At 46.2% G+C, this 129462-nt stretch overlaps 4 protein-coding genes across 6 annotated transcripts; 2 read left to right on the forward strand and 2 right to left on the reverse strand.

The window, feature by feature from the left end:
- Positions 1-33941: 33941 nt before the first annotated feature.
- Positions 33942-44231, forward strand: TSEN2 (tRNA splicing endonuclease subunit 2). Its single transcript, XM_058031908.1, has 12 exons — positions 33942-34007; positions 34861-35050; positions 36209-36290; positions 37231-37267; positions 39144-39627; positions 39724-39801; positions 40223-40273; positions 41067-41205; positions 42184-42220; positions 42988-43099; positions 43458-43547; positions 43945-44231. Exons 2-12 carry the CDS (start codon positions 34877-34879, stop codon positions 44002-44004), a joined length of 1344 nt encoding a protein of 447 aa, XP_057887891.1. The 5' UTR covers positions 33942-34007; positions 34861-34876; the 3' UTR covers positions 44005-44231.
- Positions 44232-44982: 751 nt separating this feature from the next.
- Positions 44983-49363, reverse strand: MKRN2OS (MKRN2 opposite strand). Its single transcript, XM_058032052.1, has 4 exons — positions 49167-49363; positions 48225-48274; positions 47499-47661; positions 44983-45487 (listed from the first exon to the last, which is right to left on the reverse strand). Exons 1-4 carry the CDS (start codon positions 49361-49363, stop codon positions 45238-45240), a joined length of 660 nt encoding a protein of 219 aa, XP_057888035.1. The 3' UTR covers positions 44983-45237.
- An 84-nt stretch (positions 49364-49447) lies between these two features.
- Positions 49448-66882, forward strand: MKRN2 (makorin ring finger protein 2). The gene is made up of 9 exons (XM_058031677.1): positions 49448-49531; positions 50244-50372; positions 51312-51457; positions 55088-55401; positions 58133-58347; positions 61334-61444; positions 61902-62046; positions 63102-63304; positions 66803-66882. Exons 1-8 carry the CDS (start codon positions 49506-49508, stop codon positions 63252-63254), a joined length of 1239 nt encoding a protein of 412 aa, XP_057887660.1. The 5' UTR covers positions 49448-49505; the 3' UTR covers positions 63255-63304; positions 66803-66882.
- RAF1 (Raf-1 proto-oncogene, serine/threonine kinase) lies at positions 65449-111393 on the reverse strand. Of its 3 annotated transcripts, none has more exons than XM_058031675.1 (18): positions 111373-111393; positions 98943-98998; positions 89198-89413; positions 88429-88541; positions 87347-87449; positions 85587-85744; positions 84598-84696; positions 83016-83169; positions 79949-79976; positions 79730-79857; positions 78393-78510; positions 75720-75804; positions 74464-74640; positions 71969-72015; positions 70269-70387; positions 68970-69101; positions 68318-68452; positions 65449-67403 (listed from the first exon to the last, which is right to left on the reverse strand). In XM_058031675.1, exons 3-18 carry the CDS (start codon positions 89402-89404, stop codon positions 67263-67265), a joined length of 1944 nt encoding a protein of 647 aa, XP_057887658.1. In that variant the 5' UTR covers positions 89405-89413; positions 98943-98998; positions 111373-111393; the 3' UTR covers positions 65449-67262. The 3 variants fall into 3 exon arrangements, with proteins under 3 accessions (XP_057887658.1, XP_057887657.1, XP_057887659.1); XM_058031674.1 differs by lacking the exon at positions 111373-111393 and adding an exon at positions 110737-110837; XM_058031676.1 differs by lacking the exons at positions 84598-84696; positions 111373-111393 and adding an exon at positions 110737-110837.
- Between the last annotated feature and the right edge of the window lie 18069 nt (positions 111394-129462).

Raw genomic sequence — 129462 nt, forward strand, 5'->3', positions numbered from 1 at the left:
TAAGGTCATCCAAAGATTCCAAACTAAACCCCATCCTCAGTTCCCTTCTTATGGGATCTTCTCCAGGACACCAGAAAACACCCATTTTTCCAAGGAAAAATCCATTAGAAAGCACCACCAGAAATAATTTTATTTACAAACAAGAAAGCTAAATTGGAATTTTTCCTTTAAAATTCTATTTCCCCAGCTGTGTGTTCACTTGGAGGTGAGCAACTCTTTGGTGTTCAAGGGTTTTTTTGATTTGGTTTTTTGGGTTTGGTTTATTTTGTTTGGTTTTTTTTGGTTTGGTTTTTGGGGGTTTTTTGGTCGTTGTTTTGGTTTGGTTTGGTTTTGGTTTTTTCGGGTTTTTTGGTTTTTTGGTTTTGTTTTGGGGTTTTTTAATTGTTTTTTTGGGGGGTTGGGTTTTGTTGTTGTTGTTGTTGTTGTTGTTGGTTGGTTGGTTGGTTTTTGGGGGTTTTTTTGTGGTTTTTTTGGTTTGGTTTGGTTTGGGGTTTTTTTTGTTTTTTTCTCTATTTTTTTTCCCTCCTGCTGGTTTTTAGTGTCACATTCTCATGTCCTGAGTGTTATCCAGGGTGCCTAAATGCAGGTACCCTAAATCACCTCAGATCCCTGCAGCTGTTAATAATTAAAATTAACCTCTCTGTAAATTAAATTTAAGTAAATTTAAATTAATCCCTCTGGTGATATGTCCTGTAAGCATTGTCATGCCCCTGTTTCTGGGCTGGGCAGCATCACTGCAGCTTTGTGGGGCAGCTTTTCCCACCCTGGCTCTCAAATCCGACATTTCCCTCCTGTCTGTGCAAGCCCAGGGTGGGAAATGTCCAGTGGTGCTCCAATATTAAAGCAGAAAATGACAGCTTGAAGGAGGTCTTGAAGGAGAGGAGAAAAATTCTGCGCTTTAAAACAAAGAAAAAGAGAAAAATCCCAGCAGTGCCAAGGGAAGACGGGGAAACAACAGAAGAATAAAGATGAATTGTTCAATAGTTTCTTTGCTTGAGCCTCCACAGCAAGAGGTTAACTCCCACCAGAATAATTCAAATGACAATGAGTGCGGAGAGAGGAAGTGAAGAGGTTAAAATGGAGAGGTTTAATTTTAATGTGTTCAGCTGGGGTGGATTCACTCAAGTGAGGGAGCTGCAGGGAAATTCACCCTGGAATCTTTGAGGAAATGCTGAAACATCTGAGCATTCCATGATTATCTCCAAGAGCTCAGGATCATGGAGAAGGGAGGCCTCGGAGGACTCAGGAAGGAAAATCTCTTCCATTTTTTTCAATTACAGGTTATTCCAGCCTCAAATAGCTGATTAATCACTGATTTATTTAACTGCCCATCTCAGCTATACAGCCAATAGCAACAGAACAAGTATTTCTTGTCAGGACTGAAACTGTGCCATGTTAATTTAATTTAATTTCCTTTTTTGACAGAATAATTGACCTTGTGAGTGTAGGGGAAGCTGTGCAATGCAACATTCCTATGAACAAGCTGGGAAAGCACTGAAAGCTGAAACTGTTGCAGGTGTGAAAATGGATTTTAAATTATTTTGGAATAGATTTTTGGAATAGTTTGCTGCCAAACTGGGAGATCAATCCCAGCTGGGGTGCACGAGGGGTTTCCTGGGTGCCACTTGATAACAAAATACATGATAACAAAATACAGAGTGCAGCTGGAAATTCCAAATCCCATCAGAGACCTGAGCATTCTGGTTTTTAATCCAGGCTGAGCCTGAGCTGCTGGGATCAATGAATGCCTGGGACCCACCTGCAAGGCCCAGCAGGCAGAATGTGAATGTGAAAACGTGAATTTCAATGTGAAAACATGAATTTGAATGTGGAAATGTGAATTTGAATGTGGAAATGTCAATTGTTACCTGTGCAAGGCAGCCCTGCCCCAGGCAGCCCAGCCATGGATTAAGGACAGAGACAGGAGGGGTGCAGGGAGCACATCCAGGGCTGCTGGGGCTAAAGGGGGGTAGCTTGGTGGCCAAAACATTGGCTTGGTGGCCAAAATATCTGATTGGTGGCCAAAGTATCATCTTGGTGGCCAAAAGCTCTGCTGGGTGGCCAAAACATCTTCTAGGTGGCCAAGATATTGGCTTGGTGGTCATAAAATCTGCTTGGTGGCCAAAGCCTCTGCTTGGTGGCCAAAACATCTGATTTGTGGCCAAAACATTGGCTTGGTGGCCAAAAGCCTCTGCTTGGTGGCCAAAATATTGTCTTGGTGACCATAAAATCTGCTTGGTGGCCAAAATCTCTGCTTGATGGCCAAAACATCTGATTGGCGGCCAAAAGCTCTGCTTGGTGGCCAAAAGCTTTGATTGGTGGCCACAACATCTTCTTGGTGGCCAAAACATTGGCCTCGTGACCAAAACATTGGCCTGGTGGCCAAAACATCTTCTTGGTGGCCATAGTATCTGCTTGGTGGCCAAAACCTGTGCTTGGTGGCCAAAAGCTCTGCTTCATGGCCAAAAGCTCTGCTGGGTGACCAAAAGCTCTGCTTGGTGGCCACAACATCTTCTTGGTGGCTTTAATAACTGCTTCATGGCTAAAGCCTCTGCTTTGTAGCCAAAGCATGGTCTTGGTGGCCAAAGCCTCGGCTAGGTGGCAAAAACCTGTTCTTGGTGGCCAAAACATCTGATTCGTGCCCAGAACAACTGCTGGGTGGCCAAAGCCTGTGCTTGGTGGCCAAAAGCTTTGATTGGTGGCCAAAACATCTTCTTGTTGGCCAAAATATCTGCTTGGTGGCCAAAATATCTTCTTTGTGGCCAAAAGTTCTGTTTGGTGGCCAAATGCTCTGCTTGGTGGCCAAAACATTGGCTTGGTGGCCAAAACATCTGATTGGTGGCAAAAACATTGGCTTGGTGGCCAAAAGCTTTGATTGGTGGCCACAATATCTTCTTGATGGCCAAAGCCCCAACTTGGTGACCAAAACCTGTGCTTGCCAAAGGCTCTGCTGAGTGGCAAAATGCTCTGCTTGGTGGCCAAAACATTGGCTTGGTGGCCACAACCTCTGCTTGGTGGCCAAAAGCTTTGATTGGTGGCCACAACATCTGCTTGGGTGGCCAAAAGCTCTGCTTGGTGGCCAAAATATCTGATTGGTGGCCAAAACATCTTCATGGCGGCCAAAATATCTGAGTGGTTGCCAAAACATCTTCTGGGTGGCCAAGTCTCTGCTGGGTGGTCAAAAGCTCTGCTTGGTGGCCAAAACATCTCCTGGGCGGCCAAAACCTGTGCTTGGTGGCCAAAACATTGGCTTGGTGGCCAAAGCCCTCCTTGGCTGGCACCCATCCCTGCCCATGGCTTCTTTGTGCTGGGTTCCAGGGCACTGCCAGCCCCAGTGCTGGAAGGAGAATTGGGAATTCCCAAATCCCAGCCCTGGTGCCTCCCCCAGGATGGGAATTCCTGAGGGAAGCCTCCCACCCTGCCAACCCTGCAAGGAACCAGCCCCTGCCCCATCCAGCCTGGCTTTTCCTGCTGCCATTTCCAACCCCTGGCTGCCAGGGCTGCCCCAGATCCAGGCTGTTCCTCTTGGAGCTCTTTTGGAGCCCAGGGCTGCCCCAAATCCAGGCTGTTCCTCTTGGAGCCCCTTTGGAGCCCAGGGATGGCCCAAATCCAGGCTGTTCCTCTTGGAGCCCCTTTGGAGCCCAGGGCTGCCCCAGATCCAGGCTGTTCCTCTTGGAGCCCTTTTGGAGCCCAGGGATGGCCCAAATCCAGGCTGTTCCTCTTGGAGCCCCTTTGGAGCCCAGGGCTGCCCCAAATCCAGGCTGTTCCTCTTGGAGCCCTTTTGGAGCCCAGGGCAGCCCCAAATCCAGGCTGTTCCTCTTGGAGCCCCTTTGGAGCCCAGGGATAGCCCAGATCCAGGCTGTTCCTCTTGGAGCCCCTTTGGAGCCCAGGGCTGCCCCAAATCCAGGCTGTTCCTCTTGGAGCCCCTTTGGAGCCCAGGGCTGCCCCAAATCCAGGCTGTTCCTCTTGGAGCTCTTTTGGAGCCCAGGGCTGCCCCAAATCCAGGCTGTTCCTCTTGGAGCCCCTCTGGAGCCCAGGGTTGCCCCAAATCCAGGCTGTTCCTCTTGGAGCCCCTTTGGAGCCCAGGGATGGCCCAAATGTGGCTGAGCCTCCCTGGGCTGAGCCACTGTTCCCACGAATTGCTGCACAAGGGAGGACTTGATGTTCCCCAGCTCAAGAAAAAGCCTCAGGAAATTGCAAAAAGTCCTAAAAAGCCACAGTTTGTTTTCATAACATTCTTTTCCTTTTAGAGAAGTCTTTCTTTTTTCTTTTTTTTTTTTTTTCTCCTTAATATTGTCTCCGATATTCCAGGAGTTAATGGACATCAGTGATTTAATCACAGCAGAAGAAAGGATGGCACAAGTCACTGAAAGGTGTCCTGGCTAATTAGCAAGGCTTCATTTATGTAGGAAAAAAGATGTTTAAGTTGCACCAAAAAGACTCAGATTATTTTTTTTCTGCCATCATCTGGTTCTGCATGAATTTCTAGGCTCCCTCCAGATCCTCTCCTCTAACTCTTTGACTATTTACAAAGCAAAAATGTGCATTTGTGCCATGCCTTGAGTTCCTAACCCTTGATTTACGTCTGTCCAAAAGCCAAGGACCCAATGAGACTCATTCTGGGATGGGGAGCTCAGCCTGGCATTGATCTCCTGCAGGGATTGATGGCTCAGGCTGGGGTTTGCCTCATTCTCTGGAGGTGCTGCTCCTTCTGCGGGCTCTGGGTGGAAATTTTAGATGGCTGAATAAAAATGAGACAAATCCCAGCCCCCACAGCCTTGTGCCACCCCAAATCTGCTTTCCAGTCATGTGCAGAAGCTTCTTTCTCTCATTTAATGGATGAGATTTTAAAGAAATCTGCTACTCTAACTACAAAATATCATTTATGGATGGAACCTAGCAAAGCTCATGTCATTATTTCATTCTTCTTTCTTTTCCTTCTCACCTTTTGTAAAATAACCTTGTGGTCGGCAAGGAAAACCCAAACCTGAGGCGTGAGAAATTTTGGGCCTGGCTGAACAAAAATCTCAAATTTCACTCTAATTTCCAAAACCTCCACTTGATGTGGCTGAATTTGCTTCTCCCCTGCTGGAGAAGCCGGCTTTTCCTGTGAGCTGGACCAAGCCTTGCTGGAAAAGCTGGGATTTGCTCAGTCCCAGCCAGCAGGAGATCCCTGGGGGGGATCTTTGCCATCCCTGGCTCTTTATTCACAGGGGAATGGCAAAAGAGCTTCCAGAATTTTCAGAAAACAAAATAAATCCTAAGATCAGGATTCAGAGGTGTCGGTGTGGATCCCTCCCATCACAGAGGATCGCGGTGAGTTTGTGGCACAGTTTGTGGGATCTGATGGCAATATTTATCGTAATAATCAATAAAAACTGTTCAAATCTGCCCTCTCAAAAGCCTGGCCCAGCCTTCCCTGGCTGCCCTGAGCACGTTCCTGGCCCTGTCCCAAAGCCCTGGGTGCTGGAACTGCCTGTTCCAGGTGACAGTTCCCCTCTTGTCCCAGCTCTTGCATTTGTTATCAGAGCACAAGCAACAATACATTAAATTCTTTCTTAATGTTTGTTTCTCTTAGGCAATGGCAGCTGCCATGGGGATACCACGCAATCAGGGCTGGAAGGAACAGCAGAGTTTGCAAATCAGGGGGGGCTGAGCTGGAAATCCTCTCTGGGGGCAGCCAGGAGCAGAAGGGGAAGGGTCTGAAAGGCAGAATTTGCACCCAAGTGTGGGGAAAATTCAAATGTGGGAATTGCTCCTTAGCAGGGAATACAGAAAACCATTCACAGGTGGAAATGGGCAGCAGATGTCACACCCTCAGCTGCTGCTGGTTCCTGGAATGAGCTGGATTTTTATTGCTCTCAAAGAGAGAAATGTTTGTTTATATATGTTTATATGTATTATATTATATATTTCTTTATAATAGACTTATTATAGATTTATATCTATTTATATATTATATTTCTATGTGTGTAATATAATTATTTAAAATTTCTATTTATATATTTAAATATTTCTATTTTTCTGTTTATATATTTAAATATATATTTTCTATTTATATATTTATAGCTTATATTCACATTTATGTAATATATATATTTATTTATAATATATATTTTGTGTATGTATATGTATTTTATATAATATATATGTCTATAATTATTTATGTTATCATTATATAATAACACAATAATTATAATATTAATATAATATTATATAATATTATATTATATTATATTATATTATATTATATTATATTATATTATATTATATTATATTATATTATATTATATTATATTATATTATATATATGAATAATTCTGTAATAATTATTATATAATTATTATAATGGTTATATTTAATAATAATTGAATTAAATATTCAATTACATTAAACGGTATTTAATCATTAACAAATAATTGCATTTAATCATTATTATTATACTTAAAATGCATTATAATATTTCTATTATTATATTTCTGTAATTATTTCTATTATTTATTTAATATATATTTCTAGATTTTATTTAATAGAATGTTTATACATTTAAATGTGTTTATATATGTATTTATGTCCATACTGGCCTCACTAGCAAAGGTCCAAGCACTGAAACAAGCAGTTCCTGCATAAATGCCCTCCCTTGGTAGCAGGAGCTGCAAGCCAAGGGGGTTTAATCCAGACGTGCCCTTAATTTACCTTCAATGTCTTGGCTTCTTCCACCTCCCTGGTACCCACATTCTCATTCCCAGAGCTGCAGAGAAATCCCCACGTGTGAGGGAGCAAACAGGCGAATTTCTGTGGGGCTGTGTGGGCAGGGGCAGCTCCCAGAGCTGCTCGTGGAGGGCAGGAGAAGGTGCAGCCAGGGTGGCACCCCCAGCTTTGAGCCTCTGCCCCCCGGAACCCACAGGGAGGGAGGGAAGGGCACAGGGTGCTCTTCTCCTTCAGATTCTCCACCCCAGCTCCTGCTTGTCCCTCTCAGCCCACCGGGAACAGCTCTCAGCTCCTCGGACAGGAGAATGGATCAGATCTCTGATCCCTTTCTAACACTTTTCCCCTCATGCTCTGCTCTAAATGTGATATTGATGTCCTTCACCACCCTGCTTTTCTCAAATCCATCCCTGACACCCCGAGTGCTCTCTGACACTGCTGTGAGCTCCTGTCCCTCAGAGTGAGAACATCTGGATTCTCCATTTGACCTGCAGTAACAGTGGGCACCTTGTTACACTCAGCCTTGCTTCAAATCCTGGATTTCACCGAGTTTTCCACATCATTTCTGTCTTCAAGTAACAGAAAATAAAAACCCACACAGGACTGGGTCAGCAGAGGCTGAGGGTTGCAGCCTAATAATCACCACAGATTTCCTTTGATTTAGTGATTGATTTCAACACAAAGAAAATAGAAGCATAAGAAAGAGATCATTCTCCTGACTCAGGGCTCCTGGAAATCTGTTCCTGAAGTGAACCAAGGAAATCAGTGTTTATCTCTTTTTTCAGCACAGCTCTTTTCCCTGGAATCAGCAGCCTGAAAAATGTGTGCAATAACCTACAGCTGAAGGGAGCCTCCCAGAAAATAAAATGTCATCTCATTATTGCTCCCACACTGCCTGGGCTCTGTTCTGGAATGCCCTGAGCCTAACACACCACTGGCCACACTGTAATAGAGGCAAGCAGGTGGAAAAATAAAATATGATTTTAGTTTCCCACCATCCACTAGCCTCTTACTACACCCAAAGCAGCAGAGAGGGATTATAAATAAGATTTCTCCTTTTGTTTGTCACTTGATTGATGAGGTGTTTAAGTAATCCTCAGTGAATGTATTTAAAGCATATTTCTCCCTGCCATGGCATGCTCCGGGGCTTCTTCTCTGGGAGATTTTGTTTACAGAGCTCTGCAAAGCCTCAAGAGCTGGAGCTGAGTGAGCAGAATCCCTTGGCTGGATGGTGCAGGACAGGGCACGGAGACAAAATAGTGGAGAGACAATCTGGGAGAGACGATATCTGTGAGCCACACTGATAGCAGCTCTCCCTGCCAGCTGGTAAGGAGAGCAGAGCTCTCAGCCTGGGGATTTTGTGCCCTGCAGGCTCTGCTGGCCCTGCTGTGCCTGGGGAGCCCAGGGTGGGCAATGCGTGACCAGAGCAGAACAAAGCCCAGCCCAGAGGGGGAGACTCATTAACTGGTGTAAGAGCTGAAATGAGGGATGTGGGACTCAGGGGCTCTCCAGAATGCAGTTTATTGTATCCAAAATGCAGTTTATTGTACCCAAAATGCAGTTCATTATATCCAAAATGCACTTTATTCCATCCAAAATGCAATTCATTGTACCCAAAATGCAGTTTATTCCATCCAAAATGCAGTTTATTGTATCCAAAATGCAGTTTATTGTGTCCAAAATGCAGTTTATTCCATCCAAGAGGTTACAGTAGTCCAGGGTTGTGGGTGACAGAGCTGTGCCCACAGCTGTCAGCTCCAGCTGCAGCCAGGCCTGGAGACCCTTTGGTTTTGGTTACAATGCATTTCACACTTTTCTTTGCTGAGCATCTTCATACAGCAGAACCAATCTATACCTTAACTTTTATCTCTAGCCTAACATAACTACTATAATTACCATATTCATGCTACTGTTCTCCAATCACTAAAAGTCAGTACATTACAGTTTAAGCTAGAAGTTGTTTTTCACTTTTCTTGCTGTAGAAAATTCTGAGACCTTTTTTCTGCTTGCCATATTTGCTGCCTTGTTTGCCTGTGCTGTCCTTCTGCTTGGTAAAAACATCTTCTTGTCTGAGGTGGGTTTCAGCCATAAAAACCCCCTTTTAACCAACACACCCTTTGCCTCCTTGGTTATCCAGTAAGACTGGCTCAGCAATTCTTTTCTTCTACATCAAAACTTGCTTCCATCTCTATTCCTCCATCAGACTCTACATTCAAAATCTTTCTGCCAAGCACACATATCTGTGAGACTTTCTTGTCAAAGTTTCATCCTTCCCAACATGCTGGGGAGCAGAAGCTCTGCTGGAGCAGGGTGAGAGGCACAAGCTCCTCTTTCCTCCTTGTTCTGTTTGGCACCAGGGTCTCTGTCCCATATGCACAGAAAATCCAAATTCCTTTTTCACTCTGCTCAGAACTGCAAGGTGCAGGCAGCTTCTCACAGGCAGGACATTCCCTCTTCCCAGGCTGAGAAAAAACATACATTGTGTTGCTTCACTAAGCCAAAAACCCACGAGGGAGAATTGCTCTGAGGGTCAGAAAAAATGGAGTGAAACAGAAGCACTTTTAATAAAAATAAATGCTGTTTTGATTCCCCGGCTAGAAAATTTCCCTCTCCTTGAAGGACAGAGTATTCTGTGACAAATGTTCTCATTCCTCTTTTATTTTTAATCCAAATTCCCAGCTGTGATTGGCCTGGGGTCACATGCCATTTGTTCTGCATGAACATCCTCAGATGGTGGCAGGAGTGCTGTGAGTCATGTTCTGGAGAGGCTGTGCCCAAAGCAGGGCAGAACCCAGGGAGCCCCTGAGTGTGCACAGAGGGGATTTGGGCACATCGTGTCCCCCAGAGAGCAGCCAGGGCAGGGGGATGGAGCCCTGGCCCTGCCTTGCCACAGACATATTTTATGGAAAATCCTTTCCTTAGGATTTTTCCTCCTGAGAAGCTGGGAGGCCTCAGGAACAAAATGTAAACATTGATTATCTGCTGCTGTGGAATGCAACAGGTGCATCTGGGATTGGTCTCGTGTGGTTGTTTCTAATTAATGGCCAGTCACAGTCAGCTGGCTCAGACAGAGAGCTGAGCCACAAACCTTTGTTATCATTCTTTCTTTTTCTATTCTTAGCCAGCCTTCTGATGAAATCCTTTCTTCTATTCTTTTAGTGTAGTTTTAATGTAATGATTGAATTACATATTTAATGATATTTAGTGATATTAAATTGTATTTAATAATTAATAAATCATTATATTTAATAGTTCTTATTATATGCATAATGTATTATAATTATTATACTTCTATAATTATTTCTATTATTAATAAATCATTATATTTAATAGCTCTTATTATATGTATAATGTATTATAATTATTATACTTCTATAATTATTTCTATTATTTATTTAATATGTATTTCCATATTTTATTTAATATAATGTTTATATATTTATATGTATTTATATATGTATTTATATGTATTTATATGTATTTATATATGTATACTTTATACATATATATATAATATATATAATATATATATTATATATGTATATATATATTATATATATATTATATATATATATATTTATATGTATTTATATATGTATTTATGTCCATAATGGTCCCACATGTATTATATCTATTATTATTTATTATATTATTTCTTTATTATATCATTTATTATATTATTATATTATTTATTATATTATTATATATTAAAGCTATTATTTATTATATTGTTATTATATTATTTATTATATTATTATACATTAAAACGAAATTCTTTTATTTATTATCATAAAATAATAAATCAAGCCTTCTGAAACATAAAGTGAGATCCTCATCTCTTCCCTCAGCCAAAAACCCCTGTGAACACTGTGACACTGCCTGGCTGCTCGCAGGGCAGGAAAGCCATCCTGGCACACAGGGGACAGCAGAGGGGACAGCAGAGGGGACGTGCCAGCTGGCAGGGACCCCTCCTGCCAAGGTGCTGCTCTGTAAACACAGAGTCACTCCGGGATGAATTACTGCCATCCTCTGAAAGCTCAGCAGGATGGGGACACAAACAGCTGGGGAAATGCTGAGCAGAGAGGAGCTGGGACTCATGCTTGGAGCATTTCTCCTGCTGCTCCTCTCCTGCCTCCTGACTGTGCATTTCCAGCAGCTGCTGACATCTAAACATCCTCAGGGGGCTAAGCTGCTCTGATCCCTGCATTTCTCCTCTGCTTCCTCAGCCTGTGAATTTTTGGGGGCTGATCACTCAGTGTCACTTTGTTTTATGGGCAGGAAAAGCCTCTGCAGATGCTGAGCAGCACTGAATTTATGGCTGGATGCCACTGCTCTGCTCCTGAACATTTACTCCATGAAATATTTGCTATTTTTTCCTAATTCAACAAAAGAACAACTCACTTTAAACTTCTGGTGCCATCCCCATGGCCTCTGAGGCATTTTCTGCTCTGATGCAGCAGAGCACAGGGTGCCTCACAATAAAGGATTTATTGGGACCATGGGGTGACCAAAGGAACCCAGGAGTTATGGGGAATCTTTTCAGCCTGGTCCTGGATGTGGTTCCACATGGGCCACCCCAGCAGGACACAGAGCTCTCCTGGGGGGGTTTGGGACATCTTTGACAGGGCCATTCTAGATAACAAATCCTCCAGATTTAATAGCCTGGATCTACCTCACAACCACCCAGGAGCTGGGAGATTTGACAGGAAGAATTTTTATTGTATTTTCCCAAGGAGCAGCTCTAAAAAATGCACTCAGTGGGGTCAGCAGATTATTTTTCAGCTGCTTCTGCCACATTCCTCCAAGGATTTGAGGAGAATGGCTGAGGAGTTTTGAGGAGATTCCATAAACCCTACTCAGGTTATGGCTAACCCATTTGTTTCCTCCTCTTTTTATACAGGTGAGATGGATCAAATCCCTGGGGAATGAAGCCAGCACAACAGTGGGATCCAGCAGCAAGGCTGGCTGAGAAGTCCCTCTCTGCAGAAACCACCCTGGAAAAATCACTTTTAGGGCCCAGGTTAATCCAGAATTTGTAACCATTCCCTCCTGGTCCTGCTGAGCCTACTGACAGCAGTGCTCACCAAATTTCTGGTCCTTTGCTGTAAGGACAGGGCTACAACCAGGTTGTTTTCTGTAAATTTGGCTGTGCCCATATTTCATCCTCTGGGCAATAATCAATAGTTTTGCTGCTGTGGAAGATCTCTTGCTTCATGTCCAATACATGGGAGATTTTTTTCAAGGAACATTTGTATGGATTTTTAATGCAATTTTTCCTTTTTAATTTTTTTTTTGTAGCATTTTTATGAAGCAGAAATAAGCAAGGCCAGCATCAGCCTATTTTCCAGGTTCTGGAATCGTTGTAGTTTAACTCAGTGCAATTTCTGGAATCCTTTTGCAATGAGCACAGCCCCTGCTGCATTTCCCAGCTCAGAATCCTGTGGCAGCCACAGACACCTGCACTGAACTGGGACCCTGCAGTTTTGTGCACCAGAAGCTGCAGATAACAGCAGAGCTGAGCTGCTGCTGATTAGAGATAATTATAGATTGGCCTGCTGATTCCAGAGCCATTTTAAAGCTGTCACAGAAGAAGGAATGGAATAATTGGAATATTTTTTTTTTGTCTGATCAAATGGCAGCTGTTTCTATGCAATGGTGTTAAGGAGAGCTTTGCACCCAAACTGGTGACTGGAACAGAGCCAGGACTCAGAGGCAATCAGTGGGGATGGCAGGATGCTGGCTGAGGGGAAAAGTGACAAATTTCTCCTCTTCCCATTTCACCCAGCAGATTAAATAGAGAGAATTTCAGTTGCCTTGCTCTTCCAAAGCCCAGAAATTGCTGTGCCCTGACTCAGCAGAGGAGGGAAATTGCCTTTTGCAACTGCCCCACGTCAAGCACTGAGCCTGGAGAGCAAAATTAATCTTTTACAGGCACTTCTGGAAGTGAAACCTGTTGACCAAGAGGGTTCAGGGCCTTGTCACCACAGGGGTGACTCAGCAGGGGACAGGGTGGCAGAAAGGAAGTGATGGAGCAGCAGGGACAGCACTGTCAGGTGACACTTGTGCTGGTCACACGACACTGATGGCACAAGGGGCTCCTGGGGTGGTGATTTGAGTGGCCTGGTTTATTCTGGAATTGGATACAGAGCCCTTGTTAATGAAGAATCATCATGGGAGAAGCTGAAGGGTTCACGCAGAAAAATGTTAAATTATGCAATATTGCTTTAAAATTTGTTTAAGTTCTAGAAGAGGCCGTGCATGAAATAACAACCTGGTTATACTTTATCTGCTTGTGCCAAAGTGGAAAAAAAGTTGTGGCAGGATGGTTCATGCCTTGCTCTTGGTGCTTCTTTGGGACAAGGGGCCAAATGGGGAGGAGCAGAGGTGAGCAGGGCATCACCACTGTCAGACCTGAGAGCCTTAGTGTAGCTGAGATGTGAGGGTGTTCACAGGGGTCCCAGGGTGAGGGAAGAGATGAGGATCTGGCTCCATGTTTCAGAAGGCTTGAGTTATTATTTTATGATATATATTATATTAAAACTACACTAAAAGAATAGAAGAAAGGATTTCATCAGAAGGCTGGCTAAGAATAGAATAGGAAAGAATGATAACAAAGGTTTGTGGCTTGGACAGAGAGTCCGAGCCAGCTGACTGTGATTGGCCATTAATTAGAAACAACCACACGAGACCAATCCCAGATGCACCTGTTGCATTCCACAGCAGCAGATAATCAATGTTTACATTTTGTTCCTGAGGCCTCCCAGCTTCTCAGGAGGAAAAATCCTAAGGAAAGGATTTTTCATAAAACATGTCTGTGACACTGAGACTTCTGCTTCAGCCTTGAATTGAAATTCTTGGTGAATATCCTGAACACCATAGCCAAAAAAACCCCTCTGGGGACACTCTTGGAATAATCCTGGTGCTGCAGAAAACCAAAGGATAATTCTTGGCAGGCCTGTATTTAATGAGAGCCCTTCCAATCCCGCTGCTTTATTAAACAGAGAATTCTGGATTCTCCTTCCTCCAAATCCCAGCCCTGTCCATGTCCATGGAGCAGCTCCTTCCTTCCCCCAGCACCCAGGCTGCCCCATAAATCACACTTGTACAGCAAATAGGATTAATTACAGAGCCAGAAATATTCCTGCCCACATTCCCACCCCTGCACAGCCCACAAAGCCCTGTGGCAATTCAAATATGTGGATTATGGGTTGCTTCCCCAGGGTCACTGGCAAGCTAAGGACAGATGCTTGGAGTCCTCTGGCTGTCAGGAATGCTGCTGCTCTTTTAGACATTAGTCCCAAATAAATAAATAATCTAAAGCCAAGTTGGTTTTTACTCTATTTTGAAACCTCACATTGATGCAACAGGGCCTTGCAATAGGGCTGCTTGAAACAGGCAGTGAAAGTTTCACCTCAGGAGCAGACAAAATCTCATTGCTTCTGTCAGCAGCAGGGCTTTGGTGCAAATCCAAGCTGGGAGGACCTGCTGGTGGTACACCACCCTTGGTGGCCTTCCCAGGTCTGCAGAGTGATGGGAATCACAGAATTCCCACAGGTTTGGGTTGAAAGGGACCTTAAAGCCCATCCCATCCCACCCCTGCCATGGCAGGGACACCTCCCACTGTCCCAGGTGCTCCCAGCCCCAGTGTCCTGCCTGGCCTTGGGCACTGCCAGGGGTGCAGGGGCAGCCAAGGACTTTAAATGGGTTTTAAGTAGGTTTTGAAAACAGTTATCAGGGTTTTTGTAAGGAGCAGGGGAAAAAAATAAATAATAACAACAAAAACAGTTAAACAACAGGCTGAATATTTGACAGAAAGCAAAAGGACTGGGATTTGATGCTGTTCTGTGGAGAAGAACTCATTGATATCCACTGAACTAAACAAGAACTTCCTGCTGCATTGCTTACACTATGGTCACCGTGGTTTAAAGGCCAGAAATTAGAATGGATTTTATTTCTGTCTCTGTTTATGTCCTGTGGTCCCAATGACTCTTTTTCCTTGCTTGCTTTGGTTTTGGTTGCTTTACATCGTTGTTGTAGCTTTGTTTCTCCTTCCTCAGGAGGAAGGCCTGAGAGCAGGCCCTCTCCATGGCCTCACAGGAGGGTGGAGAGGAGCAGACCCTCCATGCCATCACAGGAGGGTGGTGGGGTGGAGATCTTCTCCCTGGCATCACAGGAGGTTGGAGTGGAGCGTCGAGTTGACCAGATCATCTCCATGGCCTCACAGGAGGGTAGAGAGGAGGAGCAGGCCCGCTTCATGTCCCCACAGGAGGGTGGTGAGCAGCAGATGTCCTCCATGGCACCACAGGAGGCTGGAGAGGACCAGACCATCTCCATGGCCTCACAGGAGGGTGGTGAGGAGGAGCAGACCCGCTCCTTGGGCTCACAGGAGGGTGATGGGCAGGAGATCTCTTCCATGGCATCACAGGAGGACGGAGCGGAGACGGCCTCACAGGAGGGTGGAGCGAACCAGACCACCTCCAAGCCCTCACAGGAGGGTGGTAAGGAGCAGTCCTTCGCTCGGTCCTCACAGGAGGGTGGTGCCTTCTTCTCCACCACCTCACAAGGTGGGCAGGTCTCGCAGGGGGGTGGAGAGGAGGAGCAGGCCCTCTCAATGGCATCACAGGAGGGTGGTGAGAAGGTAGGAGGGGAGCTGCCCTTCTCCGTGGTCTCACAGGAGGGTGGAGAGGAGGAGCAGGTGTTCTCCATGGCCTCACAGGAGGGTGGTGAGAAGGGTGGAGAGTAGCAATCCGCCATGGCCTCACAGGGCGGTGGAGAGGAGGAGCAGGCGTTCTCCATGGCCTCACAGGACGGTGGTGAGCAGGCCTTCTCCATGGCAGCAACGGAGGGTGGTGAGAAGGGTGGAGAGGGGTAGACCCTCTCTATGGCATCACAGGAGGGTGGAGAGGAGGAGCAGGCCCTCTCCATGGCAGCGCTGGAGGGTGGAGAGGAGCTGTCCTTCTCCATGGCCTCACAGGACGGTGGAAAGGAGGAGCAGGCCCTCTCCATGGCCTCACAGGAGGGTGGAGAGGAGCTGTCCTTCTCCATGGCCTCACAGGAGGGTGGAGAGGAGCAGGCCTTCTCCATGGCCTCACAGGAGGGTGGAGAGGAGGAGCAGGCCTTCTCCATGGCCTCACAGGAGGGTGGAGAGGAGCAGGCCCTCTCCATGGCCTCACAGGAGGGTGGTGAGGAGCAGGCCCTCTCCATGGCCTCACAGGAGGGTGGAGAGGAGGAGCAGTCCTTCTCCATGGCCTCACACGAGGGTGGAGAGGAGCAGTCCTTCTCCATGGCAGCACAGGAGGGTGGAGAGGAGCAGTCCTTCTCCATGGCAGCACAGGAGGGTGGAGAGGAGGAGCAGGCCCTCTCCATGGCCTCACAGGAGGGTGGAGAGGAGGAGCTGTCCTTCTCCATGGCCTCACAGGAGGGTGGAGAGGAGCTGTCCTTCTCCATGGCCTCACAGGAAGGTGGAGAGGAGCAGGCCCTCTCCATGGCCTCACAGGAGGGTGGAGAGGAGCAGGCCCTCTCCATGGCCTCACAGGAGGGTGGAGAGGAGGAGCTGTCCTTCTCCATGGCCTCACAGGAGGGTGGAGAGGAGGAGCTGTCCTTCTCCATGGCCTCACAGGAGGGTGGAGAGGAGGAGCAGGCCCTCTCCATGGCCTCACAGGAGGGTGGAGAGGAGGAGCAGGCCCTCTCCATGGCCTCACAGGACAGTTGGCCGTGCCAGAGGTTTCCAGAGAGCACCCAGTGCCACCCTGAGAGAGCAGGGGCACTGCAGGAGGCCACACAGGGAAGCTGCTCTGGCAATTCCAGCCCAGCCAGGAATTCCCAATTATCTCCCATCCAGCCCTGCCCTCTGGCAGTGGGAGCCATTCCCTGTGTCCTGTTCCTCCATCCCTTGTCCCCAGTCCCTTTCTGTCACAGACATCTTTTATGAATAATCCTTCCCTTAGGATTTTTCCTCCTGAGAAGCTGGGAGGCCTCAGGAACAAAATGTAAACATTGATTATCTGCTGCTGTGGAATGCAACAGGTGCATCTGGGATTGGTCTCATGTGGTTGTTTCTAATTAATGGCCAATCACAGTCAGCTGGCTCGGACAGAGAGCCGAGCCACAAACCTTTGTTATCATTCTTTCCTATTCTATTCTTAGCCAGCCTTCTGATGAAATCCTTTCTTCTGTTCTTTTAGTATAGTTTTAATGTAATATATACCATAAAATAATAAATCAGCCTTCTGAAACACGGAGTCAGATCCTCGTCTCTTCCTTCATCCAAGAACCCCTGTGAACACCATCACACCTCTCCAGCTCTCCTGGAGCCCCTTTGGGCTCTGAGCTCTCCCTGGAGCTTCTCCTCTCCAGGTGAGCCCCCCCAGCTCTGCCAGGCTGTGGATGAAGCTCAGTGACCAAATGTTCCCTTCTGAGAGCTCAGGGGACATTCCCATGGGGAAGGACACGAGGGGCTGGGTTTGCAAACACAACTGGAAATAATGGAACACAGCGAAGACAAAAAAACTTGGGTCAAATCATCAGGGAATGCTGCAAGACCATAAATCAGAGGATTTTTTTTTCCATGAAGTTCTGTTTCTTGGGATCTTAAAAGCAAATGTCCACTGGTTTTTAGGGTAAACATTGAAGTCACCTAATCTTCCTGAGGTGCCCCTTTCTTACACAGGAGTTCCTCATAACTGGAGAAGGCCCTAAAGAGGAGTCAGGGGTTTTGTCCATTGCATGGAATTCCTGACATTTCTCTCCCTCTTTTCTCTCCAGTCACTTCACTTCCCTCAGATTATTCCCTCCTTCCTGGCAGCCATGTGAGGAGCAAATCAATGTTTCAGAGCCAGGAAGGGTAAAGGGCCCAAGGGTGGGATTGTGCTGGCACTGCCTGTGTCACATTGCTCAAACTCTAGGAAGCTTCAGAAACACTGAAGTTTTCTTGATGGCAAGGAGCTCTTCTAGGATTTATCATTCTATTTATGTTCAGGTCAAAGAAATACACAGAGGCAGATTTTGGAGCCTTGAAAGAAGCTTTAAAAAGCTTCATAAAGGCAGAGCAGGAGATGATCCAGATCAGGTTTGCTTTCAAAATCCTCCATGATTTTCCCAATTTTAGCAGAAAGGAGGAATTCACTTCAGCACCATCAGAAAATTTAGTTTGAGGACATATTGATATTAATGATCAGTACAGACCTAAAGAGACCCAGCAATTTTACTGTAGAAAACTGCCCTGTGTGAGCTAAAAATCGTTTTCATCCCTTTCACCTCTTTTCTGCTTGTAAACATTGCAGCACTGGTTCCATAAAATGAACATTCTGGGCCCTTGTCTGGAAAAACATCTCCTAGAATTAATGCCATCAACGTTGTTCTGTGTTTTAAAGCATTCATTTGCTGTGACTGCTTGGATTTTTGAGAGCAGCTGATGCACCAACACTCCCCTGAGGGCTTGGTTTACTCCAGTTTCCAGATCTGACTGGAAATTCTGCAAACAGGTGGGAAATCCCAGGTCCTGGTGATGCCACCAGGGGATTTTGCTGTCCCTGTGTGTCCGTGGCACTGCCCAGGTCAGCACTGAGGGAGCGCCTGCTGTGGCAGCTCCTCTTTGTTTTGGCTGTGAAAGGATAAGATCCAGCACACTCCTGGTTTTCTTGGGATAACTGGGCACCCACTGCCTGCTTTCTTCACTGATAATTAAAATTTAACTGTGAAAAAAATGGTGTTTCACAGAACATCCTGCACAGCCACCCCTGAACTCCAGTTCAGCAGCTTGGACTTGGCCATCCTGTGGTGCAAACAGATGTTGTTGTTGTATTTTAAGTAGGGAAATCCATATATTTCAGATATTTCTGTGCACTGGCATGATTTCACATTGCAGAGACTAAACAGTGGGGTTTGCCTTGAGCTCCTGATATGGGGAAGCACCAGGGGTGAGATTAAACCGAGCAGTCCAAATTCCCGTGAGGGGCTGCAGATCTTCCCTGCCCCTAAATCTCCTGGCTGAAAAAAGGAGAGGCAGAGCTGAGCTGGGTGCCAGGCACCTTCCAGGGCTGGGTGGCTCTCCTGCAGCCCTGAGTGAGCAGCTGGCACTGCAGGGAGAGCACAACTCCCAAATCCAGCTGGGTTTGTGGGCACAGAGCCTCTCCTGCTGCATCCCTCCGGAGCTGGCAGCCAGGGGAGGATTGTCCCCTCTGAAATGTGGGGCAACCTGGCTGTTGTTGGGTGAGAACGAGCTCACACCCAGGCACTTCAGCTCTGCTTGTCAAATTTCACTCATTTCTCCCACAGCCATGGCTCCCATTCTAGCAGACAGAAATTTCTGCAGAAATGCAACATTTGGCATTCATTTTTTACACCTTCCTTTGAAGCAGGAAGAAAGCTGACATTGCAGGTTAGAAATACCTGGGGGCTGGTACAGTTTAGCAATTCCTGAACTTCTTTTCTTTTCTTTTTTTTTTTTTTTTTTTTTTTTTTTTTTTTTTTTTTTGGCTCATTTGAATACTTCAATTTGCCATCCATAAAAATCTGGATTTCCAAGGGAAGACTTTGATTAAAAGTGCTTTAGAGAGCCTTTTCAAATTCCTGCTGCTCACCTAGGAGAGAAGAGCATTCCTTATGGAGCAGGGAGGTTTATGGGGATTTTAAATGTGCATTATAAATTTTAAATGTGCATTACAGATTTTAAATGTGCATGATAGATTTTAAATGTGCATTATTAGGTACTTAACAGGTTGAAGGAGTAAATTTGCATTTAGATAGATGCTACTATTGTTGTGAGTACATAATCACTTGGAAAGGAATTTTTGGCAATTAATTGCTTTTAAAAGAGTCTTAAAAGGAATTATAAGAAATAATAAGTCTCAAATAAGACTACTGTTCTCTGTTAATACCAAAGTTAGTGGAATGGGAGTGACTTCATTCCTTTTTGCAGATAGAGGAGTGAGTAACTGAGGTGTTCCTCATCCAGTGCCTGTCAGAACGGGCAACAGGACCCACAATTCAGATTTTTTTATCTGCCTAGACCCTGGTGCCTCTAAAGCCTGCTGGAAAGGTGTCAGAAATGTGGCATTTTTGTGAAAGTCTGTGAGGAAAGTGTACAGGCCTTGCACAAGAGGCAGTTGCTGGTTTATTTATCCCAAGTACTGGAGTGGAGCCACGTTTTAATCAGCCCCTGCTCTCCTGGGGGCTCAGGCACCCATTGCAGGAATTGTTGCAATCCTGCTCCACTCTTGCAGTGAGCTGTGGTCAGAGTTTGCAAGAGTTTCCCTAAATTCCCATTTCTGCCATCAGGCTGTCACTGGGTAACCCTGCTGGTAACACAGATGGGATCCAGCACTCACATCCCAAGATTTTTGCCTGAAAACAAGGATATTTCCTTTGTATGGTTCAGGTTTCCTTTGTATGGTTGTGTAGTGATTGGCACTTCACTGTGATAGGTGTTAGAAGACAATAATCACATATTCATGTTTATGAGAAATTACACTGATCCAGCACTCACATCCCAATTTTTTTGCCCGAATCCAAGGATATTTCCTTTGTATGGTTCTTGTAGTGGTTGACACATCACTGTGATGGAGGAAAATAATCACATATTTATGTTTATAAGAAATTACACTGACCCAGCACTCACATCCCATTTTTTTTGCCTGAATCCAAGGATATTTCCTTTGTATGGTTCATATTTCCTTTGTATGGTTCCTGTAGTGATTGACACATCACTGTGATGGAGGACAATAATCACATATTTATGTTTATAAGAAATTACACTGATCCAGCACTCACATCCCAATTTTTTTGCCTGAATCCAATGATATTTCCTCTGTATGGTTCATATTTCCTTTGTATGATTCTTGTAGTGGTTGACACATCACTGTGATGGAGGACAATAATCACATATTTATGTTTATGAGAAATTACACTGACCCAGCACTCACATCCTATTTTTTTTTTGCCTGAATCCAATGATATTTGTATGGTTCTATAGTGATTGACACATCACTGTGATGCAGGACAATAATCACATATTTATGTTTATAAGAAATTATACTGATCCAGCACTCACATCCCCAGATTTTTGCCTGAATTCAAGGAAATTTCCTTTGTATGGTTCCTGTAGTGATTGCTGGAGAACAATAATCACATATTTATGTATATAGGAAATTACACTGACCCAGCTCTCACATCCCTAGATTTTTGCCTGAATCCAATGATATTTGTATGGTTCTATAGTGATTGACACATCACTGTGATGGAGGACAATAATCACATATTTATGTTTATAAGAATTTACAGTGACCCAGCACTCACATCCCAAGATTTTTGCCCGAATCCAAGGATATTTCCTTTGTATGGTTCATATTTCCTTTGTATGGTTCTTGTAGTGGTTGACACATCACTGTGATGGAGGACAATAATCACATATTTATGTTTATAAGAAATTACACTGATCCAGCCATCACATCCCCAGATTTTTGCCTGAATCCAAGGATATTTACTTTGTATGGTTCCTGTAGTGTTTAACACACGACTGTGATGGTGCTGGAGGACAATAATCACACATTTATGTGTATATGAATTTACACACATTTACAGACATTGCAGACACTTTTTGGTTACCAAAGCCTGGCAAGTTTAGCTTGGGCCCTGGAGCACAGGACCAGAGTTTTCCAAGCTCCTTGCATGTGCCCAAAATTAAAAGGTTCCAGAGGTCAGACTGGACCTCAGATTCCTCCGTGTCAGCAAAGCCTGGCGACCCACCTGCCACAGGGACTTTGTGCAGGTGTGGGTGGCAGCAGCTCTGTCTGCAGGCTCAGGGGGTGAGCTGAAACCAGCAGTTGTGTCAGCTCTACACTGTGAGAAAAAATGGACAAAAATCCACTTAGGAGCTCTCAGCGCTGAGAGCTGACTCGTTTCTGAGGGGAGCTGCGCTTCAGCTGAACCAAGCAGCTCCAGGGTGGATCTCAGGGGGCCTGGGGAGAGTTCCAGCCCTGCTGAGAGCCAGGTGACAGCAGAGAGGATGCTCTGTCCCCTGATGGTGTGACAAACACTTCAAGCTGACCACCCAGCACTGCTTGCAGTGTTGATTCAAGAGGATGGGGACAGGAAGGGGAAGCAGGGGCTCAGCACCAGCTGGGCACAAAAATCTTGCCCAGGAGAGGAAAACCACGCAGGGAAAAGCTGCATTTTTTGGATATCTCCTTTTAAAATAAAGAGAAAACAGCCTGCTCAGAAAAACTGCACCAACAGCCTAAAAAAATCTGTATTTCCCACCTGGTTCCCAGGCTGTCATTGGTGGAGGCAAAACTTTTGTGAGCTGTTTCCTGTGTCACACACCCCCTGATATTTCAGTTCTGAAAGGGCAGAGTGGGGGCTGTGCCCACCCTCCCACACTTCCACAGGGAATAAATAAATAAATAAATAAATAAATAAATAAATAAATAAATAAATTTCGATTTATTTAATTAATTAATTAATTAATTGATGACAGCCTGTGCCAGGCAGTTCTGCTGTCAGAACTCTACCAGGCAAGGACAATGAAATTCCTGCTCACTCTGACTCTCACACCAGGAAATTAAAATCCTAGAGCTGCAGAAGTGGGAGATGCTTTCAGCAAGATGAGAGCAGCTCTGAGGAGCTTCAGAGGGGATTTCAGAGCCCCTTGTGACAGAAGGGAGCTGAGCCACAGGAGATGGATGAGCTGACAGCCAGAGTTCAAGTGTGGGGAAGTTTATTTGGCCTGCACACGTCCTGATTTCCAGCCTGCTGTCTATCCCCTTCTTGGGACTAAAAATAAACCTCCAGACACAGTAAAAAAGGCATTTGCTGGCACTTGGGCCTGATTTAAGAATTAAAAAAGAAGGAAACATTAGTTGCATTTCTGGAAAAAAGCCCTTAATCAGCAAACCAGAGTTCCTTTAAAACCTCACTATGGTTAATTCTCCTTCCTTTTACGAAGCAGCCTTCCCCTTCAAGCTTCAATAATCATTTCTTTTCCCAACAAAAGACAGAAATAGTTTCAGAACAACTTTTACTCATGTTTACTGTGGCATATCGTGCTTATAAAATCTTTTTAATCTGTAACCATTTAACTTTCCTTGGCGAGATAAATCCGGGGCCATGCAGATATTTTGTAAACACCGCTCCAGCTCAGCATCTGAGTCAGAGCAGATGATAAAAGAAAGTGGCATTTCAGACAGCCCGGGGCTTGCAGGGCAGCAGGACACGTTGGGAAAGAATTTGGGGATGAGGCAGAGTTGAGAGTTCAGGATGTTGTGCCCTGTGCTGCCATGGGGGCATCTCTGAGCTCAGCAGCCCTCCCTGGGGAAGTGAGTCAGCAGCAGCCCCAGGGATTTCAACACCTTTGGTATAAATTCCATCCATCTGTCATAGGAACTTTACAAAACTCCAGCTGACTCGGGGGCTGTGAGATTTCCAGCGAGTAACTGTGAAAACGCCCCAAAATCTGCATGGCAGCAGCCCTGGGGGCTCCAGCAGCACCAAGGGTCTGAAAGCCACCAAACTGCAGGGGTTGGAACAGCCCCTGGCCCACAGAACAAAGCCTGGCTCTCTGAGCCTGAGCTTCACCTCTGAGTTTGCTGTGCCAGAAATTTGCTGTGTGGCTCAGGGAAGGTGCGGAATCATCACCTGTGCCTGCACCTAAAAATGTACAAAACACTCAAAAATCGCCTTTAAATTGCACATCTCAGACACTCAAACCAGTCCTGTAAGGGCTGGCAGATTTTCAGATATTGATTATTGCTTCTCTTGCTTTTTCTAATGTTTTTCAAACTATTACATGGTTTTTATTGACTTGTAGGAACAAACAGAAAAAGCTTTCCAGATTTTTAGTGGGTTTTTTTTAATCTTGTAAAATCCTCCCCAGCTCACACCCAGGGATGTGAGATGCTCCCAAACCCCACAAAAAACCCCACAACTCTGCCCATTCTTTCCAGCCTGCCTGTCCTTTACACAGCCTGATAGATGGAAAGGAGATTTCCCTGCTGTTTGCACTTCCTTTTATGAGTTATTTACTTTTTTTCTTTCTTTCTGTTTTTTTTTTTTTTTGAACCTGGAGCCTGGCTTTGAGACACTCCTGTGCCCACAGTTGTGCTCCTGGGGAATCCCGTCCGTGGCTGTTTGTGGTTTAGTCATTGTTTAAACAGCCCCACAGCACACAGAGCTGTGTGAAGAGAGCTGGCCTGCTTTATTCAGTTTATAGCTCTGTCCTACAGAAATAAAACTGCCTTTTTTTTGACATTATTAGACCCAAATTTGCCACAGCTGCTGCATTTGCCACAATAAAAAAGGCAGGGCCAAAATAAGTTCAAACACTTCTGTGAGAAGATTTCAAAGCTCTTTGTCATTATTTCTTCCAGAGTCCATTCCAAGGAAAAATCAGGCCTTCAGTTCCAGGTTTGTGACAATATTCAGAATATTGTCAGAATATTCTGAGCTGGAAAGAGCCCACAGGAATCACCAAATGTGGATCCAGCAGCAGACGGGTGACAAACCTTCAACCCCACCTTCCCACACCAAGAGCAGCAGGTGATGGGCAAATGGAAAAGGGGATTTAAGGGGAAAAGGGATTTAAGGAAAAAGGGATTTAAGGAAAAAAGGGATTTAAGGAAAAAGGGATTTAAGGGAAAAAGGGATTGAACCTGCCCTGGAATTCAGGAGGAGCAGAGCACAGGAAGGGCAGAGCCAAGGAAGTGCAAATGAGACAGCCAAGGCATCAGGAGCTGCTCCCTGGGTTTATGGCAGCAATTGTTTGCCTTTGTGTGCTCATAAAGGCATTTCAAATAAACAGAACATTTCCTACTATAGGCCACGGCACTGTTTTCTTCCTGGTAAAAGTTTCAAGAATACCAGAGGAATATTAAGATGCTGACATGTGAAACTCAACAAAAGAAGCAACGAGCCTTTTCCTGTTATTAAACAAACGGAAAGTAAATATTCCAGATTGGGATAGATTCCATAAGAGGATGTTCTGGGTGGTTTTTTTGTATTTAAAAACATATATACCTTTGGCAACCAGTTGGTTTATTTATTTCAGTTCTTAGAATGTGATGATTTGGGGGTTTTCCTTGATTTGTTTGTTATTTTGTCCTTCTGTCAGCCGTGACAGATGACCCTAGAGAGCATTTGGGACGAGCTCTGAGACACATTTCAGGTAAAATCTGAGGTCCACAGGATTGTTCCTGGGCAGAGAAAACTTAAAGCACATTCCTGGATCAGAGTCCAAATCAGAAAGAGTGACACCAGATTTTGGTTTCATTCTGTAATAAAAGAACCTAATCTGCTTCCTTAGCATTGTAAATGAGGTAAAAGTTTTGGAGTCAAATTCGGTTTTTAGATGTTGCACTCACAGCAATGGGAATTATAAATCACCAGAGCTTCGTCTGCATGTGGTCCTGGAAGCTGCCTCCAAATGCTCTGGCACATAGCATTCCCTAAAATTCTAAAATATTAAATATTCTGTCCCTTACATTTAACAAAAATGCCTGGGGAACCAGAAAAAAAGCAGCAAAGAAGAAAAAGGAAAAGAAGAAGTAAAAGAAGAAGAAAAAGAAGAAGAAGAAGAGAAAAAGAAAAAGAAAAAGAAAAAGAAAAAGAAAAAGAAAAAGAAAAAGAAAAAGAAAAAGAAAAAGAAAAAAAGAGAAAGAAAAAAGGAAAATAAATATAAAAAATAAAAATAAAAACATGAAAAAAAAAACAAACTAAGAAAATCTGCTGGGTTATTCTTCCTAGAAGGGAATCCAGTAATCTTAAATAAATCCTTATTTACAGCTCCTTGGAATTCCCTGGTATCTGAATGAAATCCCTGCTCTCTGGCCTCTTATTAATGAATGGAGTTGCAAATGACAAAAACAAGCAGTGAAAAACACCTTCAATAAATGAGCACTAAAGGCTGCTGCCTACAGTTTGTTTGAAATTGGGAGGATGAAAAAGTCCCTGAGTGCACAAAACTCTGCCTGCCAGCATCCATTAGACAGCCAGGAAAAGTAGGTAAATATTAGGCATCAATATTTGAAGAGAAATGTAATGAGCAAAGCAGTTATTTGACAATTAAGCAGGTGCTTCTAAAATTCTGAGTCACTGCTTTAGGGCTCTGTGCTCACCTGAATGCAAAAAAAAAAGGCTGTGCGGAGAAAAACTGTGAGTCAAATAAAAAAAGACTTTTAAAACCCCACTAAAAACCTGGAAAGCTTTTTCTGTTTGTTCCTACAAGTTAATACAAAGCATCTAATAACTGGATGTGGAATTCTCGCAGGATCCATCCCATCCCAGAAAAACTGTGAGTCAAATAAAAAAAGACTTTAAAACCCCACTAAAAACCTGGAAAGCTTTTTCTGTTTGTTCCTACAAGTTAATACAAAGCATGTAAAAATTGGATGTGGAGTTCTTGCAGGATCCATCCTATTATCCTATCCCATCCCAGAAAAAGTGGGAGTCAAATTAGAAAATACTTTGAAAACCCCACTAAAAGTCCTGAAAGCTTTTTCTGTGTGTTCCTACAAGTTAATATAAAGCATGTAATAATTTGAAAAACATTTAAAAAAGCAAGAGAGGCAATAATCAATATGTGAAAATTCTGCCAGCCCTTACAGGACTGGTTTGGGTGTCTGAGATGTGCAATTTAAAGGTGGTTTTTGAGGGTTTTGTGCCTTTTTAGGTGCAGGGCCAGGTGCACCCCTGACTGATATAAAATCTATCTCCCATTTCCATCTGGCAGCGGAGCAGAACAATTGCTGTGCATTCTGCAGGGCTGAGTGGAGCCCTAAATGAAAATTGCAGAAACATGGACACCTAGTGGAGACTCCCAACCCTTACTGTGCCCTTCCCAACTGGATACACACCCAAAAAATGAACTTTTGCTGCTCATCTTGCTGGGACCAGGAGGGTTTTGTGCCCAGCTGTGTGCTGAGCCACACGAGGTGAAGGTGAGGGAATCAGGATTTGGCCAAAGAGAGGATTTGCCTCATTGAGCAGCTCAGCCAGGGACTGATGGAGCAGAAAAACTAATGAGGCACGCAGAAACAAATGGTTCTGCAGCTAAAGGTAAATAAATGTGGCACTGGAGCTGCAGGGCTGGGAGAAAATCAGCGGGTTTGAGTGCCCTTAATTCCCCTGGAGTGGCCAGCTCAGAGCTGTGGCTTTTTGTTTCCTGGGGGAGAAGGGAAGCAGGGGCTCTGGGGAGGCTGGGGCAGAGAAAATCAATGTTCACATCATTTCAGTTAATTAATGGTCACATCATTTCAGTTAATTAACGTTCACATAATTTTCAATTAACATTCACATCATTTTCTAACACATCTGGAACAAAAACTGAGGGCAAGGAGTGACTGGGATGGCCTCAGAGAGCCCGGATGGGATGGGATGGGATAATGGGATGGGATAATGGGATCCATGGGATCCATGGGAGGGGATGGGATGGGATGGGATGGGATGGGATGGGATGGGATGGGATGGGATGGGATGGGATGGGATGGGATGGGATGGGATGGGATGGGATGGGATCCATGGGATCCATGGGATGGGATGGGATCCATGGGATGAGATGGGATCCATGGGATCCATGGGATGGGATAATGGGAGGGGTCCATGGGATCCATGGGATCCATGGGATGGGATAATGGGATGAGGTCCATGGGATCCATGGGATCCATGGGATCCATGGGATGGGATAATGGGATGGGGTCCATGGGATGAGATGGGATCCATGGGATCCATGGGATGGGATAATGGGATCCATGGGATGAGATGGGATCCATGGGATCCATGGGATGGGATAATGGGATGGGGTCCATGGGATCCATGGGATCCATGGGATGGGATAATGGGATGGGGTCCATGGGATCCTTGGGATCCATGGGATGGGATGGGATCCATGGCATCCATGGCATCCATGGGAGGGGATGGGATAATGAGATCTGATAATGGGATCCATGGGATGGGATGGGATCCATGGGATCCATGGGATAATGGGATGGGATGGGATAATGGGATGGGATGGGATAATGGGATAGGCTGGGATGGGATGGGATAATGGGATGGGATGGGATTGGATTGGATTGGATGGGATTGGATTGGATTGGATTGGATTGGATTGGATTGGATTGGATTGGATTGGATTGGATGGATGGGATGGGATGGGACAATGGGATGGAGGGATGGGATGGGATAATGGGATGGGATCCATGGGATCCATGGGATGGGATAATGGGATGGGATGGGATGGGATGGGATGGGATGGGATGGGATGGGATGGGATGGGATGGGATGGGATGGGATGGGATGGGATGGGACGGGATGGGATAATGGGATGGGATTGGATTGGATTGGATTGGATTGGATTGGATTGGATTGGATTGGATTGGATTGGATTGGATTGGATGGATGGGATGGGATGGAACAATGGGATGGAGGGATGGGATGGGATAATGGGATGGGATCCATGGGATCCATGGGATAATGGGATGGGATAATGGGATGGATCCTGCAAGAATTCCACATCCAAGTGTGTTTAATCTCCAAGAAGGCACAATCACTGTCCATGTCTGAAGCAAACACAGCCATGCCATTCTCATCTCTAAAATCCTCTTTTCTCATGCTGCTCCCTTCACTGCCATCCTCCTCGGGATTGCTGCTATTATGGGATTCCTCCCTGGGTTGATGCTTGGCCAGTATTTGACTTCTCTTTTTTTGTCTCCTGTGAAAACCATCTGAAACTAAGCAGAAACCAACCTTGATTTATTTCTTTAATAAACAAAATTAAGATGCTGCATGTTAATAAAAATGAAAAGTATTCCCTAGTTGTTGGTGTTTTTTTAAAGTTTCCAAAAACAGTCCCATATCTCTGTCAAAGTTAATGTAACCAGAATTTCCATGGGAATTTCTGTCAGTCTGGGGAAACTGGAGCTGGCTAATGTAAATAACTACAGCCCATCCTCCCACTGCTGTCTGCATCACCTTGTGAGAAAGAAAATCCAGAAAGGAGAGTGTCATCATGGGGACCTTGTGGATTACAACATGGATGGGATAACAAAATTTTACAGGAACATTCTGTCAAAGCCAGACAGAAATTATTACAATGACAAATCATGACTTGAATTTCATGCAAAACCCTTTTATTTCTTGGCACGGATTCCAAAATTACCTAAAGACACTGTAAGAACAGATCGTTCTTTTATGATTTTATGAGTGGCTTTCTGCATGGGCAAATAGTTTTACAGGCTGACATTTCTGTTTCTTTTAATAAGCCTAAGCATGTAAAATATGTATTTAAGGAGTACCTGGCCTGTATGTTTTGGCTGAGGTAAGACTGAGAATTAACTCCCAACTGCCTCTAAAACCCCCAAACACTCAAAAAAACCACCCTGGATAACAAAACCTCCCTGTGCCTTCCTGCACATGGCAACTCCATTTTACTGGGGTAGAAACTTCACAGCACAGCCCCTCGTTAATATTAGCTGTTAAACATTAGTTCATATGATATAAAATGAGCTCCTATTTTATAAGGGGTGTATTTCTTCCAGATGGGCTTCACAATGAAACAGTGCCTGTGGAAGGACACAAACCACAGGCAGGCTGAGAGCACAGCGCTGCAAATGCTGTGCAGATTTTAGAGGAAATCACCACGTGTGTGGTCACAGGAGGAGCTCAGTGAGCCTGGCAGGGACGTCATGTCCTGCCACTGGAACTGGTTTGCAGCTCTGTCTGAGAAATCCTGGGGTAGCACAGAGCAGGAGCATCCTCCCCTGGAAAGGCACTGGGGGTTCAGAGGGGTTCCTGTGGATCTGACGTGGGTGCCATAACACATCCGTATTTATATCCGTATTTCTGGGATTTATATCTGAATTTCTGGGCTGGTAGTGCAGACAAAGGGGCATTGAGAGTCAGGCAGCAAAGGCAACTGTGTCAGGGTTGAAGGGTCACAGCCACGGTGGTTTAGGGGAGAGTCCTATCAGCCTTGGCAGGAAGCTGACATTGCCTTGGACCTTAATTTAATAATGCAATAAATCAGCCCAGTATCAAGAAATGCTGTGTGCAGTTCTGGGCCCTCAGTTTGGGGAGGACATTGAGGGGCTGGAGCACGTCCAGAGGAGGCAACCAGGGCTGGAGAGGGGCTGGGAACACAAAACAAACCCTGTGGAGGCAACAAGGCTGGAGAGGGGCTGGGAACACAAAACAAACCCTGCGAGGAACGTTTGAAGGGAGGTTGTGCTCAGGTGGGGTCGGTCTCTGACAGAATCAGAGGACACAGCCTCAAGCGACATCAGGGAAGGTACAGGTTGGATATTAGGAAAAAAATTTTCACAGACAGAGTAATAAAGTATTGGAATGCTCTTCCCAGGGAGGTGGTGGAATCACCATCTCTGGATGTGTTTAAAAAAAGCCTGGACACTGCACTTGGTGCTAAACTATAGCTGAGGTGTTAGGGCATGGGTTGGACTTGATGATCTTAGAGGTCTCCTCCAACCTCATCATTCTGGGATTCTGTGATTCTGCAATTCTGGGATTCTGGGATTCCAGGATTCTGGGATTCCATGATTCCGGGATTCTGGGATTCCAGGATTCTGGGATTCTGGGATTCCGGGATTCTGGGATTCTGTGATTCCGGGATTCTGGGATTCTGGGATTCCGGGATTCTGGGATTCTGGAATTCCATGATTCTGGGATTCTGTGATTCCGGGATTCCAGGATTCTGGGATTCTGTGATTCCGGGATTCTGGAATTCCATGATTCCGGGATTCTGGGATTCCGGGATTCTGGGATTCCATGATTCTGGGATTCTGTGATTCCGGGATTCTGGGATTCTGGGATTCCATGATTCTGTGATTCTGGGATTCTGTGATTCTGTGATTCTGTGATTCTGGGATTCTGTGATTCAGTGATTCTGGGATTCCATGATTCTGGGATTCTGTGATTCCGGGATTCTGGGATTCAAGGATTCTGTGATTCTGGGATTCCGGGATTCTGTGATTCAGTGATTCAGTGATTCTGGGACTCTGGGATTCAGTGATTCAGTGATTCTGTGATTCTGTGAAATACCAAGCAACTGGACGCTGTGACTGAGAGCCCTGGAGCAGCCGGGGCAGCAGGGAATTCCCTGTTCCCGGTGCCATTCCAGCGCAGGCAGGGGCAGAGCGGGGATGCCTGGCAGGAGCTGCACCCTGCAGGGCACAGCTGGAGCGCTCCAGGGAGCAAAAACCCGCCCTGGAAACTGCCAGCAAAGCCATCTGCAGGGCTTCTAGCGCAGCCCCGCGTCTGGAGGCGGGATGAGCTTTATTTGCTCTGCTCCTGAGTGTTTGTTCAGCCTGTGAAACGCCCCGGTGAGGGACACACTCCTCACTCACAGGTACAACGTTGTTTTGCTCCTCCCATATCCCAGTGGTCCTGCAGGACCATGCAGGTCTGTTCACATATTTACTAGGAACTAACACTTAAATCCCATTTTACGCATTCATTTTTTTATCTTGACTTTTTCCTTTTTTAAAATTAAATAATTAAACCATATATACCTACATTTTCCAAATCATTTATCATCAATTGTGATGGTGTTCACAGGGGTTCTTGGATGAGGGAAGAGGCGAGGATCTGACTCCATGTTTCAGAAGGCTTGATTTATTATTTTATTATATATATTACATTAAAGCTATACTAAAAGAATAGAAGAAAGCTTTCATCAGAACGCTGGCTAAGAATAGAAAAAAAAAGGAATGATAACAAAGGTTTGTGGCTCATCTCTCTGTCTGAGCCAGCTGGGCTGTGACTGGCCATTAATTACAAACATCTAAGATGGGTTAATTAAAGATTTACCTGTTGCATTTCACAGCAGCAGATAATCAATGTTTACATTTTGTTCTTGAGGCCTCTCAGCTTCTCAGGAGGAAAAATCCTAAGGAAATTATTTTCCATAAAAGATGTCTGCAACAATCAATACACTTTCAATTAACCTTCCTCTATATTTCCTAGTGTCAAAAACAACAACCAACCATCATCATCACTCCATAACCACCCCAAAACAAACACAGAATTAACCCCAGAACTAACCCCCCCAAAAAAAAAACCAAACAAAAATACAAACAATGATCATAAATCATCAACCAATCACACACCAAATTTTACATTCTTTTAACTTATAAAAAGCAAGACACTGAGATGTCAAGGTGGATGCCACACACATCCAAGGACAACAGACTTAGTCCTAACTTTATTGTCAGTTTTTGCTAGGTATATACATGCAAGTATCCATTCTCCAGTGCAGACACCCTGGACACCTTAATTTCTGTACAATTTCTAGACTGGGTGATTTCAGCCTTGTGCTGTTGTGTTGAGACACAGATTCTTTCATTGTGGCTCCTGACAGCAGGGTGACATTCCTGATCCCCTGGTGACCCCCAGGGCTGCAGCTCAGAGCCTGTCACTGGGTGCTGCCTCATCATCATCAGCAGGGACACTGCTGAGAGTGTCTGCACAATTATTGGTACAGAAATTGATAGATAAAAGAAACGAGGTGTGACTCATGCAAAGCTTGTCCTTCAGACAGCAAGTTCTGGCTGCAGCTTGATCTGGGCTTATCAGGGACGGGAGCAGATAATGGGTGAAGAAACAGGAGTGTGAGTGAGTTAATTGAAGGGCTGGCCGTGGGTTCTGTCCAAGGCTGCAGGTTGATAAGGAAATGTGAGTGGCCTGTAGCTCCTCGTGTTTTGTCTGCCTCTCCCTGCAGGGAATGTTTCATAGTAAATGTGTCTGCACAAAGAGAATATCCAGATATACTAGCAGAGATAAACCTGTGAGACTTGGTTTGACCAATTTAGAAGGAATTTTGAATCAGAGTGACATCTTTGATGCTGGGTCACTTTCATTTTGTTGCCTGGAATATTTTAATTTGGGTATTTCAATGGCAGAGCTCTGAGAATGAACCTGAGGTTGCCAGAGCATCTCTGTACTTTGGTGAAAAGAACACATCAGGCCCTTCTGAGGTTTGGCTTCAACACTTTTTATGCAAATCAACATCAAAAAGTCCTGAGCTGGTGTATCGAGCACACCTCTGCAGGCGGTAACTGCGAGAACACAAGCTGAGTGTTCCCATGTTTTGTGCAATAACTCCTGTCTGGCCTTGTACTCACTATTGCCTGCCCTTTGGCTCACCATAAAAAAATAGGAACGAGATAAAATACCTCCTAAAAGGATGTATTATTGCAGCTCTTCATCCCTGATCTCTGCTGGGAGTCAGAATTCTCTGCTGAGAGTCTGCAGCCAAACTGTCTCACTCCTCTTTGGTGACAGTGGCAGCACCTCGCAGGTGCCTCAAACAGGAGCAGGTGAAGGTGTGACCGTGGGTTGGACAAGGTGTAGAAAAAGAGACACCGGGTCCTAAATAAGGAAAATGCTTTGTATTTAATTCAGGCGCTTTTATTTTATAGCTGCACAAGCCCGTCGTGCCGAGCTGGCTCTGAGCGGCGGGATCAGCCTCACCCGGCGGGACAGCGGTGCCTTGTCCCGGGGCCAAATGAGCAGAACATTGTACCAATCTCTCTCTAATTAATCATCTCCGTGTGTGCCTCCTGCCTCTGCTCACGGAGCTCATCGCTCACTCCAAAAGCTTCTCTCACTTTGGTCACACTAAAGCCGCCAATGTGATTTGTCCCCGGCAGGGACATCAGCACATCCCGGGAGGGACAGCCCCGCAGCCTGGGAGGGACAGCCCGGCAGCAGAGCCGGGAGCACATTCCCGGTCCTTCCCTGCCGGGAGCATCCCTGGCTCGGGGCCGGCAGCCGGGGCCGGACAGCGCGGCCTCACCTCTGCCGGGGCGGGACACCCGGGCGGGACCGGAACCTGCCCTGGACCGGGGATGGAGCGGGACCGGAACCTGCCCTGGACCGGGAATGGAGCGGGACCGGAACCTGCCCTGGACCGGGAATGGAGCGGGACCGGGGTGAACCAGGACCGGAACACCCCGGCAGGGACCGGACTCCCTCTGGGCTAGGACGAAGCGGGACCGAACCCCCAGGCGAGAATGGAGCGGGACCGGGGATGGAGCGGGGCGGGGCCCCCTGGCGGGAACGGAGCGCAACCGATGGGCGGGGATGGAGCGCAACCGGGAACGGAGCGGGACGGGGGATAGACCGTGACCAGGGATGGAGCGGAACCGATGGGCAGGGACGGAGCGGGACCGGTTCCCGGAGCGGAGCGGAGCGGAGCGGGACCCACGGGCGGGACCGGGGCGGGCTCGGGGCGGGGCCGTTCCCGCGCGGGCTCAGTGCGCAGGCGCGGTGGCGGCGCGGCGGTGACGGTGACAGTGACGGTGCGTGGCGCGCGCGGGCGGCGGGAACGGCCCGGCTCTGTCTGCCCGAACCCACCGGGAGCGGACACCGCCCCTCAAACCCACCGGGACACCCCGGGAGCGGACACTGCCCCCAAACCCACCGGGACACCCCGGGCCGAGTGCGGGTCTTGCAGCAGGGCCGGCTATCCCGGGGGGATTCCGGGGCAGCCGTGAGGGGATCCCGGCAGAGCCTTGAGGGATCCCGGGGCAGCCCTGAGGGGATCCCGGGACAGCCCTGAGGGGATCCAGGGCAGCCCTGAGGGGATCCAGGCAGAGCCCTGAGGGGATTCGGGACAACCCTGAGGGACTGGCGGGACAGCCCTGAGGGGATCCCGGGGCAGCCCTGAATGATCCCAGGACAGCCTTCAGGGGATCCCGGGGCAGCCCTGAGGGGATCCAGGGCAGCCCTGAGGGGATCCGGGGCAAACTTGAGGGGATCCGGGACAACCCTGAGGGGATCCGGGGCAGCCCTGAGGGGATCCCGGCGGAGCCTTGAGGGATCCGGGGCAGCCCTGAGGGATCCCGGGACAGCCCTGAGGGGATCCAGGGCAGCCCTGAGGGGATCCGGGGCAAACTTGAGGGGATGTATTTTACTCCTTTATTTCTGGAGTTTCCTTCATGAGCTCTGTGCAGGGGATGCGCCAGAGGCAGATCGGAGATCTCCAGCGCATCCCTGCCTGCGTTTGTTTGGTGTAAGAGTTGAAGAATTAAACCTGTGTTACCCTGCAGCCCCCACTGAGAATGTGCTGCTGTAGGAGGGGTCTTGCTGAAGTACGAGAAAAATGGGCGGACCTTAATTCCCGGGTGTTAAATCTTTTCTTTGCACTTTTAGGAGGATAAAGTAAGACATGGCAGAAGCAGTTTTTCACCCCCCAAAAAAGAAAAGAAGAGTTTTCGAGTCCTACAAGGCTCCCTTTCCTGTGGATGTGGGGGGGAAGGATTTCAGACTCTGCCAGGCTGAGATCATTAACAACAATGTGATTGTGAGGAACCCCGAGGATATTGAACAGCTCTACAACAAGGTGCTGCACCCTGTTTGCACAATATTTGTAGTGTTTTAAATGCAGGTAAAACACAACACTGGTTCAAATCTGCTGCCTTTATTTTCAGCCACCCGTGATTCTCCATATTTCCCTTCTCTCCTGAAATCACTGCAAGAAAAATTCTTTCTGTATCAAATGTGAAAAGTTTCTTATCCAAGGAAATAAATGTTGGAATGAAGTGACACTGTGAGCTAAGAAACAGCTGCAAATCCTTCATATTTATGTCTGCTTTCAACATTTCGTGCAACTTTTCAAAGCATTTTCTTGTTTTTAAAGCTTTATTAATGTTTTATAAGTGCTTGTGTAATTATTTTAATTTCAGAGTGATTTATCCCTGTGCGAAACAAGCCGTGTTCAGTTTTTTGTGTCTGAGTACCACTGTAATGCTGTGCTGTCTCCTTGGTTTCAGGTGTTGTTTTCAAACATTTCCTAGGAAGTTTTCATGCAACTTTTCAAAGCATTTTCTTGTTTTTAAAACTTTATTAATGTTTTATAAGTGCTTTTATAATTATTTTAATTTCAGAGTGATTTATTCACGTGCGAAACAAGCCGTGTTCAGTTTTTTGTGTCTGAGTACCACTCTAATGCTGTGCTGTCTCCTTGGTTTCAGGTGTTGTTTTCAAACATTTCCTAGGAGGTTTTCATGCAACTTTTCAAAGCATTTTCTTGTTTTAAAAGCTTTATTAATGTTTTATAAGTGCTTGTGTAATTATTTTAATTTCAGAGTGATTTATTCACGTGCGAAACAAGCCGTGTTCAGTTTTTTGTGTCTGAGTACCACTGTAATGCTGTGCTGTCCCCTTGGTTTCAGGTGTTGTTTTCAAACATTTCCTGGGAGGTTTTCATGCAACTTTTCAAAGCATTTTCTTATTTTTAAAGCTTTATTAATGTTTTATAAGTGCTTTTATAATTATTTTAATTTCAGAGTGATTTATTCACGTGCGAAACAAGCCGTGTTCAGTTTTTTGTGTCTGAGTACCACTGTAATGCTGTGCTGTCTCCTTGGTTTCAGGTGTTGTTTTCAAACATTTCCTGGGAGGTTTTAGATATTTCGAGTTCAGGGAAAAGACCCAACTATAAGTGGGCAGAAGTTGCTGTGTGTGCCATGAGGTGATTTGGGGTTTTCTGTCCTTGCAGGGCTATTTTGGCAAAGGGATCCTCTCCAGGAGCCGCCCAGTGTTCAGCATTTCAGATCCTCAGCTGGTGGCCAAGTGGAGAGGTGAGTGGGGGCTGCTTGTAGCCCAGCACTGCTCTGGGAGCTCTCCACACCTATGGAAGGCATATTTTTATAAATTACACACAGAATAATCTGCTGGATGGATCAGGTGAAGGAGATGTGTCTCTCCCCACCTCTCATGCCTAGGAAAAATCCAAGAGTTGGAATCCATGTGGATAATTCCTTAGTGCATTCACCCAAACCTTCAGTGAACTGTTGCTTGGGAAGATTGAAGTAAAGGGATCATCCTGGGGCTTTTTCCCCCCCTTGTTTTCCTTGGGTTTGATCTGCAGCTTTTGATGTCCCTGAAATGATGAGGGAAGGGTTGGTGAAGGTTTCAGTCACACCCAGTCTGCTCTTGGCTGTTTATGTAAAAACTGATTTTGTACTCAGTGAAGTCCTAGAGGCCATCACTGGATTTTATTCTGTCCCTCCATAATTATCTGGAGAAAAAAGTGTGTTCAATTCTCCTCTGTGCAGGCTGTGACATTTGTACCTTTCTGGCACTGTAGTACACAAAAAACACAATCACACACTGCTGTTCTCAAGGTGAAGGAAAAGAGAAGTTTGTTTTCTGACTCCAACATTTATAGTTTTCCAAAAGTGACAGTGGATTGGAGGGTGACAGTGCCACCTCTCCAATGACACTGGACAAACCAACAGCCCATCAAATTTCTCCTCCTCCATAAAGAAATGCAAAACAATGAGTTATTCACAGAAAGTGTGTGAGAAAGCTCGTTACAAGAATATCAACATCAGAAAGCTAAAAAATCTTAAAAAACCAAAACAACACTTTCCTGGTTCTGCTGTATCCCTGCTTGAAAAGTGGCACCAAAATGGCTTTGAGGACTGCAAATGGGGACAATTTGATCACCCAGTGACCAAAATCACACAAAACCATCCTTATATTGATGAAACAATGTATGCTTTTTTCTTTACACAGGTGTTAACACAAACATGCCCATTATTACATCCCAAAAGTAAGTGAATTTGCTTTTTTTCTTGGTGTTTTTAGGAAACAGATTGTTCTGGTTTATGTTTCTCACACTAGGTTTCAGGTTGTTTGCTGTATGAATTAAGGCAGTGACTTGCTTCCATTTCTTTTCTCATTATTTCATTTATAAATTACTTTAGAATTTATAAATGAAATCATGAGAAAAGGGCAGGGGGTGATCCTCAGGGTGGTTTTTCATGCAGGCTTGTAGGTGTTGATTGCTGGAGACAAGCCAAGGCTCAGTGCATCCACAGAATGGGTAATTAATTAATAATGATTATAAGCATAATAAACATTCTTCAGGTGAGGAGCAGGAAAAGAAATTTCTGGGGCAGGCTATTTAAAATATCTCTTCCATTTCCATATTGGGTTTTTATGGTGCAGCTGAAGCAGCCCTTGAACTTTTACAATACTTTGATATTTTACAATACTTTGATATTTTACCTTTTTTTAAGTCTCAGTTAACCTTGGTAGTTTGTACACTTAGCAGAACTTAGTGTTGGACTACTTTTTTTTTTTTTTTCTGCTTAAATAGTGTATAAAATATTAAACATGTGCAGGTGAGTTACTCAGTTGGTTTTAATCTTATGATAACTAAAAACTTCACCTAAATTTTAAAATTTTGCTCTCAATTTTAGGTAAGAAAAACAATAACCATAATATTACTAATGCTGCTACAGCTATTGCTGCTTGCAGATGCTGAGCATCACTAAAAGTGGGATTTTATTGGTGCACAAAATGCTCTGCAAGTGCAAATTAAATGGTAATTAAATAATAGGACAGAGAGGAATGTCCTTTATATACCAAAGAGCAGAGCCCTGAATTACCCAGCTTTATCAGGAGCCTGCACTTGTGTTTGTGTTGACACATGGAATTTGCATTTAATGCCCTTGTCACCTGGGCTGAAATTGCTGCCTGAGGATTTTGTTCAGGGAAATAAAAAATGCTGTGCAAGATTTTCACCTTCACAGAGTGAAGAGTCCTGTTTCGACTGACTTCGTGTTATTTTAATAACATTAAATGTTAGTAATAATTAATTAATGTTGTTTTCCAAGAGAAGGAACTGAAAAGGTGCTAAAAACTCTGTCATGATTGAAAAATATTAGAAGTAGTAGCTGAAAGTTGTAAATATCTCAGTGATGGGATTGTTGTTATCTCTCAGGGATATAACTGAGGGGTTGGTTCCTACTGGAGAATTTTCCACTGGGGTTCCTGCAGTGCCACTGCAGTTTCCAGGGCAGTTACAGCAGAATTTTGCAGCTCCTGCTCTCAATCCTTGTGTAAAAGCTGAAGTGGGAGGGCTCTTGTTCCATGTTTCAATCCTGAAATTCCAATTCCAAATCTGTGGGGAATTCAGCCTTAAGGCTTTCATGGGAGATGGGATTTTCTCCCTGGTGAAGCTGCTGCTCCTTGAACCTGCCCAGCACTTGGTGCTCACGAGGCTCCCTAAAAAACTGGAGCCCCAGGGCATGGATGCCATTTGTGCCCACAGCTGCTGCTCTGTGCTGAGCCTCCTGGGATGTGCAGTGTTCATTAAAGGCTCAATCCCTGCAGTTCCCATTTCTGTGCTCAGATTGAGGTGTTCAGTTCCACAGGGTGATTCCTACTGGAGAATGGAGAATTCCTGCAGTGCCAGTGCTGTTTCCAGGGCAGTTACAGCAGAGTTTGCAGCTCCTGCTCTCAGTCCTTGGCTGTGTAAAAGCTGGAGTGTTCATGGGGCTCCCAAAAACACTGGAGCCCCACTTGTGACCCCATTTGTGCCCACAGCTGCTGGGGGTGTCTGTGCTCTGTGCTGAGCCTCCTGGGCTGTGCAGTGTTCATTAAAGGCTCAATCCCTGCAGTTCCCATTTCTGTGTTCCCAGGTACCAGCGGCGCGTGCAGTGGGCTCGGAGTGTGCTGCAGGAGCAGGGCCTGGACAGCTGCTCCATCAGCAGGATCCTGGAGAGTTACACCAAACCCCTGGGGCTGCCCTTCTGCACAGGGGATGGGGATGGACAGGCTGGGCACAGCTGCACCACAGGGAGCACGGGAAATGCAGAGCTGGGCAGGAAATGTGGCAGGGAAGGAGCCCAAAGGCCTGAGGGTCACGAGCAGCACTCCCAGGAGGGAGGAGATGCTGGCAGTGCCTCCAGGGAGCAGGAACAGGAGCAGCCCAGGGACATGGCTGAGGGGTCCTGCCACAGGGACCCTGCTGTGCCCTGGGGCTGTGAGGGGAAGCAGAGCCCTGAGCTGAGGGCTTGGGAGGAGATGGACTCAAGGGAATGTGCTCCAGAGTATGTGCTGGTGCAAGAGGAGGAAGAAGGCAGCTCCTGTCCTGAAGATGACTCCACTCATGCACAAGAGAATGTAAGAAAAATTATCTGATCGTTTAGACAAAGCTACTTTCAGAATTCAGTCTTTTTTCCAGTTCAACATATTAATAATAGCCAATTTTTCTTGTAGCTTGTCAAGAAGGAAGTATTAGTATGCAGAAAAAACCCATTTAGGATTTTTGAGTACTTACAACTCAGCTTGGAAGAGGTATGTGTCAAGCACAGTGCAAGTGAGTTTGCTTTTCATCTGAAAAAGTAAACCTTAATTTATGTCACACTGTCATTTAAAATATGTTACTAAAATACAGAGTCCTGTGTCTCCTAAAGACCTGGATTGTCTTAGTCATTAAACTTAGCTTTAATGTGCTGTGATAATTACATGAGGTGGTTAAAAAACAAGAGTCCAATCCTGTTTGCTTTAGGTGAGTAATGCCACTGACACAGAAACCTGTGACAGGGCTGGAATACAACATTTGTATGAATCCTCTTTCAATTCTGCTGCTTCTCATTATATTTAATGACATTGTAGGAAATTAATGAATGAAGCCTTTGTTCTTTCAAGGTTTTGTGTATAAACTACAGGAGGGGAATGTAGCCATCACTTAAACTGCCTCTGTTTGTTTTTTCAGGCTTTTTTCTTGGTCTATGCTCTGGGATGTTTAAGTGTTTATTATGGTGAGGTGAGAGATTGGATTCATTTGGGATTACTGGGGATGCTTTTCTCTGGATATGGTTTGGTCTGAATCTTCCCCTGTGTGGCAGTGATTTGTGCTGGTAATTCTGGAGGAGGAAATACCAAACACAGGGATTGGGAAGATTTTCTTACAACTAATGGTATTTCTGTTTAGGAAATACAGCTCTGAAATCTTTAAGTTTACCAAGACAGATATAATTAAGCACTGTGTGTCTGCAGAGAAAGGATTTTTGTTGTAACTTGGAAATACAGGAGAAATAATATGGTAAATAATCACACCTGAGATGGCAAAATTCCTTGGGAGTTTTAGATATTAATTCTATCAAACTATTATTACATAATAATTCAACCCTGTGCTTTTAGTTGAAGATTTATCAGCCTTTCCTTTAACAGGAGTGTTATGGGAATGATTGTGAACTGCCTAAAAGAGCCACTAAGTGGAGCAGCAGGTTCCTGCCTTGGATGCAGGGGTTCTGTTTCACTGCCTGCAGTTCCTGCTCCGTGGCTGTGGAATTTGGTGTTTGGTGCTGTGGAATTTGGTGTTTGGTGCTGTGGAATTTGGTGTTTGGTGCTGTGCCATTTGGTGTTTGGTGCTGTGGAATTTGGTGTTTGGTGCTGTGGAATTTGGTGTTTGGTGCTGTGGAATTTGGTGTGTGGTGCTGTGGAATTTGGTGTTTGGTGCTGTGGAATTTGGTGCTTGGTGCTGTGGAATTTGGTGCCCTGTGCAGCAGGCATGGCTGGTTTCTCTCAGTGCAGTGACCTTGCTGTGTGCTGTGCAGGAGCCCCTGAGCATCGTGAAGCTGTGGCAAGTGTTCAGTGAGGTGAAGCCTGATTTCAAAACCACCTACATGGCCTACCACTACTTCAGGGGCAAGGGCTGGGTGCCCAAGGTGGGGCTGAAGTATGGCACGGACCTCTGTGAGTACCTCCCCAAAAATGGGGTCATTTCCTGGCCACCCCTCCTCCAGGCAAGCGGGAACTCCAGAGGGGAGGTCAGTGAGGAGCTGCAGGACTGCGTGGAGCAGCCTTTGCTGCTTGCATTGCCAGAGCACATCTGGGTTAGCAGGGAAGTTGGGATGTGAGTGGAAAGGAGCATCCCATATCCAGGAGGTGAGGAGACAGCTTGGAAGGCCTGGTTTGCTTCATGAGGTTCAGAATTCCTTCAGGATTGCACTGAAATTCCCTTCCCAACTTTCTCTGTCCTCTCCTAAACACATCTGCTGCAGGGTTAACATAACAGGTTTGAGCCCAGATCCCAATCCACACTGAAGTTCATGCACCCCATTCCTCCCAGTTAAGAGCAGCTGGACTTCTGCTGAACTCACTGCCAGGATTGGCTCTTTGTGTGGGGTTTGGGGGAGCTAGAGAATGGATTTGGCATTTTTGTATTATTGTTTGAGGGTTTGATATTCCAGAAGTAATTAGTGGTGTCCTTGCTGAGGAACCCAAGAGCTCCACTTGGCTCATGTCAACACAAGCAGTGCAGCAGTTACAGAACATGCATTGAAGTCAGGTGTTTCTGCATGTGTGCAGCCCAGCAGGTGTTTTAGTGCTGCTGAAGTGGTGACACAGCTTGGGGGATGCTGAGCAAGTCCTTTAGGTCAGGGTGCAGCTCTGGCTGAATTCATCATCCCTGCCAGAAAATCCCATCCTAAACTCTCTCCTACAATTGCCAGTTCCTCTGGTTCTTCTGCCTTGCCCTTGGCCTGCCCTGAGTCACTCTGCTGCTCCTCCCTCTCTCCACTTGCTGGGACAACCTAACTGAGCAGAATTCACAAGAGCTGAGGTTTTTTTCTCATGTAATTACAATTTACAGAACATTTGACAATAGTGATGGCCCTGGTGTTAAACCCGTTTGAACTCTGATGTGACTGAGGTGTTTCTCTTTCATTCCAGTGCTGTATCGGAAAGGGCCCCCGTTCTACCACGCCAGGTTTGACCCTCCTGTTTCTGCCTCATTTCCTTCAGTCAAATTGCACTCACTCCAGTTCAGCATCTTCACTGCTTCAGCACATGCTCATCACTCAAAACACATTGTGTTCACGCTGGGAATGTGAAAATCCTTTCAGCAGAGGAGCTAAATGACACCATTTCTTTGAATGTAAATAACAGGCATTCAAAACCACGAGCTGCAGTTGTGATTTAGTTATGATTTAGTACTCTATGATGATAGACTCAGGAAAATAATTGGATTTTGTAATACTGACTTAGAAAAATACATGGTCTGGGTAATTTGGGAGAACTTTTAAGGTATGATAATTGTCTTTATTTGTTGGCTATAGTCAGGTTGAACTCCTAGGTAATAAATTGGTTATAAATGTCAGCTTGGCATTAACAAAGAGAATGCTGCAAACATCAGAAGGGTGGGAGGGAAGGCACCATTGGGCACATGCACAACTTCAGTATTTCTCCTCTTTTCCTTATAGAAAGACTCAATCCCACAGCTTGCAAACTGGCAGATTGTTTAATGCCAGTTTTTAGCCCCTGGTCCTTGAGTTGTCCTCAGAAAATGCCAGTTTCCTTTCTGTGACCTGTCCTGCCTGCTGTGTTTTCAGAAAATGCAGTTTCCTTTCTGTGACCTGTCCTGCCTGCTGTGTTTTCAGACAATGCCAGTTTCCTTTCTGTGACCTGTCCTGCCTGCTGTGTTTTCAGAAAATGCCAGTTTCCTTTCTGTGACCTGTCCTGCCTGCTGTTTTCCAGTTACTCTGTCATTGCTGAGTTGGTGGATGATAATTTTGAAGGTTCCCTTCGCAGACCCCTCAGCTGGATGTCCCTCTCTGGGCTGAACAGAACAAATGCAAATGCTTCCAAGGTAAAGTTTGGCTCCACAGGGCAGGGATTTAACTGAGGCTGGGAAGAGAATCCTCCTGCTGAACAATATGTTGAGCTGCCAGTGGGAGAGAAGTTTCCTTTGTCAATACCAGGTGAATCCTGGAAGAATTGTTAAATAATAATTATGAAAGTTCTGCCATTTGTAGGAATGTTAGAAGTTGTGTGAGGAACAGCAAGACCTGAGGGACCCTTGTTTCCTGACTGCCACTTCTGTTTATAAAGCCCTTTCCATCTCCCAGGATTTTCCTTTTGAGACTGGGATTTCCCTGACATTGGCAGTGAGAGCTCCACGGTGCCTCCATAATCCACTGAAATTCTGTGTTTGCTCCTGCCCACAGGAGCTCATGCTGTGCTACTTGATCAGACCTTCTGACATGACAGCAGAGGAGATGGCAACCCCAGAGTGCATGAAGAGAATCAAGGTTCAGGTGAGTGCTTCCCTGGGAGAACTGTGCCTTCTTCTTTGCCTTGATTTGAGTTTTGCACATAAAATCAAATTCCTTCCTGCCCCAAGTCATGCAAAGTGCTTTGCAGGATCTCTGTGAGCTTAACCTCTGCTGTGTGAATGGGAATGTTGCTGGTGCAGTGCATGTAAACATTTAGGGATTCCTAAAACCCTGTGGAGATGGCAGGGCTGAGCGAAGGTCAGATATAAAAGGGGAAAGTGTGAGAGTTCAGCTCTCTTCAGGAGCCAACAGAGTCATCTACTGAAACACCTCAGTGGGCACAAAATGCACACAATCAGTTTTACAGGCCTGTCCCCATCTCTCTCTGATTTCCTGCAGCTTTTGGGGTTTTCCTTCCTCATTGCTGGCTTTGTTTCAGGAGCTGATCGTGTCCCGCTGGGTCTCCTCCCGTGAGCGCAGCGAGCCCGATGAATTTTAACTGACTGCACAAGAAACCCTTTTTGAAATCCACTTTTTGTTGGTTTTCACCTAATCTTGTGATGAACTGTTGGCCCAGAGCATTTTCTACCAACATAAAATGGTGTGTATAAATGCTGTTCAAAATGAGATGTATCATGTTTAGTGAAAAATGTGAGTGAACAGATGAAAAGCTGTGTTCAACTCAAAATATAAAATATAAAAAGGTGCATGTTTGAGTGGTGGTTACACTGCAGTCATTAGGAACAGTATTTCTGATATTATGGCAGCACAAACCTGACTTCAGTCTTGGGGAATTCAGATTTGGATTTGGGACCCTGGAACTTACTTCTACAATCACAGCTCAGAATTGAGGAACTCTTCCCAGAATTCAAATTTATTCTGGGGCCTGGGCACCTTTTCCCATCTGGGTGAGAAGTGTTTCTTCCCTTGGGATTTGCAGTTTCACATTCAGGTATCTGAACTCCACCTTGGCTTCTTTACCCTGCTTTACACCTTGGCTTCTTTACTTTACCCTGCTTTACACCTTGGCTTCTTTACTTTACCTTTACTTTACACCTTGGCTTCTTTACTTTACCTTTACTTTACACCTTGGCTTCTTTCCTTTACCTTTACTTTACACCTTGGCTTCTTTCCTTTACCTTTACTTTACACCTTGGCTTCTTTCCTTTACCCTGCTTTACACCTTGGCTTCTTTACTTTACACCTTGGCTTCTTTACTTTACGCAGTTCAGAGTGAAAAAAGAAATCTGATAGGCAAAGAGGCTGGATTTATTTGTTGGTACATTTATTAGTGTTTAAAGGAAAGGAAATTAACAGTCAGACAGGGATGGGATTTAGCAGCACACAAGCACATGTTCCCTTTTTTCACTCAGCAGTGAACAATGTGACAGAAAAGGCCATTTTGGTTTGCTACAGCTGAAGTTCCCACAGTTCATTTGTAAATCCCTGAACTCCACAGCAGTTCTGATTTCTGGAGTTCCCACAGTTCATCTGTAAATCCTCCACAGCAGTTCTGATTTCTGCTGTGAAGTTTTTGCAGGAACAGAGCACACAGTGAATGTTAAATCACAGAACATTTTTCCACAGGAATAGTTCCCTGTAGTGTGTACATTGTGTGTGTGTGACTTCCCCGAAATGCACAAGCTCGGTACCCTGAGGTGCAGGGTTTAGTTAAAGGTGTTTCTACCCACATTAAACCTTAACCCCTGAGGTTGCCCCTCCTTTCCCAGCGCTACCCCAGCGGGCCGTGGTTCCCGGGCGGGCTCTGCTGCTGCTGCTGCTCAGCCAGGGGCACGATGTGGATGTCGCTGTGCTCCAGCAGCTGCTGCAGCCGCAGGTAGCCGGCGGCCTCCCTGGTGCGGGGCAGCACGAAGCGCTCCGTGAACTCCGCCCTGCTCAGCGCGGCCCCGCCCCGGCCCTGCCGCACGCGGTTGATGAAGGCCAGGGCGAAGGTGAAACAGTTGTGCTGCTGCTCCTCGTACCTGGGGAAAGGCCTCACTCAGCGGGGCAGTGTCACTGTCACACACCCCTGAGCGGGGCAGTGTCACTGTCACACACCCCTGAGCGGGACAGTGTCACTGTCACACAGCCCTGAGCAGGGCAGTGTCACTGACAGACACCCCTGAGCGGGACAGTGTCACTGTCACACACCCTGAGCAGGGCAGTGTCACTGTCACACAGCCCTGAGCGGGGCAGTGTCACTGTCACACACTCCTGAGCGGGGCAGTGACACTGTCACACACCCTGAGCGGGGCAGTGACACTGTCACACAGCCCTGAGCGGGGCAGTGTCACTGTCACACACCCCTCAGCGGGGCAGTGTCACTGACAGACACCCCTGAGCGGGGCAGTGTCACTGACAGACACCCCTGAGCGGGGCAGTGTCACTGTCACACAGCCCTGAGCGGGGCAGTGTCACTGTCACACAGCCCTGAGCGGGGCAGTGTCACTGTCACACAGCCCTGAGCAGGGCAGTGTCACTGTCACACAGCCCTGAGCGGGGCAGTGTCACTGTCACACAGCCCTGAGCGGGGCAGTGTCACTGTCACACAGCCCTGAGCGGGGCAGTGTCACTGTCACACACCCCTGAGCGGGGCAGTGTCACTGTCACACAGCCCTGAGCAGGGCAGTGTCACTGTCACACAGCCCTGAGCAGGGCAGTGTCACTGTCACACACCCCTGAGCGGGGCAGTGTCACTGTCACACAGCCCTGAGCGGGGCAGTGTCACTGACAGACACCCCTGAGCAGGGCAGTGTCACTGTCACACACCCCTCAGCGGGGCAGTGTCACTGTCACACACCCCTGAGCGGGGCAGTGACACTGACACACAGCCCTGAGCGGGGCACTGCCACCCACCACCATCCTCAGGAGCATTTACTCCAGGAATACTCTCCAGTCACTCCCCCTCCCTCCCAGTTGTTCCATATCTTCCTCACAAGTAGCACCTCCCAGCCTGAGCTCTGTAAAAATGAGAGCTGCAAGGCTTGACAAAAAGCAGTTCTTATTTTTTTATACTTTTTTTTGTTTTTACCTTGTTAACCTTTGCTCTCCCAGCTATTGTTGCAGCCCTTTCCTGCACCCCCAGAGTTAACTCTGTGTGTGCCACCACGGGTGAGTGGGAGCTCATTTCAAACCCTACCAGTGATTTCTCTGCCACCCTGCAGTAAGGGAAAAGCTCTCCAGAAAACCAGACTGGGCTTGGCCTGAACCCAAAAAGGAGTTACAGTTCCTGTCCACTGGAAAAATAAGCAGAGGATTTAATTAAAGTTGTTTTCAGTTCAGTGGTCACTGATGTGGCTGTGGAAAAAGGAAAAGCAGGGAAAGCCAGGGGAAGGGATGCACACATCTCTGCTCTTCTGCCAGGGATCTTTGGGTGTCAGGGCACTTTTAATATTACTGGGAACTGTAAAAGTGACACAAGTTCTGTTGGTTTTACCAGCTCTGTAAACATCTAAAAATTCTGCTCTAAATCAAATTTTCCATCTCTTTTGGGGGGTAATGTTTGATCCCTGAAATTTTATAGTCAGCACATACAGAATTGCTAAAAAATGCTTTTGATTTGATTTTTTTTTTCTTTGATGGTTGCATTCATTCAGTGGCACCCAGGCAGGCTCTGAGGGACAATCCCAGGAGTGCTGCTTTCCAGCAGAGCAGAAATCAGCCTGCTCTCCATTTCTCACCACAACATCAAAAACAACAACAGGGCAAGAATCCCATCACTGTGCTCAGCCTTTAAATGCAAACTCACCTAAAACTGACAGAAAAATACTTATGGAGTTATGCCTGGACTTTTGTACTCAGCAGCATGCAGGTGATGTTCACTGAACTGAGGCTTTAATACAAAATCCCTTAAACCTCTTGCTTTAGAGCTTTTATGTTCCAGCAGCTGAGTTTTACCTAAAGCTCAGCCCATTCTGTGCAGGCAGGCCAGGCTGGGCTGCCAGGGATGGAGTCCTGAGTGAGCCCAGAGCCCAGCCCAAAGCCAGCACACACCTGTGGGGCAGCCAGGCCTCTTCCAGGGAGAACTGCTGCAGGAGGCTGTCCCAGTGCTGCAGCAGCTCTTGCATGTCAGGCTGCAGCAGGGGCACGCTGATGCACTGCTCCCAGCCCCTGGCATCCCTGTGCACGCCCTCCTGGTCGTAGCTGTACACCACACCTGCAAACACACACACACACACAGAGCTTTCTTCTCACCCAGCTTCCCACCAGCAGGGCAGGAAATGCAGCCCTGGCTCCCAGCAAACACCTGGGCTCCTTCTCAACAGCGTGGTGTGAAAAAAGGGTTGGCTCTTTAATAATCAGAGCAACAATCAGGCTTCATTTCTAACCCCCAAAGGAGACTGGCTTTGTATGAAATGCACACCTGGAATGATGGTGTACAGGGTGGGCCTGCTCTAGCTAGAGCCCAATAGGATTTTTAAGGTGGCTTTTAAAAATTATTTTTAATTAGGGATGTTTTAGAATTAGCAAAAAGTATGTTAAACTCAATTAAAGTGTAATTCCTTTAAAGCAAGCCTAGCCTTTCATTCCAAGGGTGGAAGGCACCTGTGTATTCCATTCAGTGCCTGTTCAATCCATTCAGGGGAATGGATCTGCTCTGGAGCTGTGCTGCAGGGTGAGACCATTCCCAGTGAGCCTATCCCGGGATATCCCGAGCTGGCACACCCAGACCGGCGGGGGTGTGTGACATCGCAGGCCGGGCCCGCAGGCGCCGCTCACCCCGGGAGCTGCTGATGCCCACGTGCAGGTCGCTGTGCCCGTCGTAGCCGCTGCGGGAGGGGCGGAGCGGCGCTGAGGGACGGCGGGGCCGGCACAGCCCGGCAGGGCCGCCCCTCCCCTGCCGGTGACAGCCTGCCTTCCCCGGCGCTGGGCGCCCTTCCCTTCCCTTCCCTTCCCTTCCCTTCCCTTCCCTTCCCTTCCCTTCCCTTCCCTTCCCTTCCCTTCCCTTCCCTTCCCTTCCCTTCCCTTCCCTTCCCATTCCTCTTCCCCTTCCCTTGCCCTTCCTTCCCCCTTCCCTTGTCTTCCCATTTCATTTCCTTCCCCCTTCGTTTTGCATTCCCTTTTCCCGCCCATTCCCTTCCCTGCCCTCTCCCTTTCCCTGCCCTTTCCCTCCCATTCCCCACTCTCCTCCCTCTTCCCCTCCCGTTCCATTCCCCGTTCCCTCAGTGCCCACCCCTTTCCCAACTCATTTCCCTCTCAGTGCCCGCCCCATTGCGATTCCCCATTCCCTCCCCGTTCCCGTCCCATTACCCTGTCCTTTTGCTTCCCCATCCCCTATTCCCGTGTCCCGCCCCGTTCCCATCCCCGTTCCCATTCCCCATTCCCCTTTCCTGTCCCGCCCCGTTCCCATTCCTGTTCCCGCCCCGTTCCCTTCCCACTCCCATGTCCCTCCCCGTTCCTCATTTCCCATTCCCGTTCCCATTCCCCATTCCCACTCCCACGCCCCTGTCCCGACCCATTCCCGTCCCCATTCCCACTCCCATTCCCACTCCCATTCCCGTTCCCATCCCCTGTCCCTTCCCATTCCTCATGTCCCTCCCCATTCCCGTTCCCGGTCCCGCCCCGTTCCCTCCCCATTCCCGTTCCCGGTCCCGCCCCGTTCCCGCCCTTTCCCCTCCCTGTCCCGCCGTTTCCGCCCCCTCAGCGCCCCCTGGCGGTTACTCCAGGAAGGTGCCGCGGGTCGGCCTGACGAGGAAGGCGCGGGGCTGCCCGTGGCCGTGCCGGAAGGGGCTGTCCAGGCGCACAGGCGCCGAGGCCAGCCCGGCTCCGCGCAGGTCCCCTCCGCACGCGGGGCAGCGCGGCGGCACGCGCCGGCAGTACAGGAGCGCGCGGCAGTGGCGCACGCGCAGCACCGCCATGGCCCGGCGCGCCGGCCTAAACCGTCCGGCCGGAAACGCGGCCGCGGGGCGGGACAGGGCCGCGACCACGCCCCCCCCCCGTGCCGCGGAACCTCCGTGCACGGCGTGAGGAGCCGGGCGGGCCGGACAGTGCGGCGGCACGATGAGCACGAAGCAGGTGACGTGCAGGTGAGCGCGGCCCGGCCGGGCCAGACCCGCAGAGCCCCCAGAGCCCGCAGAGACCCCAGAGCCCTCACGGCCCTCAGAGCCCTCACAGCTCCCAGAGCCCTCACGGCCCGCAGAGCCCTCACGGCCCTCAGAGCCCTCACAGCTCCCAGAGCCCTCACGGCCCCCAGAGCCCTCACGGCCCGCAGAGCCCTCACGGCCCTCACAGCACTCACGGCCCTCGGGCTCCCCGCAGGCGCCGCCTCCGCCCCTGCCCCGCGCCTCGTTCCGCTCTCACGCCCCCCACGCTCCGCCCGGCCCCGGAGCCTTCAGACCCCTCAAACACCGGCCCGGCCCCTGTCCCGCTCCGCTCTCCCCCGTCAGGACCGGCCCGTGCCGAGCTGGCTGTCGTGGCTGCCCCCCTGTCCCCTCCTTGTCCCCAGCCCTGCCGCTGCGCCGGGGCTGCCCGGTGTCCCGGCCGGAGGTGCCCGGGGAACGGGCGGGGTCAGCAGGGACGGCTCCTCCAGGGCTGCTCGGGGAGTTTTGTTCATGAAGGGGCGCTGGATCCCGAGTGCCCATCGCTGGCGGTGGCCGTGGCCGCTCTGCTCGGGCACAGCTCGGGCTCCAGGGCTGGAGCGCTCTGCCAGCCCCGCTGCTTGTGCACAAACAAAGCGCAGCAAAGCCGAGCGTGGCGGAGCGCCCGCCCTGAGCGAGCCGCGTCTCTCTCTCCCCGCAGGTATTTCTTGCAGGGCGTGTGTCGGGAGGGCAGCAAGTGCCTGTTCTCCCATGACCTGGCCACCAGCAAATCCTCCACCATCTGCAAGTACTACCAGAAGGGGCAGTGTGCCTACGGCTCCCGCTGCAGGTGAGCACCGAGCCGGGCACCGCGGGGGCTCCTGGGCAGGAAATCTTTTCCTAAATGTGAGTTTTGCCCTCAGAGCCTAAAGCAGCTTTCACCTGCAGCGGTGCACCTGTGCTCTGGCTCAGTGTCAGGGCTTGTTCTGCTCTGTGGGAGTGGAGCTTTGGGGGAGGGCTCAGCAGTTCCACAGCTCTCCCTGGAGTCTGCAGGTTAACAGGGGAATGCTCTGAGGAGAACCAGGCACGGACTGATCCCTGCAGCTCCCTCAGCTCCCTGCCTCGTCTGAGCCATGTGCCAGGCCCTGGAGCTGCTCTGGCTGCTCCTGCAGGCTCAGGCAGGGCCTGGCTGTGCTCCTCCTGCCTGGGGCACTCCTGGAGAATGTTTCTGTCCCCTGACAATATTGCACACGTGGCCGTGTCCGTGGAGCAGCCCCTCACTCCTCTGGCTGCTCCTGCTCCGCTGCTGCAGTGTGTCCCCGGTTCTGCTGGATGTGGCCCCGTTTCCCTGGGCTGTGTCCCCCCCAGTGTCCCTGTGCTGTCCCCGCGGTCCCTCGCTCTGTCCGGGATCCCGTCCCCCCCCGGCTCAGCCGTGTGTCCGGTGTCCCGGTGCCTTTCCGTGTCCCGGTTCGGTGTCCCGGTTTGTTTCCACGTCCCGCTTTGTTTCCCCGTTTGTTTCCGTGTCCCGGTTTGTTTCCCGGTGCCGTTTCCGTTTCCCCGTTTGTTTCCGTGTCCCGCTTTGTTTCCCGGTGCCGTTTCCGTGTCCCGGTTCCGTGTCCCGCTTTGTTTCCGTGTCCCGGTTTGTTTCCCGGTTTGTTTCCGTGACCCGCTTTGTTTCCCGGTTTGTTTCCGTGTCCCAGTTTGTTTCCCCGTTTGTTTCCATGTCCCGGTTTGTTTCCCGATGCCGTTTCCGTGTCCCGCGTTGTTTCCCGGTGCCGTTTCCCCGCAGGTATGACCACGTGAAGCTGCCCCCGGGCGGAGCCGCGGCCCCGCCGCCCCCCGCGGCCCCGAGCAGCCCCCGGGCGCCCCCCGAGCCCGGCGCCGGCGCCCCCCGCAGCCGGAGGGAGAAGAGGACGCTGGTGCTGCGGGACAGGAGTGAGTGGGAGCCGCGGTGCCGGCCCGGGCAGGGACGGACGGAGGGAGGAGGGAGGTGCTGTCCCCGGTGCTTATCGGAGCCCCAAGGCCAGCCCGAGCCTTGGAGGTGACAGCTCCCATCGGGAGGGAGGGGAATGTTCTGTCGTTCTGTCCGGGCGTGTCAGGCTCTGCTCCCGGAGCTGTGTGAGCCCTCAGGCCTGGGCAGCTCCAGGCTGGACATCAGGAAGAGTTTTTGCATGGAGAGGATTGTCAGGCATTGGGGGAGAGCCCTCATCCTTGCAGGTGTGCAGGTGTCCCCTTCAGGGAGAGCTGATGGCTCCTTTCTCATTAGTTTAGTATAGTTTTAGTATAGCATATAATGTAATGTAATATAATGTAATGTAATATAATGTAATGTAATATAATGTAATGTAATATAATGTAATGTAATATAATGTAATGTAATATAATGTAATGTAATATAATATAATATAATATAATATAATGTCATATAATATAATATAATATAATATAATATAATATAATATAATATAATATAATAGTAATGTAATATAATGTAATATCAGCCTTCTGAGAACATGGAGTCACATTCTCACCTCCCACCTCGTCCTGGGCACCTCAGACCCCCCAGGCTGGGCTGCAGAGCTGCCTGCAGGAGCAGCAGGGTGCCCTGGGTGTCCCTTGCTGCAGTTCCCTCCATGCCACAGCCCTGCAGGGCAGCTCTGCCCCCTCAGCCCTCCCTGCTCCTGTGCTCGGTGGGCACAGAGGGCTCTGGAGCAGCTGGGACCTGGCAGAGCCCTGCCCTTGTGGGAATGCTTCATTTCCTACTGAGGCTGCAGTGCTCTCGTGTGGCAGTGTCCCTGCTGTCCCCAGTGTCCCTGCTGTCCCCAGTGTCCCAGTGTCCTGCTGTCCCAGTATCCCAGTGCTGACCAGCAGCCACAGCACCTTTAGGACCCCCTGTGCCCTGAGCTGCTGGAGCAGCTGCTGTCCCTGCAGTGCCACCTCAGTGAGGGGGCTGCCCTCAGAGTTCCCATCTTTTCCCATGGATGTGCTTCATTCTGGGCTTTCTCCCTCACTTCCAGCTCCAGGTCACTGTCCCACTGACCACACTTGTGCCTGTCTCATAAATGACTTTATCTTCTAGCTCCACAAAAAATGGGTTCCAAACCTGTCCCCCCTCAGAGAGAATCTAAAACATCCAAGTAGGGAAGTTTCCTTCTTTGAGCATCTCTCAAGTTACAAACATGCTGAAGGAAAGGTGGGAATATTTTCAGTCTTCTACCCAAACAGCCTTTTCTGCACAACTTTCACTCCAAATGTCACTGAAGGGACTATCAGTTCAAAAGGCTGAGACATCTTAATTTGTGTTTTTGGCCTCCTGCTGCACTCCCAGAGCAGAGTTTGTCTCTGCACAGGGGAGCAGTGATAGAATTTGTTTTATTTTTAGGGCTGTGCTTTGTTCTAGGGGGTAGGAAGTTGCATCTAACCCCTCCCCTTATTATGGGGTGCTGGGGCTGGTTGTAGCAGCAGTTGCAGGGTGTGGTTGACCGGTAAATTTGGGGGTTTCTTTTGTCTCCTTGTGCTTGTTATGGTTTACTGAGGAGGGATTGCTCAAGTCCAGAAACAAACACAAGCCCTGGGTGTCCTGAACTGAGCAATTCCAACTGGAACTCCCACTAACCACACTTTCACCTGTCTCATAAATGCCTTTATCTTCTAGCTCCTCAAAAAATGTGTTCTAAACATGTTCCCCCTCAGAGAGAAGGAGTCCAAGGGTGTCCTGGGGTGCTTGGTCACACCTGGTGATCTCAGAGCTCTTGTCCAGCCCTGGTGATTCTGTGGTTTGCAATGGGTGTGTGACAGAGCACCCCTGAACAAATGCTGAACTCTTCAGCAGGCAATCCCTGTGATTCACGAGCAGAGGGGTGTCATGGTGTTCACAGGGGCTTTCAGGTGAGGGAAGAGACAAGAATGTTGACTCCATGTTCAGAAGGTTTGATTTATTATCTTATTATATATATATTACATTATAACTATACTAAAAAGAATAGAAGGAAAAGTTTCATCTCAGAAGGCTAGCTAAGAATGGAATAGAAAAGAAAATAAAAGGATGATAACAAAGGCAGCTGGCTCTGACAGAGAGAGAGAGAGAAATCCAAACATCTAGAGGAGACCAATCCCAGATGCACCTGTTGCATTCCACAGCAGCAGATAACCATTGTTTACATTTTGTTCCTGGAGCTTCTCAGCTTCTCAGGAAGAAAAAAATCCTAAGAAAGGATTTTCATAACAAGGTGTCTGTGACAGCCCTGGGTGCCCTGAACTGAGCAATTCCAACTGGAACTCCCACAAAGCTCTGTGCTAACGTGGAGGAGGTGTCTGTGCTGCCTGAGGTGACAGATCCCCTCTCTGGGGAGGATCCTCACTGCTGGGGCAGTCTGAGGAGGGTTCCAGTGTGGGGAGGTAGCAGAGCATCTCTGTGTCCTGGGGTGCTGGCTCACACCTGATCATCTCGGAGGTTTTGTCCAGCCCTGATGATTTCCAGTGGTTTGTGACAGAGCACACCTGCACAAATGCTCAGGCAGCCTGGGGAGATCCCTTTGATTCACAAGCAGAGGGGCTCAGAGGTGAGACCCCACTGGGGAGGAAACTTTAACCCTTAAAGAGTCAGGCACTGCTGGGGCTGAGCCCAGTGCCTCTGCTTGTCCCACTGTTTTGCAGAGACAGCCAAAAACTCCACAACTTTGTGGAAGTTGTAAAGCCAATATGTTTATTACAGCGCTGGACGCATGTGGGAATCATTCCCCTAAAATGACACGTGTACTGGGAACTTCAGGTCTCTTCTTATCCCCCTCTCAAATACACATGCATACAATTTCACAATGGGTTCATACATATTCATTTTTATGAATTTTGCGTGACATTTGCAGCTAGTTCTTTATCAGAAAGCAGGCCAACCTGACCTAGGAATTCTTTCATAGCAGATTCTCTTTATCACCCTCTGTCTCCCCCCACCCCCTTATCTCTGTCCACCATGGAAGCAGTTTCCCTTGAGCCTAGGCTGTGCAATCAGGCTACACAGATTTAAAGATGTACATTTCACCTAAATCAAACTGGGTTTGTATTCTGGACAATCTCTCCTGTGTCTCACGGCAGAGCTGTGCGGCTCCCTCTGTTTCCTCCCCTTATCTCTGTCATTCATGGAAGCAGTTTCCCTTGAGCCTAGGCTGTGCAGTCAGGCTACACAGATGTACATTTCACCTAAATCAAAGCGGGTTTCTATTCTGGACAATCTCTCCTGTGTCTCATGGCAGAGCTGTGCGGCTCCCTCTGTCTCCTCCCCTTATCTCTGTCCACCATGGAAGCAGTTTCCCTTGAGCCTAGGCCATGCAATCAGGCTACACAGATGTACATTTCACCTAAATCAAACGGGGTTTCTATTCTGGACAATCTCTCCTGTGTCTCACGGCAGAGCTGTGCGGCTCCCTCTGTCTCCTGTCCTTATCTCTGTCCACCATGGAAGCAGTTTCCCTTGAGCTTAGGCCATGCAGTCAGGCTACACAGATGTACATTTCACCTAAATCAAACCGGGTTTGTATTCTGGACAATCTCTCCTGTGTCTCACGGCAGAGCTGTGCGGCTCCAGCGAGGAGCAGGCGCTGGCCGGGGCGGTGCCGTGCTGCGCCGAGCCCGGCGGTGCCGAGGAGGAGGAGGAGGAGGCGCCCAAGCCGCACTCGTACCTGGAGGCCATCTGCAGCGGGCTGGAGGAGGCGGCGCCCGGCGGCTGCCCCGGCGCCCCGGCCCAGCAGCTGTGTCCCTACGCCGCCGCCGGCGCCTGCCACTTCGGGGAGCGCTGCCTCTACCTGCACGGGCAGCTCTGCGAGATCTGCGGCCTCCAGGTGCTGCACCCCTTCGACCCGGAGCAGAGGAAAGCCCACGAGATGGTAAACGGGCAGTGGGCAGCTCGGGGCAGGGCTGGGGCTGCTCTCGGCTTAGAGCGGGATGAGAATAGCAGAGAGGTGAAAAGTGTTGTAATGTAGGGGTCTGAGCCCATGTATCACCTTGTAAATTGTGGGATTGTCTCGGTTTGGAAAGACAGGAGTCTGCTAAGGAAGGGGAGCCTCTCCTGAAATGGAGAATGTGAACCCTCCCCACCCCTCTGAATTGCTATAAATTTTAAATGAAGGGGCTCTGAGGTAAAAATATAGGAGCAGGAAATAACAGTTCTTTAATAGGGAAGAAAAATAAAATTATAAAATAAACAATGCAGTACACTAGAACAACACTGACAGAGTCAGAACCCAGCCTGACACCCTGTTGGTAGCAATCCAATTGCAAATGTGGCTCAGCCCTCCTGGACTGTCAGGGGTGGTTCTGTTGGAGCAGGGGGATTTGTAGAGAAGGATGTATTCTTCCTCTGAAGATCCAGTGGAAGGAGAGGCAGCTGCTGTTCCTCTGGGGAATCCCATGGAGAAAGCCGTGCTGGTGTCTCAGAACCTCTGGATTATATCTGGGTAGCAATGCTTGGCTCCTCCCCCTGGATTATATCCATGTAGCAATGCTTGGCTCCTCCCTCTGGATTATATCTGGGCAGCAATGCTTGGCTCCTCCCTCTGGATTATATCCATGTAGCAATGCTTGGCTCCTCCCCCTGGATTATATCTGGGTAGCAATGCTTGGCTCCTCCCCCTGGATTATATCTGGGTAGCAATGCTTGGCTCCTCCCTCTGGATTATATCTGGGTAGCAATGCTTGGCTCCTCCCTCTGGATTATATCTGGGTAGCAATGCTTGGCTCCTCCCTCTGGATTATATCTGGGTAGCAATGCTTGGCTCCTCCCCCTGGATTATATCTGGGTAGCAATGCTTGGCTCCTCCCTCTGGATTATATCTGGGTAGCAATGCTTGGCTCCTCCCTCTGGATTATATCTGGGTAGCAATGCTTGGCTCCTCCCTCTGGATTATATCTGGGTAGCAATGCTTGGCTCCTCCCTCTGGATTATATCTGGGTAGCAATGCTTGGCTCCTCCCTCTGGATTATATCTGGGTAGCAATGCTTGGCTCCTCCCCCTGGATTATATCTGGGTAGCAATGCTTGGCTCCTCCCTCTGGATTATATCTGGGCAGCAATGCTTGGCTCCTCCCTCTGGGTTATATCTGGGTAGCAATGCTTGGCTCCTCCCTCTGGATTATATCCATGTAGCAATGCTTGGCTCCTCCCCCTGGATTATATCCATGTAGCAATGCTTGGCTCCTCCCTCTGGGCTCACATCTCCCAATGGGATGCTGTAGTTCTTATCAGCCATGCAGTGACATTCAGTAGCTGTTATCAGCAATGTCCCCTCCTGAGGGAGGTGTGAATGTGGTCACTCAGAGAGAGAGATAAGGCAAACTGCCCACTTGGCAAAGGGAATCTGCCATACAGATGGGAACTGAAAGCATCTTGCATTGCAGTCCTCAACAAGGATAGATCATGGTAGGAACAGTGCAATGGGGAAGAAGGTAAGGGAGTAGAAATCTGTTTTTAGGCTGATGGGGATTCTGAAGTTTATAATGAATTTTTATTCTCAGAAGGAGGTGAGGCTTTCTGTTCTGGAGTGGATGGAGATTGCTATTTGGATTAGGCTGATGAAGAAGGAGGTTTTGGGTTTGTGATTGTGCTGGGGATGTTCTTGAGGCTGTTGGATAGAAGTGGAAATAGGATGGGGGTGGAGGGGGTTGCCAGGGTTAAGAGTGTGAATGTGTTTAGGACTGGTGAGAGCTCCAGCTCAACGTGGAGCTTCTCCCACAGAGCTCCTCCTGTGGTGCTGGGCCAGCCCAGGCCTCTGGAGCTGAACTGGCTGCAGGTAGCAGCTTGTGGGTTTTGCCATTCCATCCTCATCAGAGGCTCCCACAGCATCCTGCAGGTGCCAGGAGAAGGGCTGTGGGAGGTCTCTGACTGAGGCACCAGCTCACCCTGCAGTGCTGTGGCAGTGGGAAGGGCTCTGGATTGTCACTGCTGGGCTGAGGAGTGCTGGAGGAAAGCTGAAATAAGAGACTAATTCCTTACCTGGGTAAAAATGAGCATCTGGTGAATGAATGTGGCCTTGATTATAATCAGAGCAACACCTTGAGTGTGGCACCTATTCAGTGAAGTGTTTTTTGGGGACATTTGAAGCACCAAATAATTCAGTACCTGTTCTCTGACAGAGATGCAGAAAGGGGTGAATGAAGCACCCTGGCATCTTTATTTCTGGCAGCTGAAGGCTGAAATACATGATTGAATTTAATGTTCTTTAAATTAAACTGTGCCAGTGACAGGTGGGAGTGGTGCCCTCAGTGAGTGCTCCATGCTCTGCAGAGGGAGCTGGCTGTGCCAGGCTGGCATTGGTGCCCTCAGTGAGTGCTCCATGCTCTGCAGAGGGAGCTGGGTGTGCCAGGCTGGCATTGGTGCCCTCAGTGAGTGCTCCATGCTCTGCAGAGGGAGCTGGCTGTGCCAGGCTGGCACTGGTGCCCTCAGTGAGTGCTCCATGCTCTGCAGAGGGAGCTGGCTGTGCCAGGCTGGCATTGGTGCCCTCAGTGAGTGCTCCATGCTCTGCAGAGGGAGCTGGCTGTGCCAGGCTGGCACTGGTGCCCTCAGTGAGTGCTCCATGCTGGCTGTGCCCTGTGTCCCTGACGGTGCCCTGTCCCCTGACAGATGTGCATGGCAACCTTTGAGCACGACATGGAGAGGGCCTTTGCCATCCAGGCCAGCCAGGACAAGGTGTGCAGCATCTGCATGGAGGTGGTTTACGAGAAAGCCTCAGCCTCAGAGAGGAGGTTTGGGATCCTGTCCAACTGCACCCACACCTACTGCCTGTCCTGCATCCGCCAGTGGAGGTGTGCCAAGCAGTTTGAGAACCCCATCATCAAGTGAGTGCTGCACCTGCCTGGGGGTGGGCTGCTCTCAGGGGGCTGGAGCTGCTCTCACACACAGGGCTGAGCTGCTCTCAGGGGCTGAGCTGCTCTCACACAGGGGCTGAGCTGCTCTCACACACAGGGCTGAGCTGCTCTCAGGGGCTGGAGCTGCTCTCACACACAGGGCTGAGCTGCTCTCACACAGGGCTGAGCTGCTCTCACACAGGGGCTGGAGCTGCTCTCACACACAGGGCTGAGCTGCTCTCACACACAGGGCTGAGCTGCTCTCACACACAGGGCTGAGCTGCTCTCACACACAGGGCTGAGCTGCTCTCACACACAGGGGCTGAGCTGCTCTCACACACAGGGCTGAGCTGCTCTCACACACAGGGGCTGAGCTGCTCTCACACACGGGCTGGAGCTGCTCTCACACAGGGGCTGAGCTGCTCTCTCACACAGGGGCTGAGCTGCTCTCACACACAGGGGCTGAGCTGCCCTCACACACACAGGGCTGAGCTGCTCTCACACACAGGGCTGAGCTGCTCTCACACAGGGCTGAGCTGCTCTCACACACAGGGCTGAGCTGCTCTCACACAGGGGTTGAGCTGCTCTCACACACAGGGCTGAGCTGCTCTCAGGGGCTGGAGCTGCTCTCACACAGGGGCTGAGCTGCTCTCACACAGGGCTGAGCTGCTCTCAGGGGCTGAGCTGCTCTCACACAGGGGTTGAGCTGCTCTCACACAGGGCTGAGCTGCTCTCAGGGGCTGGAGCTGCTCTCACACAGGGCTGAGCTGCTCTCACACACAGGGCTGGAGCTGCTCTCACACACAGGGCTGAGCTGCTCTCACACACAGGGCTGAGCTGCTCTCACACACAGGGGCTGAGCTGCTCTCACACACAGGGGCTGAGCTGCTCTCACACACAGGGCTGAGCTGCTCTCACACACAGGCTGGAGCTGCTCTCACACAGGGGCTGAGCTGCTCTCTCACACAGGGCTGAGCTGCTCTCACACACAGGGGTTGAGCTGCTCTCACACACAGGGCTGAGCTGCTCTCACACAGGGGCTGGAGCTGCTCTCAGGGGCTGAGCTGCTCTCACACAGGGGTTGAGCTGCTCTCACACAGGGCTGAGCTGCTCTCACACACAGGGCTGAGCTGCTCTCACACAGGGCTGAGCTGCTCTCAGGGGCTGGAGCTGCTCTCACACAGGGCTGAGCTGCTCTCACACAGGGCTGAGCTGCTCTCACACAGGGCTGAGCTGCTCTCACACACAGGGCTGAGCTGCTCTCACACAGGGGCTGAGCTGCTCTCAGGGGCTGAGCTGCTCTCACACAGGGGCTGAGCTGCTCTCACACAGGGGCTGGAGCTGCTCTCACACACAGGGGCTGAGCTGCTCTCACACACAGGGGCTGAGCTGCTCTCACACACAGGGGCTGAGCTGCTCTCACACAGGGCTGAGCTGCTCTCACACAGGGCTGAGCTGCTCTCACACAGGGCTGAGCTGCTCTCAGGGGCTGAGCTGCTCTCACACACAGGGGCTGAGCTGCTCTCACACAGGGCTGAGCTGCTCTCACACAGGGCTGAGCTGCTCTCACACACAGGGCTGAGCTGCTCTCACACACAGGGCTGAGCTGCTCTCACACAGGGCTGAGCTGCTCTCACACACAGGGGCTGAGCTGCTCTCACACAGGGCTGAGCTGCTCTCACACACAGGGGCTGAGCTGCTCTCACACACAGGGGCTGAGCTGCTCTCACACAGGGCTGAGCTGCTCTCACACACAGGGCTGAGCTGCTCTCACACAGGGCTGAGCTGCTCTCACACACAGGGCTGAGCTGCTCTCAGGGGCTGAGCTGCTCTCACACACAGGGCTGGAGCTGCTCTCTCATACAGGGGCTGAGCTGCTCTCACACACAGGGCTGAGCTGCTCTCACACACAGGGCTGAGCTGCTCTCACACAGGGCTGAGCTGCTCTCACACAGGGCTGAGCTGCTCTCACACACAGGGGCTGAGCTGCTCTCAGGGGCTGAGCTGCTCTCACACACAGGGCTGAGCTGCTCTCACACAGGGGATGGAGCTGCAGGTGTCAGAGCTCAGCAGAGCCTGCCCCAGCTCTGCCAGCCCCAGGGCTGTCACCTTGGTGTTTGCTGAAAAATCCCTTCACCAGGATTTCTTCTGGGAAGTTGAGAGGCCTCAGAAAAGAGTGAAAACAATAATTCTCTGATTGTTTGGGAATGTGGAGATCTTTACCAACAGGTCAATGTTCAATTGGTTTCATGTGAATTGTTTTTAATTAGTGACCAATCACCATCAGCTGTGTCAGACTGAGTCAGGAGCTTTCATTATCATTCTTGTTTAGCCTGCAGTGCCACCTCAGTGAGGGGGCTGCACTCAGAGCTCCCATCTTTTCCCATGGATGTGCTTCATTCTGGGCTTTCTCCCTCACTTCCAGCTCCAGGTCACTGTCCCACTGACCACACTTGTGCCTGTCTCATAAATGCCTTTATCTTCTAACTCCACAAAAAAATGGGTTCCAAACCTGTCCCCCCTCAGAGAGAATCTAAAACATCCAAGTAGGGAAGTTTCCTTCTTTGAGCATCTCTCAAGTTACAAACATGCTGAAGGAGAGGTGGGAATATTTTCAGTCTTCTACCAAAAGAGACTTTTCTGCACAACTTTCACTCCAGCTGTCACTGAAGGGACCATCAGTTCAAAAGGCTGAGACATCTTAATTTGTGTTTTTGCCCTCCTGCTGCACTCCCAGAGCAGAGTTTGTCTCTGCACATGAGAGGAGTGTGCAGACTTTTGCTCAAGTCCAGAAACAAACACAAGCCCTGGGTGCCCTGAACTGAGCAATTCCAACTGGAACTCCCACAAAGCTCTGTGCTAACGTGGGAGGAGGTGCCTGTGCTGCCTGAGGTGACAGATCCCTCTCTGGGGAGGATCCTCACTGCTGGGGCAGGCTGAGGAGGGTTCCAGAGCATCTGTGTGTCCTGTCCTGCAGGTCCTGCCCCGAGTGCCGCGTCATCTCCGAGTTTGTCATCCCCAGCGTGTACTGGGTGGAGGAGCAGGAGAAGAAGAATGAGCTGATTGAAGCATTCAAGCAGGGAGTGGGGTAAGTTCAGCAGCCACCCACACCCCTCACGTTGTTCTTTAGCTGCTCTAAGGCTCCATCAATTGCTGAGCTTTTATTTTTAAACTTAATATAATTACAGACCTCTCTGCAGAGAGCTCCTCGTCTCTGCTCTCAGTTTGCTTCGCTCTGTGCCTGTGCAATTGTAGGTCAGACACTCAGCCTCCCTGTGCTCAGATATGTTGAAAATCCTCAGAAATGTTGAAGCTGCTTCATCTCACTCCACTCCACAAGTGTGGAAGCAGCTCATCCACACTTGGCTCTGTGTGGATCCCTCAGCCATCACTGCCTGGAAGGCTGGTGGTGCCTGAGGGAAGGAAAACGGGAATGTCACTGCTCTCAGCTCAGTGGCTGTGTTAGCAGAGCACCACTGGGCACTGAGCTGCACCTCCTTCCCTTGCAGCTGAAGGCAATAACCTGTGTGTTGTGCTTCCCCCAGGAAAAAGCCCTGCAAGTACTTTGAGCAGGGCAAAGGCACGTGTCCCTTTGGGGGGAAGTGTCTGTACCTGCACGCCTACCCCGACGGCACCCGCGCCGAGCCCGAGAAACCCAGGAAGCAGCTGAGCTCCGAGGGCACTGTCAGGGTAAGAGAGCCCTGCACCCCCTGCAGCCCCAGCTGTGCTGCTGCCATGCAGGATAAGTGGGAAAAGCCCCTCAGTGTTCCTCGGGCGAGGGTTTGTCCTTGGAGACAGAAAGTGTCTCTCGTTATGCCTGGATTTTACAAATTTCTCCAGTTATGAGCCAAGTGTGTATTTGTGACCAGTATAAACTGACTCACAGACTGAGTGACGTGGGAGACGTTGTACTGTATGAACTCTGGAGCAGGTTATTAGTTGTGCATGATTCTTGCCTTGAGAAGGGAGCTCACCCCTTTAGGCTGTCTGAGGGGCTTTGTGCCATGCTGTCCAGCACTCTGGGGCTTGGGCAGAGTTCCTATCTTAAGCACAGCTGAAGCTGGGGAAGCTTTGGTTCATTTTCTTCTTAGTGTGCTCAAGACAGATAATAGTCCTACTAAACATTGGCTGAGTCTGTAAAGAGCAGAAGTGCTTCTGAACATGCTTGTTTTTGTGACCAGCCCAAACCTTTCCTCACAGGGATTCTGCCCTTTAAGCTTTCACCTTCAGTACTCACAGCTCTCTGCTGTGCTGGCACTCAGGGCAGCTGGAAGGGACAAAACCTCGTGTCCCCTCCCCTGGCACACAGAGCTCTGGGGCTGGTTTCAATGGGGAGGTGCCAGCCCAGGCCAGGGCTGTGGGGGTGTTCACAGCACAGGGGAAGAGATGAGAATCTTGACTCCATGTTTCAGAAGGCTGGTTTATTATTTTATATTAAAAGAAAATTATATACCAAAACTATACTAAAAGAATAGAAGAAAGGATTTCATCAAGGAAAGAAAAGGGATGATAAAATCTGGTGGCTGCTCACCACAGCCTCACCACAGCTGGCTGTCATTGGTCATCAAGTAAAAATAATTCACACGCTGGCTAAACAATTCTCCAAATCGCATTCCAAAGCAGCAAAACATGGGGAAGCTGAAACTTCCCAACTTCTCAGGAGGAAAGATCCGGGCAGAAGGATTTTTTATAAAATGCATCAGTGCCAAGGGGGGCTCAGGCTGCTCTCTCTGTCTCTGCTGCAGTTCTTCAATTCCGTGCGCCTGTGGGATTTCATCGAGGACAGGGAGAGCCGGAGCGCGCCCGGCGCCGACGCCGAGGTGACGGAGCTGGGGGAGCTCTTCATGCACCTCTCTGGGGCTGAGGAGGAGCCCAGCGAGCCCCCAGAGCCCCTCTGAGCCCCCCCAGCTGCCTGCCTGCCTGCCAGGCTTTTATCTCCCCAGCACAGGTAGAGCAAAACGTGCCCTGCTGGTCACTTGTGCAGTCCTGGGAAAGTTTTCTGATAGTTTTTATATGGCAACAACAACAACAACAAAAAAAAGACTAAAATATATTTAAAAGAAAAAAAAATTGGCTGCATGGAAAAAAATCCCTTAATCCCAGGAGGGTTTTGTCCCTCTCTGGCCTAACATATGCTGTCTTGTGAGCTGAGTGGTAGTGTAAATACAGGTGCAGTGAAAGCTTCAGCTGGTAAAAACTGTTGCTAATTAGAGTTTGAGTGCTTTTGGGTTTTTTTCTCCACTAAATCAGCTAAATGTAGAAGTACAAAACCCACTGGGAATAATGGTCAGTGTAGGGTTTTCTCCTTAATGACACCTCAGGTAGTACCTGGAGCTCAGAGTTGGGGCTGGTGGGTTCTCTGGGCAGGGCTGGCTCCTCAGTGCTGCCAGGGGAGCTCCCAGCCCTGTTTTACACTAATCCCAGTGTGATGAGCCTGTTTCACAGCAATCCCAGTGTGATGAGCCTGTTTTACACTAATCCCAGAGTGATGAGCCTGTTTTACAGCAATCCCAGGGTGATGAGCCTGTTTTACAGCAATCCCAGTGTGATGAGCCTGTTTCACAGCAATCCCAGTGTGATGAGCCTGTTTCACACTAATCCCAGTGTGATGAGCCTGTTTCACACTAATCCCAGGGTGATGAGCCTGTTTCACACTAACCCAGTGCTCAGAGGCAGCAGTGGCTCCTGCTGCACAGCAAATGCAGCTGCACTGGTTCCTGCAGCACAGCAGTGAGGTGTCTCCCAGAGCAGGGGGGGCTCTGCAGCACCTCAGAGCCTCCTCTCCCCTTGGCCCCAGGGATTCGTGCACATCTCTGCTGAGGGAACAGAACTGGAACTGCATTCTGGCTTTGTTAAAAATGTAATTTCTGTTGGGTTGTGAAATCTGGTACCAGAAGTTAATTGTGCCAATGCAACTGTTCCAACTTGGAATTTAAACCAAGAATTCAGCATGGACACAGCTGAGCAGGAGCTGTCACTGACTCAGCCTTGTACATCACTGAGCAGTGTTTGTAAACACCAACAGAGATGTGGGGTTTGTTTTAGAACACTTTGGTTGCCATGGAAGGTGTGAACTCCCTTTGGTTGTTATCTATAGCAATATAAAAGCATAAAAATAATACTTTAAAATGTGTAAGAAAGAAAGGAAAGGACAGGAAGGTTTGTAATCAGTGATGGTCACAGCCTTGATCCACCAGGGGTGGGAAATGACCTGGGCACACAGGGCCATCCCTGGGCATCCCAACACCTCAGCTGGCAGCAGAGCAGTGATCCAGGATGATCCTCTCAGCTGCTGTTGGCATTTCTGGCTCAGGAGCTCCTCCCCTGTGCCAGCTGTGCCCTCTGCTCTCACTGGAAATGAATTTTTCCATCATTTCCCCCTGCAGTAATTGTGGCAGGGCTCACTGCACACTCAGGGCTGGCCTTGCAGGGCTGTGACATCAATTCCCTCTCTTGGTAAAGCTGGCCCAGCAAAGGCTGAGGTGCAATCAGTGCAGTTGGTCAGCACTAATTACAAAGCAGAAGGTGAATTACCCTGAGAGGATGTCACACACCCAGATCAAGGGGTCAGGGACACCCAAACACCCTTTCCATCCCAGAATACTTCCCAGCCCTCACCCTCCCACTGAAGCTCATTTCCATCTGCCCCTCCACCTAAATTTTTTTGCCAGAAAGAAATATTGTCAGGAATACACTTTTAAAAAGAAAATCAATGGAGAGGATGTTCTTCACCCTAAACAGGACATTCCTGATTTACTCTGCCCCAAGAAGCCATGAGGGATAGTCTGAAATTAAAAACATAACTTGGTTTTCAAAGCTACCAGGGAATTACCATGTCTGGGTTTCCAAGTTCTTCACTCAGCACCTTTCATTTAACTGGACATCAAGTGCTGGTTAAAATAAACTCACTTATCCAAAATACTTCATTTTTTTTCAAGAAACACATGATCTGGTTTAAAAACCACAGGTTAATGGTTTCTTTTGGGAAATCAGGGTTAAAGTAAAAGCAGCTTACCTCTTCTGGGATTTTTCCTTTCATGTTTTAAGCTTATAATGAAGTGACAATTAGAAATAAATAATGTTTAGAGTTGCAGTCCAAATACAATAATATTGATAAAAACCATGCAGAAAGAAATGGAGACTTCAAGTCCCAATTTACTGTTGAGGAAGCAAAGGTCACAGAATTCTCAGTTACCACCCAGGGATTCCCATCCTGCCCTTGCCCTGTTCCAGAAGGTTCTGAGGCCAGACTGGAGGGGATTTCTGGCCCTGGTTCTCCCTGTCCCAGGAGCTCTGTGGGTGCTGCTGCTGCAGGGGCTGTGTGGCCACTGCAGGGCCTGTCCCAGCTCCCAGCACAGCAGCAGCTCTGCCCAGAGCTTTGGGGTGCAGGGGGCACAGCCAGCCCTGACCCCCAGCGAGGCAAAACCCCAAACAGGTTCCAGCTGTGCCCTGGTGACCACATTTCCCATTTCACCACCTGCTCTTTGGAAAAATCCATGTTTAGATTCACCCACCTGCTGTGCCCTCCTGGAGTTCAGCCAACACAAAACCCTCCCCTGCCCCTCAGTGAAGAAGAGAAAATGGAGCCAGAGGAGCCTGGGAGCTCATCAGGGTGTCCAAAGCTGCTGCTCAGAGGTCACTACAGCACACAGACTGTCTTGTCATGACTGGAAATGTACAGGTTGTTTTATCAAGTGTGTTTTTACTTGCACTGCTGTTATTTATCCATTACTTTTTAAAAGCCTATTCAGAAATGTCATTTCTTGAGTTTTTCCAAATGCAGATGTCCCAGTAAGAACTGTGGCTGACTCCATTAAAATGATGACATTGAATCTTAAACCTAAAATTTAATTTATTTTATTAAAATAAGATAATCAAGAGGAACCTTGGCTTACAATAAATGCATTTTCTCAGGAGCAATAAAAACAAAAAAAAAAATTAAAACCCAAATCAACAAGAAAAACTGTATATGCTCAGTTTCCTCTTGCTAGTGCATCTCTTGGACAACAGCTCCTGCTGGATGCAGCCTCTGCAGGAGGGGGGACAGCCTCAATCTCTGCAGGAAGGGGGACACCCTCTGCAGGAGAGGGGACATCTCAGCCTCTGCAGGAGAGGGGACACCCCCAGTAGGAGAGGGGACACCCCCAGGCTCTCCCAGCCCAGCCCTCCTCGCCCACCCTGCCTGGGCTGCACCAACAGCAGGTCCATAGTACCAAAGGCAGCTGGGAGGCTTCTCAAGGTGACCAAAGCAGGACTGGCTCATCTCCTCCTCTCTGAGCAGGACAATTCACAACAGATTCCATCCTTTTGCAAGAGTTTTTCTTCTATGTGCAAAACTATTGCAAAACTATTTTGTGTTGAATTAGCATTTGAACGTATTTCATTGGCTTGATGAAGCTCTTAGGCAGGAGCTGATTTCCAGAGTTATTTCCTCTTCCCACTCCAGGCACAACTCCCCAGGGTGAGGTGACACTTGGCACGGGGCAGTCAGAGCACCAGAACATCATCACCTGTCCTCAGAGCCCCCTCACTGAGCCCAGAGCAAAGCCAGCCAGAGCCACTGCCAGACAAACAGCCATCGCTTCTGGGAAGGGCAAAATAAGGCTCAAGTGCATCTATTAAAAAAATAGTAATAGATCTCTTGATTTGTAGTCTGTCACCTCTCCCAGGACAAGAGATGGTAGCAAAGGCAATGAGGAGCTGTGTCCCTGCAGGCTGAGAACTGCACGAATCCAGAGCAGCTTCTTGTGGGGTGGGACACGGAGTCCTGCTGGAGGAGCCTGGACAGCTCGAGTTGCCCCTGCAGCCCCAGCCTGGAGCAGGGCAGGAGAGCTCAGAACGGGGGCAGAGCACTCAGAACACGGGCAGAGCACTCCGAGCAGCCTGCTGGGGGCAGGGCAGAGCTCTCAGAACACGGGCAGCCTGCTGGAGGTCAGCGTGCACGAGTTGATGTCCTCGGTGTGGGCGGCGCGGTGCAGGGACGGCTCCGAGGCGCTGCGGTTGATCTTGGGCAGAGAGTGCTGCAGCAGCTCGATGGAGGACAGGATCTGGGGAAAGAGAGCTCTGAGAGGCCTGTGGGCTCTGTATCTGCCTCTGCTTCCACTTAAACCTTCCATCTAAACCAACAGCAGCTCCCTCTGCTTCCACTTAAACCTTCACTCATTCATTTATCCATTCACTCAGTTCTTATCCAGTTCAAGTTTCACATTAATGCTCCGTGGGGCACTGAACACAGAGTGCAGGAGCCCAGCTCTGCCCACTCTGCTCTGTCAGTGCTGGGAGGGCCTCAGGGGGTTCCAGAGGTTGGGAGGATCAATTTCATCAATTTTCATCACTTCACAGATATTAGGAACAATTAATGAGCATCTAAACCACCCTCCAGCAGAGTCACAGGGAAGGAACTGCATCTTGTGCCTGATGTTCAAAAAGAACTTGCTAAACAATGCTTGACTGCAACAGCAGGAAGGTATTTCTCCAAAATTGCTGATGTTTAATTAATTAATTACTCATAATTAATGAGTATAAGAAAGTCTATAGTCCATCCCCATAGTGATAGGACAAGGTAAAGCATCCCTTGTAGAAATACCAAGAATTGCTCCAGTTTACATCCCCCAGTGGATTTTGTTTCCTTGTTCAGAGGTGTGGGGAAGGAAAGGAGCAGTGGCCTCTCATTTCCAACTCTCAAATGAAAGGAATATCCAGAGATAGATTTCACTTTTCTGGACTGAGGGGGTTTGGTTTGTCTCTGGGCAGGTGAGGTGATGAAAGCCCAGCACAGCTCAGGTTGTGTTCCATGGACTCCCAGAACTGCCAGTCCAACCAAAACTCAGCCCAGAGCTGCATTAGCAATGAACACAGAACCAGGGCAAGGCTGCACTTCCTGCTAACCACAATTTCCATCTGCAGAGCCCTGAGTGCCCCAAGGGCCCCTCACAAGCCCTCAGGACACCACCCCTCTCACCTGTGGGAACAGAGGCCGCTCCTCCCTGACTTTCTTCAGGCAGTCTGCTACCAGCCTCTTCATGGCCTTGGGGCAGTTCTTGTACAGCTTGCTGAGGTCTGGGGAAGCATAGCCCCTGCCAACCATGAAAATGATCTGCAGAACAACCACCCACAGCAAAAACAGGTTACTACACAGGGGGCTGAACCCAGTCCCACAGGGCACCAACACTGCCCTGCAGGCTGGGCTGCCTGACAGCACAGACTAAATACAACCATTGTCCAGCCTTGGAATATTGAATACTTATTGGGGTTTTTCCCTTAGTAAAAAGCACCAAATCCAATCCTCCTGATGCAGCAGCAGCATATTTAACACCAAAATGGCAATTTCCCATAACTGCAAATGTATAAAGCAATATTTTACTGTGCACCTGGGAATAAATTAACAGGGCACTTCAAGTATTTATATACAAGGAATTTTCTCCTTTGAGTGCCTGCCCTGTCAATCCTGAGGTGAACTCTCAGTTCCACATTCACTGCTGACACCAGGCAGGCTGGCAGCCCCATCTCAGCTGGTTTAATAAAGAATAAATTTGTATTTTCCCTGCATTTCTCCAGGCCAGGGGATGTGCCATGGGCAGAAGGGAGCTGGGCTGCCCCCAGGGGGCTCCTACCTGATCTCTGTTGTTGATGTGGGAGTAGGGCAGCTCCCCTGTCATCAGCTCATAGAGCACTATGCCGTAGGAGTAGACATCTGACTGGAAGCTGAAGGGGTTGCTGTCCTGCATCCGGATCACCTCGGGGGCCTGCAGGGGAACCAACACAAACAAAACTCAGCAGCAACACCAGAGAGCCAAGAGAGAGCATCTGGGAAGCAGAGACTGAGCTCAGCTGGAAATCAGTGAGCAAAGGGCACCACAAAGCTTGAGGAGTTCACCTAAAGCTCTGGACCAGCTCAGGCTACTCCACATCTAATTAAAATTATCAATACAGTTCAGAGACACAAAAAAATCAATGCTTTAACTGAACAAGCATTTTGCCATTAGAAAAAAAATATTAATATTTGGATTTGCAACATTTATTGACTCCTGTTACACCTTACACAGAACTGAGCCTGAGTTTGACCATCAGTTCTTAAACTGGTATCAAGGTTAAAAGGGAAAATACAAAACTCTCATCTCTTGTAAATTGATACCAAAGCTTGGTCAGGAAATGTGAAAGCCAAACACAAACCAGCACATACTGAACAGATCAGGGAAGAAATGCAGGAAAATTTAACAGCTTTGCCAATTATGAAGCTTCTTAAAATCAACATTGTCAGATGACTGAGCAAAACAAGGTGTGAACCATCAGAAGAATTTTCCCCATTGACTGAGATCTTTTCTCCCTCCTAAAGAATCCCCTCAGAATTATTAAGCAAAGCACTAAAGTACAATAAGGGATCACAGGAGCTTCCAAGGAAAGAGAAACAACCTTCCCTCCTGTGACAGCTCAGCAAACATGGGCTACAAATGACTAAAATAAATATATAAATTTTTTTTTAAAGCCTGCAATGAGCAAATATGCAGGGTGGTTTTTTTCCCCAAGGTCTGTTTCATGTACACAAATACCTTGCATTGGATAAATTAGTTTTAAATCCTTTTTTTTTTTAAGAAAAGCTTTTAAAATTTGGCTTTTTGTACAATTTTTTTTTACAGAAAAGAACATTTCTACTTCTGGAACTCTGTTTCAGGTGATGTGTGCATTTTACAGAGCACAAAGCATTCCCAGATACACTGGCAGCCCTAAATATTTCCAATAACTCACGAGCCCCAGTGGAGAGTCCATGGGTGCTGGTGCCTGCTCTGCACAATCCAGCCCCAATTTTCCCTGGTCCTAGAGCTGAGCAAAAGCCCAGACAGACAGACAGACTGACAGACCCGAGTGCTCAGGGGCAGGTGCAGAGCATGGAAATGCAGGAATGTTGTGCTCACCATCCACAGGATGGAGCCCGTGGGCTGCTCCACCTGCTGGGACCCACTCCACCTGGATTTCACAGTTGCCAGACCAAAGTCTCCTATTTTCACTGTGAGGCCTTCATGAAGAAATATATCTGTGGCTTTGTTAAAGAAACTGCACAAAACTGAGTCAAACATTGGATATTTTCTGACCTGACTGGCAAGTGCTGCTTGTTCTACTGAAACCTGCTGGGAGCTGTATGGGAAACAAAGGAAAGGGATTTTAAATTAACATTTAGCACTAAACCAGAGCAGATGTTCAGCAGCATTTGCAGATTTATCTTTATGGTGAGCCAGGACAGAAATCAACAGTTCATTGCCATCCATGGCTGCAGCTCCTTAAATAACTGAGAAAGGGAAACAGCTCAGAGGTCTCAAACTCAGAAAAGAAAATTAAGAAAAAACAATTACAAGGAGAATTAAGTATCAAAATAAAATCTATTTCTATAAAGTTCTCTGGCAGATCTGCTGAGGTCTAACTATGATTTTAATCTGCAAATATATCCACACTATTTACAATTATCTCCTTCATGGATCTGTCACTGATATCTATATTATATATATATATATAATATATCTATTATATATATATTATATATATAATAGATATATATTATATATCTATTATATATATATTATATATATTATATATATATTATATATATGTGTGTGTATTTTATATATATATATTTATATATGTGTGTATGTATATATATTTATATATACTATACATTTTAGTTACATATATTTATATTTTATATATAAACATATTTATAATATATATTAAATATATATATATTAAAATAACCCCAGCACCTTCTCTGCTGGGTTTATTCTAAGAAGTTATCATTTAATGATTCCACTTAGGAATGCTGCAAGTTCAAGAAGATCATTCAGAAATATAAACATTACTGACTCTCTTGTTTCTGTCAGGAGCAGAGCAAACTTATTTCATAAAAATGATCATCATTAACCAGGAACCACAAATTTCTGGCCTCCTATACAGTAAAATAATTGAGTTTTTTTAAACTGAAAATAGAATCCACTGACACTGTGGAATTACTGGACTTGGCAGATTTTTTATGATGACATTTGCCAAAACATCCTGGTCACAGCTGATGGAAGGAAGCCCCAGTTCCCATCTCCAGGGATGTTCTGGTAATTCCAAAATCAGGCATTTCAAAGGTGAAAAATCAGCTCACAACATTTTCACTCCAGATGTCTTACTGAATATTTATTTTTGCACAAAATATAATGGTAAAAGTCTGCCTTTTCTTGAGTTTAAAGTAGAATTTTGGCTTCATTTCTGCCAGCTATGTGAGGAGTTTTAAACACACTAAAAATACCCAAGAGACAGAAACAATCCCATGTGTGCACACAGATGAACACACAGCTCCCATCAATGAGAGCAGCATGTGGCTACCAGAGGACTGAATAAACCCCATTTCAGTAAAATTAGAGAATTCTGGAGCACAACTGTTGCACATCTTTATCCCAAGTGTGGCCCTGTGGAAGTCCTTGCTAGTTCATCAACAGGGACTGCCCATTAGTAGTTATATATATAAATATATTTTAAAAAGCTGCTGCAACCCCCACAGAAAGCAAGCTCCAAATCACCATTAAGAAATCCCTCCCTCCCTCCCTCCCAGCAGAGAATGGAGACTCAGGAAGGATACTGTTGGATTTCATGTCTCTGTGGATGATGTTCTTTGCATGTAAATAGCTGTGAAGGGAAAAGCACAAGAGCCATTAGCAGGGCTGCTCACAAACCATCAGCATTTTCATTGCCCCCAGACAGTTTATTCAGTTTATTCCACACCCAGCCCCTTCTGGCTTTCCACAAATCTACTTTGGGAACAAAGACATGGAGCTGTGCTCAGTGCAGAGAAGAAATGCCAGGAAGGAATGGCACAAATTGATTAACCCTGGGGACCTGGGGCTGTGCTCACAGCCATGAGCTCTGTGCCCTGTGCTGGGGCTGACAGCTCCAAATGGACATTTAACCTGCCCAGATCCTGGAGGTGACAGCTAAAAAATGGACATTGAAACCTGCCCAGATCCTGGAGGTGACAGCTCCAAATGGACACTGAAACCTGGCCTGATCCTGGAGGTGACAGCTCCAAATGGACATTTAACCTGCCCAGATCCTGGAGGTGACAGCTCCAAATGGACATTTAACCTGCCCAGATCCTGGAGTCTGCTCCAAATGGACATTTAACCTGCCCAGATCCTGGAGGTGACAGCTCCAAATGGACATTTAACCTGGCCAGATCCTGGAGGTGACAGCTCCAATTGGACATTTAACCTGCCCAGATGCTGGAGTCTGCTCCAAATGGACATTTAACCTGGCCTGATCCTGGAGGTGACAGCTCCAAATGGACATTTAACCTGGCCAGATCCTGGAGGTGACAGCTCCAATTGGACATTTAACCTGCCCAGATGCTGGAGTCTGCTCCAAATGGACATTTAACCTGCCCAGATCCTGGAGGTGACAGCTCCAAATGGACACTGAAACCTGCCCAGATCCTGGAGGTGACAGCTCCAAATGGACACTGAAACCTGCCCAGATCCTGGAGGTGACTGCTCCAAATGGACATTTAACCTGGCCAGATCCTGGAGTCTGCTCCAAATGGACATTTAACCTGCCCAGATCCTGGAGGTGACAGCTCCAAATGGACATTTAACCTGGCCTGATCCTGGAGGTGACAGCTCCAAATGGACATTTAACCTGCCCAGATCCTGGAGGTGACAGCTCCAAATGGACATTTAACCTGGCCTGATCCTGGAGGTGACAGCTCCAAATGGACATTTAACCTGGCCTGATCCTGGAGGTGACTGCTCCAAATGGACATTTAACCTGGCCAGATCCTGGAGTCTGCTCCAAATGGACATTTAACCTGCCCAGATCCTGGAGTCTGGTTTGCAAACCTGGCCCTTGAGCTCTGCAGCTGCTCCAGTGCTCCCAGCATCAGAGGCAGGGCTGAAAGCAGAGCTGGAAATGCTTCCAGAAACATCTGGGTGAGTCCTGGGGAACAGAGCAGCCACCCCTCAGCCCACAGAGCATCCATCAGTGTGTGTCAGACACTGCAGGGTTACACTGACACAGGGAGGAAAAGCCCCTTCATTCTGAATTTACAACAGCATTTCATCTGCTCACTGCAGCAAAGCTCAGGCTGGACAAGAAGACAGAGATAATGGGAGGAGGGAAAGGGAAAGAAGGGGGAAGGAAAGAAGGGGGAAGGAAAGAAGGGGGAAGGAAAAAAGGGGGAAGGAAAAAAGGGGGAAGGAAAAAAGGGGGAAGGAAAAAAGGGAGAATGAAAAAAGGGGGAAGGAAAAAAGGGGGAAGGAAAAAAGGGGGAAGGAAAAAAGGGGGAAGGAAAAAATGGGGAAAGGAAAAAAGGGGGAAGGAAAAAAGGGGGAAGGAAAAAAGGGGAAAAAGGGGGAAAAAGGAGGGGAAAAAGGAGGGGAAAAGGAGGGGAAAAGGAGGGGAAAAGGAGGGGAAAAGGAGGGGAAAAGGAGGGGAAAAGGAGGGGAAAAGGAGGGGAAAAGGAGGGGAAAAGGAGGGGAAAAGGAGGGGAAAAGGAGGGGAAAAGGAGGGGAAAAGGAGGGGAAAAGGAGGGGAAAAGGAGGGGAAAAGGAGGGGAAAAGGAGGGGAAAAGGGGGGAAAGGGGGGGAAAGGGGGGGAAAGGGGGGGAAAGGGGGGGAAAAGGGGGGAAAAAGGGGGGGAAAAGGGGGGGAAAGGGGGGAAAAAGAGGGAAAAAAGGGGGAAAAAAGGGGGGAAAAAGGGGGGAAAAAGGGGGGAAAAAGGGGGGAAAAAGGGGGGAAAAAGGGGGGAAAAAGGGGGGAAAAAGGGGGGAAAAAGGGGGGAAAAAGGGGGGAAAAAGGGGGGAAAGGGGGGAAAAGGGGGGAAAAAGGGGGGAAAAAGGGGGGAAAAAGGGGGGAAAAAGGGGGGAAAAAGGGGGGAAAAAGGGGGGAAAAAGGGGGGAAAGAAGGGAAAAGGGGAAGAAAGGGGGCAAAGGGAAAGAAAGGGGGGAAAGGGGGAAAGGGAAGGGGGGAAAGGGAAGGGGGGAAAGGGAAGGGGGGAAAGGGAAGGGGGGAAAGGGAAGGGGGGAAAGGGAAGGGGGGAAAGGGAAGGGGGGAAAGGGAAGGGGGGAAAGGGAAGGGCACTCACTCCATGCCCTGGGCGGTCTGGCGGGCGATGTCGATCAGCTGGAACATCTGGAACTTGGTCTCCTGCACGTGCAGGTGTTTGTAGAGGCTGCTGCCCTCACACCACTGGGTGACAATGGCCAGGTTGTCCTTGGTCATGTAGCCCATGAAGAGCAGGATGTTCACGTGCCGGGTCTTCCTGACAGAGGAGCACCAGGAGAAATCAGTGGCTGCACCCACAGTGCTCCCCAGGGCTGCTCAAAGGGCACTCCTGGCTGGGTGCACCTCATCTCTGCAGGCCCAGCTCCGTGTGGGAGTCAAGTTTGGGCTCACAGGTAATTAACATACAACACAGTTGCCCTTTTCTGGTTTTTCAGCTGGTTTTTTGCTTTTTAGTTACAATCCTTCTTTTTAGTTACTTAAAATCAACATTTAAGAAAAGGATGTCTGAAAACCCAAATGGTTTGACATCAACAAGCAACAGCCACACTTGCAAGTGGGGTTAAAAGTTACAGGAATGGCAGAAATCACCCTGGAAGCTGGGAAAAATCCCAGCTTTAGGTGGAAGACTAAAGACTTCCTTCCACCCCCCAATTCTTCCCCATTCCCAGCTGCTTTCACAAACCAGAACTTTTCCTTCCACCCCAAATTTTTCCCCATTCCCAGCTGCTTTCAGAAGCCAGAGCTTTTCTTTCCACCCCCATTTTTTCCCCATTCCCAAATGCTTTTGCAAGCCAGAGCTTTTCCTTCTATCCCAACTTTTCCTCATTCCCAGCTGCTTTCAAAGACCAGAGCTTTCTTTTCTTTCCAAACCCTGATTTTTCCCCAAGAGAGACCAAAGGATGGCTATAAACCCTCAAGGAATTATCAGATACAGAGATGAGTTATTTATGTATCTACTTGGTTCATTTTCAGCAGTAACATCACAGACACTAAAAAACCTCAGGATCTGAAAGCAGAGAACAGTTACACTCAGCAGTGCATGTGCTTAAGGAAAAAAAAATTATTGTGCTGCAATTTGAAGAGGAGCTTCAAACTTCAACACTTGAAGAGTTCAAGTGTGGTGAGAATTAGGGCAGAATTTAGTAATGCCCACCTTCACTGCCCAGTGTGGTCTGAGCAATGTGGGAGACCACAAAAATACTCTGAAATAGGACTGTCTGTTTTATTCTTCTCTGGGAATCTGCTTTTTGTGAACAGAATATTGGGCCAGAAGGCTCCAGGGAGGCAAATGCAGCAGCTGGAATATCAGAATTCAGCAGTGCAACACCAACTCACCTCAGGACAGCCACTTCATTCCTGAAAGCCTGGAACTGCTCTGGGGTTGGGTCTACAACCTTTAGGATCTTCACTGCTACATCCCCTGGAAATACAATTACCACAAATTTATTGAAAGTGCAGCTTTCCTTTCCTCCTCAAAATAACATAAATAAACAATGAAACTAAAATCCCTCATCTGTGCACAGCACACCTCTACTAAAGGGTCAAGATTTCCCTGCAAATTCAAGCAATTAATTTAGCTGAATTTCAGTCTAATGGAAAAAGCCATTAATTAATTATTTACACACTTCCCTTCTATTTTTAAGGGAAAAAATTCCCTTAAATTTTTATTCTCTCCTCCTTTTTGCAGGACATATGTACACACACCTTTGTGGTTTTACTATCAAATTTAAATATTGAAGTATTTTATAAATAAACTTCATCTGAGCACATTAGAAAACCCAACAGCTCTCCTTCATGCAGAATTTCATTAATTATTTAATTATTGAAGAGGTGTGAATGTTCTACTAAAATAAATCACAATATAAATTTAGTTTTTATTATAAAATCTGCCTGAATTCATTTTTCCCCTTGATTTCTGTGTCCCATTTCAGTTCCATAATGAAAATCAGACTTTCAGGGTAACAATATTGCTTCCCTTCTGCTGACAGCATCTGGGCTTTGAGACATGCAAGTATTTACTCATGAAAAACAGAGGGCAGCAGGTAGGTTTCCAGATTTGTTTTTTAAGGTTTTTTTTTCTTCTGACAATTCTGCCATTTAAATTAGAGCCTGGAGGGGGTTCTGTGTGTTTCTGTTCAAAATCACAAGTCATGAATTTGAAAACAAATTATGCAGATTTGCAGGGTGCCTGTTTTCAAAATATCCCCACTACAGATCAAACTCTCACATTAATCATTTTTTCATTGAAAAAACTCCACAATTTATTTATGCTGATTTCTTTTCCATCCCACCTGGAAATGAAGCATGCAAACTGAACCACAAAGGTTTAAGAGAAGCTAAATCTAATTGAAGAGCAGGCTGTGGAATTTCCCAGCTAACAGAAAATAAACCCTTTTCAGAAAGCAAGCTGGGAACATGGGAGTGAAGAGATCAGAGCAGTGAGAATGGAGAGTTGTGAGATTGAGGTTTGGTGTCTGAGCTTTGCTTTAACCCCAGGGCTGCTCTCACACAGCAGATCCTGGTTCTGCCTGGCCTTTGGTGGCAGATGAGCACCCAGCAGCAATAAATCCATTTTCTTTTTGAAGGCAGATGAGCACCCAGCAGCAATAAATCCATTCTCCCTGTTCCCTTAGTGAAGGATGAGCACCCAACAGCAATAAATCCACTTTCCCTTTGGTGGAAGATGAACACCCAACACCCCTAAACCCATTCTCCCTCTTCCCTTGGTGAAGGATGAGCACCCAGCAGAAATAAATCCATTTTCCCTTTGGTGAAGGATGAGCACCCAAGTTCAATAAATCCATTCTCCCTGTGCCTTTGGTGGCAGCTGAGCACCCAGCAGCAATAAATTCATTTTCCTTTTGGTGGAAACTGAGCACCCCAAAATGCCTTTTCCCTTTGGTGAAGGATGAGCATCCAGCACTCCTAAATCCATTTTCCTTGTGCCTTTGGTGAAGGATGAGCACAGAGCACCCCAAATGCATTTTCCCTGTGCCTTTGGTGGCAGATAAGCACCCAGTGGCAATAAATCCCTTTTCCCTTTTGTGGCAAATGAGCACCCAGCACCCCTAAACCCATTATCCCTGCTCCCTTAGTGAAGGATGAGCACCCAGCACCCCTAAATCCCTTTTCCACTTGGTGGCAGATGAGCACCCAGCACCCCTGAACCCCTTTTCCCTTTGGTGAAGGATGAGCACCCAGCACCCCTAAATCCATTCTCCCTGTGCCTTTGGAGACAGATGAGCACCCAGAACCTGTAATTCCATTTTGCCTGTCCCTTAGTGTAGGATGAGCACCCAGGTTCAATAAATCCATTCTCCCTGTGCCTTTGGTGGCAGATGAGCACCCAGCAGCAATAAATTCATTTTCCCTTTGGTGGAAACTGAGCACTGAGCACCCCAAAATGCCTTTTCCCTTTGGTGAAGGATGAGCACACAGCACTCCTAAATCCATTTTCCTTGTGCCTGTGGTGAAGGATGAGCACAGAGCTCCCCAAATGCATTTTCCCTGTGCCTCTGATGGCAGATAAGCACCCAGTGGCAATAAATCCCTTTTGTGGCAAATGAGCACCCAGCACCCCTAAACCCATTATCTCTGCTCCCTTAGTGAAGGATGAGCACCCAGCATCCCTAAATCCCTTTTCCCTTTGGTGAAGGATGAGCACCCAGCACCCTATAATCCATTTCCTCTGTGCCCTTGGTGAAAGGATGAGCATCCAGCACCCTAAATCCATTTTCCCTCTTTCTTTGGAGGCAGATGAGCACCCAGCACCCCTAAATCCATTCTCCGTTGTGCCTTTGGTGAAGGATGAGCACCCAGCAGCAATAAATCCCTTTTCCCTTTGGTGGCAAATGAGCACCCAGCACCCCAAGATCCCTTTTCCCTTTGGTGAAGGATGAGCATCCAGCACTCCTAAACCCATTTTCCCTGTGCCTTTGGTGGCAGCTGAGCACCCAGCACCCCAAGCTCCATTTTCCCTGGGTGCTGCCCCCCCAGCTGCAGACTCACCGTGCCACTTGCCCTTGTAAACTGTCCCAAAAGAGCCTGAGCCTATCCTGGTGGAGAGCATCACCTCACTGGCTTCTATCTCCCAGTAATAGCTGGAGTCTCTCTGTCCACGAGGCCTCTGCAACAACAATTCACAGGGAGTTCATTTCTGATCACCTGTATTATACACACACAAATCAATTCAATCACTTCCTTCACACAACTTCCCCCTGGAACCTTGAGGGGCTGATCCTGCAGTTTGGATTTTTGTTTTTCTCCTCAGTTTGGGAGGGTGGTGGGGGTTTTTAGCAAAAAACCCAAATCAAAAATCACCCATTTTCATGGATGTCTTGAACTGTTTATCATGAAGGTCTGCACTAGAAAATTAAACCCTAAGGAACATGTATTTTATGATCAAATATTTTAAAACATCTGAAATATTTAAGAGAGTGGTTTCTTCAAAAGCACAATGCTAAAATTCTGCAACTCTTAAATGCAATAAGCCAAACAGAAGAGAGCAAAATTCCCAATGTCTAAGTGAGCAAAACCTGTGAATCCCACTGAGCAACTGTGTTCTCCTTGTGAAAGCTTAGAAGCCTTCAAAATCTCAAGATATTATCAATTATTGTTATCAATTATTATTCTAACTCTTCTTTCTTTGCCCCCTAAGTTTAAATCAAACCTTTGAAGGAAAAGTTGTATTTTGTAAAATCTGTTTTTCCCTGAGACATTTGACTGTCCAATGGAAATGAAGGCATTGGAAACACACAGTTCAAACAGGGCTAATAAAGCCAATTTTAAATAAATTAAAACTGGATCAAAAGGATGTAACCTCAAAAGATTTAAAAGGAAATCCTTGGACCTGCACTGACAATGTCACACCACTGCCTGAAATTCATTTGCAACCCAGAACACTTTGTTCTGAGCATTTATAACCCATTTATAACAGTGCCATTATTCCCCAATTAATGATAATAAATTGCTCCTGTACACACAGTGCAGAGCAATCCAAGATTATCTGCACCTTCCAGTGCAGAAATTCATCCCTGCACCTTTTAGGGCAGAAATTCATCCCTGCACCTTCCAGTGCAGAATTTCATCCCTGCACCTTCCAGTGCAGAAATTCATCCCTGCTCCTTTCAGTGCAGAAATTCATCCCTGCACTTTTTAGTGCAGAAATTCATCCCTGCACCTTCCAGTGCAGAAATTCATCCCTGCACTTTTTAGTGCAGAAATTCATCCCTGCACCTTCCAGTGCAGAAATTCATCCTTGCACTTTTTAGGGCAGAAATTCATCCCTCACCACTCTCCCAGCAGGGTGTAACTCATTTTTTAATTACAACAAACACCATACTTACAATTTTGTTTTTTTCTTGTGTGTTAGATGCAGGGGCTCTCTCTCTTTGGGCTGGGACTGGGGTTTTAGGCTGAGACCAGCCAGTTGGGCTCATATTGTTAGGACTTCCAGACAGAGCAGAGGGTGAGGCTTTAAGACAGAAACACAAGGAAACAGGTGATGAACAAGAAAACAACCAAATTAAACCATATTAGAAAATGTTTCATTTTTGAAACCATACCTGATTCACTATGGCTTCGAATTGCATCCTGCAACAGAGAAAATGGACAATAAAGTTAATAAATGTAAGAGAACACACAAAGGAACAAGCAGGGCTGGTGTGGAAATTGCTGGGCCAGTTTTAGTGCAATGCAGCACTGGCCAGCAGCTCCAGGATTGGGGATCTGCTCATCACACCAATCCTGCAGGAAACCCATGCAACTTGTGAACTCTGACAACACAGGGAAGATTCACAGCATACTGAAAGGACTGCTACCAAAAAGGAAAGAGAAAAGGGCACAAAACAAGAAGAACCAGCAGCAACACTGCCTGCATTCCCCCTGCACCTCATGCTCGTGTTCCAGGTGTGGACAGAGCTCCTGGCATGGCTCTGCCCCAGGGGACAACTCCCACACAGCTTCTGGGTAAAGCAGGACTTTTAACCCTCCCAGATATTCCACCTCAACACCCATGTGAAATAGCTGTACATACTCCAACCCCAAAAAAGCTACACAAGTGCCCCTACACAAAGCCCTCTCCTTTTCCAAGCACATTCCCACAGGGAATTTGGCATTTGAGCAGTGATTTCCCACAGGTCACCAGGACAGTGCCACAAGTGTCACCTCATGCCACGGGCACAACACAACTCTAGAGCCATGCACAAGAGAGAACTAAGCTCTGACAAACAGCACTGCACAGCTTTTCTCACCTGCCTTTGGCATTATCCCAAAGTACACACAGCAAAGGGAAAATATCCAGGGACTGTGTGAGTACAAAGCAAGAACATGCACTACAGAGAGGTTAAACACTGTCAAAGTTAACAGAAGTCAATGCAAATTCTCTAACTAATTAGTAGAATAATAAATGTAAGATTTCATAGGAGGACAGAACAAGCCCACATTGCACTCCACAGTTTCAAATTAAGATTATCCTGAGCAAAGTTTCATTTATAAAATACATTGGTTTAGCTAATTAGTTGCATTCACCCAGGCTGGACTAAGCGCAGCATTCTTGCAGATTGCCACTGCTCCACACCTGAGTGGATTAAAATAAAATCTGCATGAACAACCAGTGAAGAACTCCTCAATTTCATTCTTTTGTTCAGTTTAAGGATAATAAAGCCTTTCAGAACTCAAATAACAAGAGACTGGCTTTGTACATCAGCCTGAGAATGTAACTGCTTTCAAGGAGGCTGGCAAAGGCTAACTAAAGAATTCAAATTGTTCCTCATACTTTCATGAGAGTTCTTACTTCTATGTGGAGTTCTTACTTTGAAAAAGTATTTTTGAGCTTCAATCCTGATGTGAATATTTGTTTATTTGCTTCAGAATTCAACAGCAAACAAACCAAACCCCCTGTTCCTACACCAGTAACACCATCCCCAGTGCTGTAGTTTGTCAACTTTACTTTGATGGGAAATAAAAACAGTGACATTGTTCTTAATCTCAGGGCTTTGGATGGGTACAGCCAATAAAAACCATTTCCAGAGGGAAAAGCCACCCAATGGATGTGTTTTGAGAAGGTTTTGTTTAAAGGCTGTTTAATGCATTCTAATCCAAGCCTGTTCACACTCAGAGGAGGATGAATTCAGCCAGATAAACTGAACATGAAGCTCTTCATCAATTTCCCTCTTCCAATAACAGCCTCAATATTTGAATATAACCATGCTGGCAAGATTCTCATCAGCCCAGGTCCAGATTAAACACTGCAGGTGGACACTGCCATGGCTCACAAGTCCCAGCAATGCTGTTAATGACAAGAAAACAAAGGCACCAAGGAAATACCTACTCTTCCCCTCAAACAAAAGCGTCTGCACCAGGAGCTGGGAGAAGCATTCAGGCTGTTATTCTAGGCCAACACAGTAAGAGATAAAAGAAAAGAACAGAGGAAGTATAAAAAAATATTTCTAAAAATTAAATGTTAGGCTAAATGAAAGAAAAAGTAAGCTAATTTGCTTGATAAATGATAATTAAGTGCAGTAAAATTTTGAAGTATTCCTGCTCAAACCCAGAGGTTCACTAGGACCTATCCTTGGCTAAACCATTTTTTATTACAGTTTTTCTCCTGGTTTATTAGAAAGTCTCTACTACTTTCTTTCTGCATTGTTGTGGGGTCTTTTAAAAGCTTTTAGGATGTAACAACTATTTTTATGGTAATGTGAAGATCCAGAATAGAAAGTGTTTCTGTCTTCACTGCTCTGCATACAGAATAAAGAAAAAAGTCTCCTTAAAGACTCATCAGTCTACCAGGATCAATAATTCAGATTTTCTTGAGTGCTCCATTGTGGTTTGTGCCATCAGAGATGGGCAGCCTGGCCTCTGAACCAGCAAAAAGGGCTGGGAGCCAAAGAACCCAGAGAGAAAGGGAGGACACAAACCCAGCTGACACAGAGCCTCTGTGTCAGGGAAGGGCTTTTGCTTGGCCTCCAGAGTTTTTAAACTATTCCAGAGGCAAAAGCAACAACCAGGGCTTGCTGTCTCTCCCAGGTCCTGCAGTTCAGCATTTCCTGCACACCACTTTGTTAAAGTTAGCACAAATCAAAATTAAAGAAACCCAACCACTTTAGGCCTGACTTCCAAGAGTTGTCCCTCACTGCCAGTCTAAGGGAGGAAAATACAAGAAAAAGGTGTTTGAAGGCAAGAAGAGCAGGAATAGTCTCAGCCAGACTGGCTTCAGCCCACAGGCCCAGAGCTGTCATTAATTCCATTCAGTGTAACACAAAACACATCCCCAGGAAGCTCTGACCTACCCAGACTCAGGGCACCTGCAGCCTGATTGAAAATTAACACCAGTCCCCCACAAACCCAGCCTTTTAAATTTAGAAGAACATTTTTAGACACGTCTAAAAAGCATTTCTTCACAAAACTGACTAACTGCTAAACATCTTTGCACACCCCTAGAATTCACCATTACTCCAGCCAAGTATTAACTGCAAGAATGAACAATGAACTCCCTATGCAAAGGTGTCTCCTGACGCCTTCCCCAGTGAGGCAGCTGAGGAAGATGGTGAGCAGAGGGGAGGAAGGCAGGGCAGGCAAGGCCCCAGGGGCTGTGGCAGGGCAGGGCAGCCCCTGGGGAGCCCAGGTTACCTCAATGATCCTGCTGTCCACGGGCATGGTGGTGCTGACCATGTGCACGTTGGGGGTGGAGGTGGAGCGCTGCCTTTGGGACAGAGAGCCCTCAGAGGAAGGGTTGGATGGGTTGAAAGTGAAGGCATGAGGTGTGGAATACCTGTGCTGGGAGCTGAGAAGGAAGCAGAGACAAAGGGAGAGTTGTGGTTATTTTTATTTCCCCTCCTGTGGCAAGTGACAAACGCTGTTCAATGTCACCTGTCCAAATGCACACACAGTTCCAAGCAGAGAAAAAGCTGGGATTTACACATCAACTAAGCTACTTGGTCAGCTGAATCAGTCCCAGTTTCATTTAAGAAATAAATTTGAAAAACTAGAAGATCTTGTCAGCTCATATATTTAATTAGTGTGTTTAGCTGAGGTCTGGTTTTGCTGTTAGGAATTTTGCCACCTCAATCCCCATCAAATCACATTTAATACACTGACAAAATACTGGCTCTGAGAGATGAATTCAGGACTGTGAAACTAAACAAACTGCTCATTTCAAGCCTGTTAAATGCACAGCTTAAGAGCTAAGCCCTGAATCTGCAAAGCTTTGCAAGACTGTTCAATGGTTTGCACAGAACAGCCAGCAAGGAAGTCATGAAACCCAACACCAGTTAAAAGGAGGCCAAGACTAAAATCCAGCTCAACAAAGAGTTATAAATCACAGCTAAGGCCACTCAGACCACAAGGATCCCAAAACACAAATGCATCTTAACTGAAATGGGCCAGCCTTCACAAAACCCTTCAAAATATCTATAAAGTTAATAACTCACTGTTCAACAACACTGGAAATAAGAGTGAGATAGCAAAGATCAATTCCTGATGCAGTTCCCATTAAAATAAAAAAATAAAGACATAGAACCATTTACAAGTCAGCTACGTGCTCTGTGCCTCATTCCTGACCAGACTGCTCAAATGGGTGCAGAAAAAACAAAAGCTGGCCTGCTCTCTTCAGCCTCTAGAATTTCAAGGGAAAGAATACAGGCACGTGTTAGGGTCAAGGGACAGGCCCCTTGGAAAGGGACACAAGATTCATTTCAGCACTTAAAACTACAGGAAACTTCTCTTTAGGTATCAGAATTTTCTTTAGAGGAGCAAATTTTCAGTCCCCACTGTTCTCTCCTTAAACTCCTATCTGTCATCAGAATATCAGAGCATTATTTTAGTTATGATGTGAATCATCCACCACGAGACACAAACTCTCAATGCACACTACCTGATCAGATAAAATAAAATTAATTCACAAAAATACCAAAAGGGAGCCTTGGATTTTCTTAGGCAGGAAAACAAAGGTCTCCAAAAAGCCTTTAATACTCTACCTTAAGATTTCAGGCTAAAAATTGCAACTATGTAATCTGAAATCAACGCTTGGGTGGATCTGAGAACAAGAAAGAGTTGTCTGTGATGAAGTGGTGTTGCTGCCTTGCACATTGATCCCAACCTTGCATCAGAGTGCTCTGCTTTGGAGGAGCTGGGGGTCTCTGGCTGCTTTGGATGGATTGTTTTGAGAGAAGTGTATTTCCCAAGAGAGAAATGACAGGAAATACAAGCTTACCTAACAGGTATCCGGGAGACAGACTCCCGCATCCGTCTCATTGTCAAGGGAGGTAGTGCAGGGACACCACTGTCACTGATATTTGAATTTGGGAACAATCTGAAATATCAACAAAAACAATTACAACTTCAACTGCTACACTACCTCCTGTACAATGCTCTTGAAAGCTGAAATTTGAAAGGGCTGTTTCTTTGCAGCATGATTAACTTCATGAACACATTCCTATCTTTACATGGTGTTTTTCCTCTGTGTACAACTGAAATCTCTGCCTTCAGACTCCCAAAGAAAAGTTCCACGTGTTCTTTCCAAACTTGAGAGACAAAATCTTTTTATATCAGACTTCAGATTTTCCTGAAAGGGCACTTGACACAATTTAGCTCTATTAAAACCAGGTAGCACCAAGTGGCACAAGTCATCCTGCACTCTCTTAGTATGGGAAAATGCAGAACCACGTGACCAAGTTTAGTTATAAAACATTACAACCACTAAGACACATAAAAACAATTACAAGCTTTAACACTTTTGCATAAAAGGACTTGTAACATCATAATTTTCAACTTTTTGTAACTGGTATCAGTATACTCCATCTGTTTTCTCACCATTCACCAGAAGCTGAGGTGTAGAACAGGTGAACACTAAATTTCCAACAGCTAAAATCCAACTGAATCATGGCCTGGTTGATTCCTAACATGTGTTTGTGAGAGGAATTGCTGTCCCCTGCTCAAAGGGCATTGCAGCAACTGCCTGGTCATTCAAGGTGTTTGTTTGCTTGTCCCAGAACATTAAAATGCAGAGCAAGAACAAACTGCAGCTGATGTGCACGGCCTTTGGGGAACAGACACTCATTGCTGGCTGTTGCATGAGCTCAACCCACAATTCTGCTCACAGGGACTGCCTTCCCCACAGCCCCAAAGGATCTCTGGGATCAGAGACACAAAAGCAAGTGTCAGCCAGACTTGCTGGTGCCATGAGAAAGGAGCAGTCCTTACAAGAGCTGCCTGATGTTGCTCCAGTCCACACACATGGTTGGCACCTTGGTGCTGCAGTGCTCGTGGAATTTGTAGCCACACGTCTGACAGCGGAAGCCATTGAGCAGGAACTTCTGGCAGATGTCACAGAAGGCAAGCTTCAGAAATGTCTTCCTGGCCTGGAAAATACAGCCAGTGGTTATTAATTAACTAATTAACTCTTCATTAACTGACATTTGGATCTTCGGAGCCCAACAGAAATAAATAACCACGGTAAAATGCTGTCAGAGCCCCCAGGTTGCTACTGAGCTTAAAACCACACTCAAATATTCCAGAGTGGATTTCCAGGTTGGTTGGACACCTGGGAAGTTCAGAAACACTGAAGGCTTTATTTACAGAACAAACAAACAAAGAGAAAGAAAAGGACAGGTGTTCTGTCAAATGCAAAAGTGATTGTTTTTCTCAGCAAGGTGACAGAGCTGGGTGAGCCAAGAGCTGGGGTTTGTGTTTGTTTCCAGTGGCACCAAAGAGGTGAAAGAGCATCAGACTGGAAGGCCCAATTCATTTTTTTTTGTTAGCCAAAACTCTTGGTGTTTATGACTAACCAATAAATCTTGCATGAGAAATACATTTCTTAGTAATCAAAATAATAGAAGGAATTTGTACTTTTTTTAAATGGCAGCCTACTTTGTTTTTTTTAAAGCTTTTGAAGTATGAAAAGATTAAAATGAACCAAGGGGGGTTTCTTCCTCCAGAACCTACTGGAGAGAAAAGCTCCAAATTTCAGCCTCCTCCAGACCTGGAGAAAAATATTCATTTTCTGCTGAGCAGCTGCAGATGACATTTTCTGCAGTTTTTTTAAATGTAATGTAGAAGTAAAGTGACTTTCAGGTTTTGCAAATCAGTCTTAACCTTTCTAATGGATGTAAATGACAATCCTTTAGGATTTAGGATTAGCACAATGTATTTCTAGAACAAAACAAGAAGAAAGCTAAAATATGGGAACAGAGTTCCTTCCCAGGGAGAAGACAATAATGCGAGGTAAAACAGTGAGAGTTGGGCATTATCTCTGCAAAAAAAAAGAATTTTAAAAAATTTTTAAAAAATAAAAAACCCACAGAGCACAAAACCACCTTCTGCTTATTTGTTTTGTGTGGAATAAACACAAAATAATATCAATAATTTAAATAATCCATTTTTGAGAAGGAACTACAAAGTAAAGCCTTTCATTCCCCCACAGAACACTCATGTCAAATTACAAGGCAGCATTAGCTCACAAAATAATGTCATGACCTGCAGAATTAACAGCATCCCTGAATATCCAGTATAAATAATAAATATTGGACCATCAGAGTTCAGTAAAGCTGCTGAACTTATCCAGCCTTTTTTGGCTGATGAGCTAGAGACTAAAAATGGAAATTTTCTGCCTTTTCTGGACTTTAAAGACATGTGTATCTTACAACAACAGTTACAGACACAGATATTTATGTAAAATAAAAATGGCACTCATCAGACCTGTGAGGAACATGCACAGTGTGAGCTTTGACAGGCTGACACACCTGGGGATCACCAGGGTAATAAACACAATTCTGGCATTTCACTGCAAAGTGATATTTAGGGAATGGAATTTGTGGGGAACAGGGGTGAAGGAAGCAACCCCAACTTCTGAAAATCCCTGTGTAAGAAAGCCAAAAGCTTTTTAATGCTCACAACATTCTCGGGCCAAATCTGTGGTTCAATAGATAAATTTCCCAGCAGAACAGAGAGCAGGACAAGCTTACAAAATTGTGAGTGGTGAGTGGGACATGGTCAAGGAAATCCACCCTCAGCTCCTCTCCAATCAGGGAGGCAGCATCTGTGTTCCAATCCAAACGCACTTTCTTCCTGAAAGAGAACATGGGGACAACAAAATCACTTTGGGGATAAGTCTGGCCCCATCAGCAATTATGCTTGGTGAGTTTTCTTGAGTAAACTGAAAACAAATACCCAAAAAGTCATGGCTAACCTCGTACAGTGAGCTGGACAGATCTCAGTGTCTTTCTCTCAAAAAAATCAGAAGCAAGTCACCTCTTTTTCTGCTCATTTTTAACATGTTATTTCTTTATAAAATATTGACATAAAGCACCTGGAAGTTTTAATGGAGTCACAGAAACACCCTTATAAATGTAACAGAAATTATGAGTGACACAAAAGCCATTATGAAGGTGCTTGGGCAGGGACTGGTGACCCCAGAATGGCCTCAGCTGCTCAGAGATGGAGCCCCACAAATGCCTGAGGCTGCAGGGAGCTTTAAGGCCAAGGCTGAGGAGGTGGGAAGTGCTTTAACTCCATGAGATACCTTCACTCCCTCAGCTTGTGAAACAGTCATTTTGTATTTAATAGCAGCATCCCCAGTCCTACAAATAAATATGGAATATGTGGAGTGAGACTGAAATCCAAATATTGGGAAGTTGTAGAGGAATGCAGAGCCTTAAAACTGAGCACACAGAACTGTTCAGGGCAGTGGGCAAAGAACTACTGACACTGAATTTACCAAGCACAAAGGCAGCACAGAAATGCACCCCCAATATGAAGGAAGGCATCACTTCTTCTAGAGCATGGCAAAACCCTCACTAAGGGGCTGCAAGCACTAGAGGGAACCCCTCCATTTTCAGTATTTTCAGTATTTAGCTTTAAAACAAAAATGAAATTGCCAATACACAGGAAGCTGACAGAGTTACCCTAGAAAAAGGCAAAGAAAGCAACACAAAGTGTTCATAACCAAACTGCTTTAAAAGAAATCAGCCAGAGGGGAAGAAAACATTACTGCTGCTATTCCAAACCCAAGATTTTTTACATTCTCTGGAGGAAGTTTGACTCTTACCCCTTGGGCTCAGCAAGGAGTCGAAACACTGCACAGCACTCTGGCTGCAGCCCCCTGACCTTCAGAGCCTTCATCAGACAGTCATGCAGGGTCATCCCATTCCTCACGTTCACCTGGGAGCAAGGGGGACACAACAAAACATTTACACACTGCTGCAAAGTTTCTTTAAGCTTTTCCAAGACCATTTTCAGAAATTCCAGGAAAGCTGCACAAAGTGCACTCCTGCAAAGTTCTGAAGGCAATTTATAACTTCTCAGTTTCTTACAATGACTGAGTTTCTATGAAACAGGATTTTACACAAGCAGGCAGCCTCCAGAAGGAACAGAAATGCAGGCAAATGGAGCTACCTCAAGTACAGAAAAAGGTTTAATTTATATTTCAGGAAACTTTGGGTAAGACTATTATTAGGTACACTCAGCTCCAAGAAACTGAACAGAAGCGTTTGCTCAACAAGTTTCACTTCGGTTTTAACCCCCACACTTCAAGTGAGGAAAATGACAGAAGTGTCATGCAGGCATCATTGTTTAGGTCATCCAACAATGACTTTTCATGTGGAACACGCTCACGTGCTTTAGAAAATTCACAGCATCGAGGCAGAGCAGCAGAGCTTCTCAAAATACAGAGCATATTTCAAATAAACCACATCCTCTAAAACCACCCAACTGCTGACTATCACTCAAGCCCAGTGAGACCCTTTTGAAGGAGGGGATTTCTGGTGGTAGGGCCACCCCCAGTGGGGGCAGGAGAGCATTGGTGAGGCCACACTCACCACGGTGCGCTGCTTGTTGGGCAGGAAGACGCGGATGGTGTTGCTGGTTTTGGACGTGTCGGAGATTTTGCCGTCGTCGGACGCCCGGCGCTGGTAGCCAAACTGCTGCACCAGCGTGGGGGAGATGCAGTTGGGGCCATCAAAGACAGAATCCTTCAGCCCAAAGCCATTGCTGATGGTCTTCCAAGCTCCCTGGATGTGCTCCATTGGTGCAGCCTAAGGAACATTGGGACAGTCAGGGAAATGGGCACGTCCTTCCCTCTGCGGTGGGGCTGCCTCCTCCTCCTCACACAGCAAACCTCAGACTTCTCTGGAAGCTTCTGGAGCTGCTCTGCCTTGTGAGGTGACCAGGCTGCACTGCAGGTACAGCTCACCCCAGCTGCACAATCAGCCTGCTCCTGAAAGCACTGCACTTTATACACACAGACAGAGCAGGAAGAGATGTGTAATTCCTCCCACTGCACTTCACCAGCAGGGGAATCCACATCATCAGTGCCTGGGGGCTTTCAGAGAGGTGGCCAGAATGTACAATCAGAATATCCTGAATTGGAAGGGACCCACAGGAACACCCAGTCCAACCCTGGCCCTGCCCAGCCACCCCAACAATCCCACCCTGGGCACCCCTGGCAGCCTCGGGGCTGTGCCCATTCCCTGGGCAGTGCCAGCACCCTCTGGGGCAGAACCTTTCCCTGAGCTCCACCCTGACCATCCCTGGTGACAAGAATAAAGAGCTCTGTAGGAGGCCAGCACAGCAGTCCTGAAAACCAGATATGCCACACAGGCATTAGCCCACACTGTTAAAAGAATTATTAATTAATTAACTAAACAGGAATTACAATGAAAAGAATTAATTAAGGAATCTATTTTTATCACTGATTTTGAGGCTTTGGTTATTTGGGTTTTTATAAATATTGTCACAATTTACATAGTGTGAAACAGCAAAAAAAAAATCTGTCAAGCTTCATACCCACTATGCTCAGTTATATTTCAGCATAAATAAACCTGGGACAACTGGGATTGTTCAGCCTGGGAAAGAGAAGGCTCCAGGGTGACCCAGCTGAAACCTTCAAGGGAGCTACAAGAAAATGGAGAGGGATTATTTGCAATTAACAGGATACAAGGAATGGCTTCAAACAGACAGGGAAGAGGTTTAGATGGGATATTGGAAATTAGGAATTGTTCCCTGTGAGGGTGGGCAGGCCCTGGCACAGGTGCCCAGAGCAGCTGTGGCTGCCCCTGGATCCCTGGCAGTGCCCAAGGCCAGGCTGGACAGGGCTGGGAGCAGCCTGGGACAGTGGGAGGTGTCCCTGCCATGGCAGGGGTGGCACTGGAGGGGCTTTGAGGACCCTTTCAACACAAACCATTTGATGATTTTACAAACATCTTCCAGTGCAAGGACATCAATAACCCCCTCCCTGCACACATTTCTGCACATGCAGGGACACAGATAAAGGCATCACTGAATTCTCTCCCCAGTTATCCCAACTGCAATGCAGCTTGAACTCCAAATTGCACTCAAACATCTTACTCAAAATTAGGCAAAACCAAAGCCTGTACAGAAATCCAACAACCTCATTCAGAACAGCCAACACTGACTGAACACCTGCCAGCAGCTGCTCAAGTCTCACCTCATGTGTGGTCCTGCACCTCCAGTTATCTGAACCCTCCAATACATTTCCTCATGTTTATGTCAGGGAAAAGCCAACAGTGTTTGTTTCAGTTGAAGAGTTAAAACAATGAAATTCCTGGATAAGAAAGATTTCCACTAATGTTAAGTGGCCTTTTCTGGACTTTAAAGACATGGCTATCTTACCACAATAGTTACAGACACAGGTATTTATGCAAAATAAAAATGGCACTCATCAGACCTGTGAGGAACATGCACAATGTGAGCTCTGCCAGTGTGTGACACCTGGGAATCACCAGGGTAATAAACACAATTCTGGCATTTCACTGCAAATTGATATTTAGGGAATGGAATTTGTGGGGAACAGAGGTGAAGGAACCAACCCAGAAGGATCAGCTGAATTTCAGAGTGTTTTCCTTCACAGCACATTTGCAAGTACCTTTGGTCCAGACCTCAAGCCAGGTGTGACCAGCAGCCAGAAAGGAAATGGAACCAAGTTCCAGAGAAAGGTTTGGTTTAGGTGAAGTCATGACCACCACATGCAGCACCCTCAGCCTCAAAGGGAACCTCCAGCCAGTTCCTGAATATCTCCTGCACTGCCAGCACAGCCCCACCTCCCCTCCTGCCAATCCCTGCCGCTCCTCAACCCATCAGCTCTGCAGGTCCACTTGGCCAAAAGTTCAAAATGTTAAAATATCAGTAAGATTTAAACTCCATGCTCAATCATCTAACAGGATTGAGATACTTGGATGTTTTATTATTTTTAAATCTATGGCACATAAATGACAAGAGTTTTATATTTGATGTAAAAAGGGAATAAGGAAGACACTGAGACATTCTGAAAAGTGAGGAATGCAACCAAGTTCACCACACACCTCACAATTCCTGGGCACCAGAAAGGTGAAAAACAAGTTGTGTTCAGTTACAACACCCACATAATGCACATGGCAGCTGAAAGAGTAACTCCTGAGATGGCAGCAATAAAAACTGAGATAAACTCTTAGATAAGAGGGGAAAGATGAAACCCAGAGAGCTTCTCTGAACTTAACCCCTATGGGAAACTCCTTTGTTTCACCCTTCCAGGTAACAGATGAAACTAAACAGAAAGAGGAGCTCAACTTGATTTTTCTGCCGAGCTGAGCTAAGGAATTGCAGGACAGCCACCAAAACCTCCTTGTCCCTGCTGACAGAAGTTGACAACGCCCCAACATTACATTTATATTTAATATTTTGATATGCTATCAACATTTCCTGAAAAATTCCAGAGAAAGCAGGAAATGACAAAGAATTCACACTTGCATTTTGACAAAAGATAAAAATACCCCACAAGTGAGTTCCCTGCTCTCACAGCATTCTCTCCCCCAAACCCTGCACACTGAGGCACAGCTACCAGGGAAGATCACAGCAATGTATTTTAGGCTTGTTACACACACAGAAAACACAGACAGCAACTGCTCTGAGCCTGTGTAGATCCAAATGTCAGTTCTATCTTTAATTAGGCATTTGCATCCTTCTCTCCCAGGATCTTTGCCTCAGAACAGAGTCAGAACTGGCCGTGTCTGGCACAGTCCCCCTCCCAGCAGAGCCCTGCTCTCTCCTGCCATCACTGAGGGTTTGCCACCTCTCTTGCCTGAGGTGGGTTTGCTCACAGCTGTTGAGTTCTTTCCCTAGGAAATGGATGTACCACACTCACCATCCTCAGCTCTCCTCCTCCCCAACCTCAGGGAGGAGCCAGCACCAGGAAAAGATGAGAGCAGAGGTCAGAGCTGGCCTGGAGCTGCCAAAAACCTGCCAAGAGACCTGAGGGCGGAGGGGCAGGGGAGAGAAAGGGAAGTTTACCAGATCTTCAGTCTCCCGGGGAGAGACAGGGAATCCCTGCTGGAAAGCTGCTAAACCTGCTCTGGCATCCACTGCAAAGGTGGGGCTTGTGGAGAAACCCAAACTGTGCTGCTGTGACTCCTGCAGCCATTCAGAGCAGCCCCCCACAGACACCTCCTGACCCGGGCCGTGAACAGTCTGCCTGACAACACTCAAATCCTGGCTTCACTTCTCCAGCCTTACTCCAGATTATTCTCATGGAAGGACAGACAGACAGAAAGCTACTGCTTAGGAGGTGATTCTGAATGAGTTCCACCTTCCTCCTGCCCTCCAGTGCAAAGATATTGATATAAATCAATACAAAACCATCCCTGGGGAGGAGAGGAGAGGAGAGGAGAGGAGAGGAGAGGAGAGGAGAGGAGAGGAGAGGAGAGGAGAGGAGAGGAGAGGAGAGGAGAGGAGAGGAGAGGAGAGGAGAGGAGAGGAGAGGAGAGGAGAGGAGAGGAGAGGAGAGGAGAGGAGAGGAGAGGAGAGGAGAGGAGAGGAGAGGAGAGGAGAGGAGAGGAGAGGAGAGGAGAGGAGAGGAGAGGAGAGGAGAGGAGAGGAGAGGAGAGGAGAGGAGAGGAGAGGAGAGGAGAGGAGAGGAGAGGAGAGGAGAGGAGAGGAGAGGAGAGGAGAGGAGAGGAGAGGAGAGGAGAGGAGAGGAGAGGAGAGGAGAGGAGAGGAGAGGAGAGGAGAGGAGAGGAGAGGAGAGGAGAGGAGAGGAGAGGAGAGGAGAGGAGAGGAGAGGAGAGGACTCACATGGCACCAAGTGAGCAGCTTGGGGCTGACAGAAGTGACATTTACTGACAGCCCAACACTGCACATCCACACACATCTGGCTCACTCAGAACCCTGCAGGGGCACAAGAGCAGAACAGAGCAGGGAGAACACCTCAGGCCACAGGTGTGAGTGCAGCTGAGCAGGAAATTGATGTGCAGAGCACAGCCCACCCTGGCAGCAGATTTATTCCCTTTGGGCATTTTTCTCCCAGCAATAATCCATTAAAGGCATTTTTACTCACTACACCCAGCTCCCTCAACATCCACACCAACTCACTCCAGTGAAAAGATGCTTGAAACTCTGTTCTGAAGAGAAATTTAATTGTAAAATCTTTCCTCCTTTATTTTAAATGATGCCTTTATAACTATGCTCTTCTTAAGTTTGTCTCTTCCAGAAAAAAACTGCTTTTCTCTCTTTAAATTAATTACAAGCATATTTCTGAAACATAATCATTACCAGACACTGGATTTATGTTTATGCCATGCTCAAACAATCCACTGGCAGCTGGATGTTTTCATGTATATTTCTAAAAATTTACTTGAAACCCTTTTCTTCCTGCAGCTCATCACTTCCATGAAAAAGGCTGTTTGAAGTCATTCTCCAAGTGACAAACTGCAACAACAGCATTCAAAGAGTATTTTAAGATAAAAGTACATCAGAATATTTAGAGAATATTTGGAGAATATTTGGAGATTATTGGGAGATTATTGGGAGATTATTGGGAGATTATTGGGAGATTATTGGGAGATTATTGGGAGATTATTGGGAGATTATTGGGAGATTATTGGGAGATTATTGGGAGATTATTGGGAGATTATTTGGAGAATATTAAAGCACATCAGTCTCCTTTTAGATCCAGGACTGCTGGGAAACTGATACTGATTGGTTTCATATTAAATGTTCAGCCTAAGCACAAAATTAATGTCATTTAGTGCTGCAAGTCCCCCAGGAGCTGTGCACACTGTGACCAGGAGTGCACTTTTCATTAGTGCTTTTTGCACATATTACAGTTCTGCTAATGAATCACTGCACCAAGAATTCAAGCAAAAGCCCTGGAATGTGCACATCTGACAGGAACACATTCCTGGAGATCAGTCACTCATACACAATCAATACATTCATGGCATTCATGCCAGCTCTAAAGGTACTGGAAGCTGCTCTGACTTTTCCCATCAGCTGCATAAATTGCTGGTGGGAGCTGTTAAAAGTTTCACTCTGAAGAAATGCCAAAACTGGCACTGAGTGAGGCTGAAGGTTCATATGGTACCAAGCTGAACTCTCACTCCCAAATTTAGGTACTTAGTCCTTGCTTTTTTTCTGGAAAAATCACCCAAAGTTTTTAAAAGCAAGTCAAAACAGTTCCCCCTGCCATTTTTATCCACACAAATTCATGGAATTTTGTGTTACAAACACAGAACAGCACAGAACAAAGTCCAGAATCCATTTCAAGCTGAACACTTCTGTCAGTAAACAGAAGCTTGAAAAGCAAAGTTTTCATCTCTGACACAAAAATATCAATGATCCATTTAACTGTGACTGTTCTTCTCCCACACACTAATTAATTGATCTAATATTGCTTGGGTGACCAATTAGCTGGGGGAAAACCAGAAATTCAAAGCAGACAAATCTCTGTTGGGATCTATAGCAGCATTTTTAAAAAGCAGATTTCAGAGCAGCAGAGGATAAATCTGGACCCATTCCTATGTGAATAAATAAAGCTGTGATCTATGGAAATATGAATGCAGGGAATGAGTTGGGATCAGTGCAAGAACCCAGGCAGATCCCTCTCACATCTCCAAGGTTGGTGCTTTTCCTTCATTTGTCCTTCATTTTAATGCCAAAAACCAAATTCCTCCCTTGGACAACTGACAGAAATTAAAAATTAACAGAAGGAAATGTCAGTGCTCAGGGAAAAAAACAAACAGAACAAAAACCAACAGAAACACATAGAATTTTACAATTTCTGCCTCTGCTGTTCTGATCTTGGAAGTATCTTTTCTGCTCTTTTTCTTCATTTATCAGAAGTATTCTGGTTTCAGCCTTCAGGGAAAAAATAACAATGGTTTTCAAACAAGTGGGCTCTGCAGTAAGGAGGACAAGCAACACAACTCTCAACCTGCTTTCAGACTTATTCATTTTAGACTTATTCATTTATTATTCATTCAAGATCAGTATCTTTTTGTATTTAGAAGCTGCTGTCAGATAAACCCTGGCTGGTAAGCACAGCCCAAGTCAGACTCCCAGGCTGCAGCAGGCTGTACTTTGGGCTCTGCTCAGCAGGAATTTGTCACCAAAACAATCTGCACCTTTGGCCACCCTGTGCCTGCTCCCTGCTGGCTCTAACAGCTCAGGGAGCTGTTACATATTATATTATTTATTATATTATTTATTATATTATTACTCTTCCCAGAAGGTCTCTGGTTTGTCCTTTCCACACAGAGCATTCCATGTCAGTCATCCATTGTTTATCACATGAGATTTCTATGAAATTCAAAAGTGGAGCTCTGATTTTCCCTATAAAACCACAATTCCTACATTAGAGAAACAGGAGCACTGAACACCCTGCATCTAAAAGAGGGATACAGAATCCAAAGCTCTGCCTTTCCCAATCTCAGGTGAAAAGTAAAATGCAGCAGAGGTTTCTAATTAGAGTGGGTTTAAATTGGATTTAAGCACAGCTGCAGAGTTTATATAGATTCACAAACAAGTTTATGGAATTGCTATTGAAACAGTAGGAAAGGAAAGTGCTCATAGATTTTGTACAAGTCTTCCTTACAAAGCACCAGAACTCTGTCATCAAAAAAAAATTCCACTTTTCTTCCTAGCATAATATTCCATATCTTATCTAATCTGCTTTTAACATTATAAAAACTATTAAAGCTGAAGTGATATTTAAGCCGTGCTCCTTTTTGAATTCAGTAAATCAAGCTCAGTACCAGAAACAAAAAGCACTGAACACTGCTTTTTATAGCTGATGGTATCAGGATCACATTATGTGACAGTGCTGTCACTCAGACTTCTTGTTTCTGTGCCACAATGTGGAATTCTGTCAGGAGAACCCCCCACAGGGAGATTTACAGAGAGATCTCTTTAACACAGGCCTTGCTCTGCAGACACAAGTGGGACTACAAGTGCTTTGTCTTTCTTCCCATGGCCAAAACACTGGAGAAGCCTTTTTTCTCCCCCAAATCTCTCCATCAAGTGCACATACCTTCCCAGCCATGTGCCCATTTGCATTCTGCACTTGCTCATGCCAATTGTTCCCAGCCTGAAAGCCCCAAACTGTGTTTGCAGTTGTCTGGAACTCATCCACTTTACAGCAAGGATGAAAAAAAGTTACTCAAATGTCAGCAATCCACCAAATGCCCTTCCCACACGAGTTCTCAAGGATTAAACAACAAAGTGACTGAGAACCTCAGCACAAAGAATGCCTGGCTCTGTCCTCCCTCAGCCACATGGAGGAAATGCAGCAGCACTGAGAACACCCCAAACCGAGAGCCTGGGGAGAAGGAACAGCCTGAGGATTATTAAAGAATAATAATCTGGGAGCTGTGCTCACATCTCAGTGCACAGAGAGCCTGCAAGGTGCTGGTAATGCTGAATTCATGATCTGCACACCCAGCCTGCTTTCACTGCAGCAGTAAATGATGTGATGAAATGTGGGCTCTGTGCCAGCCCTGCAGTGCCACGTGGAGGTCAATAATGTCACTCCAAGAGCTTGGAAACATCACCCAGACGGGCACAGGGCAGGGCAGGGCACGCAGCACCTTGAGAGATCCTCTGGAGATGAACAAAGGGCTCTCCCTTGTCTTTTAGAACAAGAGGCACCTGGGAATAGCTGGGCTTATCCTTCCTTGTTTTCATGGTTTGCATGCACCTGTACTCACCAAGAAACCTGAATAAAATGGCAAATAAAAACAGAATGTACTTAAAAATGTAAGACTGTATGCCACAAAAGACTGTATACAATATATATGACTGTGTGTATATATGTGTGTATATATATGTGTATGTGTATATATATGTGTATGTACATATATGTGTATATATATGTATATATATTTGTATATATGTGTATGTACATATATGTGTATATATGTGTATGTATATATGTGTATGTATATATGTATATATATGTGTATATATGTGTATGTATATATAATTTTTTATATGTATATATATGTGTATGTATGTGTGTGTATATGTGTGTGTGTGTACGTGTGTGTGTGTACGTGTGTGTACGTGTGTGTGTATGTATGTGTGTGTGTGTATGTATGTGTATGTATATATATGTGTATGTATATATATGTATATATGTGTGTGTGTGTATATGTATGTATATGTATGTGTGTATGTATGTATGTGTGTATGTATATATGTGTGTGTGTGTATGTGTGTGTGTATGTGTGTGTGTATGTGTGTGTGTATGTGTGTGTGTATGTGTGTGTGTGTGTGTGTGTATGTGTGTGTGTGTGTGTGTGTGTATGTGTGTGTATGTATATGTGTGTATGTGTGTGTATGTGTGTGTATGTGTATGTGTGTGTATGTGTATGTGTGTGTATGTGTGTATGTATATATGTATGTGTATATGTGTGTGTATGTATATATGTGTGTATGTATATATATGTGTATATGTATGTATATATATGTGTATGTATATATATGTGTATGTATATATATGTGTATGTATATATATGTGTGTGTGTATATGTGTATGTATATGTATGTGTGTATGTATATATATGTGTGTGTGTATGTATGTGTGTGTATGTATGTGTGTGTATGTATGTGTGTGTATGTATGTGTGTGTATGTATGTGTATATACGTGTGTGTATATATACGTGTGTGTGTATATATACGTGTATGTATATATATAATATATATAAGACTGCATACAACAAAAAATACTTAAGACTATGTCAACCATCTACTGTCCTGAGAGCCTCCAAAAGAAATTATGCTCCACTTTAACATTATCTTATTAAATACACCCATGAAATTACAGTTCTGCTTTGGGTGGGTTTTTATTTGCTTAGCCAAGTGCCACAGCAGCCTTGTTGTTTCAGAGATAGAGTTTGAAGATAACGTCACAGACAGATTTACATTAGGCCTGGATTAGTCCCAGCAGAGCTGCACTTGTGTGCAAAGGCAAATGGTGTTTGGAGAAGACAGGCAAATATCAAGAGCTGGAGTTCTGAACTGAGGAAGGGCTTTTCCCCTGCAAAGCAAATACCCAGGGAGCCTGACTCAAGCAAGGGCTAAGTTAAATACACACTTCTGATAAAGCAAATCCTGTAACAACTGCAGCTCCAGATCGATTCTGTGGCATTTTGCAAAAATCAAAAAGTGGATTTTAGCAGCAGTGCAAGAATCCAAGCACAGGGGGGCTGAGCTGAGTTTCCCCCCCGAAGGGAATCTCCAAAGAAAGGAAGGGCAGCAGAAGGAGGAAGGGAAAGGTAAGAGAAAGTTATTTATACCTTTAGTTTTCCTTTCAGCAAATGAAGTCCTATGACAAAAGGATGAAGCACATCATCTGTGGAAGACAAAAAAAACCAGGAGATATTTACATTTTAATAGACAAACTTATGTATATCAAATAAACAACAAAAAAATTACAGCAGCGATAAATTATCATCCTTCTACTTTCAGAGTTCTCGGGGTCTTCCACCTTTCATTATTTCATGCAGCATTTCAGTGTAAGAGACACAAGATGCACAAGAACCAAATGTTACCCAGCTCAAAAGCATTTCATTCTTCCTTCAGAACATCAGAAAAAATCTTTTACAGCTAAAACCTCACTGAAGAAAAATTCAAATCAAACAGGAGTTGAACAGTCCCGTCTCAGACGTCAGCTCCTCGCTCAGACAAACACCTTGCTGACTCACAGATGTTGACAAATCTTGGAGACAAAACAAACAAACAGTAACGAGCAGCCAAGCCTCTGAAGGCTCTCTGTACCTCGCATAAAAGCACCAACTGTGAGAGGGAGAATTCCTAGGGAAGCTGAAGAAATCTTGTTGGGATCAGCCCCCACAAAGCTTTCTCTTCTCCACACCAAGAAGTCTCAGATTCCTCATGTCTTTCTTAAAAATGCAATTAAAAAAAAATCAAGAGATCTTATATTGGCAGCTCACTTCTGGTTAGAGGTATCCTCTCTTCTGAAAGGGGAAAAAACTAAAATTAATAAATAAAAAGAAGCTGCAACGATTTTACCAAAACAGCAAACTCTCAAAGATTAACAAGAAACCAGATGAATGCTTTGAGACCTCCACCTGGAGCCATTCTCAGTAATTTTAAAAGTAAAATCCACTGAGAGTCTGACCAGTGAATTTACCCTGCTTACACCTAGCACACCTGTCTCCAACAAACACTAAGGAATGTGGCACAGAAAATACTGTAAATATGCTTTCCATCATGGAAAAAGATAAGCAAGGAGACTGGGGACAAGGAAGGAATTCAGGTTTTCTCACACCACAGGAAAAGGTGAGAGCTTTAGTTCTAACCAAGTACAAGAGATGGCAATGAGGCACTAAAATGGATAATGTTACATGAAAAAAAAAAAAAGGAGAGAAAATTGATGTGGAAATTTCATTTACAGAATGAAAACCCGAAGCATTTTTACATAAAATCTGTAAGAAGAAAAAGAAATCTCATGCATAAATCAAGAGACAGCACAGCATAAAACAAGTGTGATGGGCTGAAGCAGCAGGTGCAGAATTCTATCTGCCACCACAGCAATAGTTATGAAGCAGGAAAATTACTTATTTTTCATGACAGATAAAGAGACACATGACAAAAAAATCAGGAAGAACATCTGCTAGCAGAACTGGCAAATATGAGGGTTTAAGGAATAAGAGTTGCCAAAAGCCCAGCTTTAGTGCAGATGTGAGACTCAATCAAACCTGGCCAGAACTGTTCAATGAGGCAATGGCAGAGCAGAGGGAGAGCACAATCCCTGAGTCCTGCAGGAATTTCCTGCCTGCAGGATTTCCACCTGAGCTGCTCTGAGGAGCACAAGGAGCAAGGCCAGCACACAAATTCATCACACCTCAGTGTCAAAGCACTGCCTTGGAAAGGTTCTGCCCAAACCTACTCCTAAAGGCACCAAGAGCCAGCACAAAACTTCAGGTTTGGGTTTCAGTGTTATCAATCACTTCTCAACCATGGATGGATGGTTTCAGAAAATACACCTTGTATGTGGGGTAAGGAAATCCCAAATGTCAGACATTTCAGCAGCCACACCATGGATTGATGGCTTTACAAAATACACCTTGTATGTGGGGTAAGGAAATCCCAAATGTCAGACATTTCAGCAGCCACACCATGGATTGATGGCTTTACAAAATACACCTTGTATTTGAGGTAAGGAAATCCCAAATGTCAGACATTTCAGCAGCCACACCATGGATTGATGGCTTTATAAAATACACCTTGTATTTGGGGTAAGGGAATCCCAAATGTCAGACATTTCAGCAGCCACACCATGGATTGATGGCTTTACAAAATACACCTTGTATTTGGGGGAAGGGAATCCCAAATGTCAGACATTTCAGCAGCCACACATCCCCACTGGATACCTGTGCCACTGAAGCCCCTGTGTCACTGTCAGGGCATTCTTGCTGTTTGCTCCTGTTTCCACCACAACAAATATTTGGATAGATAGAGCATTTCATCACTGTTAATTTACTCCCAGAAAAAAATATTAATTTCCTATAGTGTGCAGGAATACAAAATAAGATTTAGTCAACGTCAGCCTGGCCTTTTAGAAATTAAGACAAAAAACTGATTCCTGGGCTACACTGTTAATCCCCATCTTTAAAACTCACACTGCCTGTTTAAAGCCTCCATATGAGAAATTCAGAAAGACAAAATAATCAATATACAAAGGAACCTAAAATTTAAAAAATAAAAACTCTGCCAGACATAAAATATTGAAAAAAACCTGAAAGATTCTCTTGTAGTCACAGTTTTGTGCTGACAAAAGAAAAAACATTTTTCAGAGTAAGACAGTTTTAGCGTCAATCTGCCCAATTTTACTGAACATTTTCTTCAGCACATACAGCACTTTGTAACAGAAAATTATTCCAGGTACTGTCCTGTAATTGAACATCACAAGGGCAGATCTTACTGGAATAGGTAAAAATAGCAGCAGGGAGCATGCCAAAGGACAGTCTTTCCACTCCAGGGGCAGTGCTTACATTGCAACATCAGCTGGCTCTCTTTTTATAACCTCTGCATTGCCAGGGAGCCTAAAAGGCTGCAGCAATGCAAGAGTGAGCTGTGCCCTGCTTCTGAGCTGGAATCAATCCCTGCACCACTGGCAGCACAAGGCTCTGGGGCAGCTTTCTACCTGCTCAAAGCACCCAGGGACCATGTCACCCAGAATTCTGTGTATTTCTTGTCAAATGGCAGCACAAAATTAGAGCCTTGCACACTGCAAGCTCCTCCATTTCCCCCATTCTCCAGATCCACCCTTCCAGACCTCCTTTTAGCCCATTTCTGCAGCCTGGACAAGCCCTCCCCAGCGCTGAACCCTCTGTGGGTTTTGCCACGTTTCCACACAGAGCTCAGAGCCCCCCAAGCTGAGCACTGTGAGCCCAGGGAGCACAGCAAATGCTGTTTGACCAGCACAGGCTCTGCCCCACAGCCAGCAGCTTGGCTTGCAGCTGACCAAAAGCGCTCAGCTCTCTAATTAGGCACCAGGGAAAGCTGCACCTCCCACCCCAGCACCACAAACAGGTTCCTGCCTGCTGCTCCTCCATCAGGAGGGATCGGACACAGCTCCCAAAGCCATTGGAGGCACAGGGAGAGGGAGGAAAGGCTGGGAACAGCGGCTCACTGAGCTGGCACAGAGGCTCTCTCACTTTTCTGCCTCAATTGAAGGAAACTGAGTGATCATCATCCTTAAACCTGCCAGCCCTGGAATAATCAGAGATGTTTGTTGCACTGTGTGCTTGTTTTGCTGTAAGCATCAGCCTCATGCAAAATCAAAAGTAAAGACAGTTTAAACACTTCAGCCATACTCTGAATGCATGAATTTTATAATGCAAAAAACAAAAACACATCAAATTGCAACACAAAAACTGAAAAAAAATATTTTAATGGAGTTATGCAATAGATTGGACCTGAAGGAATTCAATTGCTATCAGAAATCATCAAAATAAGGCAAATATTAACCCAACAGCAGCCTTGGAATCAGGTAAGTTCTGAACTTCAGAAATTGAAAGAAAATATCTTCTTGCCCCTGAAGGCGGAGTCACATCCTGTGCCAACTTTCAGAGAAACTTCAGAACTAAGTTTCTAAAGCAAAGTTGAAACAACCCCAAGTTCCCATGTGTCAAAATACACCTTTGCAAGTGAAAGCTACACAGGCAATTACAGGCACTGTTACCTCCACATTAAGTAGAATTAAAATCCACTTTACTTTTTCTTTTACAAGAAACTTTTAATAGTGTACTTTCTATGGTAATGATTTGGAAACAATATAAATAGCATTTTTTGGGTAGCAGTAAATTAGGAATTTAAAAAAAATTAAAGTATGATTAACCAGTATTTTTGATTATTATTTTTTTCTTCCCAGCTACATTTCCAGTCTAATGGTCCTCCCTACAACTGCTCTGCAGGATTTTCCCTCTGTGTTCCATTTCTGCAACAATTCCACACCAACAAAAGAGAGCACACATATCTTCACCTGCCCACCACACTCCTTCAGTTTCACCAAAAATTCTTACATGAAACCTCACGTTTCTTATACACAAAGAAAATCTGAATAAAGAAAAAAAGAATGATAATTTAGTCATCTCTGCCACAGGTAGCAAGTGAGTAAAAAGAGCAGTGCCTTTTGTGGTGTGCTAATAGACTGAAAAACCACTATAAAATATTGAAAGTATGACCAGACTTTGAGCAAACGCTCTTAAATGGCTGAGAACAAGAAAAAGGAATATGCAAAAGCCAGCAGAAATTACTGGTAGAGCTGACAGGGACATACACTGGAAGCAGACTAAAAGACATTAGAGAAAAAGGAAAATGGGCCATATTTAAAATATTAAATATTTCACTAAATGGTATTGTTTAAAATATTAAAAGAATAATGGTTAAATTGTTTCAATAGAATATCTTAAATGTTTTCCCTTATGAAAGCATTAGAGACATCTTTCTTCTAGTTCTGCACTATCCTGCACCTCCCTCTTGGTAATCTGTCAACTGAGAGTTCCAAAAATCCCACTTTGAGAACTCCAGCTTGTTCTATGGTGACATTTATGTAACAGAAACCTCTGCTGGGGGCCCAGAGCCATTTCTTAGCGCCTGAACCTCTGAGGCAGCTTTAATTAACGCAGTTAACCCACGGCACACCCAGGGGCGAGTTAGGGAAGCAATGTCCCGTCTCTGAACTAAAAATACCGAATGGCTCACGGGCACTGCGATCCTGGCTGCCCATGGGAACGGCCCGGGCTGCAAAACCCCGGCGGCAGCTGCTGCACAACCAGGGGAAACACGGCAGTGCAAACCGAGCTGAACCTGAGGGAAAACTGCAGCGCCCGGTGAGCCAGGCACAACACGGGCTGAGAGCCCACAGCTGTGAGGGGAAACACGGCAGTGCAAACCGAGCTGAACCTGAGGGAAAACTGCAGCGCCCGGTGATCCAGGCTCAGAGAGACACGGGAGGGGAAACCACGGCAGTACAAACTGAGCTAAACCTGAGGCAAAACTGCAACGCCCGGTGACCCAGGCACAGGCACAACACGGGCTGAGAGCCCACAGCTGTGAGGGGAAACACGGCAGTACAAACCGAGCTAAACTGAGGGAAAACTGCAGCGCCCGGTGAGCCAGGCACAGGCACAACACGGGCTGAGAGCCCACAGCTGTGAGGGGAAACACGGCAGTACAAACCGAGCTAAACTGAGGGAAAACTGCAGCGCCCGGTGATCCAGGCACAGTACGGAGGGAGAGGCTGAGAGCCCACAACTGTGAGGGGAAACATGGCAGGTACAAACTGAGCCGAACCTGAGGGAAAACTGCAGTGCCCAGTGATCCAGGTACAGCACAGAGGGAGAGGCTGAGAGAGACACGGGAGGGGAAACCACAGCAGGTACAAACTGAGCTAAACCTGAGGGGGAAAACTGCAGCGCCCGGTGATAGAGGCTCACAGAGACAAGGGAGGGGAAACCACAGCAGGTACAAACTGAGCTAAACCTGAGATGAAGCAAAAACTGCAGTGCCCAGTGATCCACGCACAGCATGGAGGGTGAGGCTGAGAGCCCCCAACTGTGAGGGAAACCATGGCAGGTACAAACCGAGCTGAACCTGAGATAGAGGGAAAACTGCAGCACCCGGTGACCCAGGCACAGGCACCCCACAACTGCCAGGGAAACCACGGCAGGTTCAAACTGACCTGAACCCAGTGATCAGGCACCGAGGAAAATAAAAATAGTGTTATGCTCTCTAAACAAGGTAGGGCTGCAATTAGGTGGGTTTGGTGGAAGGCTAGGCCTAGGCTGCTTAGGGTGAAGGCTGAGTAGGAGCTTAGGTGGAGGTAGGACATAAAGTAAGTTGTAGCGTGGGAGCTATAATTTGTTGAGTCGAAATCAACCGTCTTAGTTAGACTAACTTTCTGTTATTCTGCTCATTCTAATCCACCTTGAATTCATTTGTATACTAGTCCTAGGGTAAGGAGGAGGATAGGTGAGGAGCTTCAGGTTACTGCAGCGCCAGGTGATCCAGGCACAGCACAGAGGGAGAGGCTGAGAGCCCATAACTGCGAGGGAAACCACGGCTGGTACAAACCGAGCTGAACCTGAGGGAAAACTGCAGCGCCCGGTGAGCCAGGCACAACACGGGCTGAGAGCCCACAGCTGTGAGGGGAAACACGGCAGTGCAAACCGAGCTGAACCTGAGGGAAAACTGCAGCGCCCGGTGAGCCAGGCACAGGCACAACACGGGCTGAGAGCCCACAGCTGTGAGGGGAAACCACAGCAGGTACAAACTGAGCTAAACCTGAGGGAAAACTGCAGTGCCCGGTGATCCAGGCACAGTACGGAGGGAGAGGCTGAGAGAGACACAGGAGAGAAAACCACGGCAGGTACAATCCGAGCCGAACCTGAGGGAAAACTGCAGTGTCCAGTGATCCAGGTACAGCACAGAGGGAGAGGCTGAGAGAGACACGGGAGGGGAAACCACAGCAGGTACAAACTGAGCTAAACCTGAGATGAAGCAAAAACTGCAGTGCTCAGTGATCCACGCACAGCATGAAGGGTGAGGCTGAGAGCCCCCAGCTGTGAGGGAAACCACGGCAGGTACAAACCGAGCTGAACCTGAGATAGAGGGAAAACTGCAGCACCCGGTGACCAAGGCACAGGCACCCCACAACTGCCAGGGAAACCACGGCAGGTTCAAACTGACCTGAACCCGGTGATCAGGCACCGAGGAAAATAAAAATAGTGTTATGCTCTCTAAACAAGGTAGGGCTGCAATTAGGTGGGTTTGGTGGAAGGCTAGGCCTAGGCTGCTTAGGGTGAAGGCTGAGTAGGAGCTTAGGTGGAGGTAGGACATAAAGTAAGTTGTAGCGTGGGAGCTATAATTTGTTGAGTCGAAATCAACCGTCTTAGTTAGACTAACTTTCTGTTATTCTGCTCATTCTAATCCACCTTGAATTCATTTGTATACTAGTCCTAGGGTAAGGAGGAGGATAGGTGAGGAGCTTCAGGTTACTGCAGCACCGGGTGATCCAGGCACAGGCACAGCACAGAGGGAGAGGCTGAGAGCCCATAACTGCGAGGGAAACCACGGCAGCTACAAACCGAGCTGAACCTGAGGGAAAACTGCAGCGCCCGGTGAGCCAGGCACAGGCACAACACGGGCTGAGAGCCCACAGCTGTGAGGGGAAACACAGCAGGTACAAACCGAGCTGAACCTGAGGGAAACTGCAGCTCCCGGTGAGCCAGGCACAGGCATAACACGGGCTGAGAGCCCGCAGCTGTGAGGGGCAGAGCCAGCAGTAGAAACTGAGCCGAACCCGAGAGGGAAACTGCAGTTCCCGGTGAGCCAGGCACAGCGCAGAGGGAGGGGCTCAGCGGGCGGAGCTGCACACAAGGTCCCACCACAGCACGGGTGTCACGCTCACCACCTGCACTCGGGGTTTGAAGGCGATTCTGCCTCAAGTGAACAGCTCTGATTTAACCGTGCTGCTGCTCTCTTCTGCTCCCTTGCTCCAGAGAAACGACACCTGCACACAAACCCGCAATGGCCACCCTGCTGTGCCACACAAACCCGGAGTTCTGCTGCTAAAATCTCTCAGTTCAATCACATGGACTACATCACTTCAATAGGATACTTATAAACATGCTATTTATTAATGATCAGTTCTAATTCCTAGCTCTGAAAATGCTTTTCTCTTTTACAAACGACTCCAGAGCAGCACTTTGTTTATCCTCATCTGCTGTGTGCACTGCAGCATTTCAGTACACAAATGACCATATTCTATTAAACTGTAAAAGGTCAGTATACAGTGCTGCAATAAAATCAACTCTGTGTAAAACAGATGACATTTATAGTACAAACACAATATTCAAGTCACTAAAGGGATAAACGTGAGCCAGCTGCTTTTCAAAGCAAAAGCGTTGTTTACAAAAAAACAGCGCACACAGCAAGAGCCAGCACAGCTCAGAGAATTCTTCACAGAACTCGGGCCAAAAGAGACTTTCTCTTCAGAAAAAATAAGAACATCACTAAACATGGGTTACTACACAGAATAAATTGTATCTGCTTCATGCTGTCTCAAAAGCCATGAGCTAATGAATGCTCATGGCTAAAATACCTTGGTAATTTGTCATAAATTCTGACTTTTTAGCCAAGTCCCTACTGTTACATCAATTCCTCTTTCAATTAATTTGTAAAGCTGAGCAAATGTTTCCACAACCTTATTCAATACAGTGGATATATTTCATACTAGAAAACACCAAAGAGTTTTGCATAAGCAATTACACAAAATCAATCAAAATCAATACAATGTAGATGTAAACATGTCTGTTTACAAATTAAACTTATGTGAAACTTACAGAAATCATGCTTCAATCACACTACCTGGTAAATCACAAGTTTTTATCTTGTTCTGATGACTTTTGTTGCTTCCCCAAATAAAGATCACTTTAACTTATGCAATTTAATGATTACAAACAGAACTTTAAATACTATTTTTCACTGCATACATTTAGGTTTCTAATTTAGAAGATGGTCCGGGAATTTATTTTTGACAGCACAATCATCCTGTTCAAGCACTCGTTTGCACACAGAGGCCAAACACTCATTTGTTTCCTGAACTGCCACGAAAGTTTTAGAAATGCAGCTGCACAAATCCCATTATTCTCGTGCCCTGGGCACCTGGTGGCACCAACTGCCCTGCCTCTCCTGCAGCAATTCCTGGGCATTTCCCATTCTTCAAGCCAGGCAGGGGCACAAAGAACGGGACAGAAATAGGAAGCTGAGGCGTGGGGGAATTCCCTGCTCTCCATCAGCCAGGGCATCCCAGCAGGAGCACATCATCCCCAGGAGGAGCCCAAAGCCACGGAAACCCCTCCCTCTGTCTGTCCGTCTGTCCTTCTGGGAGGCAGGAGCAGGGCTGTGACAGCAGGGGAAGGGGAGGAGCAGAGGGTGCTGCAGGTGTGGCACAGGTGTGGCACAGGGACCCACTCTGGCAGCACAGGCTGCGAGCAGAGACCCAAACACCAACCTGCACTCAACTGCCCGACTTCATTTGCTCCACGAACTTAATTAGCAAAATAAAAGCCATTTCAACATCCTGAATCCACAACATCAACTCCTGCACTGAATCTTGACTGAAGGCTCCTTCATGTAAAATAATTCCACCTAACAGCTTTTGCTTCCCATCTCCTACAGGAGCTTGGAAACCAACAGCTCTGAATTTAAGGAAAACGTGGTTTTCTTCTCAACTCCTGCTTTTCCAAGAGCACAAAAAGCCACATAAATAATCTGGAGGGGAGGAGATGTCCCAGAAGGAATTTCTGCTGATGTAGCGTACAAGAAGTGCTGAGCAATGCTTTCCGTGGGTCATGTTTGTGGTTCACAAAATGAGCTCCTTTAATAAGATAGAGTAAGTCCAGCCCTGAGACAGCAGTGACTTCATACGTCATCTGAACAGAATGCACTCTTGGTTAAGAATAAAAAATGGAAAAGGAATTAAACTGAAAGAAATAAGGTTTAGATCTTCTTTGGAAAAAAAAAAATAACCAGGCTTTTTTCCTGCTACTTTCAGCTATTCCTTCAAAGCAGGTTAATCTGCAATGTTGCACAGTAAATTGTTCAGTTCTGACAATATTAATAGCAACAAACCGTATGAAAAGCACATTGCAGGACTCTGAAAGCATCACTGCCCCAACCCAACGATGCTGCTTCACTTCTGATTTAATAATCTAAGATTAAATTGCTTACTGCATTAATCAGTCACCATATTCATTTCATGAGCACACACAGAGATCCCTACATCTTTCATGATTAATTGCAGCCTCAGGGTTTGCCTGCAGAAAATTCTCATTAAGACAAACCAAACTAAAGCCACTTCCATTCTGAGTGGGTGTCCCCAGAAGAGATTTAAGAGAATTGCCTGGAATTAACTCTCACATTCATCAACTCAACCTCTCCTTCTGCACCAACGCTGCAGACACAGCCTGAAGAATAAGCAAGCCCATTCCATTTTGGCACAATGCAGGGATCCTTCAGGCAATAGCTGCAGATGAGTTTTTCTGAAGCATTAAAATAAAAAACACCTTCAGATATTTTAAGCTGGCTTCAGTTTTGGAAATACTCTGAGTTTTACACCACTGCAGATCCTTCTGCACACCTGCAAGCTGCAGCTGGAACACAACCTGTGCTGCAGCAATCCCTCTGCAATTGGTTCTGCAGTCCCTGCATCTCTGGCTGGCACTCCAAGGCTAAGAAGGGAAGTCATTTGGCCTGTCACAGGTGAGGTGACAGCAGTGGGACAGGCAGGTTACTGCCGTGTGCAGGCTGGAGAGAAAGAGAGGCAGAAACAGGGCTGGGCTGGGGCTGCTCCTGCAGAGCACCACTGCTACAGGCAGGGCTGAACAGCTGACAAGGACTCAGAGCAATCTCACCCTGTCTGCAAATGTCCAACGGATTTTAACTTGCAAAAAACGATCAAGCGAGCAATTCAGAGCAAAGAGTGCCCAAGCAGAAAGAATTCAGTTTTGTTGATACACATAAAGGTGTTCTCTACTCCCAGTTCAGCAGACTATGGATGACACTAACGGGAGGGTCAGGCTGGAAGCACAGGAGGGACAAAGCCACAGCATCACAGCAGGGACCCGGGGAGAGCAGGACAGCACAGCCCCGGCTGTGGGCAGGGCACGGCTCCAGCTGTGCGGGATCCTCATCCTCCTCATCCTCCCTGCACAGGGCACGGCTCCAGCTGTGCGGGATCCTCATCCTCCTCATCCTCCCTGCACAGGGCACGGCTCCAGGGCTGCAAGATCCTCATCCCATTGCCCATCCTCCTCACCCTTCCTGCACAGGGCACAGCCCCAGCAGTGCGGGATGCCCGCTGTTCACTGTCCCAGCACAGGGCACAGCCCCAGCAGTGCGGGATGCCCGCTGTTCACCCTCCCTGCACAGGGCACAGCCCCAGCAGTGCGGGATGCCCGCTGTTCACCCTCCTTTCAGAGGACACAGCCCCAGCAGTGCGGGATGCCCGCTGTTCACCCTTCCTGCACAGGGCACAGCCCCAGCAGTGCGGGATGCCCGCTGTTCACTGTCCCAGCACAGGGCACAGCCCCAGCAGTGCGGGATGCCCGCTGTTCACCCTCCTGCACAGGGCACAGCCCCAGCAGAGCGGGATGCCCGCTGTTCACCCTCCCGGGGCAGGGCACAGCCCCTGCATGGCCCCAGCAGTGCGGGCTGTCCCCCCTCGCGGCTCCGCGCTGGCGCTGACAGGCGGCGGCCACGACCCAGCCCCGCTCCCCCCGACCCTCGGGCACCCTCGCCCCGCCCCGGCCCTCTCGGCGCCGATCCCCTCGGCCCTGGCCGGGCAATCCGGCCGCGAAGCTCCGCAGGCCTGAAGCCGCCCGGTTCTCCTCGTCCTTCCCCAGTGTCCGCCGGGGCCGAACGGCCGAGGCGGCGGCCGGGTCAGCGCGCCCGGGGCCGAGCCCGGAGCGGCGCCAGCGCGGAACGCAGCGCCGCAAAGAGAGGAAATACGAGGAACGGTTCTCCCGCTCGGCCCTGGCGCTCCCCGGCCACCCGTACCTGTGTCCCGGGCCCCCGGCGGGTCCCCCGCGCCCCGGTGCCGCCCGGCGCCGCTCGTTCCGCGCCTCAGAGAAAATGGCGGCCCCGCGCCCAGGCAGACATTTATCCCCGCCCATCGCCCGCTCGGCGCTCGACGCCGTCCCTGCGCCCGCCTGCCCGGCCGCTCCCGCCTCCCCGCCTGGCGCGGGAGCGCCGAGCCCTGGATCGGCCGCTCCGCCCCGCCCCGCCGCCATTTGGGAGCGGCTGAGGCGCCGCGGGTTCGGCGGCGGCGGGAGGGAGGGAAGGAATGAGGGAATGAGGCGATCCCGAAGGGATCCCGCCGCCACCGCGCCTCCAGCGCTGCCCGCCACCCGGCCTGCGAGAGCGGCATGAGCGCTGCCGCCGCGCCGGTGGGCGGCAGAGCCGGCTCCCCTCAGGGCCGGCTCCCCTCAGGGCCGCCTCACAGGCACCCTCGCCCTCAGCTGCCGAGCCGGCCCGCAGCGCTGCCTCGGTCGAGCCCTCGGCAGATTGACAATTAATTTGTAATTTTACAATTAATTAGTCAGTGAAGCAGCCCCGGTGCAGCAGAGCGGGGCTCTGAGCTGTGGCCGGGCAGCGCTGCCTTACCTGGGCTGAGCCAGCCCTGCCCGCTCCTACCTGCGCTCAGCGGAGCCCGGCTCTGCACCGAGCAGGCAGCGATTCCTAAGGGGCGGTACGAGCTCAGGGGTGGGGTGTGAGCTGCTGGGAAAGGTATCTGGGGAGAAATAAAAAAATAAATAAAAAGAAATAGCGTGCAAGCTCTGTTCCTGGAGGAGACGGGGACCAGCTGTGAGGCAGCAGTCCCTGTGTGACTCCGCACAGCCTCCGTGGAAAAGCGGGGATACCAAAGGGCTCTGCTCGCTCTTGACTCATTTTAGCTTTGAAAACATACAGAACGGTACATCAAAATAATAAACAAATTACCACCCCAAAATCCAGCTTCTAAGGACAGCCGTTGCAAAGGAAAACATTTCTCCTAGAAGTGTTTTTAAAGAGCATTACACGTTTGCATTTACAGTCATGTAAGATACATTAATTGTTAATTAAATAAGCTTTACTCTAAAAAAGAGCCTCCAGCAAAATTCTCTGCCTTATTTTGGATTTCTCTACGGAAGAAAGTTGTGATATAAACCAAAACCTGAGTTCAGCTAAAGTCAGTTAACCTCAGAGAGGCATGGCAAGGACAAGGCAAAGCAGCGCTGTTGGGTTTGCCTCTCCTGAACAACAAATAAGAAAAAATCCCAAAATTCAAGAGAGTTCTTAGATGCTGGTGCCCCCAGGAAGAGGTGTGGTGCCAAGGAATAGGGGATTGGAATGGGGATGGCAACCAGGAGCTCTGGAGGGCTGAAATAGAAGTTTCCATGTCTCCAAAATGCTGTGATTCCCACCTGCTCTGAAAGTTACCACTGATTCCAGTGTAACAATGCTTCAGTTTACAGGATATTGCTAAAAGAAATATTTAAGCTTTTATAGCACCTTCTACAAGACGAATCACACTGAGATTCCAGCTGTTAAGAAAAGACCTTACTCTAATTTTCCTCTTCCCCATTGCCATCAGCTCAGACCTACCAGAAAACCAAATCCAGACTGAGGTGGTATCCACTGAGGGCAAAATTTAAAATCTGAATCATTCTTTACAAATTCTTACAGACTAACACCTCAATGCCACGTTTCAACTGAAGAAGTGCCATGATGCACAGATCCAGTTTATTTATACAACTTGAACAGGAGTCATATCCATGTATCTGACTGCAAAACTTAGCCCAGGAGGAAAAAAATCCAAAAATCCACTCAAAGCTGTGTGTACAATAAATATTCACATGGCTTTAGACTCAGCATGTCCATGTAATATGGTAGAGTAGTACAGATTTTAGCAAAATATGCAAAAGGATCTTTAAATACTGTAATATAAAATATAAACACCATGGGGAGCTTGAAAAAGCAGGAAAGGAGGGAAAACCACCTCACAAAGAGGAGGTTTTGCCAAAGACCTTTCAGAAAGTTTTAAACTGCTTTTAAACGAGCAGAACAGTGAAGGAGTGTAGTCATGGAGCAAATAAACACAGATCTGGAGGAAAGCAAGCCAGATTTCAGAGTTAAACAATGCAACACATGCAAAGGAAGACAATAATTGCAAGAAAGAAACAGAAAAGCAACCAGGGAAACTGAAACATTATAGCACTGGGGCAGAAGGGAATTAAAAAACTGAGCCGATTTTCAAAAATAAACTGAAAATTATCAGCATTCTTCCCCAGGCTGATGTGGTTTGTGTTTGGGGTGAGGTGTTGGAAGTGTGAATATCCAGGTATTGGACTTGCACTTCTCCAGGCACACAATCAGCTCTTGCACTTTCACATCTGCAGGGTTCCTACCTGGACAAAAAGCAGGGATCAGAGGAGAATGAAAACCCCTGGGCTGAATTCAGGCTGTGACAAAATCCTGGGCATTCTTTAATTCCCTCTCCTCCTGTGGGTCTGTCACAGAGGCAAAGCCACCTCAGCCCCCTCATGGCAGGGATGCTCCATCCCCAGCTTTGAGAAGAGTTTTCACTCTGCCTGCTGGAAAGGAGCATGGAAAAATTCCTTATTTGTGGTGATGCCATTTGCTGTGTGCAATATTCCTGCGCTCCCACTCTTGGGGATTCTTCATAAATATCAAATGTTTGAAGTGCCACCACATCACCTGAATTGTGTCCTTAATGCCTCTAAGCCTCAGAAGAATGAACAGCAAGAATTAGGAGTGGAATGCTGGCTGGGAAAAAGAAGAAATGCATATACACACTTTATTATTATGGAATTTTGTGTATCAAATCTTCCTCCCTCCCTCCTCAAGCCAAGGATTGCTGTAGACAAACTTTGCCATTTTTTCCAGCCACATTGTCCTTCTGCAAGGTTTGATTATGCTACAAATTATCCTCTAACTCCTCCATAAGGTTTTTTTTGTTGTTGTTGTTGTTTTGTTTGCTTGTTTTTAATTACTTGGGAAAAAGTTTAAGTCAGGTTAGATACAAAAGAAGTCCAGCATACAGAGCCCATGAAGAAAGTGCCTTGAACAAATCAAGCATGAGCAACCTAAAAGAGAAGCCAAATAAGGCATCTCTTATGTGTATGATGATGCATAAACTATTTATATTTTATCATCCAGCTGAAAGGCTTTATTATTTCCCTGTGTCACTAAAGTGTTCAAAGGAGTGGAAATACAATTTTTAGTTTGGGTTTTTCATGCATTGAGAATTTAAATTGCATAAATTGCCTTACAACAAGAGGACACCATATATGAAGCTGTTAACAGAGCAGTTAACTTGTTTTGCTGAAATGGAAACCATTCTTTTTGTTGCTTTGTCCTGAATAAATCTTCAATTTTCTACATTGTTCATATCCAGCCAAAGGTGGTCGCTCTTGGGGTCCAGCAGCTTTTCAGCCAAATCTTGGGAGCCAAATCTCTCTCTTCCATATGAAAATAGGAAAACACCCAAGAACCATGTAAGTAGGAACATCTAATAGATTATAGTAAGGAGATTATAGTTCTATAATCTATTAGATGTTGCTGCTTATATGGTTCTTGGGTGTCTTTCTATAAAATTAACAATAAATATGTTGGATGAAAATATCAGTTATGTAGATTTTCAATACCAGTTTGTGTGGGAGCACTTCAGAGTATAAATTGAAACAGCTTTTCATTAAGCCTTGCAGTAATTAAATTATTCTGAGAGTGCAGCTCTACGAACAGTAAACAACAATCTCCTACGGAAAAAACAAAGTCACAGCAGCCCTTCCTCACTGGTAATTTTACATTTGGATTCTCATTTGCAGCACTTCTGCCCAAGATTTCACTTTCCCCTGGTGTGACTTTGAAACCCGAGCTGCCCAGTGCAGGTCCTGCTCCCAGACAATTCTCCCATCACCCAGCCAATCCTCTGGGTCCTCTGCTGTTCCACACCTCGTTTGCTCAGATAACTGAGAAAAAGCAAATAGAAAATATCCCCAAAGGCACGTGGCTTCAAAGTGCTCCCTCCCTGTTGGGTCTGACAGGTACAAATTTATCTGGTGACTATAACTGGTTTTTCCCCATAGCTGGGAATGTGTTGGAGGAATAGCAGTTAAATTCCAGATAATTTTGGAAAGGACTGAAAGCCTGGGTAAATCTCCTTTCAGAACACTGGAAGTTTCAAAGAGCACAAGACAAATGCACCAGGTCAGCTGGGGTAGTACTGGATGCTGAGAATATCAAAGCATGAAAATAATTTTAGAATAATATTTCATAAATTTAATGTGGAGATGCTAAACTGATGAGTGCCACCTGCACAGGGAATAAAAATTCAGTCTGAATAAGCATTATTTGAGCTCCAAAAAGAGGACATATTTTTTAAAAACAAAAAATCTAGGCTATAATTTGTGTCTATTTGAACAGCCATCCCTACTGCAGAGACAATAAATACAGCACTTTGATTTACACGTGTATTCTATTTTTGAAACCTAACCAAACTGGTTTATTTGGTTTATTTTGACTTTCTGAAAAAGCCTAACCACAACAAAATGTCTTCAGAGCTAGGTACTACAGTTTAAAAATAACAAAGCATAAATAGCTCTTTCCTGACAAACATTTTTAGAACCCAGCCTGAACATTAATGAATGCTCTGCTGAAGAGGAGTTGTTACACCTGATAGAGAGATAAGGATTTATCACCTGATTCAGTGTGACATTAAGCTGTGCATTGACAATTTCTCATGGCCACTGAACCCCACTCAATACTCAGGTTCTCCCCAAGCAGAAGGATTACAGCTGTTCATTGTAGTAAGGTAAAGGGTGACAGCAACATTTCATTTTCCTGGAAGCAATCCTGAGTAAGGAATGAGTAGTGACAGAGTAGGATAGGAGGCTTCTATCAGACTGTAGCTAAAAAATACACAAACCTTCCTCTATCTCTTCACAGATCATTTTTGTTCTGTTTCTTCATCAAAAAGCCCAAGTGGTTTTTACAGTTGTGGTGAGAAGGCTGCCCTGACCGCGATGTGTTTGTGCAGAGATCCTCACGTCACTGTGAGCTCCCATCAAAGGCAGATTCCAGAGACAAGGAACCCAGAGCAGGCCCTGGATCCATCCTGCTGCCCTGAGCTCTGCCATGCCCAGATAACACAGCTAATTACCATGTGCCTATGAGGCCATAAATACCTGCAGCACTCAAAGGTTCGTGCAGGCAGCACAAAGACAAAAGTCCACTTTAGCCACGTGCCTGCATTCCTGCACTGAGAGAAATGCAGCTCTCCTTAGCTGCATTCTGGTACAAAAAGCAGTCCAAAATAAGAAAAAAAACCTGCCTGCCTTTCAGCTCCAGCCTATTTATCCATTGTCTTTCAAGTTCATCTCAAACATTGGGATAAACAGAGATAGGTGATCAAAGGGCTGTGTTACTTTTGGCAACACGCCCCTGCTGCAGCCAGCCTTTGATTCCTGTCCTCCGTGTCCCACAGAGCAGTTTGTGCTTCCAGGGCCAGCACAATCCAGAATCGTGTTGCAAGCACCTCCCTTCAGAGCAGGGCACCCATGAGGATGTGCAGCAGGGCAGGATTGTGGCCATGCAGCTGCTGGGGCTTGGTGGCTGGAGCAAGACCAGGGAAGCTCTGACCAGCCCTGCCCAGGGCATGGAGCATTCCAGGGCTGCACAGGGAAATTCACTGTGGGCTGATGGAGAGATCCTGCACAGGGAAATTCACTTTGGGCTGATGGAGACATCCTGCACAGGGAAATTCACTCTGGGCTGATGGACCCATCCTGCACAGGGAAATTCACTTTGGGCTCATGGAGAGATCCTGCACAGGGAAATTCACTCTGGGCTCAGGGGCACATCCTGCAAAGAGCATGGAGCATTCCAGGGCTGCACAGGGAAATTCACTCTGGGTTGATGGACCCATCCTGCACAGGGAAATTCACTCTGGGCTGATGGAGAGATCCTGCACAGGGAAATTCACTCTGGGCTGATGGAGAGATCCTGCACAGGGGAATTCACTCTGGGCTGATGGAAAGATCCTGCACAGGGAAATTCACTCTGGGCTGATGGACCCATCCTGCACAGGGAAATTCACTCTGGGCTGATGGAGAGATCCTGCACAGGGAAATTCACTCTGGGCTCATGGAGAGATCCTGCACAGGGAAATTCACTCTGGGCTGATGGACCCATCCTGCACAGGGAAATTCACTCTGGGCTCATGGAGAGATCCTGCACAGGGGAAATTCACTCTGGGCTGATGGAGAGATCCTGCACAGGGGAAATTCACTCTGGGCTGATGGACTCATCCTGCACAGAGCATGGAGCATTCCAGAGCTGCAAAGGGGAAATTACAGGGGGAATTTCACTCTGGGCTCCACAGACATATCCTGCACAGAGCTCAGCACAAGGATCAGGAGATTCCCCCTGGGAAGCTCTAACATGACACACCAGTGTAACAGTGCATTTTTACAAACTTCCATACATATATGGCTCATTTGGTGTCTGATGATAAAGGTGGGGGATGTTTTTGTCAGATATTTAATTTGTTAAGGACTTTTTTTCATTTCTCAGACTGGCCAGTGATAATCAGGTTGATTATACTTATCAGGATATATTTCTGCTTCAACAGAAAAGTCAACTCTGATTAAATGAACGATGACGTTCACTTTGGTCTTATTTTTGAACAAACTTCTTTTTTCATTTCTTTCTGCAAGATAATAAAAAGCCAAAACAATGCTATGAGCAAAACAAGTAAATTACTTGAGCAGTAATTAGCAAAGACATCAGGCCAAAGGAATGCAAACATACAAGTCTCCTGCTGGAGCTCAGAGCAGAGCCCAGTGTGCTGCGTTAGGAGATTTGTTCCATCTCTCAGCAACTGCACAGAAATGAGTGTGGACATGCCTGCTTGTACCTGAGTATTTTTAATACTTTGGAGATACACATCAAATACTCACAGGTATTCACATTCATTTATTCAGACATTCCTCACCTCCAAACCTATTTCTGGTGGAGACAGAAGCTTTGCATTAGCAGCAAATTGTGCAAGGCTTTCTTCTGCCCTCCACAGAAACGGAACAGTGACACAAGGACTTGGGGAACTGCTGGAACATCATTGCTGAGACATCCCTTTGATTCCACAGTGAGGGCAAAGAAACACCAAAAAAGCAAAATCTAGAGCAAGCTAAAGCGTTTGCTTGTCATACAGCAGGTACTTGTAACTTGGAATAACTGATTCTGTGTTCACACACTAAATTCTAGACAGGAAATTTATAAAAAGGTTATTTTTTCCCCCTTATCACAAACAAAGTGGAATGGATGGAAAGGAATAGCCATGTTTTGTTGCTAGTATGTACTAATGTATTTATTAATGATTCCAGCTTGGGGTTTGAGGACTGCAGCCTGCCCCCATGTCAGTCCTAGCATGGAACTGCAGCACAGCCAAAGCTGTCCTGGGGCAGGCAGGGTGAAACTCCCAGGCATTGTTTCCATCTGGGAGCTTCTGTGCTCAGACATCTCCCCAGGACACACCTGACAGATTCATCTCTTTCAAGGCCGTCTTTTGAAAATAAACCCAGGTGGATTTTCTCCTCCTCCTCTTGGGAAAACCTTACCCTTGTAAATAAGGAACAGCAGAACCAAAAATATCTTAGGTTGGGGCAATCTGCAGATGCTTTGCCCCAGCACTCTCTGGGTAAATTATTTAACTTCTTGTTAAATAAATTCTTTAACTTCTTGTTTCAAAATTACCTATTCAAACTAAATTTTTTTGTGAAACATTCAGTACAAAGCAATAAATTATTTCCTCAAGAAATGGATTTTGATGCATCAAGTTTTCAAGTAGGATCATGCTCTTGGCTGACAGGAATGCAAGCAAAATTATTTGCCTTCTTTTTCCCCCTCTCCCTCTTCATTTATCTTTTGATAACAGTCAACTGCACTCTAATATTAAAGAAGTATTGATGGTTGTAGCCATAGTTTTATTCAAAATAAAAATGGCATAATTTATATGCAAATTTAATATTTCAAATATAATATACAGTATATGTATTGTTATATATGAAATATATATTTTATATATAAAATAGTATATTTATTTATATATATATAATTATATTAAAAAAGTCACCTGTGCTTTGTTTATACCAGGAGAGTTCAGGATATTCCCATCACAACCAAATGCCTAAATTCAGATTTTTAATGCTATCAAAGTATATTATTGGGATTGTATAAAAACAGACCTGCTCAAGAGGAATTGCCTTTTCTGGAGCAATCCTTGGAAGCCTTTGAGTAAGGATGAAAAATAGGATCCATTCTCCTGTTTGACACAATAAAATATCATGCATTTATTTAGTTTAATAGAATGTAATTCACTTGAGTATTTCACTTAAGCAGGTGGAAAATCCTAGTTTCTCTTAGGGACAGGAAATAGACTCAAGTGATTAAAAGTCTCTGGTTACTTTTCCTGGTAGCTTTTTGTTGCCTGTTTTTGCAGGAAGTTAAGAATTCTCTGAGGAAAGCTCCGAGCTGTTTGTGTGGCTTTGTGAGTAATGGAAAGAATTTACACAAAATATGCCACTGCTGGGTAGTGATATGGAACAATAAATAATAAAATAGGCAAGAGGTAGGAATTGCTCTGACTCCCTTTCTGTAAAATGCCTCTTCCTAGAGGAAAGTGGAGCAGCTCATATGAGACAGTGGGATGATAATTGCCAGGGAAGGCTGCTTTGGAATTTGGCAAGGAGCCACTATTCCCTAATTACCTTTACTCTGCAGTTTTGGGTCTGGAAGTAGCTGCTATTGTAGAATTCACTAATCCAGAGTAAATGGGATTGTTCTGCTGCAGCAGAAGGCTGGGCAGGCTTTCAAAAAACAAGAATTATTGAAAATACTGTTTTGGAAAAGACTTGACAAGGATATAAAATCCTAGGTAGCCAAAGTTGCTCAGCACTGTAAATAATCCTTATTGAAATGAACAATTATTTTCTTATGAAAATTGGTAGTTTTCCATTCAATACCATGGAAACAGCAGTTCCAAGAAAACTTTTATCACAAAAGGCAAGAATAATATGGAATGAACCTTTCACAGCAACCTCATGCAGCAGAAAACTTTCAAAGCCATCAGCCCTGTAAATACCATCCTTACCACAACTATTCACTACAAGGCATAGCAGCCCCTTAAAATTATTTTAAATTAATGACTGCCATCAGGACAGGCACAATTCGCTGCACGGTGACGCAGCTGTGGCTGTGCCACACATTTTCCTTCTCCCGGCCCCAGCTGCTGGGTTTGTGAGGCTCCCCCGAGCCGGTGGCTGTGATTTCCCGGCTGATAGCGCGGTGTAAGCCAGCAGCTGTTATCAGCAGCCTGGAGCACAGCGTGCCAGGGCTGCTGCCACAGCGGCCCCCAGCAGCACCCACCTGGGCTGCCCTGCTCAGCTGAAAGGCTTTGCTGAGTAATTCACACCATCACGCACATCCACTGAGTCAGGCTTCACGTTTCCTTAGAGAACCGTGAGTTTTTTGGCTGAATTTCCAGGGGCAGGCAGCAGCAGAGTGGGTGGGATCCGGCAGCATCGCTCCTCCCGGGTGATGTGCTCACAGCGTGCGCGGCTCTGACCAGCGCTCCGTGCCTCTGCCAAACGCTCAGGTTTCAGTGGGAAAACCAAGATGTTATGTTTGCTTAATTATCATAAAAAAACCCCCCTAAACAACATTTAAGGTAGCAGCAATTTTAATTAAATAGTTTAGAAAATATATAAATAAGGGATAATTTGGTTCCAATAATAGCGCATAAGCAAAAACAGCTGTGGGGTACGGAGGGCAGGGTTCAATGACCCTTGCCACTTCACGTGCAAGCTTGCCAAGTGAAAATCACTCTTTATATGCCATGTGTTAATACTATCTCCTTTTATTTTCGGTTCGTCACTTTTGTGTCTCTACTTTCATTTCCACTTTTACCACGCGTGCACCACTACTCGGTTTGGTGGTCGCACAAGTCTTTGGGAGTCGTCACTGATGAAGGCTCTGTAGTCTCTTCTTTGTCCTTTAATTCACCTTTGGGTTACACATGTGCACCCAGCCAGTACAATGTAAGCCAAGAATAAGATATCACTATATCTACATATCAAGGCAATAAATCCCTTATAATTAGCATTTTTTGGGACTGAACGAGGTTCTTGGTCATTTTTAGCAACTGTGTCTTCAGCTTCTTTCTTGTGGTCCTTGAAGAACATCTGCTGGGAAGGGGGGGGGTGGAACCCCTCCTCTCCCTCTCTTCCTTGGCATTACAACTTTTAACTATTAACTGTTTTATTATTCTCAAATATTAATTACTGTGCCAATATTGATTACTGTTTCAATTTTTATTAGCACGAATCATACCTATTTATCACAAAGATTTGGTCAAGAAAAGAGAAAAGCGGGGTTTGGTTAAATTCTCTGAAGCTCATCTTTTCCTCTGGGAATCAAAAAGTAGGAGCAGTGCTGTGCTTTAGGGCTGAGGTACAGATTCACATGTACCTGTAATTATATCCTGAGTAATTGGATTGTTTCTGGACACTGCTGGACACTCTTTCAAAAAAATAAGAGCACACCAGAGATCGCATTTTGTAAAAGCAGACTTGCCAAGGATGTAAAATCCAAAGGGTGCCAAAGGCACAGCCCCTTTCCCCTGCAGCCCTCTCTGCCCCGCTCACCCCGAGCCAGATTTTATTTTTTCATTTATTTTTCCTGCCGGACAGCAGCCCAGCTCTCCTTGAGCAAGGCCAGGGCAGGCCGGGGTGTGCAGGCGCTGGAATCTCCCCATTTGGCAGCAGCCCACGAGCAGAGTCACTGGCTGGGAAGCTGCAGCCTGAGCAGCTGCAAACTGAGCCCACAAAGAGCAGCTTTGCCTATGCAAAGTGCATCTCAAAGGGCAGCCCTGCTTACTCAGCTCTTTATCACACTCACGTGAGCAGCAATATCATTAGATACAGCCAGAGCTGAAGACCTTAATTATTTTTTAATCTGTTGTTCAGAATTCCATATGCATTATAATTCGTTTGCCTGCCACAGGTATCAGCAGGTTTGAAGAAAGCCCACGTGGCTTCTTCAAAGTGTTATAAAAAATAACAACAGCAGTAAATTGGAAGGCAAGAAAATTTGCTGATAAACAAAATTTTCAAGATACTTGAGATTAAAAGACAGATGTTGAAAAAGTGCAATACCAGACGATGAAACTGTTGATTACACCTTTAGAAGTGGATGCAAAGCAACAGTCTAGGAAAAGACAACCTAAATTAAACTCTGTGTGTGTGTGTGACCAGCCAGGTTCTGGTTTAGCTCTTGCCAACCAGACAAAGACAGGTGGGATTTACTGTGAGGAGCTGCCTAAAAATGCCAGCTGAGTGCTCAGCAATGCTTAAAACAACACCAGCAGTTTAGGATGGGAGAGACATGACAACAAAACAGAAGAGAGGATTTAGGTAAATTTCAGAATTTAAGGATGCACCAACATTTTGAACACACCATGAAGGAGAGTTCCTGCACTGCCATTGGTATGTAACAAAGTTCAGAGGAACAGAAAAGAGCAGCAGGGATTTGCAGAGAGATAAACCAGCATGAGAAGCAGCTAAAGGCATGATGAGAGAAAAAATCAAGTTATTTTCACAAGATCAGCACCTCTCACATGCCCCATCCTGTAGGGACTGAGGAGATTTGAGTGAGAGAGAGCAGGGGCTGTGCTGGGGGTTTGTGGAGATTCTCCACCAAACCAAAGCAGGGGTCGGGCAGGTGCTGCAGGCAAACACCAAAGGGCATTTCTGCCACTCCGACCTCCAGGGCTGTCACAGCCCAGGAAAGCTTTTCCTGAATTGGAGGCTGATTTTCCATTTCTGGGCATTTGAAATTCTCTCCTGATTTCTCTAAGTTGCCATTTGGGATTTGTGTGCAGCTTGCTATGATTTTATATTTGAAATACAAAAATTGTCATTTAGAAACAACTTACACTGTGACAAATTGCTCCTTGGCAGCTAACCCTGCTCTTTGTTTATCCTACTTAGATTTGGAGGGAAAGATCCTTTTAGTTATTTTTTTTAAATAAAAACCTCTAGATTATGTTGAGTCTCTGAACAACCTGCAAGCATTTTATCCTTTTAGCTGTTACTTCAAAATGCAGATGTTGATAAAATCAGTAATCTATTATTGAAAAACAAGTAATGTGTTATTAATACACATTACTCCTAATTTGAGAAGTATTTAGGACACAAGATTTAGATGCAGATCAGTTCTCCAAATGTTCCAGAGCTGTTGGAATCTGCATCTGCCAAGCCAGGCCAGCCTAGGATTTTCAAAATAATTATGGCACAGCTTTAGTGATGCTCTGGTTCCCTCCCACAGTCCTGGAGAGCACGTTTTGCCATGCCTGACCTTTGTTTAATTAAGTAAGATAAACACAGAGTTGTTTCTCCAAAACAGAAAAAATACCAATATGTCATGTCAATATTTAGAACTGTTTTGACAGTAAAGCAGAAAACCCACATGGTTTAATTGGAAGGGTTAAAAGCTGTGCTGTGTTTACAAAAATTCCACAAATAACTTGAAAAATCCTTGACAGGTAAATCCTGAAGAAACATTTGGGGTGTTAATTTTGGAATAAAGGTGCAGAGAGAATATAAAAAGATGTTGAACTCAGAGTTTTTGTTTATATAGAGCTTGGCAACACAAAGCCCCATGAATGTGTGCAAGATGTTTTTAAAAAGCAAGTTGAAAGGGTTGTCATCCCAGATTTCTCACAAATAAATAAAATTAAGGGGAAAAAAAGAAAAAAAAAAAAAAGAGAGGATGGGAGAGGAAAGAGAAATAAAATAACATTTTCCCTTGCAGATATTCTGGAGAGAACAGCAGAGTCAACCCAACAGACAGTTTGCACAAAGCCAGGCTTAAAAGAGAAGTAAAATAAGGAACTGTGCAATAAAAAAAAAAAAAACACCCCAGAAGTTCCCCAACTAAATAAATGTTCAGTGCTAAAATTTATCAGGCGGATTCTAGGAACTCAGTGATATCACCACAGGCTACAAAAATAACCCCCAAGGAGTCACATGGGGTGATGTCATGGCAGTGTGGGATAAATCCTCGCTTTTTTTTAAACTGAAAAATTTACATTCAGGCAAACTCTAGGAAAAAGCAGGGAGCACAGGGAGGGCAGTGGGCCAGGTCAGGGCATTCCTGATGCTGCAGCTGTGCCCTGGGCAGAACACAGAAATCAATCTCTGCATGCAGGCGGGGGAACTGCTGGATTTGGGGTTGAATGCAGGGTCACAGGGAATTCCTGCTGCTCCTGAGGGGATGGACACGGAGTGCCCACCTCAGGAATTCACCCCACGGCCCCTCAAACGCAAAGGAGATTTTATTTTCTACCAGGAGATCAGGGTGCAGCAGGGGTGGCATTGCAGCCTGGCCAGGCTGAACCCACAGCAAAGGGGCTCCAGGACGAGGGTTCCCAAATTCTGAACCATTCCCAAGAGCCTTGATTGAAAATATGATCCTAAAGCGCTTCTGAGTGAGCCAGAAAGAAAATACAGTGACTTTTGAGACTTCCATTAGAATGGAAAAGAGCAGAGTGCTGAGCTGTGACTGGTTAAAGATAATAAAATAAAATAATTTAGAATACACTGGAAAAGAGCAAAAAGCTGAGCTGTGACTGGTTAAATATAATTTAAAAAGATACAACAACTTTTGAGACTTCCATAAGAATACACTGGAAAAGAGCAGAGTGCTGAGCTGTGACTGGTTAAAAATAATAATAATAAAAAAATTTAGAATACACTCGAAAAGAGCAGAAAGCTGAGGTGTGACTAGTTGAAAAGAATTCAAAAATAATTTAGAATACACTGGAAAAGACCAGGGTGCTGATCTGTGACTGGTTAAAGATAATAAAATAAAATAATTTAGAATACTCTGGAAAAGAGCAGAAAACTGAGCTGTGACTGGTTAAAGATAATATAATAAAATAATTTAGAATACACTGGAAAAGAGCAAAAAGCTGAGCTGTGGCTGGTTAAATATAATTTAAAAAGATACAACAACTTTTGAGACTTCCATTAGAATACACTGGAAAAGAGCAGAGTGCTGAGCTGTGAGTGGTTAAAAATAATAATAAAAAAAAAATTTAGAATACACCCGAAAAGAGCAGAAAGCTGAGGTGTGACTAGTTGAAAAGAATTCAAAAATAATTTAGAATACACTGGAAAAGAGCAGAAAGCTGAGCTGAGACTGGTTAAAGATAATACAACAACCTTTGAGATTTCCATTAGAATACACTGGAAAAGACCAGTATGCTGAGCTGTGACTGGTTAAAAATAATTTTAAAAATAATTTAGAATACACTGGGAAAGACCAGTATGCTGAGCTGTGACTGGTTAAAGATAATAATAAAAAAATAATTACAACAACTTTTGAGATCTCCATTAGAATACACTGGGAAAAACCAGAGTGCTGAGCTGTGACTGGTTAAAGATAATTTTAAAATAATTTAGAATACATTGGAAAAGAGCAGACTGTTGAGCTGTGACTGGTAAAAGATAATAATTTAAAAAAATACAACAACTTTGGAGATTTCCGTTAGAATACAGTGGAAAAGATCAGAGTGCTGAGCTATGATTGGTTAAAATAATTAAAAAATAATTTAGGATACACTGGAGAAGACCAGAGTGCTGAGCTCTGACTGGTTAAAAGTATTTTTAAAAATACAACTTTTGAGATTTCCATTAGAATACATTGCAAAAGACCAGAATGCTGAGCTGTGACTGGTTAAAGATAATAATTTTAAAAAATACAACAACTTTTGAGATTCCCATAAGAATACACTGGAAAAGATCAGAATGCTCAGCTGTGACCGGTTAAAGATAATTTTAAAAAAATTTAGCATACACTGCAAAAGATCAGAGTGCTGAGCTGTGAGTGGTTAAAAATAATAATAATAAAAAATAATTTAGAATACACTCAAAAAGAGCAGAAAGCTGAGCTGTGACTGGTTAAAAATAATTTTAAAATTAATTTAGAATGCACTGGGAAAGACAAGTGTGCTCTGAGCTCTGACTGGTTAAAAATAATAATAAAAAAATAATTACAACAACTTTTGAGATCTCCATTAGAATACACTGGGAAAGGCCAAAGTGCTGAGCTGTGACTGGTTAAAAATCATTTTAAAATACAACAACTTTTGAGATTTCCATTAGAATACAGTGGAAAACATGAGAGTGCTGAGCCGTGACTGGTTAAAAATAATTTAAAAGTAATCTAGAATACACTGGAAAAGAGCAGCAAGCTGAGCTGTGACTGTTTAAAGATAATAAAATGAAATAATTTAGAATACACTGGAAAAGAGCAGAAAGTTGAGCTGTGACTGGTTAAAAATCATTTTAAAATACAACAACTTTTGAGATTTCCATTAGAATACAGTGGAAAACATGAGAGTGCTGAGCTGTGACTGGTTAAAAATAATTAAAAAGTAATTTAGAATACACTGGAAAAGAGCAGAAAGCTGAGCTGTGACTGTCTAAAGATAATAAAATGAAATAATTTAGAATACACTGGAAAAGACCAGAGTGCTGAGCTGTGACCGGTTAAAGAAAATAATTTTTAAAAATACAACACTTTTGAGATTTCCATTAGAATACACTGGCAAAGACCAGAGTGCTGAGCTGTGACTGGTTAAAAATATTTTTAAAAATACAACTTTTGAGATTTCCATTAGAATACATTGCAAAAGACCAGAATGCTGAGCTGTGACTGGTTAAAGATAATTTTTAAAAAATTTAGCATACACTCGAAAAGAGCAGAAAGCTGAGCTGTGACTGGTTAAAAATAATTTTAAAATTAATTTAGAATGCACTGGGAAAGACAAGTGTGCTCTGAGCTCTGACTGGTTAAAAATAATAATAAAAAAATAATTACAACAACTTTTGAGATCTCCATTAGAATACACTGGGAAAGGCCAAAGTGCTGAGCTGTCACTGGTTAAAAATAATTTTAAAATACAACAACTTTTGAGATTTCCATTAGAATCCAGTGGAAAAGAGCAGAGTGCTGAGCTGGTTAAGGATAATTAATGGCTGGATGCAGTGTGTTAATCACTGATGGCAGCAGAGAGCATCATTCCATTGCCCTGCTGCATGAGATCATTGGCCAAGTGGGTATTTCTAACCACATGAGAGAGGTATTGCTCCTTCCAGCATGGAATATAGCCAGAAATGGGGAAAAAATTAAGTTTTAGAATGTTCTTTATGAAACAACAGGCAGCAAAGTGGCTCTGCTGTGAGCTGGACGTGATGTGCCAGGTCCATCTTTCAGAACCGATGTTGAATTGATTTGTGCAATTGATTGGTTCTGCAATTGAATTTATTCTGCATTTTCCCCATTGTGAAGTTATTCTCATTGCCCAGCTCCATCCATTCCAGGCTTCCTTTCAAGAATAACTGAATATTCACCTCTGATGCTTTGTGCCACTTAATTCTCTTCACAGAGCTGTGTGTTCATAAGGAAATGTTGTGGTTTTGAGACAGAATGCACAATAAAAATACACGCAACAGCATCGTGGCAAATTTTAGATGCTAATGAGAAACAACTACAAAGGGTTTGGATTTAAGGCAGTGAAGGGCTCAAATTGTGGCTCTACCAGAAACTCCTCAGCCAAGTGAAGGAGTAATTGAAATTAGCAGCTCTGAAAGCTTTTACTGGCTCTGAGATGAAGCTAAAAGCAATAAAGAGATTTCCAAGAATGGCAAAATGACTTTGTTAGTGATAGTGGGGATCAGTTTGGAAATATTGTGAGGTGGGAAGGAATGAAAACAGGAATTTTCTGGGTTTGTACATCAGCATTGTATTGTACACCTGGAGCTTCCAAAGCATCGAATCTGAGCTGTGAGATCACACTAAAATAAAAATAGATAACCCTGTTTGGTCCTGTTTGTTGTTCTGCTCTGTGCCCAAAGGACAAGGGGATATCTCAGGTTATGAGCACCACTCTCAGGTGAAATTCAAGAGCTCTTCTTCAAATATAAATATAAATATAAATATAAATATAAATATAAATATAAATATAAATATAAATATAAATATAAATATAAATATAAAATAATATAGTATAATATAACATAATATAATATAATATAATATAATATAATATAATATAATATAATATAATATAATATAATATAATATAATATAATATAATATAATATATTTATAAATGTAATAAGAATTTTATATATATATATATATATATATATATATATATATATATATATATATATATACATAAATTGTAGATATAAATATAAATAACTCTGGGTTATTTATTCTGCTCTGCTTGCAGGGTGCAGCAAGAGGAAATCAGCATTTCACAGGGTCCTGTCCTGTCCTGAGCTGGGCTCAAATCCCCAGAGGAGCTGGAACTTCTCAGATCCTCACAAGAACCATCCTCACATAACCCAGGGAGGTCACAGGGCTGGAAAGGCTGAGCTGGAGCCTCCAGTTCTGCTAGGAGTTTGGTTTTGGTTTTCTTTGCTTTTTTAGTTTGGGTTTTGGGGGTTTTTTTTGTCTTTAAGTCTCTCCTGGTGGAGCTGGTTTACTTTGAATAAATCCACAAAAATAGGAGCAAAATCCTGGAGCTTCTTTGTTCTGAGCAATTGGCCTGGACTGTGTGATAATTTGGAATGAAGGGACTTCTCATCTAAAGCAGAAACTTTGAATTAGAGCTCTGAGACCTTCCCTTACAAAAGCTTCACCAAAATAAATTGGTTTCCATGCAGAACTTTGAACTTTCCATGCAGAACTGGGTGTGAATCTCATTTTCCAATGAAAAAGCATTTTGTCAGAAAAAGGTCCTTGATGAGTTCTCTTTCTGAAGAAATCCTTTTTGAGTAATCACTCTGATGGCCAAGGAAACGTTTGCCACTCATGAGCTCCATCAGTGTCATCCAACATGCAATTTTATGTCAGCGATTAACTTGACAAACACTGAATATTCTCCACTGGCTTGCAGCTATTTTCAGGCAGCTGCAATTTATTGATGAGTGCTCTTTGCATATGAATAGATTTTGATCTGTGCATGACTAATTCCTACTTCTGAAAGAGATTTACCATCTTTTGCTTCCTGCTGGAAAGCAATTACAGTTTCTGTGGACAATTCAGCATGGAACACCACCCTGAGATTGGAAGCTGGGTTTCATTCTCCACTTGTTTGCTTGCTTTTGATATTGCCCAATAAATTCCACTGAAGCAGAACCTTAAAGGCTCATCAAGTGGTAATTTATGGGACTCTGAGCACTGAAATTAGAGGAACACAAGAGAATCTGAGTGTTTTGTATTATCTTCGTGCTCCCTTCAAACCAGATACATGAAGAGGCTTTTTGCAGGGGAATGCTCACAATTTCTGCTCCACTGCAAGAGAAGATGTGATCACAAAATGGCCCTGCCAGGTTCTGCACAGGGAGATGGAGTTAAAGGAACATTTATCATGAATGTCAGCCCAGACAGCAGCTTCAGTGTGTACAGCTGTCCGGGGGGGCAATGCAAGATGTGCTGGGGGTGTTTATTCTATTGCCAGCTCTTAGACCCAGCTGGGGCAGGTATCTTCTGTTCATTGGGCAGTTCTCTTTATCTCTCCCACAAACCCATCCTCCTTCCAGCAGATATTTTCTGTTAATGGGCCAGTGAGTGTCCCTGCAGGGCTGATAA

The sequence above is a fragment of the Melospiza georgiana genome, chromosome 11, assembly GCF_028018845.1.
Source record: "Melospiza georgiana isolate bMelGeo1 chromosome 11, bMelGeo1.pri, whole genome shotgun sequence".
In the NCBI taxonomy this organism is placed as follows: Eukaryota; Metazoa; Chordata; class Aves; order Passeriformes; family Passerellidae; genus Melospiza; species Melospiza georgiana.

Excerpts from the sequence above, each read along its gene's own strand:
- RAF1 (XM_058031675.1), bottom strand. The coding sequence starts at position 89,404 with ATGGAGCACATCCAGGGAGCTTGGAAGACCATCAGCAATGGCTTTGGG. Across the intron at positions 85,745-87,346 it reads CACTCACCACTCACAATTTT|GCCAGGAAGACATTTCTGAA; the intron begins GTAAGCTTGTCC and ends TGTATTTTCCAG. Across the intron at positions 69,102-70,268 it reads CGGGCTCCATCCTGTGGATG|GCCCCCGAGGTGATCCGGAT; the intron begins GTGAGCACAACA and ends GTTCCCCTGCAG.
- MKRN2 (XM_058031677.1), top strand. The coding sequence starts at position 49,506 with ATGAGCACGAAGCAGGTGACGTGCAG. Across the intron at positions 55,402-58,132 it reads AGAGGAAAGCCCACGAGATG|ATGTGCATGGCAACCTTTGA; the intron begins GTAAACGGGCAG and ends GTCCCCTGACAG. Across the intron at positions 61,445-61,901 it reads GCATTCAAGCAGGGAGTGGG|GAAAAAGCCCTGCAAGTACT; the intron begins GTAAGTTCAGCA and ends TGCTTCCCCCAG.
- TSEN2 (XM_058031908.1), top strand. The coding sequence starts at position 34,877 with ATGGCAGAAGCAGTTTTTCACCCCCCAAAAAAGAAAAGAAGAGTTTTC. Across the intron at positions 39,802-40,222 it reads TACAACTCAGCTTGGAAGAG|GCTTTTTTCTTGGTCTATGC; the intron begins GTATGTGTCAAG and ends TTGTTTTTTCAG. Across the intron at positions 43,100-43,457 it reads CAAATGCAAATGCTTCCAAG|GAGCTCATGCTGTGCTACTT; the intron begins GTAAAGTTTGGC and ends TCCTGCCCACAG.
- MKRN2OS (XM_058032052.1), bottom strand. The coding sequence starts at position 49,363 with ATGGCGGTGCTGCGCGTGCGCCACTGCCGCGCGCTCCTGTACTGCCGG. Across the intron at positions 47,662-48,224 it reads GGGCATCAGCAGCTCCCGGG|GTGTGGTGTACAGCTACGAC; the intron begins GTGAGCGGCGCC and ends GTGTGTTTGCAG. Across the intron at positions 45,488-47,498 it reads GAGGCCTGGCTGCCCCACAG|GTACGAGGAGCAGCAGCACA; the intron begins GTGTGTGCTGGC and ends GCCTTTCCCCAG.